Source organism: Schistocerca serialis, chromosome 3 (genome assembly GCF_023864345.2).
Source record: "Schistocerca serialis cubense isolate TAMUIC-IGC-003099 chromosome 3, iqSchSeri2.2, whole genome shotgun sequence".
NCBI lineage: Eukaryota > Metazoa > Arthropoda > Insecta > Orthoptera > Acrididae > Schistocerca > Schistocerca serialis.
Window position 1 is genome coordinate 677027606 of NC_064640.1, and position 119416 is coordinate 677147021.

Below are 119416 nucleotides of genomic sequence, written 5' to 3' on the forward strand. Positions count from 1 at the left end.
TGATCGAACAAATTGCCCCAAGCCCTTGTTAAAATCAGTAATTCCCACGAAACCTTTGTTAAAATCAGCTGTTCCCGTTAAGAAATGGACGAGCACAATGTACGGAAAGAAAGTGCCCGACAGTGAGGCGATCGTGCGGCCAAATTCTCGCAAACCGTCCCGGTTGCCCGTTAGGAAGCTTTCGAGGCTACTCCCACCAGCTCCTTCGCCGTGCTCCAACAATTTGCTGTCCAGCACGTACTGCCACAGGTTCGAAGTAATTCCAGAAGAGAGAAGCGCTTCTCTCGACTCGTCGAACGAAGACACGGTCCGCAGCGTGGCAGACAGGTCGAGGCAATCGTCACTCTGCAACAAACTCACCAAGAAGGAGCTGGACAACATAGAATCTTACAAGGGGAAAGAGGCTCTCTCCAACGAGAATGACCTGCTTTCCATTTCTAAGGGATGGATCAATTTCTACCTTCTGAAAGAGAATCGATTGGAAGACACGCCGCTAGATGAACGTAAGTACTTCGCTACTTTTCAGTTAAGCTTCTCAAAAAGCATAAACATAATGTTGTATATTACCTATCTATAAGCTGTATGGGAACCACCAAGTATATCTGATACTAAAGTACCATGGCAAGATACACAGGTGCACAATATCTATCCAGTCCACGGCCAATTATTTTTTAAAACCTAAGCCACAGTTCTTATACATGCACCTGTTCGGAGCTAACTGTTTCAACTTTCTCATTGAGATATGACACCACTGATTCTTTATCTAGTTTTCTGAACACGTAAGCTTTTCTACCAGATTTAGTTGCCACGCGTACGTTAGTAATCATAGTTGCTACAACTACCTCACGGACAGTAATATCAGTTTCATTTTGGACAGCTTCAAAGGGGTCAGGTCCATTTGTTGTCATTAGATTCAATATACACTCCTGGAAATTGAAATAAGAACACCGTGAATTCATTGTCCCAGGAAGGGGAAACTTTATTGACACATTCCTGGGGTCAGATACATCACATGATCACACTGACAGAACCACAGGCACATAGACACAGGCAACAGAGCATGCACAATGTCGGCACTAGTACAGTGTATATCCACCTTTCGCAGCAATGCAGGCTGCTATTCTCCCATGGAGACGATCGTAGAGATGCTGGATGTAGTCCTGTGGAACGGCTTGCCATGCCATTTCCACCTGGCGCCTCAGTTGGACCAGCGTTCGTGCTGGACGTGCAGACCGCGTGAGACGACGCTTCATCCAGTCCCAAACATGCTCAATGGGGGACAGATCCGGAGATCTTGCTGGCCAGGGTAGTTGACTTACACCTTCTAGAGCACGTTGGGTGGCACGGGATACATGCGGACGTGCATTGTCCTGTTGGAACAGCAAGTTCCCTTGCCGGTCTAGGAATGGTAGAACGATGGGTTCGATGACGGTTTGGATGTACTGTGAACTATTCAGTGTCCCCTCGACGATCACCAGTGGTGTACGGCCAGTGTAGGAGATCGCTCCCCACACCATGATGCCGGGTGTTGGCCCTGTGTGCCTCGGTCGTATGCAGTCCTGATTGTGGCGCTCACCTGCACGGCGCCAAACACGCATACGACCATCATTGGCACCAAGGCAGAAGCGACTCTCATCGCTGAAGACGACACGTCTCCATTCGTCCCTCCATTCACGCCTGTCGCGACACCACTGGAGGCGGGCTGCACGATGTTGGGGCGTGAGCGGAAGACGGCCTAACGGTGTGCGGGACCGTAGCCCAGCTTCATGGAGACGGTTGCGAATGGTCCTCGCCGATACCCCAGGAGCAACAGTGTCCCTAATTTGCTGGGAAGTGGCGGTGCGGTCCCCTGCGGCACTGCGTAGGATCCTACGGTCTTGGCGTGCATCCGTGCGTCGCTGCGGTCCGGTTCCAGGTCGACGGGCACGTGCACCTTCCGCCGACCACTGGCGACAACATCGATGTACTGTGGAGACCTCACGCCCCACGTGTTGAGCAATTCGGCGGTACGTCCACCCGGCCTCCCGCATGCCCACTATACGCCCTCGCTCAAAGTCCGTCAACTGCACATACGGTTCACGTCCACGCTGTCGCGGCATGCTACCAGTGTTAAAGACTGCGATGGAGCTCCGTATGCCACGGCAAACTGGCTGACACTGACGGCGGTGGTGCACAAATGCTGCGCAGCTAGCGCCATTCGACGGCCAACACCGCGGTTCCTGGTGTGTCCGCTGTGCCGTGCGTGTGATCATTGCTTGTACAGCCCTCTCGCAGTGTCCGGAGCAAGTATGGTGGGTCTGACACACCGGTGTCAATGTGTTCTTTTTTCCATTTCCAGGAGTGTATTTCCATCATGAGTGGCCTTTCGAACGACCTATTTCAGATATTTTTCAGAGAAGGCATTTATTATTGTTGTTCAGTATGTCTTGTCACGCCCACCGCTTGTATAATTGTAATTATTCCAGTTGATTGTTGGATGATTAGTCTCCTCCGATGACGAGAATGTGATTGGGGAACATACGTCATAGCGAACTTAGGTTTTCTCTAAAGCTTTTGATTACATATGAAGATAATTGAGGTGGTCGACAAAGAGATTCAATTATAATTTTATGTCCACGCTTGGTACTGAGTATTACCCAAACAATCTTGCAAGCAGCTTAAATTTCTATCTCAGTGGGTTTCAGTTTTTTGTCTGCTGCGATCAATACAGCACCTACATTTCCCATTAGCCTATACTTTTGATATGAATCTAAATTTCCCCCAAAAACCTCACCGGTATCGATTTCGGATTTTAACCATATTTCTATACCTAGGACTATGTGAGCTGCATTGATTCCTTGGGACATTTCAAGTTCCGACACCTTCTTGCGAATAGGCCTGCAGTTGATATCTAGGGTATTAATACTCTCGCCTGTGGCGGACTTTTCTGCCGATCTTATGCTAGTACTGAAAAGTTCCTTTCGTCCGTGCCTCAGGGTTTACGTGGCGTCGCGCGAAGTCAGACTCGTGGACGCGGCAAGAATCGACGTCCTTTAGGTGATATGCAGAGCGCAAAACAAATTACGCGACTCACTGCACCGAAGACTTAATTGGAAACGTTTATTGGCGGACCCAGATTAATTCTACATCTACATCTACATCCATACTCCGGACGCCACCTGACGGTGTGTGGCGGAGGGTACTTTGAGTACCTCTATCGGTTCTCCCTTCTGTTCCAGTCACGTATTGTTCGTGGAAAGAAAGATTTTCGGTATGCCTCTGTGTGGCCTCATGGTCTCGTCGCGAGATATACGTAGGAGGGAGCATTATACTGCTTGACTCCTCGGTGAAGGTATGTTCTCGAAACTTCAACAAAAGCCCGTACCGAGCTACTGAGCGTCTCTCCTGCAGAGTCTTCCACTTGTGTTTATCTATCATCTCCGTAATGCTTTCGCAATTACTAAATGATCCTGTAACGAAGCGCGCTGCTCTCCGTTGAATCTTCTCTATCTTTTCTGTCAACCCTATCTGGCACGGATCCCACACTGGTGAGCAATATTCAAGCAGTGTGCGAACAAGTGTACTGTAACATACTTCCTTTGTTTTCGGATTGCATTTCCTTAGGATTCTTCCAATGAATCTCAGTCTGGCATCTGCTTTACCGACGATCAACTTTATATGATCATTCCATTTTAAATCACTCCTAATGCCCACTCCCAGATAATTTATGGAATTAACTGCTTCCAGTTGTTGACCTGCTATATTTTAGCTAAATGATAAAGGCTCTTTCTTTTTATGTATTCGCAGGACATTACACTTGTCTACATTGAGATTCAATTGCCATTCCCTGCACCATGCGTCAATTCGTTGCAGGTCCTCCCGCATTTCAGTACAATTTTCCATTGTTACAACCTCTCGATATACTACAGCATCATCCGCAAAAAGCCTCAGTGAACTTCCGATGTTATCCACAAGGCCATTTATGTACACTGTGAATAGCAACGGTCCTACGACACTCCCCTGCGGCACACCCGAAATCACTCTTACTTCGGAAGACTTCTCTCCATTAAGAATGACATGCTGCGTTCTGTTATCTAGGAACTCTTCAATTCAATCACACAATTGGTCTGATAGTCCATATGCTCTTACTTTGTTCATTAAACGACTGTGGGGAACTGTATCGAACGCCTTGCGGAAGTCAAGAAACACGGCATCTACCTGGGAACCCGTGTATATGGCCCTCTGAGTCTGGTGGACGAATAGCTAGAACTGGGTTTCACACGGTCGTCTCTTTCGAAACCCATGCTGATTCCTACAGAGTAGATTTCTAGTCTCCAGAAAAGTCATTATACTCGAACACAATACGTGCTCCAAAATTCTACAACTGATCGGTGTTAGAGATATAGGTCTATAATTCTGCACATCTGTTCGACGTCCCTTCTTGAAAACGGGGATGACCTGTGCCCTTTCCCAATCCTTTGGAACGCTACGCTCTTCTTGAGACCTACGGTACACCGCTGCAAGAAGGGGGGGGGGGGGGGGCAAGTTCCTTCGCGTACTCTGTGTAAAATCGAACGGGTATCCCATCAGGTCCAGCGGACTTTCCTCTGTTGAGCGATTGTAATTGTTTTCTATCTCTCTGTCATCTATTGCCATATCTAAACTGCTCTGCTGCACTATCAGTCACTCCAAATAGTGGCCGCCAGCCTCGCTTTAACACGTGAGACAAGGTTAAGCTCCTCACTATTTCAATACCACACCTCGAGCGCTGTATCAGTCCAACTACTTTCAGAGGGAATCCGAAGTCTGACCAGTAGACTGGAATATACCACTAACATTTCATACGCTGCCTCCAACTGGCCATTAGCAGATCTCACTGATATCCACCAGAACAGAAACACAGGAATTCAGTTTCAAGTAAATGGGAAAAGAATTACACGAAATCATGACTCTCGAATTGGCATGGAAATAAATGAAATTTGTTGACATGAACGCACCATAGCCAAATTCGTCACTTTCATCCAACGCTTCCTCCGGCTAGCTAATCTAGTCCTTGTCAGCTCCGACCGCCACTCATTTAGGAGGATTAGGAAAAGTCCAGTCCATTTTCAGGCCCAAAAGAAACCCTTTCTCCCTGCAACCGGAAAGTGACTTAGTCGGCTAAATTGCAGACATGCACACACACGCCAGATCTAGAAGTGAGGGGTCATAGTTTGTTACTGGCCCTGACAAGCTTCCCCCTCCCCCTTTCACACACACACTAAGCTAATATAACTTTTCGACGCCTTAACGTTTAATATTCCACAGATGCTTATGATTTTAATAGTATAACAATATAAAATATTTAAATATAATAATTTGAATAACATTCCTTAAAAAATTTAAGTTTACGTGTGTCATCAACACCAACTCAAAGAAGGCCTCGGCGATTGTTGGTGACGTCACGTCAGCTAGGCACGGCGAACGCCAGGTCTGTTGCAGGCATACTCATAATGGTGGTGTCTCCCTCTCTGACACAGGAAAATGTGAAACTATTGGCGTAGTTGACCAACACACATTGTTCTGAGAGATTTCTGCAATCAATTAATTGCGCAATTCATTACACTTCTTAACAAGTAGTGTACTCCTGAACTTAAATTTCCCCCTGTTTTAAGGATTGACATACAAAAACAACTTCATGGTCCACCAGCAACAGAATTCTTGCTTCTTTACCTTATTTGTAAATCTGAGGAAGTTAAGTTTGTATTGGGTTGCTTTTACAAGAAACTGTGAACATATTGGTGCTCTTCTTTAGGTATCTTGGTTGACTATGGGGTGAGGACCACCGAATGTTAATGAAATATCTTGCGATTGTACACGTTGGGGGAGGGGGTGGGGGACTGAAGAAGAGGCAAAAGAGAGATACTTGTTTTATCACATAAATTTTTTTATCTTATAAAGTTTCTCCTTTCAGTTGCAAGAGGGGAATTTTTATCTTTTCTAATGTGCATGTTTAAAAAAGTTTAAGCTCAGCAGTATTTTCGATGTATGAAGCTATTTTGTTTCCTGTTTAGAATTCCTTTCGTTGAAAACGACTGTAATCTAATGACTGGCAACAGTTGGACATTTACACATGTAAATTAGTTCACATTTCCAGTGACGATGTCAAACGAAAATAAATAAAAGAAACGAGTTAATTGTAAGGGGGTTGGGGTAAGTTTCTATAGCAAAATGGATCAAGTGAATATAGTTACTTGAATGTAAAATTTCCGAAGCTTGCAATGGGGCAAAGCATCTTCTCATATTGATCTACGTTTGTTTCGACAGGGTTCAGCAATACAGAACTATGATCTTCATTTGTAGCTTTACGATAGTAAGAAAATCTTTCATCTAAATAAAACTGCAGAATCCAAAACAATAGCAAACATTTTGTCCAAAAATAGAGATTTATAGTGATAAGCACGCCTAGGCGTTTCTGCCTGCAACAGACCTGGCGTTCGCCGTGCCTAGCTGACGTGACGTCACCAGCAAGCGCCGAGGCCTTCCTTTGAGTCGGTGTTGGTGTCACACGATTGATTCAAGAGCTTTAATAGCAAAAAACTCTCATAACTTTTGCAACGTCTTAATTTACACGACGTAACATCGAAATGTGCACTCAGCATTATCAGCACTTCACTTAGCACTAAGACTGAGAACACAGGTCTGCAGACTAAGACTATGCGACTTGTAAATTATGAGGTTATGAGGAATGCTGTATCTTCCACATATATTCGGGAAGCTCAGACTGTGTTATTCTTTGTTGGTGGAGGGTCTCTACATTTCTGTCTTGACTTGTTGAGCATCGTGCTTGTAATCTCCCTTGTCATTTTCGAGGGTCACGGATTTTATGTTGCTTCATTATTTTCTAGAAGCTGCTTGAAAATTTGGAAATTGGTATATCTAAAAATATGGTTATTCTGGCAAGCTATTGTTTGGTGGGGAGGATCATTACGACCTCGAACCTCCTCATTCCCTACCTAGGCTCTGTACCTCACTCCTAATCCATTTAAGTAGACCCTACAGCTCTCTAGTTTAAGCAATCCAACTGACTCAGAACCAGACGACCACCATCAGCTACGGGGACATTGCTGCAGATAGTGAGCTTGGATGAAATTCTGTGATCAAGGCTGGTCTGCTCAAACTTCTCTGCCATTTGTTGGAGTGATCCATGTATGATTTTGGAGCCCAAACAACAGTCATCGTTTGACCCAAGGTGCATCACAATCCGCAACTGGTTGCCGCCTTTTCCCTCAATGGCTGCTGGAACAATCTCTTCAACATGTTGAATGTACTCTCTAGGCAGTGCACAAGGGGATAATTCCAATCACTTGCTGCCATTTTCCTAAGGAGGAACATTATTCGCCGTACATTTGAGCCGCTGACAATTAATACACCCCTACTCTTCTGCGTTTGGCTCCCCTTAACGTTGAACATCGCAGGTTTCCCAACAGATGAAGTATGTCTCACTTGCTCAGTTTCAATTTATTTGCACGATAGCACCTATGACGTCACTCACAGTTTAGTGGACGAATGTTCATACATTCTGTAATTCCTGTAGAGGAATCAGTTTCCGCAGGAGAGGATAGTGTCTGTAATACCCGTCGTATCCGTGGTACATGTCTCTCTGTAGCCCTCCCAACACTCTTATTTGCAGTGACAGCAATCAGGACGATTTCCAACTGTTTACGAGCAGGAACTAACTCATCCCATGCCCGAGAACATCTTTTACAGTGCAGCTATATTGTGACTGTATAATGTTGTATAGAACAGTAAACAAGTATCGTTGAACAGAGCTTGCTGATGCCCTGTTAATTTCTGGATCTGTTGTGGTATATGTAGTATGTGTTCCCAATAAGAACTGAAATGACTAACTCCCAGCACAGAGATTTCTGTTATGACATCGGAAAAAAACTTAGAATCTCACTGACCGCAGTAGAATGGTCTTCAGTAATGAGCCCGGCTTCAAACTGAACTCCGATCCCTGCGAAAACGTGTCTGGAGACACCCCGGACAGTGGTAGGGTACCAACGTGACTGTCGCACGCCAATGGGCCGATAACCACGAGTGATGCCAATTCTTTTCGCAACAGGACTGCTTTCGTCGTCATCAGCGGCACCCTTCCAGCACAGCGGCACGTCGACGATATTCTACGCCCCGATTTGTTGCCTCTCATGGTAAGCCATCTTAGGCTTACATTTCAGCAAGATAATGTCCGCCCACACACGGTGAGAGTTTCTACGATTGTTGTCGTGCTTGCCAAACCCTACCTTGGCCAGCAAGGTCGCTGAGTCTCTCCCCAGTTGAGAACGTTTGGAGCATTATGGGCACGACCCCCGAACCAGCTCGGTATTTTGACCATCTAACGAGCCAATTGGACAGAATTTGGCACGATATGCCTCAGGAATACATCCAACAAACAACTCTGTCAATCAATGCCAATTCGAATAACTGTTTGCGTAGTGGCCAGAGGTGAACCAATGTGTTACTAACTTGCTTCATAATGAAGCTCTTACTCTTGCATAAATCCTCACATCTTACCAGAAATTGTAATTGTTTGTTTGTTTGTACACGTACATCACATCTACCAATTTCTATTCCATTCGGATAATTCCTTCGTGATGTGTCTTTTGTTATTTAGATCCTTTTCGAGTGTTAAGGGCTTGTGGATTAATGATGCACCCCGTAGGGATTCTGTTTGATGGAGCAAACTGAAGTTACCTGTTTACTGTTATTAAGCAGATTACTGTTTTTCTATACACTCTTCGTTACAGTTTCAGTTCTATTTATTATTTATGTTTGTACTGTGCTTTGATAGTGCTTATCCCATGCGTGACACACAACTGTTCATTGAGTGTAAACTGGAGAAAGGGAAGAAAGATAAGGGTTTAAAGCTCCGTCGTAGACAAGGTCATCAGAGACGGAGCCCAAGCTCCGATTGACGAAGAAAACTGGCCGCGCCATTTCAATGGAACCATCGCGGTATTCGCCTTAGGCCGCTTACGACAGTCACGGAAAACTTAAATGTGGGTGGCCAGACCGGGATTCGAACCACTGCTGTGCCGAATGCGAGCAGAGTGGCTTACCACGACGCTACCTCACTCGATCCCCAAATTGAAATTTTGTCTTCTAGTGTTTGTGTTCACTGAGTCATCCTATTAATCAGTTCACTAGTGATGAATCTGGTTATTTATTAAGAGACAACTCCTAAATTAATCCTAATGGAACGGTCAAATTCGATGTCTTCATGCTAAATATTTGTGTCTGTCGACGTTCATCAGGCGTATATCTTTTTGGATTCTCAGTGTAACCGAACAGGGCGCAAGAATAAAAACAAAAACAGTAACTCAATGGCCACATGGCGTCATGTTAAGCTTTTCAGGAATGCTATTACGTATTGTTTCATTTGAAAAACAGCGAAATTCCCTGTCAGCAGAGGTGCGACGCTTATGCAGAACACAAGTTTGGCTAGCCCCTGCCGTAATACACTACTGATCATTAAAATTGCTACACCACGAAGATGACGTGCTACAGACGCGAAATTTAACCGACAGGAAGAAGATGCTGTGATATGTAAATGATTAGCTTTTCAGAGCATTCACACAAGGTTGGCGCCAGTGGCGACACCTACAACGTGCTGACTTGAGAAAAGTTGCCAACCGATTTCTCATACACAAACAGCAGTTGACCGGCGTTGCCTGGTGAAACGTTGTTGTGATGCCTCGTGTAAGGAGGAGAAATGCGTACCATCACGTTTCCGACTTTGATAAAGGTCGGATTGTAGCCTATCGCGATTGCAGTTTATAGTATCGCGACATAGCAGCTCGCGTTGGTCGAGATCCAATGACTGTTAGCAGAATGTGGAATTGGTGGGTTCAGGAGGGTAATACGGAACGCCGTGCTGGATCTCTAGCAGTCGAGATGACGGGCATCTTATCCGCATGGCTGTAACGGATCGTGCAGCCACGTCTCGATCCCTGAGTCAACAGATGGGGACGTTTGCAAGACAACAACCATCTGTACGAACAGTTCGACGACATTTGCAGCAGCATGGACTATCTGCTCAGAGACCATGGCTGCGGTTACCCTTGACGCTGCATCACAGACAGGAGCGCCTGCGATGGTGTACTCAACGACGAACCTGGGTGCACGGATAGCAAAACGTCATTTTTTCGGATGAATCCAGGTTCTGTTTACAGCATCATGATGGTCGCATCCGTGTTTGGCGTCATCGAGGTGAACGCATATTAGAAGTGTGTATTCGTCATCGCCATACTGGCGTATCACCCGGCGTGATGGTATGGGTTACCATACGAGGTATTGGTTACACGTCTCGGTCAACTCTTGTTCTCATTGACGGCACTTTGAACAGTGGACGTTACATTTCAGTGTGTTACGAACCGTGGCTCTACACTTCATTCGATCCCTGCGAGACCCTACATTTCAGCAGGATAATGCACGACCGCATGTTGCAGGTCCTGTACGGGCATTTTTCGATACAGAAAATGTTCGACTGCTGGCCTGGCTAACACATTCTCCAGATCTCTCACCAATTGAAAACGTCTGGTCAATGGTGGCCGAGCAACTGGCTCGTCACAATACGCCAGTCACTACTCTTGATGAACTGTGGTATCGTGTTGAAGCTGCATGGGCAGCTGTACCTGTACAAGCCATCCAAGCTATGTTTGACTCAATGCCCAGGCGTATCAAGGCCGTTATTACGGCCAGAGGTGGTTGTTCTGGGTGCTGATTTCTCAGGATCTATGCATCCAAATTGCGTTTAAATGTAATCACATGTCAGTTCTAGTATAATATATTTGTCCAGTGAATACCAGTTTATCATATGCATTTCTTCTTGGTATAGCAATTTTAATGGCCAGTAGTGTATGATCTTATTTATGGTACATCAGTGCCATCATGGTTATGTATCATTTGATACCCATTTCCAGACAAAGGGAACCTCTAGAGTTTTCCATACTTTAAGGTCTTCGACTATAGGCACCCACGATGTTATCGCTTGTTTTCTAATTTCATCTATCCACCTTCCTAGGCCGTGATCTAGGTCTTTCGGAATCTAGTAAAGACCCTGCACGAAACGTTAGCGGCTAAGCTAAACCTGATTATGCAGTATGTTTAAATACGTTTTTGTATGTAATATTTACTCCTCCTTCATTACTTATTTTTCGATAAAAGAAATTTAATTTTTATTATTTTAGGATTAAGTTCTTGTGTTATTTTTTAACTAGATAATAAAATTTTTTAGTTTAGTTTAACGCAAATATATATAACTGTGAAAGTGTGGGTTGGATATTGTTGATCAGTATACTGATGGTTACGTTTGCGTCTTGCAGGAGGCGGGCGACAGTTGACGGCCCCCGCCCCCGCCCCCGCCCCCACACCCGCCGTGGAGTCGTCGCCAGCGTACAGCAGCGACTCGCCGCCGTCGCCCCCGCCGCCCCCGCCGGCCCGCCGCCGCCCCCGCCCCCGGCAGCAGCCCGCCCCGCTGCCGCGACCCGCCTCTCCTGCCTCTCCGGCGTGCGCAGCTGCCACAGGTTGGGCATGTTCTCGCCTCCCGCTGCCATCTTCTGCTGTAACGAGCCACTCAAACGTCCGATCACACGCAACCGTATCGCTGGTAACACGAACATAGGAAGTGAAAGCGTCGGCATTCAAAATAGCTTCGGGTCCTCTCGGAACTTGGATAAATACACTGAGGTGGCAAAAGTCACGGGATACATCCTAATATCGTGACGGACCTCCTTCTGGCCGGAGTAGTGCTGCAATTCAACATGACATCGACTCAACAAGTCGTTGGGATTCCCCTGCAGAAATATTGAGACATGCTGTCTCTGTGGTAGCGAAACTGGTGCCGGTTCAGGATTTTGTGCACGAACTGACCTTTGAAAAATGTTCCATAAATGATTGATGGAGTTTATTTCGGCGATATGGATAGCAAATCATTCTCGCGAAACTGACAGCATTGTTCTTCGAACCAGTCGTGAAAAATTTTCATCAATAAAAATGTCATGTTTAGGAACATGATACCCGTGCATGGCTGAAAATGGTCCCCAAGTAGCCGAACATAACCATTTCCAGTAAATGATCAGTTAAATTTGAGCGGAAGACCAAGTCCATTTCATGTAAACACAGTCCACACCATTATGGAGTCAAAAAAATGGTTGAAATGGCTCTGAGCGCTTTGGGACTTAAATGCAGTGGTCATCAGTCCCCTAGAACTTAGAACTACTTAAACCTAACTAACCTAAGGACATCACACACATCCATGCCCGAGGCAGGATTCGAACCTGCGACCGTAGCGGTCGCGCGGTTCCAGACTGTAGCGCCTAGAACCGCTCGGCCACTTCGGCCGGCATTATGGAGTCACCACCAACTTGTACAGTATTTTGTTGACTGCTTGGGTCCATGGCTTCATGGCGTCTGAACCACACTCGTACCGTACCATCAGCTCTTACCAACTGAAATGGGGACTCATCCGACCCGGCCACAGTTTTCCAGTCGTCAGGGGTCCAACTAATACGGTCACGTGCGTAGGAAAGCCGCTGCGCGCGATGTCGTGCTATCAGCAAAGGCACTCGCATTGGTCGTGTGCTGCCGTAGTCCATCAACGCCAAATTTCGTCGCACTGTCTTAACGGATACGCTCGTCGTACGTTCCACATTGATTTCTGCAGTTAATTCAAGCAGTGTTGCTTGTCACACAACTCTACACAGACGCCGCTGCTCTCGGTCGTTAAATGAAGACCCTCGGCTACAGCGTTGTCCGCCGTGAGAGGTAATGCCTGAAATATGCTATTCTCGGCACACTCTCGACCCTGTGGATCTCGAAATATTGAATTCCTTAACGATTTCCGAAATGAAATGTCACTGGATATTTTTTCTTCTTTTGGTCCATACTGCCACTTCCCAAAATATGGTAAGCAAAGAGCTTGCAGTAGAAGAGATTTGTTTCACAGTAATGAAGATGAAAAATTGCTCGTGTCTCTTAAGGTATGCTCTTTTGACCCTATGTTTACTGAGACTTTTTGCTTCTAGTATCGTGTACTTTCAACTGTGTGCGTTTATGCCATTAATTATGATTCACCCTGAATGTGAGAACGCGACAGATTCTTGACATTATTAAAGTGCGGATTCACTGGTATTGTTGGAACTCCTATGGAAATCAATAATTACGAGTAGAAGGTTAATGGACAAGGGACCCTGCACTGCAGCGTGTGATAGTTGGAAATTTGAGTCGGTCAGGTGCTGTGTCCGAAAGGCCGAAATGGTTAATGAGCGGTAAATTCAGATTCGAGTGCCGAGCCAGCACAAATTTTCAGTTTCGGCATTGCTTTATCACAGTGCCCTGTGCTGCTGGAACTCAGAAGTTTCCCACTCATCCTTTCCCTTTCTTTTCCCATCCTCTATTTCATATAAAAATAAGTGCATTCTTTGTCATAATGAGGAAACGGAGCGATTTATCTGACGTCCAAAAGGGCATGGTCACTGGTTTTCGGGTCAAGGGTGGAAGCATTTCCGAAACGGCTAAGTTTGTAAACTGTTCGCGTGCCTCCGTGGTTGAAGTATACCGTGCGTCCCAAAATGGCGCTGTCCGAAACCGGTGCCGAGGCGAATATTGTGCCCCTTGGGCAAGATGGGAGGGGTGAACGACGGCTGCAGAAGTGTGTACCGACAAATGGACGTGCAACTGTTGAGCAGCTGACCACCCAGATGAACCAAGGGGCTGCCAACAATGTCTCTTCAACGACCGCTCAGCGAACGTTGTTGTGTATGGGCCTCCGCAGCCGGCTCTTGGTTCGTGCGCTCACTGCTGCTCAACCGCAACGAGGATTGGAATTTGCACCCCCCACACCGCAACTGGACGTCCACTGGATGGCAATAGGTGGCCTTTTCAGCCGAATCACATTTTATGCTCCATCGGACAGACGAGCTTTGGCGTCTACGGCGTGAAACGTCTGAAAGCAAACACCCTGCAACAGTCGCCAGAAGGGTCCAGGCCAGAGGAGGGAGTATTATGGTCTGTGGTATGTTTCCGTGGAATTCTCTGGGCGATCTCATCATTATGGGAGGCACTGTGGATCAAAATAAGTACGCATCCATCCTACCGAGCGAGGTGGCGCAGTGGTAGCACACTGGACTCGCATTCGGGAGGACGACGGTTCAATCCCGTCTCAAGCCATCCTGATTTCCCTAAGTCGTTTCAGGCAAATGCCGGGATGGTTCCTTTGAAAGGGCAAGGCCGATTTCCTTTCCAATCCTTCCCTAACCCGGGCTTGCGCCCCGTCTCTAATGACCTCGTTGTCGACGGGACGTCAAACACTAACCTAACCTAAGCATCCATCCTTGGGGAGCATGTCCACCCCTACATGCAGTTTATTTCTCGGCATGATGGCATCTACAACATGTCACACAGCTCACAGTGTACGTGGCGTGAGCACCAGGAACAGTTTACCCTCACTCTCCTCACCGCCAAACTCCCTGTATTAAAATCCAATCGAGAATCTTTGGGACAACCTTGAGCGGGCTGTTCGTGCCATAGATCCTCAACCGAGAAAACTAGCGCAGCTGGCTGCGGCACTGAAGTCGGCATGGCTCCACATCCCCGTCTGCAGCTACCAGAAACTCATTGACTCTCTTACTGCAAGTCTCGTAGTGGTCCGCGCTGCAAAAGCTGATTATTCAATCTTTTGACAGGTGGTTCAAATGGCTCTAAGCACTATGGGACTTAACATCTGAGGTCACCAGTCCCCTAGACTTAGAACTACTTAAACCTAACTAATCTATGGACATCACACACATTCATGCCCGAGGCAGGATTCGAACCTGCGACCGTAGCAGTCGCGCGGCTCCGGACTGAAGCGCCTAGAACCTCTAGGCCACTAGGCCAGCTTGACAGGGTCACATTGATTTAACTGGACAGTGTATACGTAGAACAACACAGCACTGACTGCCTAACATGTATGCGTGATTCAGACGAAATCACTGAACAAGAATGCTCCCTCCTCTCTCCAATACACACACACACGCGCGCACACACACACACTAAAACAATCGTTAGTGCACCGTTGCTTCGTTTATTCTAGTTTGGCCGCTGTGGCTGAGCGGTTCTAGGCGCTTCAGTCCGGAACCGCGCTAGAAGAAAGGATGGGGCCCCTCCACGCCCACACCAACGTGGGGACCAAACCAAAAGTTCTACTGTCACCTCCGTATAACATGTTAGTCTTTGAATCAGGAGTCACAGGATGCGGGCTGTGATGTTTCCATGCGTCTGGGTAAGATTACTCATTTACATGGCCCATCAGGAGATAGAAAGTAGACGAAAGCGATCGTAGGGTAACGGTTGTAAGGGCAGAGGAAAAAAAGCGCCAGGGCAAGCGCCAAGGGAACAAAACCTCTGCGACGGTAGGACGGGTAGTAAGGGCAGTAGCGGCTTGCGAGCTGCGACAGTGCATGCAAGGTGTGGTTGTGTTAGTGCGAGGTATCGTGCATCGTTACCTTTGTCATTGCGGAAGCTCGTTGTAGGGCTTGCTGCAGTTGCTGCGTCCCTGTAACAGTTCAAGGTTGTCATACATTAGTGGGCGATCGGTCATAGATCAGCTCACATTGTAGGGGGGTGTGTGTGGCTGGTTTGCGTGCTGTGTACAGTACGGTTTCCCTGCGATTGTTTTTCGGCGGGTCGAGCATCTGGGGTTACCAGTAGTAGCTGTGTTGCAGGGGCTCGCCAGTACTGTCGTGTTAGCGTGCTATGGACCATAGATGTTTAGTTTCTTGCCAATAGTGTATTTGGTCTACTATGTTTCCATCTATGGTTGTGGTCGTAATTACCCAGAGAAACGATAAACGGGTTACGCGAGTGTCTCGTGTTATTGTACAGTCGTGTAGAGAGCTTTTGGAATACCTGCAAGATGGTAAGTAGCCGATACTCCCGGTGAAGGTCCGCGGTACGTGTGTAGCGCGGAGCGTTACTTATGATTCTGAGTACTTTGTTCTGTATGTGCTGCAGACGGCGCAGGCGTGTGGGCGTACGTCATCAGGGGTCGAATAAGTGTAATGTACATCGCTCTAAACACCCTCCTATTCAGTGTGCTACACCTGTTAAGCATAGGGTAGAGTTGTTTGAGCCTCGCGTTTGCCTTGTTGGTCATGTGTTGAATGTGGTCCCCCCAGAGTAGTTTCCGGTCCAGCCAGACACCGAGGTATTTGACCTTCTCGCGGAAACGTATTGGGCGTGCATGTAGTGTTATTGGGTTCCAGTGCTGATGTTTGCGCAGTAGTTTCGGTCTTCTAGTGAACAGAACGACTACGCACTTGTCGACGTTTATTCTAACACGCCATTTCACCAGCCAAGGCTCTGCCGCTCTGAGTGCAGTCTGTAGTCGTGAGTTAATGTTAGACGGCTTCCAGTATTGCGCAAGGATGGGAGTGTCATCCGCGTACATTGCCATCGTCGTGTTGTGTATAGCAAGGAGGTCGTTAATGTAGAGGTTAAACAGTAAGGGCCCTAGGATGCTTCCTTGGGGTACTCCTGCCTGGATACCATGTCGTGTCGATTGTTTTCCCTGCACGTCGGTGTTGAACCGCGCAGCTGCTACTGTCGCAGGTTCGAATCCTGCGTCGGGCATGGATGTGTGTGATGTCCTTAAGTTAGTTAGGTTGAAGCAGTTCTAAGTCTAGGGGACTGATGACCTCAGATGTTAAGTCCCGTAGTGCTTAGAGCCATTTTTTTCCTAGCATAAGCAAACAAATTTACGATTTGGTTTTATCTGTTACGGTAAAATGTTCTGGCGATACCGGGTTCGGTTGGGACTTCCGTTGTTTCTTCATGAAAGTGACCAAGTTGTTTTAGTTTAGAAGTGATCTCGGTGAATAGCATTGTTAGGGTAGGTTAGCATTTACAAATAACGACAGGAGATGAGGCATAGCAAAAGCTGGAGACACGCATAACGGTATTTGCAGTAGTTTAGCACAGTTTACAATACTTCTCCGATGGGAGAAAAATTACATGGAACAATCGACAGAATTGTAAGAGTACAAAGTTCACTAAAACACAGGAAAAGAAATGCATTCTCTATAGTTTTCATTTAATAAGTAACAACCTCTGATAATTTCTTAATTAGAGTAATTGGATTATGTTCTTGTACAATAGTATGGTGCTGAACTCCACTGACCAATTTTGATGTAGCAGGACGTGTAGTTTGAAGGAAGTTTGTGTGCCAAGCAATCTCTTTTTCTCACGAAAAGCAGATTGCTGTTTGATCTTACTTGCTTACAACAGTGGTCGCTTAGGTATGAAAAGCTACGAAAACTTGGGGTCAGAGCTATCCGCAATACGGCCAAGTAACTAACAGAGTCGTATTTTAAACCTTAAAGAACAATAACTTCCTCCAAATTGCAATACGTCAACAACTGGTGCAGAAGCTGATGATTAAAGGAGGAAGCAACCAAAATTCAGGTACCAGTTACGACTTAAAGTAAAAATCTCAATCAAAAATCAAGCTCTCTCTCTCTCCAAAGACATATATAGATATTGATTTTATTATAAAAAAAAGTCATTTTACGTTCAAGCGAATTTACCACGCGCTTTCGAGTTGGACTGTACGAGCGAAGCACTCGGCCTCTGTCCATCGTAACAACTGAAGCTTGGTAAAAGGTAAACCGTAGGATTCTACCCGATACATGGACTTTTGTAGTGCGTTCGTGCATTTTTTTAATATTCTGCATACGTTTGTTAAATCATTGAGACCTTATTGGTATTGCCGGCCGCGGTGGTCTCGCGGTTCTAGGCGCGCAGTCCGGAACCGTGCGACTGCTACGGTCGCAGGTTCGAATCCTGCCTCGAGCATGGATGTGTGTGATGTCCTTAGGTTAGTTAGGTTTAAGTAGTTCTAAGTTCTAGGGGACTAATGACCACAGCAGTTGAGTCCCATAGTGCTCAGAGCCATTTGAACCTTATTGGTATTAATGAAATAGCCCATCCCAATCGCAGCTGACCACTACAGGCAGAGTTTGTGCCGCAGGATGGTCAGTGACGGTGGCGGCCAACCTGCACCAGTCCGAGGAGCTGGAGATGCGGCTGTCGTTCCCGGCGTGCGTGCACAGCGCGGTGACCAGCCAGTCGGACTCCGGCGTGGGCGAGGAGAACAGCGGCTGCCTCGTCGCCACTCCGCAGCCTCCGCCGCCGGCTCTGCCGCCCAGCCAGCCGCGCTTCACGCTCACACTGCGCAGCCGCGCGCAGCGTACGTAACTTGCCTTCTTTCTGCTCCTCATCCTCTTTTACTCCCTTATTTATTACCACTCTGGCGGTAATTTTGGACATAGCTTCGGCGAGATGCTGCATTCCGACATAAGACGTCCGTAGCGAGTGGAAAACAAGAGACCTAACAAGGGATCCTCCCCATCGCATCCCCCTCAGATTTAGTTATAAGTTGGCACTGTGGATAGGCCTTAAAAACTGAACACAGATCAATCGAGAAAACAGGAAGAAGTTGTGTGGAACTATGAAAAAAAATAAGTAAAATATACTAACTGAGTAGACGATACGCAAGATAGGCAACGTCAAGGATAGTGTGAGCCCAGCAGTGCCGTGGTCCCGTGGTTAGCGTGAGCAGCTGCGGAACGTGAGGTCCTTGGTTCAAGTCTTCCCTCGAGTGAAAGGTTTACTTTCTAAAATGTAGACTTTCATGGCCGGAAATATCATGTCCATTATAATTATCCTGAATGACGACGATAGTATTTTGGTTCTCCCAGCTGACAAAGGAAGCGCAACGGTGGTTATGGATGTGGCCGACTGTCAGAGTAAAATTACTGATCTACTGGATCAGCAAGCATATAGGAAGCTGAATAAGGACACCACTAACAACGTTCTCAGAACTGTGTCGCGGTTAATGAAAAAGTGCTCCATTGAAGAGAGTGTACAGAAAGGTCTCTGCAATTCGGTTGCGCTACCACCGAGGCTTTATGGTTTGCCCAAAATTCATAAAGAAAATGTGCCGTTAAGACCGATACTAAGTGCCATTGGTTCGCCAACCTACTCGTTAGCCAAGTTTTTGACTACGCTGTTGAAACCACATGTGGGCCGTTCGGACTCTTATATAAAGAATTCGACACATTTCATCAGCAGATTGAATGGCATAGTGGTCCAGCCGGAGGACATATTGGTCAGCTTCGATGTGGTATCGCTGTTTACCATGGTTCCACTTAATGATCTATTGGAACAGCTGGATCGAATTTTTCCTGCCGATATTTCAGAACTGTTTAAGTGTTGTTTGACGACCACATACTTCAAGTGGAATGAACAGCTTTATGAGCAAACGGATGGCATGGCTATGGGAAGCACCCTAAGTCCCGTAATTGTAAACTTCTTTATGGAGAAATTCGAAGAACAGGCCTTAGCAAAAAACTAAATGTATGGTTCCGATACGTGGATCACACGTTTGTGCTGTGGAGACGTGGTAGGGAGGAACTAAGCCGGTTCCACGAACATCTGAACAGTATAAACTCGAGAATTCAGTTTACAATGGAGGAGGAGGTAGACGGCAAATTACATTTCCTCGATGTGCTTGTTTTTAGAAACGAAAATGATAGTTTGGGCCACTCAGTATACCGCAAACCCATGCACACGGACCGTTATTTGCACCAGGATTCGAAGCACCACCCACAACAGAAGCGGGGTGTTATCAAGACGTTAGCGGACAGAGCTAGAAATATTTGTGAACCTGAGTTGCTCGACGCTGAGATGGAACATCTCCACAATGCACAAATGAAGAACGGATATTCGTCCGCCGAAATAAAACGTGCGTTGAGGCAGCCACGCAGAAATCATACTGACGTACAGGCTACCGCAAAATCTAAGGTTTTCCTGCCGTTTGTTAAAAATGTAACGGAAAGAATAGGGAGAATCTTGACGAAGCGGAATATTACCGTAATTTACAAGCCCACCAGGAAGATACAGGAATACCTTAAGCCTGCCAAGGACGCTCGCAAACCTTTGGAAAAAGCTGGAGTGTGCCGGCCGGTGTGGCCGTGCGGTTAAAGGTGCTTCAGTCTGGAACCGCGTGACCGCTACGGTCGCAGGTTCGAATCCTGCCTCGGGCATGAATGTGTGTGATATCGTTAGGTTTAAGTAGTTCTAAGTTGTAGGGGACGTATGACCACAGATGTTGAGTCCCATAGTGCTCAGAGCCATTTTTTGAAAGCTGGAGTGTATAGGATCCCATACAGCTTTGGTGATGTTTATGTGGGTACCACTAAAAGAAATGTTTCTAAACGTTTGGAAGAGCACAAGGGAAATTGTAGAAGAGGAGAAACGGAACGATCAGCTGTTGCGGAGCATGCTTTCCAGCCAGGGAACCACAATATTCGTTTCGAGGAGACGCAAGTACTAGCGGCCACAAGCGGATACTACGAAAGGCTCTATAGGGAGGCAATCGAAATCGCTAAACACCCAAATAATTTCAACCGAAAGGAGGAGGAAGTGAAATTAAACGGTATATGGATGCCGGTGTTAAAGAAGATGTGTACCACCCGTCCACTACTGGGTGATGGCAACGGCGATCGACGGCGACGGACAGCGGCCAATTGCACTGACGTTTTCAAAACACGTGACGTCACACCGCGGCGCGGGAGCGAGCGAACACGGAATTTAGCGGCAGTCAGTAGCGAGCCAGTGGGTGTGTTCGACCTTCCATCGACCTACGGACCCCCTTGAAGATGTCTCCCGCAGTCGGAGACGAAACGTTGGGAATTGAGACAAAATTAATCAACCGACCACGGCATAACAGCCAGAATAATTATAATGGACAGGTTTACTTTCAATATTTTCGCAAAGTTATGATCTTTCCGTTCGTTCAAAGACGCTCTCTTCACTTTAATAAGTTTAGCGTCTGTGTTTTGCGACCGCGCCGCAAAACCGTGCGACTAGTAGACGAAAGGACGTGCCTCTCCAATGGGAAACGAAAACATTTGATCGCAAGGTCATAGGTCAACCGATTCCTCCACAGGAAAACACGTCTGATATATTCTATACGACACTGGTGACGGCATGTGCGTCACATGATAGGAATATGTTGTTGATCTACCTAACTTGTACACTTGGCAAATGGGTAAAAAGATTCTTCTACCTTATCCGATTTAGGTTTTCTTGTGGATGTGATAATCACTCCCAAAAAGTGATGAAAACACAAGAGTTTGTCACATAAACTGAAAATAAAAAATTAAACTTTTCACGCGAGGGAAGACTTGAACCAAAGACCTCTCGTTCCGCAGCTGCTCACGCTAACGACGGGACCACGGCACTGCTGAGCTCCCACTAACCCCGATGTTGCCTACCTTGCGCATGGATTACTTAGTTTGTATATTTTGCTTATTTTTTCATAGTTCCACACAACTTCTTCCTGTTTTCTCGATTGATCTGTGCTCAGTTTTTCAAGGCCTATCCACTGTGCCAACTTGTAACTAAATCTAAAGGGGGTGCGATGGGGAGGTTCCCTTTTAAGTAATAACAATAAAGTCCCGGGAAAGCAAGATGGCGTCAGTTGCTTCGAGATACAGGATATAAACGATAATTGTTTACAGCGTATCACAGTATTTGATTTAGGATATTTGTGGTGTTGCAAGCTGGGGAATAATCTCAAATTCGTCCACAAAAGCCATCTAAGCTACAGTACGTGAGCACCGCGGAAGATTTTCAATATCTTCTCGCTCTATTACGGCACCGGCGTAGTCGGCTACTTCGTTAAAATTATTCATTTAACCTTTTCCCTGACGGTAACGAAAGAAAAACAACTTTTGTACATGTTATGCAAAAACTAATTACGTTTACCATTCGATCAAAACTTCTCCCGTACGAGCGCAGCAATATCGTAGTAAGAAGACCTAACAAACAAAACCATTTAACTGTCGATCTTACCCTGTTAAGATTCGCTATATGTTGAGGTAAGATTTACCCAAACGTCAAAATCAGATTTTTTAAGTGAAACAACAAAGGGTTTTCAATATTCAAGGACGATTTTAGCTGAAATCTAGCCGGCGCGCATGCGGTGCAGGTTAAGTGGCTTTCGTGACCAATTTGATGTTGTGCTCCGATTTGATGAACCGCAAGTGTCCTGCGTCAATTTTTTCGTCTCGACTTCACCTTCACCACAGCGGTACGTTGTGAACAGTTATCGTTTTTTCATCTTCTATACATGAGAAAATATTTTGTGTCGAAAGCGTTCCGAAAGGCAGATTCAGTCGTCTACCTGGAGAGGTTTTTCTGTCCTTCCTCACAATGACGCCTTTTGCTTCGGGAACTGTGAGAGTTGTGTGTAAAGTGTACAGCACAAGTGTAGGTGTGTGTAGTGTGGTGTCATGTTTGTGCTGGATGATGATGAGAGAAGGGAAAGGGTGAAACCCAGTGCCGCCACATACCCTGTCCCTCTCGAATAGCCCCCGTCCCCAGACGACGGATGGATCACCATCGACATTGTTACATGCCCTCACTTCACGAGATGCTGTTGAGAGGTTTGGACTTCAATCCAAGACATTTCTGCAAAGACCTTACGAAATCACCTCTCCTCAACTTTGACGTAAAGGCGAAGGGAAAAGATTAAAATTCAGTAAAACAGTCTCGATTGCAACAGATGTTTATTTTGGTTGGTACCCGATGTCGGTCTAGAGTTTAGATTATCTTCAGGCCGTAATTACTGCAGTACAATAGCAATACATGTTCAGAGGGATTTCTGTACAAAGATATGGTAATAGCACTAAAAAACCTCTGAAATAAAAGCTAAAATAATAACAAAGTAAGTTTTTCTACCCATGATGCCCGCTGGTGGCTTGTGGAAGGAGCTTTATTCGTAACATTATGGACGTGTACTGTTGAGTAACGCAGCAACACTAGAGGATATACAGGACGAGTCACTAACTATTGCCACCAAGAATAATTCCGAAAGTATGACGGAAGCTGAAACGTTTGTGGGACAAAAGTTGAGTGGGATAACGGGGGCCATAATATGACGTTGGTTTTTTGTTGCTAAATGGGGTCCCTTCAGAGCTATGAAAGTCAACTTTGTTTTTTAAATGGGATGCAATAGTTCGGTACTTATTTTCTGATAGCAGCCATCGAGACGTATGAAATGGTTCAAATGGCTCTAAGCACTATGGGACTTAACATCTGAGGTCATCAGTCCCCTAGACTTAGAACTACTTAAGCCTAACTAACCTACATCACACACAGCGATGCCCGAGGCAGGATTCGAACCTGCGACCGTAACATCAGCGCGTTTCCGGACTGAAGCGCATAGAACTGCTCGGCCAAATCCAATGATGTGTAACAGTAGGGTCTTTGAAGGTCACGAAGGTGGCATGAACGTCCATTCACAGAAGGTGTTCGAAGTGATGACCATTGGTACCAATGCAGTGCTGCAGTCTTCTTATCATGGATTGAGTGGTATTCCTTATCACATCGGCACTTATCGACGCACATGCTCTGACAATTCTCTCTCGCACATCTTCAGGTGTAGTTGGAACGTCTTTACAAACAATGTCTTTTACACGAAGCAAAAATCCACAGGCGTCAAGTCAGGCGAACGAGCCGGCCACGACACATCTCCTCCGCGTCGAATCCAACGATTTCGGAATTGTCTCTGCAACTCATTTACAGCCATCAGCGAAAACTGCGCCGGACACCCTTCGCGTTGATACTACATTCTGTTCCTTGTTTGTAAAGGTATTTCTTCCAATAACAGACCTAATATTTCTTGTAGGAATGTGGTGTCCTACCGACCATTAAGATTTCCTTCGATGAAATAGGGGCCCATAATTCTGTCCTCCAGAAACCCACACCATACGTTCACCGACCACGGTTTGTGGTGTGCAACTTGCCGCAGTCGACATGCATTTTCAGTTGCCCAATGATGCATGTTATGCAAATTAACATTTCCATGGTTCGTAAATAAAATCAAACTAATAAATGTGTCATCCCTCTGAATCCGAAGTTAAGCCCATCGGCAGAATTCAATGCGACGCATACAATGCGTAACAGTTAATTCTTGGTGGAGACTGATATGGTAAGGATGATATTTATGGCGATGCAGAAGACGAATAACACTACTGTGGCTCATACCAAATTCCCTTCCACTTTGACGCGACTAATACAAGGTTCTCGAACTAAAGTGGCAAGAGTACCAATTTCCGTTTCCTCGTTAGTAACTTTCCCTTGCCGGATATGTTTCCGATGCGTTAAAGATCCAGTTGTTCTCAATTTATCATACACATATTTAAATGTACGACGTGAGAGTGAGTACGTTGAGGCTATCTTTTGCCGTATAACACTCTAGCTCTCACTGAATTTCGTTGGCATTCTCCCTAAATGAGAAGCATATAGACTTGTTCTTCGAAGGAATACATCAATCACATTCGCTTGATTTGACGATACTAGTCTTACCGTTCCTATTAGTGTTGTATTGTGAAACTGTCGAATGGTATTTACATGTCAATGGCGCGTTAGATAGATACGCCGTATTCGGCGAATATTTACTATTTGCACGATATACGAGAGAGAATTGTCAGAGCATGTGCTTCGATAAGTGCCTAAGTGATAAGAAGATTGCAGCACTGCATTGATACCAATGGTCATCACTTCGAACACCCTCTGTAAATGGACGCTCATGCCACATTTTTGACATTAGTTGACCTTCAAAGACCTTACTGTTACACATCATTGAATTCGTCTCGATAGCCGCTGTCAGAAAATAAGCACACACTATAGCATCCCATTTAAAAAAACAAAGTTGACCTTCATATTTCTGACGCGACACCACCTAGCAACAGAAAACCAACGTCATATAATGGCATCCGTTATCCCGTGCAACATTTGTCCCACAAACTTTTCAGCAGCTATCATACTTTCAGAGTTATTCTAAGTGCAACAGTTAGTGACTCACCCTGTATTAGTGCAAGCTCCGCCCATCGTATACATCATTACATCATTAACAACCAATTATGTGCCTCTTACAGGGTGACAATTACTGAAGTATATGAAAAAAAACAGAAATTAGTAACAACGTGTAAACGTCACTACAGATATTCGGATTTAGTTTATGACATGTTCGACATGCCTGCCATCATTGGCGATGATGTGGTGCAGACGAATAGCGAAATTCTGCATGACCCGCAGAACATCGATGCTGTCAATGATATCCTGAATGGCTGTTTTCATTTCAGCAATAGTTTTGGAATTAGTGCTGTACACTTAGTCTTTAATACAGCTCCAAAAAAAGGAGTCGCATGTGTTCAGATCTGGAGAATATGGCGGCCAATAGAGGACCATGTCAGTGGCCTGTGGGTACCCCAGAGCCAGAATACCGTCCCTAAAGCACTCCTGCAGGACATAAAACACTCTCCTGCTTCGGTGGGGTCGAGCTCCGTCTTGTATGAACTACATCTTGTTGAAATCAGGGTCACTTTGGATAATGGGGATGAAATAATCTTCCAAAACCTTCATGTACCGTTCGGTAGTCACTGTGCCATCAAGGAATATCTCACCGATTATTCCGTGACTGGACATTGCACACCATACAGTCACCAGTTGAGGGTGAAGAGACTTCTCGATCGCGAAATGTGGATTCTCTGTCCCCCAAATGCACCAATTTTGCTTTTTGACGAACCCATCCGAATGAAAGTGGGCTTCGTCGCTAAACCAAACCATTCAGCGCATACTAATTCCCATCATGCCCCGCGGCCAACCGTGTAGTTTGAACATCCGAAGGCAAACCGTTCAGAAGTTACGACGATTTTATTTCATATACACTCCTGGAAATTGAAATAAGAACACCGTGAATTCATTGTCCCAGGAAGGGGAAACTTTATTGACACATTCCTGGGATCAGATACATCACATGATCACACTGACAGAACCACAGGCACATAGACACAGGCAACAGAGCATGCACAATGTCGGCACTAGTACAGTGTATATCCACCTTTCGCAGCAATGCAGGCTGCTATTCTCCCATGGAGACGATCGTAGAGATGCTGGATGTAGTCCTGTGGAACGGCTTGCCATGCCATTTCCACCTGGCGCCTCAGTTGGACCAGCGTTCGTGCTGGACGTGCAGACCGCGTGAGACGACGCTTCATCCAGTCCCAAACATGCTCAATGGGGGACAGATCCGGAGATCTTGCTGGCCAGGGTAGTTGACTTACACCTTCTAGAGCACGTTGGGTGGCACGGGATACATACGGACGTGCATTGTCCTGTTGGAACAGCAAGTTCCCTTGCCGGTCTAGGAATGGTAGAACGATGGGTTCGATGACGGTTTGGATGTACCGTGCACTATTCAGTGTCCCGTCGACGATCACCAGTGGTGTACGGCCAGTGTAGGTGATCGCTCCCCACACCATGATGCCGGGTGTTGGCCCTGTGTGCCTCGGTCGTATGCAGTCCTGATTGTGGCGCTCACCTGCACGGCGCCAAACACGCATACGACCATCATTGGCACCAAGGCAGAAGCGACTCTCATCGCTGAAGACGACACGTCTCCATTCGTCCCTCCATTCACGCCTGTCGCGACACCACTGGAGGCGGGCTGCACGATGTTGGGGCGTGAGCGGAAGACGGCCTAACGGTGTGCGGGACCGTAGCCCAGCTTCATGGAGACGGTTGCGAATGGTCCTCGCCGATACCCCAGGAGCAACAGTGTCCCTAATTTGCTGGGAAGTGGCGGTGCGGTCCCCTACGGCACTGCGTAGGATCCTACGGTCTTGGCGTGCATCCGTGCGTCGCTGCGGTCCGGTCCCAGGTCGACGGGCACGTGCACCTTCCGCCGACCACTGGCGACAACATCGATGTACTGTGGAGACCTCACGCCCCATGTGTTGAGCAATTCGGCGGTACGTCCACCCGGCCTCCCGCATGCCCACTATACGCCAATGCTGCGCAGCTAGCGCCATTCGACGGCCAACACCGCGGTTCCTGGTGTGTCCGCTGTGCCGTGCGTGTGATCATTGCTTGTACAGCCCTCTCGCAGTGTCCGGAGCAAGTGTGGTGGGTCTGACACACCGGTGTCAATGTGTTCTTTTTTTCATTTCCAGGAGTGTAGTTCAATAATTGTCACCCCGTGCGTGAGATACGCTGCTTTGAATGGTGTATTCGAATTTACAAGAGGAATGGATATAGAAATATATACAAAAATTAAACACACAAATGTTCAAGACAAATCCTATCGTAATTCATTTAAAGAAGGGAAGTAACAGACATTATTTGATCGTTTCTGTGTGTAGACCGCCCTCTATGGGCATTGTATGAAGTCGTGGAAAGTAGTCGTAGCACAGATGGCTGTATTTGGTTACCATATCAATGACTTGCCGGTATCGATATTACTCTCCAGCGAGGCCGGCCACAGGCACCACGGCAGAGAGGAGGCAGCCACTGTCTGATGTCGAACGTCGTGTTTCAGCTTTGATACACGATATTAGCGAAGAAACTGACTGCCACAATTCGGTCTCCAGTGGTCAGAATAAACCGCTGGAGTGATCACTCGCATGGAATCACTCGCATGGACTGTACATCAGTGTCAAAGAACCTGGTTATAAACTTGGACAAATTCTGGCTCCAAAATTTAGCATTGACGAAATATTTCGTAGAGTGTAATAATACACTGATAATATAAATAAATTCTGTATGAAATAACGTGAAAGTAAGGCACACCAAAAAATATAAATTTGTCACCACGTTTACTACCGACAGAAATCGCGTATATAAAAGAAGCACGTATGGTATATGTAAAATAAGCGTCAGTAAGAGAATGAATAACTATTACAGAAAACAGTTTGTCAAACCGTTTTATATTAAAATCATAAAATATTTGGTTGAAAGAACCCATTATGTTGTCCTCGACGGCGAGTCACCATCCATGGGTATAACTACGGTACGAGGATGTGTACAGACTGTTTTACTGAATTTTAACATTCTTTACTATCGCTATTTATACTCTATTGACAGAATGCTTTATAAACTTTCGAAGGGAAAACGGGCAACAGCACGTGGTGTACACAAGCGGTTACCCACCGAAGTACTGACCATGCTCTAAGGCGCTGCAGTCATGGGCCGACCGATGTGGCCGAGCGGTTCTAGGCGCTTCAGTTCGGAACCGTGCGACCGCTACGCTCACAAGTTCGAATCCTGCTTCGGGCATGGATGTGTGTGATGTCCATAGGTTAGTTAGGTTTAAGTAGTTCTAAGTTCTAGGGGACTGATGGCCTCAGATGTTAAGTCCCATAGTGCTCAGAGCCATTTGAACCATTTTTTTTTTTTTTTTTTTTTTTTTTTGCGGTCATGGACTGTGCGGCTGATCCCGGCGGAGGTTCGAGTCCTCCCTCGGGCATGGGTGTGTATGTTTGTCCTTAGGGTACTTTAGGTTAAGTAGTGTGTAAGCTTAGGGACTGATGGCCTTAGCAGTTAAGTCCCATAAGATTTCACACACATTTGAACATTTTTGAACTGACCATACCCAACATGGCTCAACTACGGCGACGTGATGAGAACCCGTGCATTCAACGAGTTAAGGCCGTTGGCGTAAAAGCTGCTTTAATGCGGATTTATTCAAAAACAGATTAGGTGAAGCGACTACCTTCAAGTCACAGATGAACAACTCATCATGTTCATGGAAGGTTCTTTTGCGTCAAATACATAATCATTATGCTGAAACTGATAATAATTTTGGATATGACGCGTTATGCTCATCCGCGACTTGAAGATGGTCGCTTCACCAAATTTTGTTATCCGTGAATAAATACACATTACAGCAGCTTTTGGTGGCTACCATCATGACGTTCTTTAAATATACACGAGAGGTGTCGTCAGTGTGTTATAAAAGATGCCGAAAGGAATATTTGAAAAAAATTGTGATTTATAGCTATGTCCTGTTTGATGTACAAGGTCAGTCAAATGAAAACGAGACAGATATAAAAAAAAGAAGTAACGTGTTTGTTATTTCAAACGTAATTGCCGTAACTGTTAATTCATTTATCCCACTGTGAGGCAACACAGTCAATGCCTTCATGGGCGGGCCCACGTGTTGCCAAAATTGTTTTGACAACATTGCAGAAGTTTCTCTAGGAAGCCCTTACACAGCCTCCGTGCAGTTACCATATCAATCCAGAAAGGCCCGTACAGGATCCGCAACATGCGGTCGTACATTATCCTGCTGAAGTGTAGGGTTTCGCAGGGATCGAATGAAGGGTAGAGCCACGGGTCGTAACACATCTGAAATGTAACGTCCACTGTTCAAAGTGCCGTCAATGCGAACAAGAGGTGACCGAGACGTGTAACCAATTGCACCCCATTCCATCACACCGGGTGATACGCCAGTATGGCGATGACGAATACACGCTTCCAATGTGCGTTCACCGCGATGTCGCCAAACACGGATGCGACCGTCATGATGCTGTAAACAGAACCTGGATTCATTCGAAAAAATGACGTTTTGCCATTCGTGCACCCAGGTTCGTCGTTGAGTACACCATCGTAGGCGCTCCTGTCTGTGATGCAGCGTCAAGGGTAACCGCAGCCATGGTCTCTGAGCTGATAGTCCATGCTGCTGCGAAGGTCGTCGAACTGTTCGTGCAGATGGTTGTTGTCTTGCAAACGTCCCCATCTGTTGACTCAGGGATCGAGACGTGGCTGCGCGATCCGTTACAGCCATGCGGATAAGATGCCTGTCATCTCGACTGCTAGTGATACGAGGCCGTTGGGATCCAGCACGGCGTTCCGTGTTACCCTCTTGAACCCACCAATTCCATATTCTGCTAAAAGTCACTGGATCTCGACCAACCGGCCGCGGTGGCCGTGCGGTCCTAGGCGCTGCAGACCGGAACCGCGGGACTGCTACGGTCGCAGGTTCGAAACCTGCCTCGGGTATGGATGTGTGTGATGTACGTAGGTTAGTTAGGTTTAAGTAGTTCTAAGTTCTAGGGGTCTGGTGGCCTAAGATGTTAAGTCCCATAGTGCTCAGAGCCATTTGATCCATTTGATCTCGACCAACGCGAGCAGCAATGTCGCGATACGATAAACCGCAATCGCGATAGGCTACAATCCGACCTTTATTAAAGTCGGAAACGTGATGGTACGCATTTCTCCTCCTTACACGAAGCATAACAACAACGTTTCATCAGGCAACGCTGGTCAACTGCTGTTTGTGTATGAGAAATCGGTTGGAAACTTTCCTCATGTCCGCACGTTGTAGGTGTCGCCACCTTGTGTGAATGCTCTGAAAAGCTTATCATTTGCATGTCACAGCATCTTCTTCCTGTCGGTTAAATTTCGCGTCTGTAGCACGTCATCTTCGTGGTGTAGCAATTTTAATGGCCAGTAGTGTACTTTCCATGACTCACTAAATATCTCAGAGCTTTCTGCTCTGGGTTTCAGCCAGCTCTCGGTCACAAGAATAATATGAACGCGATAACTTTCTGGAGGGCAGTAAATTCGGGAACTTTGCTACGAATACTTTGACAATTTACTGATAAAATTTTGATAGTGGAAGTATTTTTACACTGAACACTGTCTGATTTCGCTATCTGCGTGTCGTCTGGCGAGTGTTCATCATAATACCTTACACTACTGCCTAGCCTAAAAAACGTCCATGGCATTCTACAAGTACCTTGCTACCCGAGTAGCTGCTTCCCTTGCACCTCTGACCTGTCCAGGGGAGTCCTACAACATTTTTGTCAATTGCAAAGAACACTCCCACTCCTATGGCGTCTAATCTGTCCATGACTCGCTAAATATCTCAGTTTTCTACTTCGGGTTTCAGCCAGTTCTCGGTTCCAAGAATAATTTGAGCCTGAGAACTTTCCTGGAGGGCAGTAAAATTCGGGACATAGGTTACGAATACTTCGACAGTTTACTGATAAAATTTTGAAATTTGAAATGTCTTTACTCTGAATGCAGTCTGAGGTTCCTAGAGTCCTAAAATTCTCTTCCGATAACGTAGGTCCTGATATCTGCAGCGACGACCGTCACAGAGCCGACGAAGCCTTTCGTTGAAATCATCTACTCAGTTCCTAAGCCGGCTGTTGTGGCCGAGCGGTTCTAGCCGCTTCAGTCTGGAACCGCGCGACCGCTACGGTCGTAGGTTCGAATCCTGCCTCGGGCATGGATGTGTGTGATGTACTTAGGTTAGTTAGGTTTAAGTAGTTCTAAGTCTAGGGGACTGATGACCTCAGATGTTAAGTCCCATAGTGCTCAGAGCCATTTGAACCATTTTCGGTTCCTAACCACTGGACCCCGATCACCTCTGACAACAACTCTGCAAATTGCAAGGTCTGCTTGCATCCCATGTGTGAGGCCGCCAGCAGCCTTCACCACTTGCCAGCCGCCTGTATGAGCTGAGGATGGCCTCACAACCCATGTGACAGACTTCCTTAGTGCCGACATGAGCCACAACTTGCACACAACTGCACCCTGAATGCTCGGTAGGCACAGGCACGGCCTTTTCCACGTCTCGGATTCTGCCCCCAAGCAGACATAACGAGTGCATATTGGCTTTCCTTCCAGCCCTAAGGTGCTCCACAACGCGTCTAACGTTGGAGTTCCTGAAAACTAGCAAACCCCCGCCCACGTGTGCCTGCTCGGACCCTGCTGAAGGAACGAGTGCATATTGGCTTTCCTTCCAGCCCTAAACGCGTTCGTTCATAGGGCGAACATGCGAGACCAGACACCCATCCTCCAATGTCCTCCGCCTCGAACGCGTTACTACCCGCCACTCAGCCTGCTCTGAGGACAGTAGATCCACTGCGTTGGTGCTTCAGCAGCAGAGCCCGCGGGCGAAACAAGCGACAGCTATGTCCGGTGAGACGCGCCGATTCTCCGCCACCGCTACACCCGAAGTAGCAGCCTGATGCCGGCTGACAGGAGCAGAAAGCGCATTCAGCTGTTCGTGAACTGCGGCCAGCTCCTCTTGCATTCGCACACAGCACGCGCACATTCTACCCATCCTAGCAAGATTAGCTGAAGGAATAAATAATTAAGGCAGACAGAAACCTAGATATGCAACCTGATACCCTAATGACGTTTCACCAATGGACGCTGACGCCTTAATGAGATGTGTAACTAGCTGTTCAGAAGAAATGAAAACTGCGCTACAGACGTTCTGAATGTGCACTTACAGTTAAAAAACGCGAGATTAGAACTCTTAAATTTTAAACTACCAGGAAAACACAGGAAAAACTAAATACGTAATTCGTCGCTGTGGAAATGTGCAACAGGCGACAACTGAACCCTGACTGACTAGCCCACCGTGCTGAACGAACGGTCACTTGTCTTCAAAACACGCAATGAGCAACTACTGCGCTACAGACTAAATGAATTTACAATTACAGTTACAAAACGCTAAACCTCTTAGAAAAAAAAACACATAACACGAAATTTAAGACATATACTACTAGAAAAACACAGCTAAATACAATCATGGATCCACAGCCAACAGCAAATATTTTTCCTGACCGTCTTGCCTTGCAGTTAGATAAATGTATAAACAATCATAGCGATTACTTTTCAAATAATACAACTTCCTTACTTCTTTTCCGTCCCTCTCGTTTTCATTTGACTGCCCCATATAGAAAGCAGTAATATCGACCGCAGATTAACTTGTGTATAATGAATGGAAGACAAAGATGGCACAATCTGACAAGAGCGTGTGCAATAACCGAGTATATGATATTTTGCTTGTTAAAAGTTCTGAGACGTTGATAATGTCATGGTTGGATGCCCATAAACAACAAACTAACTAAATTTTAAAGTATGAAGGGTAAACGATGGTAGAACACCCCCTCCACTCCATCTCATCTCAACTTTCATATCTTCTTCATCTATTTGAGAAAGCCTCACATAGCTTCCAGATTACATTTCCCCTTTCATTAAACCGGCACCTACTTCATACATCACCCCCAAAATGTACATAATCTCACTTTTTCCATCCTTAATCTAAATTACATTGACTGCTGAGATGTTTCATTTGAAAAGGACATGGACAATTACCTCCTGCATTTTTCCATACCCAAGCTTGTGCTCCATCCCTAACAACTGCGTTAATCTTCCTTCTTTCTGATTCATTGTGTCACCATCTTAACACCACAATTATGTGTAAGCACAGAAATATTAATAACATATATATTCTATGTCTGAAGTAGAATTTGATCAACTGTACTCAAAATAATGGCTGGAGGGGTCTATACACTTCTACATCATAACTTGTGCCACAAAAACTCATCTATAAAATGATGTTAGCTCTTTTGCTAGAAGTACATTATGGTGTACACTTTATATTGATTGAAAATGTGAATAAAGATTTTCTGCGCTATGCTACATTACAGTAAGCTGCAGTATATTAAAAAATGTATGTACAATTTCAGGATCTGTTAATCACATAACGGAGCTGCCCCATAGTGATAAACGACAGTTTCAGTATTTCCCAGATGTGAACAACACAACAGGCCTGAATAAAAGTTCTAAGAAATCCACAAAGGTACTGAAAAGTAAGCAGATTACTATTTTTTTAATTCATAATTCGATGTAAGCTATTTTTCTTCCATGACATATTGGGTTGAAGATCTGTAATGTAAATATCCGTTTCTTAATAACACTGATCAAAACAGAAATATGCAACCAAAAATACAAAAGTGGTAGTACAGCTCTGCTTCTGTATCCTTTCAGACAGGAGACATATTACTTCCAATAACTACACATTCAGCAGGAGATGAAATGAAAAGACAAAGAAGGCTGTCAGTTCCGTGGCCTGACTTACATCGATCTAACTCCATTGTTCGCAAAAGGACAGCGTAAGTAGATCTGTTTATCACAGACTGTCCATTTCTCTAAAAACATCTAGTTCATGGGGGAAGTAAGAGAGGTGTATGCAAGGAAAGAAGTATTCACCAGGGACTGTACAACGGAAGGTCAAATTTAAACCAGTATTGTTTTCTGTTAAGTTTATTGAATCAACCAAAACAAAAATACACCCACTTCACATTTCTGATTACCCTCCTGAATTTGCAACACATTTTCCCCACCGAATTGGCAACTGTTTGTTGCCATCCTTGAAGGAAGAAGAGAGACATGAGTAGTGGAACAAAGAGGGTTCCAGGACTTTTTGTTTGTGTGGATTGCATACATTTAGGGGTAAACATATATTCAGGGGTAAATTACCCCCTCCTTCTCCCCTTTACCTATTGTTATACTGACTGATTTATGACTCCCTGGGGATACCTAGTATTATGCTAACTGATTTATGACCCCAGGGGATAATCCTTCTGAGAAACCCTAGACTAAGCTGTGGCTTCTGGTCAGCAGCTGGCCATGACACTGTAAGAGAAGTGGGCATGACCTGAATGTATAGTTCTAACTGTACTTGTACCCACAACATAGACTCTCTGCAGTTTAAAAAATGCACATTACCCAATCCAAAACAGGAATGTTGTAGTCAGTACACCTAGAATTGTTCATGCAAAATGTAGATTCATCATTCTTATATGAGTAATCTTTGAAGACAGAAGAAATGAAAGCATACACATGTTTTCACATTGCTAAAGTTTCATTGCTTCTTCTGACAATCCTGTACAACATATACCATAGACTGTATTTCCTCTAAGTATTTTCTCATCGGCTAAAAAGGATATGTGTTCTTATCAGCTTCTTATCTGTTACATCCTGCATCACAGGAGTGGAATATTAAACTCACTTTTGGCTCATGATGGAGTGCTAAGAGCATGCTCTACCTTTGTCACTGGATGCCCCCTTTCTTTCAGTCTCTCGTAACATCGCCAGATGCCTTGTCACCTATAAAGTCTTTCAAGGTAGCAGTACAGAGGAGTTGTAAATATCAGGTTAACACTACATATTGCATTATGAATTTGCTGATATAACTGATTTTAATATGATGGTCATCTCTGTGTAGGTGGGAGGGAAATCTTAATTACTTAAATTAATTGTGAGAGTCCCATTGCGTGGTAAGAAACTGTTTTTGTGCAGTCGGTTTACACTCGCAAGATAACCTCCACATCATATAAATGATGTAGCTTTACGTTTCTAAAATGAATATTGTGGTGGCAAAAGTGCAAATAGCGGATTTAGTACTACCACCAGTGAAGTCTCCAGCTAAATCAGTTACATCTCCAGCAAAATATATGTAAACTCATACTCATACTATGAATTTATGCTTGCTACAATGATTATTGAACCAAGAACATTTAATCTTGCATTGAATATAATACAAAATAGGCACTTAACAGATTGCAACAGTCCTTAAACGTACATTCAACTAGCAATTTCCACACACTATGGTGAGTAGAATACTTCACCAATAACATAATGCTGGTAGGTCCAAACAACAACATGATAATTAATATTAAGCGAACATTCTGTGATGGATAGACATATTTTTCTCATGAGTGGTACCACTGTGTCTTGGGGGGGGGGGGGAGGGGGGGGGGGGGAGACATAATCCTCTTGTAAGTGTGCAGCTTTAGAAAAGCAAAATAGCACAGCTATATTATGCCATGAGTGCATCCCACCCTTGGTTCTACAGGAAGACTAAACACTGTAATAACATCACACAACTACTGAAAAAAAAAATTTCTCCCAGAACACTGCACGTATCTTCAGCGCGATGTATGGACAGAGGTTAAGCAGCTGAAGTCCAGTCTTACTTCTCTTGCTCTGTCACTCTACCCCTCCCCACCTCCCATAGGTAGGTATACTGGTATTCCAGGCCTGTTCTATCCTGTCACTGGATGTTCACAAAGAGCTCAATCCACTGTAGGTGCTCAGCTTTGGTCAGTGACGACTTGACAATGACATATTGATTCAGGTCTGCAGAAATCAAACATATTTCTAGGAAATGCTGACCCCTGGAGCAAGACAAAATACTTGACCATTCAGCATGGAGCGGCCAACAGCATGCTACATCTATTTTTCTGTCTTTGCTCTTCTAATGAAGTGTTACGTAATTTTAAAAAGAAGGGCCCTCGGCTATGTCTCGTGGTGGGAAGAGGCAGCATTTGTCAGATGGGTGGACGCTGTGACCAGACGAATGCAGTGACCAGCGGCCTTGAATTCGCTGTGGGTGGCCACTATTCAGTACATTGGCGCCTACCACCCTCCTGCCGCCGTCCATTTCCAGGAGCTCCTTGTAGCCTTAGCACTCAAAATTAGTCTCTGTGAAAGTTATGCAGATAACTTGTCATGCATGTGGCGTTTACATACATTTCAAATTCATAAATGTCAATAGAGAACACCAGCTATCACACACTCTATCCACATCTCAGAAAAAAAAACCACAGTATCCTTTACACCTGACAGCAAGCTATAATTCGCATCTCGACCTTCTCGTTATTTTGTAACATCCAGCTGAGTAAAACCACGAACTAGGACTATGATACTATTGTCAATGATGGATAAGCAAACTGCCAAGGTCAGAGCTCTGTAAAAATGATGCAAATACTGTTTCATAGCATGGGAAATAGCCAGCAGCAGAGAAGAGGTGCAAAAACTACGTCCGTTAGCTGAACACTTCTGCTGCTACGGTCTCAGGTTCGAATCCTGCCTTGGACATTGATGTGTGTGATTTGCTTAGGTTAGTTAGATTTAAGTAGTTCTAAGTCTAGGGGACTGATGACCTCAGATGTCAAGTCCCATAGTGCCTGGAGCCATTTTTGGAACACTTCATTTTACTATACTTGGTCATCTCTGCCTGTCATCTCTGTATTGTCGCATTTGTAGGATAAAGACTGAGATTGGAAGATCTCACCAAAACGTTTGATGAACACCACTGGAATAAACGAATCATATCCATAGCAGCTCTCTGCCCTCTATTTCGAAACGAGTTGCCACTTCATTGAACCTATTGACTAAGGATCCTGGAAAGACTCTAGGTGGTATCTCTCTATTCATCTCGTAAGTTTTTGTCTGTTATTAACCAGCCCTCCCTGGAACAATGTACCAGTTTAATTTGGAACTGACCAGAAGTAGGAGGGTACTACACATACTGCATTTGACGTCTCATGAAGGAACAGAAGAAGCTGACTTCCACATAATCAGTAAACTTCAATGTTTGGCATTTGGAAAGAGTATAACACGTATTCTAAACTTGTACAACCAACTGATGCTAGTGATATAGACTGATAGTCTTATTTGAACACCATAACTGCTGTTCTGAAAAGACTGTGGATACGAGCCTGATATGTTTGAGAGGGTTGTGGTGGTATATCAGATGCTCAAGAAGAAGAAGAAAAACATGGTTTATGCATGATAGTGCTCTAGATAGAAGGAGTTTGAAACATTTTACACATTTTACGTAAATCACTTGTGCTATTAATTCTGGAGTATTGTTGTAGTGTTTAGACTCCATACCAAGAAGATACTGGAAAGAGAGAAATGATCATTGAACATAAACACACACTCATAATGCTACTTTGTTCTGCACTTAAACATGCTATAATGTTAAAGTAGTGTGGTTTCGAATGTATTAGTTGTAGAATTGCAGTGCTGCTGGTAATGCAATGCAGAAAATATATTTCCAACTCCTGACATACATTAAGCCTGCAGGTTTTCTATCCCACTCACTATGGTGACCAACTTTAAGGTGATAAAAAAAACTACTACCTTCTACACAAAAAGAGTACAGTTTCTTATGTAGTGGGGAAATGCTGTACTTCGCATGCATCTTCATTCATCTAGAAGAGGGTACCAAAAGAGGTTCTCCATCAGTTTAGTGGACATGATTCATCACACATGAGTTGTAAGTCCTCTGACAGTTGTGATATGGGGGAGATTTACTGTTACCAGTTGCAGGTTGATAGTGCTCTATGTCACACCGACAAGAAACAAATTAATTGTATTTGAGTCGAATGCAGGTTATACCACAGACCTGATACAGCCCAAGAGAACAACAGGAAAAAGTTAAATGTGCAATAAATGACATGCCACAACATCTTCCTCTCCCTAGAATGCATCACCAGTCTATCTTGTTAATCACTTCTCAGCCAATTACTCCACCTACTTTCTATTATCCCTCAACACAGATCCATATCAATTTAGAGGCAGATGGTTGTCTTTGCTAGTTCTCTTTCCATGAAAGCACCCAATGTAGCAGTCAGTTTACCTGAATAGACATAATGCAGAATGTTATTGAAACCCATGCAGCAGCTGTTCTGTAGGGTATTTGTTAGCTGGCACTGCATGGTTGTGATTGGTAGAGACTACAGAGAAGCACAATGTAAATGCTGTTTGCTAGAGTTTAAAACAGTTAAATGGTTTTGCACAGGGTCAAACATGCAATCCATCCTGTAGTTGTATATTACAGTCCCCATGCTGGTAATACAATGTTCGTTAGCTAAGGAGGATGTAAAGTGTATCATAGTCATAGAACTCCAACATTGGCAGTTTGCTCATCCGTCACTGACAACAGTATCGTAGACCGAGTTTGTAGTTTGGATGTTACGAGATAACTAGGATGGAAGGATGCGAATTGTAGCCTGCTGTCAGGTTTAAAAATTACTGTGGGTGTTTTCTCAACTTGTGAATAGATAGCATGAAAACAGCTGTTCTGTAGTGTTTAGTCTTCCTGCAGAACCAAGGGTGGGACACACTCATAGCATAACATAGTGGTGCTATTGTGTTTTTTAATAGCTGCACACTTACAAGAGGATTATATCTCTCTCCTCCTAAGAAACAGTGGTACCACTCATGAGAAAAATATGTCTACCTATCACAGAATGTTCACTCAATATTGATTATCATGCCGTTGTTTGGTTCTACCAGCATTACATAATTGGTGAAGTCTTCTGCTCACCATTGTGAGTGGAACTTGTTAGCTGAATGTATGTTTAAAGACTGTTGGATGCCGTTAAGTGCTTATTATGTAGTATATTCAGAACAAGACTCAATGTTTTTGGTTCAATAATCATTGTAGCAAGCATAAGTTCATAGCATGAGTGTGAGTTTACATATATTTTGCCGGAGATTTAATTGATTTTTGTCCTATATCTACTATTTGACCTTTGCAATCATAGTATTCATTTTAAAAGTGTAAGACAAAACCCTTACACTATGTGAAGTGAGGTCTGTCGGTACAATATTTTGTTCTAGCAAGCATAAGAATCACAGCTTGGGAGTGAGTTTACACTTCTTTAGCTGGAGATTTCATTGATTTAGTACTGCATCCACTATTTGCACTGTCACAGTATTTGTTTTAAAGGCATAATACTGTTCCCTGTATACACTGTGAGGTGAGGTCCGTCGGTGCAATATTTGTTATAGAACACACAAGAATCACACCTAGAGAATACATGATGGTAATACTTTAGCCTCTGGGAAGCCCCTAGAGACACCACAGAAGCCTCTGTAATGGTTACCTGGTGAGTGTAATCCTACTGCAGGAAGAAAATTACTCACCATGCAATAGGATTCACATGATCAATTTAATTAGTTAGCCAATGAACTTCATGCCAGAGAAGGGAGGGCAAGAAAACTACATATCTGATTCGCAAGTTGGAGTGGTAATCAGACGTTTTTTCGTTTCGGCGAGATCTTTTAATGAACTTTCAATCTCCCATCTACACAGGGAGAGATGGCCATCGTAATAAAATCAGCTATATTACGGAATTTATAAAGTGATATGCAGTATTAACCTGATATTTACAACTCCTCTGTGCTGTTAGCTTCAGAGACTTCATTGGTGATGAGGCATGTGCCTACCTTCAGACAGACTGAAAGTGAGGACGCGTCCTGTGACAGAGGTAGAGCATGCTCTAAGCACTCCATCATGAGCCAAAATTGAGTTGAATATTTCAAGTCGTCTGATGCATTACACAAGAGATACTGAGCTTATTAGAACAGAATTATCATACCTTACGAGAGAGTACTTAGAGGCCGGCCGGTGTGGCCGTGCGGTTCTAGGCGCTTCAGTCCGGAACCGCGTGACAGCTACGGTCGCAGGTTCGAATCCTGCCTCGGGCATGGATGTGTGGAATGTCCTTAGTTTAGTTAAGTTTAAGTAGTTCTAAGTTCTAGGGGACTGATGACCTCAGAAGTTACGTACCATAGTGCTCAGAGCCAGTACTTAGAGGAAATATAGCCTATGCCATACTGTTGTATAGAATTTCCGCAACAGCAGAATGACAATCAATTACTGTTAATCGAGAATGATGACGCCTTCCAAAGATAGGCATACCGTCGGCATCACGTGACGAATGTTGGTGCCCTCTATGCGCTCTATAAATGCCAGAGTACCTGGCAGTAACCGGACGACCTCAGAAGATGTCTCCTGCAGATGGAGACGAAACGATAGGTGGAAATTTTATACATCGACCACGGCCTCTCATCCCGGAAGTTTCAACTGAAGAGGTCACCCTTGTTACGATTTCTTACAAATTAATGAAATATCAGAAGCATTCAGGAGACTCTAAGATGAATGATGATACTATTAATAATTGCATGTGTTCGTTTTGGTCTTGTGGTTAGGGACACGCAGAGTTGTGGAATCGGAGGAAGCAAGTTTGGGTGCTACTATACGTTAACTTTTTTTCACCTTCGCGTTTGTAAGAGATTCTGTGACTTTTTATTAATGAAATACATATATGTTCTGCAATATTTGATGTTATTTACATACAACAGTGTGCTCACTAAGGAGTGAGTTTCTTCGATTTTTGACTTCAGTCTGATTAAAAAACGAATGATGAAGTTGTTACGAGTGAAACTATCATGAATGACATTTGCACTCCTTACTTTTCACAAATATTTGGTTGTTTTTTCTAGAAATATGTTCCGATTTCCGAGGTGGGATTAGAAGACAGCTTAAGTTGCTGCGACTGAAACGAGAACCAATCACATTCACATTTATTTATCCACAACTTCAACAGATGTCATGCGCCGTCCGTCCATGCCAAACACCTAGAATCAAAGTGAAGAGGATTGGCGGGAGGGGGTGGGATGGTAAGGCGACCACTCACGATAAGCGGGAAATCCGGGTTCGAGTCCCGGTGGGGCACAAATTTTCATTGTCTATTTATGCCCATCATTTCAGAGATGGTTGCGCGACTCGGCTGTTCGCTTCAGGACGTCAAATAAAACACCTTTCAGCCGTCTAATTTCCAAATTATTACTGTATTTGGCTACCAGTTTCGACAATTTACTACGCCATTATCATTGTCGTCATTCCATTATACAGCTGATGGTTGTCCATACTCGCAAGTGCGAATACATTTCGTGTATTTATATTCTCTCTTGTCATAAATATTTAACTTTTTTCCGCGAATATAATGCGATTTCCGAGGGTCACAAGGGATAAGCTCGTGTCAATGTCACGCTTTGCTTATCCGTAAAGTGCTGCTGGATATGTACACGCGTCATTTTGATGTCAGTTCCGAGTAAGCTGAGTGTGTCACGAATGCCAACCGCTCTGCCAAGCTCTTCGTGCACCCACAGAGTGATGTGATATCCGATAACTAAAGCGGGTACTTTCACTAACCTACTTCAATATCAAATGTATCTCTGATCTTATATTTAACTACTTATTACGTTTCAATGGAAGCTGTGACTCGTGTTGTTATAACATTGTGAACAAAAATTTACACATTCTCGTTTACTGGCATACGTTTAAATTCACATACTTCCACGTGTCAGCATATGAATTACTTTTTTCACTTTATTCTAATAGAAGTGGAATCGCGCATTTTTTGTTGTAAGTAGTGGTCGATAGAGCAAAAGTTTTGCCCCACGAACCTCTGCTTACAAGACAGAGTACTTGAACATTCGCTCTGCGACAGTCTTCACCTCTTTTGCCGAAAAGTTTGGCTACATACCATAGTTAGCACCATATCACCATAATAATCAATGGAACTCTAAAGCCGTCATACAAGAAATGTAGCTGGCCGGTGTGACCGAGTGGTTCTAGGCGCTTCGGTCTGGAACCGCGCGACCGCTACGGCCGCAGGTTCGAATCCTGCCTCGGGCATGGATGTGTGTGATGTCCATCGGTTGGTTAGGTTTAAGTAGTTCTAAGTTCTAGGGGACTGATGACCTCAGATGTTAAGTTCCATAGTGCTCAGAGCCATTTGAACAAGAAATGTAGTTTCAGTTAAAAACAATTAGTTTAATATTTTGCTAGATAAAATAGTTACTGACATGAGCCATACAAGAAAATACCCGACCGTTTGAATACTGTAACATGCCGATTTTGCTAGATAAAATAGTTACTGACATGGGCCATACAACAAAATACCCGACCGTTTGAATACTGTGACATGCCGAAAACGTTCAGTACCTTTACCAGTTCAGTAAGATGTGAGTTGCCCGCATCTCGGGGTCGTGCGGTAGCGTTCTCGCTTCCCACGCCCGGGTTCCCGGGTTCGATTCCCGGCGGGGTCAGGGATTTTCTCTGCCTCGTGATGGCTGGGTGTTGCGTGATGTCCTTAGGTTAGTTAGGTTTAAGTAGTTCTAAGTTCTAGGGGACTCATGACCATAGATGTTAAGTCCCATAGTGCTCAGAGCCATTAAGATGTGAGTTAATGGCTTAAGTGTTCCATATCGCGTTCGTCAGGATGCCAATGACCAAAACTGGCATCCTAATAGGAAAACGAAACAACTTTACGTCCGTACTGAGTTACTCCTCAGCAACCTAACTCACGATAGTGCTCGGCGCTTTGTGTACAGTACTTTGCGAGACAGCGACGTCCCTACATACTGATGGAGTCATATTACTCGTATGTACTCTGGATTCGACCACATATGATCAACTCATTGCAAGGTATAACGATTTCTTGATATTGTAAGAAAATTTGTTGTGGATTCAAGAGCTAGTGATATCTATTTTCATAATTTTATATCATGTGACTACGAAGGCTTTCCCGGCGTAATAATTGATAATATTCTTCTCGGGTATGCAGCCGGATCATAACGTCTTCATGACACAATATTTCCGCGGTCCAACTGGCCACCATCTTCAGGTGAGAGCGCTGGTGCACAATCTCGCCGGAAATGATTGTGCACCAGCGCTCTCACCTGAAGATGGCGGCCAGTTGGACAGCGGAAATATTGTGTCATGAAGACGTTATGATCCGGCTGCATACCCGAGAAGAATATTATCAATTTTATATCATCATTATTAACATTGCGATGAATAAAACCGTTTCCACCTGAGGGTCAACCTTACTCACCACCATGTAGTGCTGCCTTTTTTACAGACGATGGTCTGGCAACATAATATTTTAAGTGATGATGGAGGCTTCAATCGATCAGTGGCCTCCAATTAGATGGTGATGGACTGGTTAGAAGTTTAAGACATCATCTTGTCCTTTGAGAGGAAAAGTTCCTCTAAACACAGAATATCCAGGAATGGCTGATGGCACATGGACATTAAAATCAGCGAAATGTACAGCACTCTTGACACCACATGTATACAGAGAAAATATTGGCTTCTCATCGTGTTTCATGATGACCGCTTCTTTTCCAAACAAATATTGATGTTATCTAACCATCATCCATATCTCTCGTTCGAGACAATTTTTGTGATGGATATCATAAGGATCAAAGCTACAATTTTATGAGCCGGTGAGAGTAATATTACAAGTCACAGTGTAACAGAGAAAATATGAAGGCCGAGAAATGAGCTGACCCGTATCCAGGTCAGTGGGCGTCCCAGCATGGCACTACAAGATCATGGTAGGTGGTTGGGGGGCTATTGACTACCATCTATTCCTCTGTAGGCCTTATGCGAATTGGCTCTAGATGACGACCGACTCTACTGTCTCTGATGACTCACGTGTTTTTTCCACCGTTCAGAGTGCTTTCAACACTCTCTCACTGCTACAAGACAAGAAAACCTGAATCAAGAGTAAAATAAGAATAAGATTGCATTAGTCTGCTACCAACAATCACTAGTATTGCTGTTTATCATATTCCTCGGTGTCAATTAAATGTTCCGATCAAATGGGTCTTTCAGGATGAATTTGTATACATTACATGACTGCTTCTGGAAAAACACTTCCTCCTGGTTTTTAAATTTATGCCAATGCAGTTATGCTCAAAACTTGTGAAAGCACAAGTGCATCAAAGAAATTTTATTCCTTTGTGTTTATCAGGTTTGCATGTTTAGCTGAGATTCTGTTGAAGAAAGGGTTGGGTTGTTGTCGCAGAGGAGACCAGACAGCGAGGTCATCGGTCTCATCGGATTAGGGAAGGACAGGGAAGGAAGTCGGCTGTGCCCTTTCGAAGGAACCATCCCGGCATTTGCCTGGAGCGATTTAGGGAAACCACGGAAAACCTAAATCAGGATGACTGGACGAGGGATTGAACCGTCGTCCTCCCAAATGCGAGTCCACTGTGCTAACCACTGCGCCACCTTGCTCGGTTGTTGAAGTTGTAAATAGTTCCAAGGTAACATAGTTCATATTTTATTGTTTCACTCCTACCTATCATATCAGACCACACCTCATTCATCCATCAAATTTGCAGGTGAACTGAACTTGTACTTTACATTATTGTACTAGCTTATACTCATTCATGCATGTTCAAACTTAACATTGCAGTTGATTCTGAGATAATCCATATTCAAACCAAACGACTTTAAAAACCATATGACATCATGTCGTCTACTCACTCACCCACCCTTAGTTTGAAACACACACTTGTTCATTCCATCTTTTTAAACAATGATTAATTTCTACTCACCTTCAAAACAATTTAGTATTTACTAAAGTCACATTCTTGCTAAACTCATAGTATCTAGTACCATGACCAACTTTAAAACTTTACAAGACCTAAGAAAAAGTTATTCATCACAAGATAAAATTTTCAATAGAAAATATATGAAGGTTCAAGCATTAATAGTCACAAAAAATCACGTTATTAAACTGGCATATAGATCATTTCTGTTGAGAATCAAATTCATGAAAAAACATGTTCATTCAAGCATAAAAATCAGATCATAAATCTATATGAAAAATTCGCTAGTGTCACTGGGTGTAAATAGATTTCAATTAATATGTGTATCTTCAAATTATTGCTTGATGGAGTTTAGCGCATTCACAATGCAGTTCTGTAGAAAAACCATAACTGTCCAGTTAAAATAATAACACAGCTAACAAATCATTATCAACAATATCCTCCTCGACAGACCATCACAAAAAAGGAAAAAATAACATTGATTCAAGTCACATTTAGTATTATCATACAAGAAGCACATTGTCACAGTCTGGGTACGAGAGGTACATGGTTAATGTCAATGATCACTGTAGATTGGAAGTCTGTTCAATTTATAGTAGCATATGGGTCTTAATTCGACGTAAGACATCCTGGTTGCGATACCTGATCGTCCACAGCATGATGTTTTTCCTTAGTCTGTTGCAGACCGATATGTACTAATGAAAACTCAATTACTCACAGTGTAGGTTACCTAGATCTGGTTATATAAGTTCCAGTCTATAACCAGATCACAAATGGGTACATTGAAATTTGCAGTTTTGGGCACTGAATGAATTATGTAGTGTCTTTTGAATTTGAAATTCCAACTATCATTTCATACATCACCACTTCAGCATGATATTAAATAATAATAGGTTTGGAGTATTTAATTAAATTTCTCATCAAAAACATAACACTTTTTTATGCATACAAACTACTGTGCACTGTCAGTTTTTTATTTATGTCAAGTAGCTTTAAACTGTGTGAAGCAAGGTGTTTAAATGCCTATATTAACGATTTAATTACTATTTCCTGTGGGAAATTTTCTGAAGCATCATTTGTGACACCTTCAAGATATGATATTCCACACCAGATGTAATAACTCCTTAAACAGTTCGGGAAATGCAACACAAGAAACTGCGACAGGAAGGCTGGGACAGCTTAGAACCAATGGCACAATGAAATATCCCATGCTAGTTCCTATGTCACCTGTGAAGCAAACTACAGCTCCCTCTCTATGTATATATATATGCAACGACCTTTTTTTTAAAGTGTATTTAGAGTCAGCCTGCTATTAGTTTTATGACATTGTTAATTTGTGTGAGTGAAATAGCTTCCACATCCGCCTTATATCCCGTACATCAAGATCGTGTGACTGGAAATTAGTTATTTATTAATTTCAGCAGTATTTCTGGACCGATTCCTAATCAGGCATTTACCTAATCAGGCATTTGCCTTGGCAGGAGCTCTCGCATGCATCAGTATTCCGCAGGTGCTTACAAGCAAATGCTGCTTTGTAAATCACATAGCAAAATTTTGTTTTGATCATGGACTGAAAGGCACACTTGCAATCGCCGTCTGAAAGAACGATGAACATATGTAATTACAGTGGATGATATGATGGAGCATGCACTGGCGATTCCACGACACATACTGTCTGGCTTGGTTGGGGCTTCGTCATAAACTCCATCTTCCCCCCTAAAAAAAGAAATCAAGATGAGTCAAACCGGGGGATCTCGGAGGCCATTTGACAACAGAATTTCGTTCACGAAAGTTCTCATTCAGTATTTGCGTTGCAACACGGGACGAGTGAGCTGGACAACCGTCGTGTTGCAGCCACATACACTGTCGAATATCCGGTGGTACCTCTACTAGAACAACTGGCAGAATATTTGTCAGAAATTGTGCGTACAAATGTCCTGAGGTGAAGTGAGGTCCCACAACATAATTTGTTATGATGCCGCACCATACTTTTACACTTCACGATCGTTGATGTTGCACCTCACGAAGCCAGTGTGGGTTGTTTTAGACTGCCAAATAGTGCATGTTCTGAAAATTTACATTATTGTGGTTAGTAAACGGTGCTTCATCGGCAAAGAGCAAACGTTGGAAAAACGTGCGGTCGTCTCTCAGTTGCAGAAGAGCAAGCCGACGAAAATTCTGTACGACGTTCGAAATCACGGTCATCGAGTGCGTGACAGATGATAGGGATTGAAATTCTGTCTAATGCAGGATGCGAATGTCACTCATTTGACTGATAACACGTTGCTTGGCAATATGTCCCGTACAACTGTACGGATTCATTAGCGTCGTAGTCAGGACAGCGTCTTCGTGTTCTCTGTCAGTTGTAGTCTTCATTCTTGTCCTCTTTTTGACGTTCAAACAGTCTGTTCGCGCTAGCGTCTTAATAATTAGTGCAATTGCTTGGCGCGTCTGTACTGTTTTTAAGTCATTTCTTTTACATTCACCATATAAAAGTAGTATATCCAACTTCTCCTCATTAGTGTACATGTATAGACGCAACGAATGTTGAAGCGGAAATGAGCAATGCAGACAAGTAAACAGGCAAATGTGTTGATATTATGACACAGCATAGCAGGAGAGCTCTGATTGGCCGTGCTCTCAGATTCTAGGATATTTCTCGAATTTTTTTTATTACTGGTTGCAACGTCAATATTAACAAACGCTATATCACAGTCACTGTCTTCTCAAGAGCTATCTGATACAGATATAAAAAGTTTTCGGTTATATTAAAAAGAAGTACTTGCTTCAGTGTCTCCGTTGACACCATTTTATTTCAGAACAGTGGAAGTAATAATGCTGCGTCCTGGTTATTTAAGTAACTGTAACATAAAGAACCCGTTTAGTAACTTTCATTTCAGTTGCATAGTAATATTTGTTTTGTAATTATCTGTAGAAACGGTGTAATTACAATAATGAGCACTGTTCTCATTTGTTAAGTCAGATTATTCGAATTGAGGTATTTTCTGCAAACGGCGGTGCATTATTGTATTGTAAAGTGAGCAATATTTAACCTGTCACATAATATGAAGTACATTATTTACGAAACGAGGTGCATTATACGTGCAAAAATACACTCCTGGAAATTGAAATAAGAACACCGTGAATTCATTGTCCCAGGAAGGGGAAACTTTATTGACACATTCCTGGGGTCAAATACATCACATGATCACACTGACAGAACCACAGGCACATAGACACAGGCAACAGAGCATGCACAATGTCGGCACTAGTACAGTGTATATCCACCTTTCGCAGCAATGCAGGCTGCTATTCTCCCATGGAGACGATCGTAGAGATGCTGGATGTAGTCCTGTGGAACGGCTTGCCATGCCATTTCCACCTGGCGCCTCAGTTGGACCAGCGTTCGTGCTGGACGTGCAGACCGCGTGAGACGACGCTTCATCCAGTCCCAAACATGCTCAATGGGGGACAGATCCGGAGATCTTGCTGGCCAGGGTAGTTGACTTACACCTTCTAGAGCACGTTGGGTGGCACGGGATACATGCGGACGTGCATTGTCCTGTTGGAACAGCAAGTTCCCTTGCCGGTCTAGGAATGGTAGAACGATGGGTTCGATGACGGTTTGGATGTACCGTGCACTATTCAGTGTCCCGTCGACGATCACCAGTGGTGTACGGCCAGTGTAGGAGATCGCTCCCCACACCATGATGCCGGGTGTTGGCCCTGTGTGCCTCGGTCGTATGCAGTCCTGATTGTGGCGCTCACCTGCACGGCGCCAAACACACATACGACCATCATTGGCACCAAGGCAGAAGCGACTCTCATCGCTGAAGACGACACGTCTCCATTCGTCCCTCCATTCACGCCTGTTGCGACACCACTGGAGGCGGGCTGCACGATGTTGGGGCGTGAGCGGAAGACGGCCTAACGGTGTGCGGGACCGTAGCCCAGCTTCATGGAGACGGTTGCGAATGGTCCTCGCCGATACCCCAGGAGCAACAGTGTCCCTAATTTGCTGGGAAGTGGCGGTGCGGTCCCCTACGGCACTGCGTACGATCCTACGGTCTTGGCGTGCATCCGTGCGTCGCTGCGGTCCGGTCCCAGGTCGACGGGCACGTGCACCTTCCGCCGACCACTGGCGACAACATCGATGTACTGTGGAGACCTCACGCCCCACGTGTTGAGCAATTCGGCGGTACGTCCACCCGGCCTCCCGCATGCCCACTATACGCCCTCGCTCAAAGTCCGTCAACTGCTCATACGGTTCATGTCCACGCTGTCGCGGCATGCTACCAGTGTTAAAGACTGCGATGGAGCTCCGTATGCCACGGCAAACTGGCTGACACTGAAGGCGGCGGTGCACAAATGCTGCGCAGCTAGCGCCATTCGACGGCCAACACCGCGGTTCCTGGTGTGTCCGCTGTGCCGTGCGTGTGATCATTGCTTGTACAGCCCTCTCGCAGTGTCCGGAGCAAGTATGGTGGGTCTGACACACCGGTGTCAATGTGTTCTTTTTTCCATTTCCAGGAGTGTAGTACTATAACAGACAAGATATTTTATGAAGCAAGTTGTGTTGAATAATATTATTTACACTAATTACTTATTTCGTAAGTCATTGCAGCTACGCTCTGTAAGTATGCGTTGGACCAAACTGCAGTACAAATACGTAAAGCTGTGCAGGACAAATTTAACTTCACTTTCTACCAGTATTCCACTGTAAGCGTATCATGGGAGTTTTATTTGTAATTTCTCAGAATTTCACACACAGCAGTTTGTGTCATTATATTTCCCCGCCAGAGGCGTGATAAAAAATAGAGAGCTTTCCACGCTTCCATCCAACAGTCTGTTTCCATTTACACATTCCTATCACTCCCGGATTCTTTTTTAAGTATTTGCTGAAACTGAGTTTTTCAGCAGAATTTGCCCTAAGTTGTTTTACTAATAATGGCACGGGAAACATTTAGTAAAGAAAAGTTCCTCGTACAGTTGGGAAGTTCCTTGCGTATGCCTACAGTCAGTACTGACTGTCAGTTGACACAATACTTTACAAAATTCGTGAGGTAGGCAACACATCAGTCAGAGCAGTTCAGAAATCATTCAGTAAATCATAGTCAAATTAACGGCGCTTTCGAGTCGAGTCATATTCGACGCAAAACGCAATACTATTTAAGGCAGAAGTGTTCTAGCAATTACTTTTTTTTTTTTTTTTTTTTTTTTTGCAGAGGATCAGCAGCAATTATATTTTAACCACTGCAAGTAGACGATACTAACAACGGTATGATCAGAATGGTACGGGTGTTCAGTGAATAAGGAGGTGTTACTCTGTCTAAATGTTTTGAATGACATTGGTGATGGCACACTCATTCTAGCGCTGACCACCTTAGTAAAGACAGCGTAGTGGCATCGTCGCTTGTTATGAGCAATGATTGTGATTAAGTTCCACCTATTTCATCCCGCTCCACAAGTGAGCACCCACAGTGCACTACATGTGAACAGCAACACCTATCCTGTTACACCAACTCACGTTTCCTTCTAGAAGTAGCAGAGAACGGAAGGCATTTACTCAAGATAGTGAGTTGCACAGTAGACTTTTTGTCTAAAGAGAAAAAGATATGCTAACTGAGTAAAGCTGAAAATAAATTTTAACTGATATCAATCTTGTTGTGAATTGAACATAAACTATGGGGTGCCATGTAATATTCCTGTTCAAACGATGTCGTTGGTTTTCATATTTTACAGTTAATGAATGCAATATAATGTCAAATGACAGTTATAGTCACCACCGACGTTAATGATTTCTCCTCCATTTCCATACACGATTTATTTTAAAACCCATTGTGAGTAACGTTGTTATGAACATCTAAATGCAAACTTCTATCTACGAGAGCAAAGTTAAATTCTGGCTAAAGCTCGGAGCTTTATACCGCTGCTGCCAACTTGGAATAACCTATTATGGCTATCATCGTACTTTCTGAGAATTACATGGTGTCTAAAACGTACGCTACAACTTCAATGTGTTTTAGCACCCAAGATAATTACGATTTTCGCATAATGTCTAGCTAATATTTTGTTTGTGTGTCATCAACGTTGTCGTGAATGAAGCATAATAACAACGGCTCAAGAACTGGCTCAGTGTGTATAGTGGCTTAGCCGCGCATGATTAGCCGAGCGGTCTTAGGCGCTGCAGTCACGGACTGAGCGGCTGGTCCCGGCGGAGGTTCGAGTCCTCCCTCGGGCATGGGTGTGTGTGTTTGTCCTTAGGGTAATTTAGGTTAAGTAGTGTGTAAGCTTAGGGACTGATGACCTTAGCAGTTAAGTCCCATAAGATTTCACAAACATTTGAACATTTTTATAGTGGATTATTCAGACCAAATGGGACCCTTAGGTTCAAGAAAACCTCCAAATACGATATGGGAAGCACTCACCCTCGCGGACGTCGATACGCCAGTGGTAAAGGAATTTTACGCAGACAGGAAGCGTTGATACGAAGCACCACACTGGACAACCAGGAACAGGTGAAACCGACACAGGGCAAACAAGGTTGGCGTTTCAACGTTAGCCGTAGAACTCTGTTCGGAGAGTGTCATAGAAGCTGCAAATCCCTAGGGCGACCATGCACTGGGTTCTTCTGAAACTTTCACAGATGTATCCATACCATTTGCAACTGTTGCATGAATTGAAGTCAGACGACAAGTGCAAATGTATGTAATTCGCTGTGCACGTTCTTCAGCGTTTAGAGGAGGATGGAAATTTTCTGAACCAGCTAGCGTTTTCTGATGAAACAACATTCCACGTGTGTGTTAAGGTAAATAAACACAGTGTACTCATCTGAGGCACAACCAGTCCACAGTGTTTGAGAGTTACGTAAAGGTCGGAAGTAAATGTGTTCTGCTGTTTGTTGATCGATCGCATTCAGATATCAACTTTTTTCTCATTAAAAAAAATAGTTAATTCTAACAATTACCTTATTCTGAAGCTGTCTGCTTTACAAAAACTGCCTGACGGCCAATATAACATTATAGCCGTTTTCCAACAAAATGGTGCACTGCAACATTGGGCTTAGACTGTGCGTGATGTTCTACACCGGGTGTTTCCAGATCGCTGAGTTGGCAGGCGTGGTCCAATTCCCTGTCCTTCTAGGTCACCTGACAGTGCAGCAATGGACTTCTTTCTATAGAGGTATAACAGGGACAGTGTCTACGAAACGCCTGTCAACCGCATCAATCATTTAAAGAACCGAATGATTGTTGCCATTGCCACAGATGATGCGGATATGTTGCACCGAATGTAGATATAGCTTGAATATAGACTGGATGTTGCGCGTGCCGCCAAACTCTTACATATTGAAATTGATTGACTGGTGGGAATATCTTAAATTGCTTGGATGCTATAACAAATTAAAGTTTTCTTTTTTCTTTTGAGAAACCCTGTATACAGGGTGGTCAATTGATCGTGATCGGGTCAAATATCTCACGAAATAAGCGTCAAACGAAAAAACTACAAAAAACGAAACTTGTATAGCTTGAAGGGGGAAACCAGATGGCGCTATAGTTGGCCCGCTAGATGGCGCTGCCGTAGATCAAACGGATATCAACTTGGTTTTTTTAAGTAGGAAACCCCATTTTTATTACATATGCGTGTAGTACGTAAAGAAATATGAAAGTTTTAGTTGGACCACTTTTTTCGCTTTGTGATAGATGGCGCTGTAATAGTCACAAACATATGGCTCACAATTTTAGACGAACAGTTGGTAAGAGGTAGGTTTTCTTAATTAAAATACAGAACGTAGGTACGTTTGAACGTTTTATTTCGGTTGTTCCAATGTGATACATGTACCTTTGTGAACTTATCATTTCTAAGAACGCATGCTGTTACAGCGTGATAACCTGTAAATACCACATTAATGCAATAAATGCTCAAAATGATGTCCGTCAACCACAATGCATTTGGCAATACGTGTAACAACGACATTCTTCTCAACAGCGAGTAGTTCGCATGTTCGCACATGCATTGAAAATGCGCTGACGCATGTTGTCAGGCATTGTCGGTGGATCACGATAGCAAATATCCTTCAACTTTCCCCACAGAAAGAAATCCAGAGACGTCAGATCCGGTGAACGTACGGGCCATGGTATGGCGCTTCGACGACCAATCCACCTGTCATGAAATATGCTATTCAATACCGCTTCAACAGCACGCGAGCTATGTGCCGGACATCCATCATGTTGGAAGTACATCGCCATTCTTTCATGCAGTGAAACATCTGGTAGTAACGCCGGTAGAACATTACGTAGGAAATCAGCATACATTGCACCATTTAGATTGCCATCGATAAAATGGGGGCCAATTATCCTTCCTCCCATAATGCTGCACCATACATTAAGCCGCCAAGGTCTCTAATGTTCCACTTGTCGCAGCCATCGTGGATTTTCCGTTACCCAATAGTGCATATTATGCCGGTTTACGTTACCGCTGTTGCTGAATGATGCTTCGTCGCTAAATAGAACGCGTGCAAAAAATCTGTCATCGTCCCGTAATTTCTTTTGTGCCCAGTAGCAGAACTGTAGACGACGGTCAAAGTCGTCGCCATGCAATTCGTTGTGCATAGAAATATGGTACGGGTACACTCGTAGTTGATGTAGCATTCTCAACACCGACGTTTTTGAGATTCCCGATTCTCGCGCAATTTGTCTGCTTCTGATGTGCGCATTAGCTGCGACAGCAGCTAAAACACCTACTTGGGCATCATCATTTGTAGCAGGTCGTGATTGACGTTTCACATGTTGACGTTTCACATGTGGCTGAACACTTCCTTTTTCCTTAAATATCGTAAGTATACGGCGAACGGTCCGGGCACTTGGATGATGTCGTCCAGGATACCGAGCAGCATACATAGCACACGCCCGTTGGGCATTTCAATCACAATAGCCATACATCAACACGATATCGACCATTTCCGCAATTGGTTAACAGTCCATTTTAACACGGTTTAGCTCAGATAGCCAGGTCGTAAGGTGGCCATTCGCGATAAGTGGGAAATTCGGGTTCAAGTCCGGCAGAGGCACAAATTTTCATTGTCATCATTCTATTGAACAGCTCACTGTAGTCCATATTCACGACTGTGAATACATTTCTGGTATTTCATGACAGCTGTAGTGGCCAGAGGCACTTCAATGTCATATCGAATCATAATCATCTTTGAGATTATATCAGACTGTTCACTTTAAGAGATGTCCAAAATGCGTTTAAAAAAAAAGGAAGGAGTGTATTCGAACTCGCGCCTTCGTGCCTACATATTGTGTGACGTCTGCCTCTTTCTGTTTGTCTTTGTTCTTTCAGTCTGTTTGTTCGTGGTTCCTTTTTTTTTTTTTGCTGATTCTGTGCAGATGTCGCATGATGTCTTTCAGATTGTACCCCTGCCAACTTTGTTCTTTTTTTAATACAGGGGATGACTTGGCTCCTGAGCAAACGTGCTGATCTGCCTTGGTAACTCACTAGACCACGAGCAGATACAGCACTGGAATTCCTCAATTGGTAGACAACACTTATTCCAGACACTTCCACATCCTATAGTGTTGCCACATGGTGCAGATGACTGAACTTAGAATTCTGAGCTGTGGCTGGTTTTATTGGTGCCTTAAGTGAACGACTTGGACTCAGTCTCTGAGGCAGCCAGCCAGTGGACAGGTTTTTGTCTCAGACTTCACACGGCCATGGTCTCGAAACGTCAGTTTTCGACAAAGGTCTCTGATTTGAAGAGGTGCGTTAAGCCGCGTACCCTCTCGCGTTAGTTTTCTGAAGCTCGGAGCCAACTCCAGATTGACACCGTCTGCGCTCATAAGTGCTGTGTAAAAAGCGAGGCCCGTGGGCGTCATGGGGCCCCAAAGCAAGTATCAATGCGGCCCAAGAAGTAAGCGTCCCTCACACGATCGACAAAAAAAAACCACAAAATTCCGTGTATGTAAAGTTATGAAAAAGGGAAAGGGAATATTTTCAATTTGAAACTCCCACCACATCTCCGCCATGCCTCCGACCGCCTCTCTCTTACACACACACACACACACACACACTTCTATTAGTTTGCTCCGCACGTAAGTTTTAAGTATATTATGTGCGGCCCAAAACTACTTGTTTTCTTCCAATTTGACCCAGGTAAGCTAAAAGGTTGGCAGGGAGGTTGGCAGGGGTGGAGTGAAGTTTGCTCTTCCTGCCGTCAGAGATCAGTAAAGTGCAGAACCTGTACAAGTACGATTCTGCCATCTAGCGACATTATTAGAATACATTCGGATCTATAACTTCCTGTAACCGAATGTTACAATCATTCTGCAAGCTAATGCTAATTCATTGGGAAACGCAAATTAATGCTTAATAAAACGAATACAGAAATAATACACTTAAATATCATTGTAAACGGTTGTATATAATTTGTATACAATTATGCCACTAGATTTTGAAATTAAGAGGCATTATTTGAATATTTGTATATTTCACAACAGAAGGGCTATTGGTACAGAACAACGTCTCAGCACCCGTTTTCAGAACAACAGTGTAGTATTCCTGTTTATGTTCGGCATGTTCGTGTAATGCAGTTCTGTCCAAACGCGTTCTAATTCGTTGTGAGGTCCGGTAACTAACCCCTTATACCTGAATAAATTTCTAGATGAAAGGTAAAAATCAAAGATCATGGCGTCTTAGAGGTACCCGAAGCACTCTGGAGAATGCAGCACTTATCAGAATCGTTGGTAGATTCATGCAGAATCAGCACCTGCCGGCAATGGCGCTCAAAAAGAGTTAACCAGCCAATTATTAGCACAGCTTTGTATAATGCGAATTCGTGACATTCGGCATTAAGGGGTTAAACCAGTACAGCACTGTGCAGAGTGTTTTCTTTAAGTGGAAATTCAGCTGAGTGCGAAAGTTGCAAACATTAACAAAGTAAGTGAATTATTAAAAACGCCATTTAAGGACAGGACTATCAGTGAAAAAATTCAGGTAAGAACACTAGATAGGCCACCTCCGAATCTGAACATGCAGCAGCAAACACAAAATCGATGCCGTAAGTGCAGTTTGGAAATTTACCAAAAGAACAAATGGATTTGCGGCTGTGAAGAAAAGAATGCTATTTTTTTGTTTTCCTTGCGTGTTTTTTGGGGGAAATGTTCATTGGTATAAAACCAGAATAACTGATATTGGGAGTAAATGGTCTAAAATGAAAGTACATGAAATGTCAAAGCAACACAAGAGTAATGTTATGAGTATTTCATTTCGAGACAAAAAACAACATTCAGCAGACGTTATATTCGCAATATAGACAACAGTTGACAGGCACAACGAATACGTAAATAAGAACAGATATATATATATATTGAATTTAATTGTAAATTGTTCAGGCCTGACCTCTGCCAGTATTGCGCAACATTACATCAGTTGCGCAACATTAAATCATAACACCCCCTACTTAAGACTGTCACGTAAAAGTGTCCGCACACACCCTATGAGCAGGGAAGTATTGTACGATCGATGTGTGCGCGTGTGCGTACATCTGTGTGTGTGGGAGAGATTTTCGGAGTTGTTGTTACGTTTTATTTCTCAGGCAGACATGAAAAAAGATAGCTGAAGCACTCTCTATCGCGCGCGCGCGAAATCCATGGCTATATGAAACTCTTACTGAGCGTAATAAGAGCGCCATTCTAATAAGTGTGCTTCCCTGGCACCGCCAATGGAATGCCTCAGCGGCTGCGACTGGTGTTCCCGCTCTGGCAGGCCACAGGCTGCTAGTGTGCGATATGTGCATTTGCCCGCTGTTCACCTCTTCACCTCAATAATGTACCAAAAGCCTTAATTATATTGGCTGGTAGGGAATATGAAAGTATTGCTCCTGACTCCAGTATGTCAACCACTGTGCTATCCCGTTCGCCTTACGGTGACGAGACAACTTTCTGCTGATCAAAACACTAGCCAGCAAGAGTACACTTCCACAAGACGATGACGCGATGTAGTTGGTAAAGTAAGGTGAGAAAGAATTTATAAGAATGGTTTTAATCCTAAGAGAATGTAATTCCCAGCCTTGTCAAAGCAAACTTCAGCTGTAATTTATTTTTAAAAAGTAAAATAAAATAAAAATAATTAACTGGCATTAATTTCTGGTATGGAGGTTTTGTTCACATATTAACTTCCTTACATGATGCGCTCGTCCTGACGCCATTTTTTCTCGTGGTGGATACAATGGTCACAGCAACACATAATTTTTCTCATATTTCAAAATTTTTCCAGTTAGTTCTCCGCACACAACCAAGGAATATGGCCAAGCTGGCTATGAAATGGCGTACAAGGAAAATCCATTTCCGCCTGAGAACGAATTCAATGCATTTTGGACAGATCGATAGTGGGCAAACTGGCCGTACTACGTCTGCGCGGCAATGCATCGTTTCACAGCTTTGCACGGCTAGGCGTTTCCTGTTTCCTTCATAGTTGGTCACGCAACCAACTACACCATATTGTATTATATTGATATGACGTTGAAGCGTCGTATTTAATCGGTTTGCTTATTACAACTTGCTTCGAGACACAAATACACTACAGATGTATCAAAAAGGGCCGTTTTTGGTGCAATTTCTCACAGTAAAATTATGGAAAAGAACATGTCGATTCTTAGAAGGATTTTCGACTGCAAATAATGAATTCACGATGAAATCGTCTGTCGTAGATTAAAGATACTTTTTGGTGATACCAAACACGAAAACTGGTTGGTTAAAATGGCTCTGAGCACTATGGGACTTAACATCTGAGGTCATCAGTCCCCTAGAACTTAGAACTACTTAAACCTAACTAACCTAAGGACATCACACACATCCATACCCGAGGCAGGATTCGAACCTGCGACTGTAGCGGCCGCACGGTTCCAGACTGAAGCGCCTAGAATCGCTCGGTCAGAGAAAACTGGTCAAAAGTGTAAAAGAAGTGCATCATACATCACACACTTACACACACACACACACACACACACACACACACACACACACACACACACACACCAGGTACAGATGTTATGACAACAGAACATAATACGTCGCCTATCTATAATTTAACAAATAACGACACCCAGTAAATTTAAGCCGTGAATGACAGACATTAAGGAATACATATGTTAGGACAACAGAACATTATACGTCGCCTATCTATAATTTAACAAATAACGACACCCAGTAAATTTAAGCCGTCAATGACAGACATTAAGGAATAGTGAGGTCTAGAGAAGGTAACTTCAAATGGTTCAAATGGCTCTGAGCACTATGGGACTTAACTTCTGAGGTCATCAGTCCCCTGGAAGTTAGAACTACTTAAACCTAACTAACCTAAGGACATCACACACACCCATGCCCGAGGCAGGCTGGCTCTGAGCACTATGCGACTTAACTTCTGAGGTCATCAATCGCCTAGAACTTAGAACTAATTAAACCTAACTAACCTAAGGACATCACACACATCCATGCCCGAAGCAGGATTCAAACCTGCGACCGTAGCGGTCGCTCGGGTCCAGAATGTAGCGCCTAGAACCGCAGGGCCACTCCGGCCGGCCCCGAGGCAGGATTCGAACCTGCGACCGTAGCAGTCGCGCGGATCCAAACTGTAGCTTCTAGAACCGCTCGGCCACCCTGGCCGGCAGACAAGGTAACTGGGTGAGAAAATTATTATATGTTTGACAGAAGGCGTGTCAAAAAATATATATACTTCGCAAACGATTATAAAAAGGATTAATTTTGTCAAATGCATATTGGATACTCTTGTCAAAGCTCTGGAAAATATAGAATATTTTTCTAAAAGTCCATGTGGTTTCAATACCTGACTTTATTGCATTTACAATCTCTTCGTGAAGATTTAGGCATACTAAAATATAAAATACTAAATTAATGCTTGTGCTATAAATAACGTGGTAACAGAATAGGCAAACGAAAAGAAAAGTGTTTTATTGTACACAGCTCTATTCTTACAATTATGCGCATTCAGTGACTAACAGTTTCCTTTTTTTTTTAACGGTAAGAAAATAAACGTTTAACATCTCTTCGACGACGAAGAGACGGAGCACAGCCTCGCACTGGACAAAGATGAGAGCAGAGGAATCAGCCACGCCCTTCTCCAAAGCAGCCGCCCAGCGGCATGCCCTGATCGATTCAGGGGAACCATGGGAAGCTAAATATAGATGGCCGGGTGGGCAGCTGGGCATGGCTGCTCCCGGATGGAGGTCCAGGGCGTCATCTCCCTCTGTCAAGAGTCAATATCGCTACACGAACCACTAAAGGTCACTTTCAGCTTATCAAAATCAATATACGAATGGCGATTTCGCTCTGCGCATGCGCTTGTCAATGCTGGAAGCTGCTACTCCGACCAGTTACTGAGCGCTAGGAGCGAGAGAGCTGAGATAGAAGAGGACTTTTTCACAATTAGTATTAGTTAAAAAGCCAGAAATGTTTGAAATTTTTTGGGCTGATGCAACAAGTTCTACATAACTGAGTTACGCACTGAAGAAAATGGGCACTCGTTTGAACACCTCACGTAAATGAGCATCCCGCCACCAGAATATCCATCTGAACACAGATAATTACGTACAATAGTTTTCTAGCTCCCTCCCTAAAATTGATACAAATTTGATTTAAACTGATTTGTACACAGCTGGTTTAAATACATCAGCTACAATATGGAAAAAATAATGTTTTGTTTTAAAAAATTGCTGCATGTTGCTGTATCTCTCTCGAAAATAATGAAATAAACTGTGTTGAAAACTCCGCAGAAAGAGAAACGTTTCTTACGTTTACCTTTCTAAATAAATACTTCTTTCACTTGATTTATGGTAAGTTACAGAGAAAAACAACGTATCTGAAGCACCTTGCACGCAATACCGACGATTCATGATGCAATTGGTAACCAGTCGTATGTGCCACATGCTTGCTGCTCAACGTGTAGCTCTATATTCCTAGCGAACTGGTGCATAAAATAGTTACAGAGGGAGAATTCAGCTTCCAAGTTATAAATTGTAGCCTATCCAAATGTGAGAATAATAACTTTTTAAAATACTAACTTTTTTATAGCAATTTAATACAACATTCTAGCTGTTTCTCGCATCCTAGCTTCCCAGTCTTCCACCTCCAAGTTTCTCTCCGACATATCTCATCTGACTCTCTATTCCCATGTTTGCAATAGTACAGAAAAAATGAACATTGCTTATTGAATTTTAAATGTCGCGTAACAGTTCAGCGTGGCTAGTGCTCGGAACAATTATTTACAGTGAGTTCCACATCCAGAAAGTAATAATTCTCCTGTCCGAAAATCAGGTCACTGGTAAAAAAGATATTCTCAAGAGACATTCATTGTTCCCGAATTATTCTTTTCACCCCAGATTATTGTAAAGTAGAAATAGCAGGCAGTGCATCCAGCCACGGAAAGCAAAGTTCCACGTTCACATTGAGCAAATGTTAATTACATGCCGGCCGAGAACGAGCGGTAATAACACAGTCAGCCTAACTGCATACGCTATCTGATCAAAAGTATCAGGACGCTTGTTAGTGGACATTAATATGGTGTGTGTCTATCCTTTACCTTTATGACGGCTTGAACTCTGCTGAGAATACTTTCAATGAAGTATCTGAATGTCTCTGGAGGAATGGCAGCCCATTCTTCCTCAACTGTCAAGTGGGAAAATCAGGTCACTGGTGGAAAAGATATTTTCAAGAGACATTCATTGTTCCCGAATTATTCTTTTCACCCCAGATTATTGTAAAGTAGAAATAACAGGCAGTGCATCTAGCCACGGAAAGCGAAGTTCCACGTTCACATTGAGCAAATGTCTATTACATGCCGGCCGAGAACGAGCGGTAATAACACAGTCAGCCTAAACGCATACACTACCTGATCGAAAGTATCCGGACACTTGCTAGTGGACATTAATATGGGGTATGTCCACCCTTTACCTTTATGACGGCTTGAACTCTGCTGAGAACACTTTCAATGAAGTGTCTGAATGTCTCTAGAGGAATGGCAGCCCATTCTTCCTCACCTGTCAAGGGGGAAAATCAGGTCATGGTGGAAAATATATTCTCAAGAGACATTCATTGTTCCCGAATTATTCTTTTCACCCCAGATTAATGTAAAGTAGAGATAACAGGCAGTGCATCCAGCCACGGAAAGCAAAGTTCCACGTTCACATTGAGCAAATGTCTATTACATGCCGGCCGAGAACGATCGGTAATAACACAGTGAACCTAACCGCATATACTATCTGATCAAAAGTATCCGGACACTTGTTAGTGGACATTAACATGGGGTGTGTCCACCCTTTACCTTTTGACGGCTTGAATTCTGCCGAGAACACTTTCAATGAAGTGTCTGAATGTCTCTAGAGGAATGGCAGCCCATTCTTCCTCAGCTGTCAAACCAGAGAAGGTAGTGGTTGACGATGGAGTCTTGAGCGAAGGCGATGTTGTAACTCATACCAGAGGTGTTCCATTGCGTTCAGATCAGGACTCCGGGCAGGCCAATCCATTTCAGGAACGTTATTACCGTAAATCATTGTCTCACAGATACTGCTTTGTCATGCTGATACAAACAATCATCGTCTCGAACTGCTCCTCTACTGTACACATTGCTGTAAAATGTGTTCGTATCCATCCGCATTTAGCGTTTTCTTAAACGCAGTAAGAGGACCACAAACTAACCTCGAGAGACAACCCCCGTAGTGTGACACTACCTCCTCTGAACTTCACTACTGGCAGGTAACGCTGCCCGGACATTCGCCAAACTCAAACTCTTCCATCGAATGCCACAGTGATTCATCGCTCCAAATCGATCGTTTCCAGTCGTCCACAGTCGAGTGGCGTTGCTCTTTGCATCACCTCGAGCGTTGCTTAGCACTGAATAGAGAAATATGTGGCTTATGAGAAGCTGCTCGACCACTGTGCCACATTCTTTTTAACTCCCTACGCACCGTCATTGTGCTACCTGGGCTGCTGGTACACTTAGGAACTCACGAGTGCCTTCTATGCGTTTTGTTTTACAACCACCCTCCGTAATGCTCGACGGCTCCTATCCGTCGCCGGCCGGTGTGGCCGAGCGGTTCTAGGCGCTTCAGTTTAACCGCGCGACCGCTACGGTCGCAGGTTCGAATCCTGCCTCGGGCATGGATGTGTGTGATGTCCTTAGGTTAGTTAGGTTTAAGTAGTTTTAAGTTCTAGGGGACTGATGACCTCAGATGTTAAGTACCATAGTGCTCAGAGCCATTTGAACCATTTTTGAACCTATCCATCAAAGCATGAGGTCTGCCTGGCTTTGGTTGTTCCTTCGTATTTCCAGTTCACAATCAGGTCACCGACAGTTTCTGGGGATGCTTTAGAACGGTTCAAATGTCCCTGATAGATTTCCCGCCCAGGTGACATCCAATGACTCTTCCACGTTCAAAGTCACTGAGAGCGCTCCTGCCTATTCATTTTGCTGTTATTGCTTCTCTGCTGCCAACACAACACTTCCCGCCTCCATTTCTACTGGCGGGTGCGCCTCTCGTGATGTCTAGTGGTCAGTTCCATTTTACACACAGAACGCGAAGGAACTTGCCCCCCTTCTTGCAGTGGTGTACCGCAGGTCTCTAGAAGGGCGTAGCGTTCCAAAAGATGGGAAAAGGGCACAGGTCATCCCCGTTTCCAAGAAGGGCCGTCGAACAGTTGTGCAGAACTGTAGAGCTATATCTCTAACGTCGATCAGTTGTACAATTGTGGAACACGTATTATGTTCGAGTATAATGACTTTTATGGAGACTAGAAATCTACTCTGTAGGAATTAGCATGGGTTTCGAAAAAGACGATCGTGTGAAACCCAGCTCCCGCTATTCGTCCACGAGACTGAGAGGGCCATAGGCACGGGCTCCCAAGTAGATGCTGTGTTTCTTGACTTCCACAAGGCGTTCGATACAGTTCCCCACAGTCGTTTAATGAACAAAGTAAGAGCATATGGAGAATCAGACCAACTGTGTGATTGGATTGAAGAGTTCCTAGATAACAGAACGCAGCATGTCATTCTTAATGGAGAGAAGTCTTCCGAAGTAAGAGTGATTTCAGGTGTGCCGCAGGGGAGTGTCGTAGGGCCGTTGATATTCACAATGTATATAACTGACCTTGTGGATGACGTCGGAAGTTCACTGAGGCTTATTGCGGATGATGCTGTAGTATATCGAGAGGTTGTAACAATGGAAAATTGTACTAAAATGCAGGAGGATCTGCAACGAATTGTCGCATGGTGCAGGGAGTGGCAACTGAATCTCAATGTAGACAAGTGTAATGTGCTACGAATACATAGAAATAAAGATCCTGTATCATTTAGCTACAATATAGCACGCCAGCAACTGGAAGCAGTTAATTCCATAAATTATCTGGGAGTACGCATTAGGAGTGATTTAAAATGGAATGGCCGTATAAAGTTAATCGTCGGTAAAGCAGATGCCAGACTGAGATTCATTGCAAGAATTGCAGTCCGAAAACAAAGGAAGTACGTTGCAGTACACTTGTTCGCCCACTGCTTGAATACTGCTCACCGGCGTGGGATCCGTACCAGATAAGGTTGATAGAAGAGATAGAGAAGATACAACGGAGAGCATCGCGCTTCGTTATAGGATCATTTAGTAATCGCGAAAGATGATACATAAACTCCAGTGGAAGACTCTGCAAGAGAGACGCTCAGTAGCTCGGTAAGGGCTTTTGTTGAAGTTTCGAGAACATACATTCACCGAGGAGTCAAGCAGTATATTGCTCCCAACTACGTATATCTCTCGAAGAGACCATGAGGATAAAAGCAGAGTGATTAGAGCCCACACAGAGGCATACCGACAATCCTTCTTTCCACGAACAATACGAGACTGGAATAGAAGCGTGAACCGATAGAGGTACTCAAGGTACCCTCCGCCACACATCGTCAGGTGGCTTGTGGAGTATGGATGTAGATGTAGATGTAGAATTTCCCATTACATGGAGTGCCCGAACGCTTTTAATCAGATAGCGAACGTAGCTGTAGCGAAGGGTGATGCGCGAAGGCAGCGTAAAACGGTTTAATATCGAAATTTAAATAGGGTGACTTTTAAAAACTGTAGTACAAAACAAGCCTGCATTTACTACGGGATAAAAGCTAATCGTAAATAAATAAATGCTCACTAGTAACTAGAATAATTTGGAGAAAAGGAAATAAATGAGTCCTGTGTACCGATTCCGTCATAACGTCATCAAAAAATTTCATTTTGTGTTCATATGTTTTACATTATGAATTAAGTACAAAAATTGCCAGTTCTCTGCCTCATTTAATACTTCAAAGAAAAAGCACAATACTAACTACTTTGAGGTTCTAAGATTTGGACTCAACGTAAAAAAAGTAAGCTGTACAGAACAAGAATAATAAACCGGATGTGCAGATCCACAATACTGTCAGAAGCTGCCAGAAATCGACTTTCATAGCAGATGCAACGAACGCGGTTGATTATCTGTTTGCGAAAATGTTCTTCCAGTTTTATTTCCTACTCAGTTTCATCCCAAATTACTTACTCACAACGGAAAGAAATATCGCAGCCTTCCAAATGTGTTAGCGTCTTTCTTTGGAGCTTGGCAGACTGTTTTCTGTTTCCGTGTCATATTAAAACTGCGCAGTCGTAGCAGTAGAAGTCATACCCCTACTGGGCGCGTCCCAGATGGCGGATCCTGTCCGGCTTACCGGCGGACTTCAGTCAAATAAATGGCTCTCGCGGGCCAAACACACCCCCTGCGGTTATCAACCGTAGTTATAAATCGGAGCTTGCTCCACGTAGCATTAATTACCGTTGAAAGTCAAATATGGAAAGGTCTTTTAGGAAAAAAGTATCACCGTCCTGTCCAAAAAGGCAGCTAAAGGCTACATCGGATTCGGTGGGTAGCCAACTAGAAGACAGCAATGAATCGGAGCATTTGCAATCACCCAAGTGTAAACTGACACACAAAAGGAAGATTCAGCATAAGCAAATAAATTATATAGCAATACACAACATACGCTCACTACTTAAGACCGGAAAACTCAAGAATTTTGTATATGAATTGAATAAACAAAAAATTTTAATAGCGGGGCTCCAAGAAACGAGAAACACGATAGAGGTCCCTTTCGAATTACATGGATATAGAATTTATAATGGGAAACCAGGACAGAGGGTTATGAAGCAATGTCCCCAATTTGGAATACGATTTCTAGTGAACATAAAAGTAACAGATTAAGTAACTGATGTTCAGGCAGTATCACCAAGAATTGCAACTCATTTTTTAAAAACAATGAACAATTATAAAAGCTCATACCCGTACAAATGAAAATTATTTGTAACAAAAACAAAGGAAAAGGTAGATAAATTTTGGGACCTTTTCGAAGAAACTGTGAACGGAATAAATAAAAGGAAAGTAAAAGTCTTGTTGGGAGCTGGGAAATGGAAGGAAATATAAAGATATAATTGGAAAATGAAGTCCACATAACTTTACATAAAAGAACGGTCAAAGACTTGTAGAACTCTGCAGTGAACACAACCTTATATCTAAATCAACATTCTACAAGCGGAAGCCAAATAAACTTAAAGCGTTGAAACACCCAGACTGGAGGAAAGGGGAGTGGCAGCTAGACCGTGTCTGTATAGACAAAAAGTTTCGTAAGGAAATATACAATGTTGAAGTATTAAGAGGAGTAGACACAGGCTCAGACCAGTGTTTAGTTAAAATTAAAATCAAATTCACTCTATTAAAGAAAAAGAATGAAAAACTAATAAAACAAGGAGGAGGTATGACACACACCAGCTAATTAAAAATAACAAATACCAACAAATAACACAAACCATTAAAGTAACAAATAATCTAGAAGAAATGGTACCAAGTCTCAAGAAACAAGCCGATAATCTAGCTCCCTTGAACCCACGAACAAAGCATGCATGGTGGACCCCGGAATGTGACAAATCCCATGAAGAAAGCCCCCAAGCGTGGTTAAAGTTGTACAGGAAGAAGTAGAAAGAATCTTCAAAAGACAAAAAAATTATAAGGCACGTATGGAAGATCAGGTTTTTGTTGAAATATGGAAATATTCAAGTGACACGTCAAGACATCCTTACGCAAGGCTCTAACAAAAATTTGGGTAACAGAACAATTCCGTGGACCACAGCCATCATACACCCCCTACACAAGAAGGGGGATAAGAGAAACCCAGGCGACTATAGATGAATCTCGCTCCTACACTGCACATACAAGATTTTATTCAAGACCCTATATGGAAGAATCAAGGAACAATTAGAACAGGAGTTAGAGGAATACCAGGGAAGTTTGAGACCAAGGAGAAGCTGTACAAGGCAGATCATTAGCTTAAAATTGATCATGCCACACTACATGAAACAGAACAAACCTCTTGCAATAACATCTGTTGATTTTAAGAAGGCATGTTACTGCCTCCATAGACCTTCAGTTCTGGAATCAGGTGCTCCATCCAAAACTAATTAAATTAATAGGACTTACTCTAACCAACGCCATATCGAAAGTTAAGTTTCGAGGAGAAATTTCTGAACCATTCCTTATAAAAAGAGGCTTACGACAAAGTGACTGTCTATCACCGTTATTGTTCAATTGCACCCTGGAATACATAATGAGAGAATGGTGCAAGGATAATCCAAAGAACATAAGAATTGGAAGTGCTAAAAATAATATAAGTTTGAACCGCTTGGGGTTTGCCAACAGTGTTCAAGAAACCAGGCACCAACTTAAATCTATACAAGAAATAGCACAGAAAATTGACCTCAAAATATCACACTTCCATACATGGCTACACTCCATACAAATACTTTCAGAAACGACTTCCTGACACTTAAATCAATACTCGATGTTAACAAATTTCTCTTCTTCAGAAACGCTTTTCTTGCCATTGCCAGTTTACATTTTATATCCCCTCTACTTCGACCATCATCAGTTATTTTGCTCCCCAAATAGCAAAACTCCTTTACTACTTTAAGTGTCTCATTTCCTAATCTAATTCCCTCAACATCATCCGACTTAATTCGACTACATTCCATTATCCTCGTTTTGCTTTTGTTGATGTTCATCTTATACCCTCCTATCAAGACACTATACATTCCGCTCAACTGCTCTTCCAAGTCCTTTGCTGTCTCTGACAGAATTACAATATCATCGGCGAACCTCAGAGTTTTTATTTCTTCTCCATGGGTTTTAATACCTACTCCGAATTTTTCTTTTGTTTCCTTTACTGCTTGCTCAATATACAGATTGAATAGCATCGGGGAGAGGGTACAACCCTTTCTTACTCCCTTCCCAACCACTGCTTCCCTTTCATGTCCCTCGACTCTTATAACTGCCATCTGGTTTTTGTACAAATTGTAAATAGCCTTTCGCTCCCTGCATTTTTACCCCTGCCACCTTCAGAATTTGAAGGTCTACAAATGCTAGAAGCCATTCCATAATCTTTCTTCTAAGATAAGTCGTAGGGTCAGTATTGCCTCACGTGTTCCAACATTTCTACGGAATCCAAACTAATCTTTCCCGAGGTCGGCTTCTACCAGTTTTTCCATTCGTCTGTAAAGAATTCGCGTTAATATTTTGCAGTGTGACTTACTAAACTGGTAGTTCGGTAATTTTCACATCTGTCAACACCTGCTTTCTTTGAGATTGGAATTATTATATTCTTCTTGAAGTCTGAGGGAATTTCGCCTGTCTCATACGTCTTGCTCACCAGATGGTAGAGTTTGGTCAGGGCTGGCTCTTCCGAGTCTGTCAGTAGTTCTAATAGAATGTTGTCCACTCTCGCGGCCTTGTTTCGACTTAGGTCTTTCAGTGCTCTGTCAAACTCTTCACGCAGTATCATATCTCCCATTTCATCTTCATCTACATCCTCTTCCATTTCCAAAATATTGTCCTCAAATACATCGCCCTTGTGCAGACCCTCTATGTACTCCTTCCACCTTTCTAGTTTCCCTTCTTTGCTTAGAACTGGGTTTCCATCTGAGGTCTTGATATTCATACAAGTGGTTTTCTTTTCTCCAAAGGTCTCTTTAATTCTCCTGTAGGCAGTATCTATCTTACCCCTAGTGAGATAAGCCTCTACATCCTTACATTTGTCCTCTAGCCATGCCTGCTTAGCCATTTTGCACTTCCTGTCGATCTCATTTTTGAGACGTTTGTATTCCTATTTGCCTGCTTCACTTACTGCATTTTTGTATTTTCTCCTTTCATCAATTAAATTCAGTATCTCTTCTGTTACCTAGGGATTTCTACTAGCCCTCGTCTTTTTACCTACTTGATCCTCCGCTGTCTTCACTATTTCATTCCTCAAAGCTACCCATTCTTCTTCTACTGTATTTCTTTCCCGCATTCCTGTCAATTGTTCCATTATGCTCTCCCTGAAACTCTGTACAACCTCTGTTTCTTTCAGTTTATCCAGGCCCCATCTCCTTAAATTCCCACCTTTTTGCAGTTTCTTCAGTTTTAATCTACAGTTCATAACCAATAGATTGTGGTCAGAGTCCACATCTGCCCCTGGAAATGTCTTACAATTTAAAACCTGGTTCCTAAATCTCTGTCTTACCATTATATAATCTTTCTGAAACCTTCTAGTATCTCCAGGGTTCTTCCATGTATACAACCTTCTTTCATGATTCTTGAACCAAGTGTTAGCTATGATTAAGTTATGCTCTGTTCAAAATTCTACCAGGCGGTTTCCTCTTTCATTTCTTAGCCCCAATCCATATTCACATACTACGTTTCCTTCTCTTCCTTTTCCTACTGTCGAATTCCAGTCACCCATGACTATTAAATTTTCGTCTCCCTTCACTACCTGAATAATTTCTTTTATCTCATCATATATTTCATCAATTTCTTCATCATCTGCAGAGCTAGTTGGCATATAAACTTGTACTACTGTAGTAGGCGTGGGCTTCGTGTCTATCTTGGCCACAATAATGCGTTCACTATGCTATTTGTAGTAGCTTACCCACACGCCTATTTTTTTATTCATTATTAAACCTACTCCTGCATTACCCCTATTTGATTTTGTATTTATAACCCTGTATTCACATGACCAAAAGTCTTGTTCCTCCTGCCACCGAACTTCACTAATTCCCACTACATCTAATTTTAACCTATCCATTTCCCTTTTTAAATTTTCTAACCTACCTGCCCGATTAAGGGATCTGACATTCCACGCGCCGATCCGTAAAACGCCAGTTTTCTTTCTCCTGATAACGACGTCCACTTGAGTAGTCCCCGCCTGGAGATCCAAATGGGGGACTATTTTACCTCCGGAATATTTTACCCAAGAGGACGCCATCATCATTTAATCATACAGTAAAGCTGCATGCCCTCGGGAAAAATTACGGCTGTCGCTTCCCCTTGCTTTCAGACGTTGTGACCCACCATGTGCAAACAAAGTTACAATAGGAGAACAAGAAACTGAAATTGTTGATAAATGTAAATATTTATGTGAAATCGTAACTTACAGTATAAATGAGAAAGCATCATGGCAATACCGAGCGAGGTGGCGCAGTGGTTAGACACTGGACTCGCATTCGGAAGGACGACGGTTCAATCCCGCGTCCGGCCATCCTGATTTAGGTTTTCCGTGATTTCCCTAAATCACTCCAGGCAAATGCCGGGATGGTTCCTCTGAAAGGGCACGGCCAACGTCCTTCCGTAATCCGATGAGACCGATGACCACGCTGTCTGGTCTCCTTCCCCAAACCAACCAACCATCATGGCAATATAGAATAAAAAAAATGAACGAAGCAAATTACATTACCAAAACCACATAAAGCAAAAAAGCCTATCCATAGATGCAAATAAAACATTATAAAACAGTTACACCACCAGAAAACAATTACGCAGCTGAAACCATCTTCAAAACAACTAAATAGCAAAAATTTCCAAAATACTAAAGATAGAAAAAAAGAATATTTAGGACATACATAAATAAACAGTTTGAAGTAAATGGACATTGGAGAATAGCTTAAAATGAAACAATGTGAAAGAAAATAGAACCAGTAATGAGCACGATCAGGAAGAAGCGTATCTCATTCTTTGGACATCTCATGAGAACACTAGAAAACAGAATCAGTAATGGAATAATAGAAAAACTGTGGAATAGTAAGAGCAACGTTAAATGGATCACAGAAATTAGGAAAGATATAAGAGAACTCCAAATTACACTAGACGACTTAAAAAAAAAGACATAACCGGAATACTGCAAGACACAGAAACCACGCTACAAACGAAGATCAGTAAAAGCGACCGGAAGAGTGATCTCAGACGAAGATGAAAAGAAAATATCTGAAAGAATGAAAAAGTATTGGGTAGATAGAAGGGCAAAACACCCTTCATATAATAATAAATTATAACAATCCCTGAATAACTACTGCACTATTGAATTTCTTATTGAATTACTATTGAACTGTCTTGTATTATTGAATAACAACAACCTGTATAAACCTTTGTATAGCTGACTCGAGTGGTCCAATGAAGACCATAAAACAAAAATAAACAGAACATTTTTATAGTTAACCCACTGACTTTTACAGCCAACTAACAAACGGTCGTAGGTTTCAAGTCCATTATTACATTGTCGGCTGTGAGTCGGAACGAGCAGCTATAGCTTAATTCTTAGTGTTTCTGCTTCTCTGTTAATAGACGGCATGATATGTCATATACCAGTGGAAATCTGGGATATCGACCTATTTAGTGATGTATAACACATTCAACGCCTTTCGATATTTTGCGAGTTATAAGCAATCGTTTTCAGGTTTCGTTACGTTTATTCTACCACTCTCATCAAGAACACACACTCCGGAAATTGTGTAATGTACAAAGCAAGGAAGAAGAGAAGTGATGCACGGTATGAGTGTGAGAAGTGTCTAGTGGCTTTGCACATGTCTGTATTTTTTCGGTATACCACACGAACAGAAACTTCTAAAACAGTATTATCTTCATTCCTCAATACTTCAATAAGTTGTAGGGAAAGTTTTATAAAGAATTCGTGTCAAAAAATTATATAATTTTGAGAAAACTGTGTAAGACAAAATATTCTGATCTTCGTAAATTTAAATAGTAGATGTAGGATCAACTGTGGGGAAAAATATTAGGGAGTCAATGGGTTAACTTTTAGGTTTGCGGCTATATTCTGTCCGTTACTGTGAACTACACGCCAAAGAATACGACTCGTCGCATTCACTGATGAAGCGTCGTAAGAATGATACCTACGTGCATCCCTCTGTGCGAGAGAGTAATCAAAATCTAAAAACCACTTTTGCGCGTTCCTTGCACGAAGGATGGGCACTGAACTGAAAATTATTCCCATGTTCTTAGCTGAAAATAATTTTTTTAAATTTATTCAGCAATTTTTCTCTAGAGACTCGCTGTTTTCCTTTCAGACATTCCAGTTCAATATGTCCAGTATTCCTGTGGTCATCTACTTTCCGTGTTTGTGTACATATGGAGCAGCGCCTGACACGAATTTCTACTCGCCTGCATGTACACCGATGAGTCAAAGCATTAATCACCACTGCTCACTGCATGTCGCTGATGGAGTCACCGGCAAGTGACGCCGTGAAGAAAGTAGCTAACCGGAGCAGAGACGCGTGGAGAATCTTTCTAGTGATAATACGGACCACACATGGGGAAATCCACTGGCACAAGTCACTTGGGACAAAGGGCAGATTGTTATGGTTCGGCGCCTGGGGAAGAGAGTGTTGGAAACAGCGAACTAGGTCGGCTGTTCGCGTGCTTCTGTCGCAAGCACCTACAGAAAGTGGTTGAAGGATGGTCAAACCGGAAGTAGGCGACAAGGTGTTGGACGTCCACGCCTTATTACAGAACGTGTAGGTCGTAGGCTTGCCCGCTCTGTAAAGCAGAGTACGCGGCGATCTGCGGCGCATTTGACGACAGCGTAAAATGCTGCTGCAGGCGCTTCTGTTTTGGAGGACACCGTTTAGCGCATATTGTTGAACGCCCGGCTCCGCAGTAGACAACTCCTACGTGTTGTAATGTTGCAGCAACGACGTCGTCAGTTATGTCAGCACAGAGCACAGGATCATCGAGATCTGACCGTGGATCAATGCAAACGTGTCGCCTGGTTGAATGAATCGCATCAAGTACGCCGTCATCCAGGCGAACAGTTGCTCGAAACATGCATTGCGGCAAGAATGCAGGCCAATAGGAGCAGAATTATACTATGGCGTACATTCACCTGGGCTTCCATCGGACCTGTGGTCGTAGTCAAAGGCATTATTACAGCTTTGGAATGCGTGAACATGGGTCAACTGCTTCCCTTCGTGACTGATGACTTCCCCGACGGCGATGGCATCTTCCAACAAGATAACTGTTCGTTTCAGAAGGCCCGAATCGTGTTATAATCGTTTTAGGAACATGATAGTGAACTCACGTTGATGTCTTGCCCAGTAAATTCGCCTGAGCTGACCTCTGGAACACATCAAGGACGTTATCGGACGCCAGCTCGGCACCCACAAAGCACTGGCCCATAATTTACGGAATTGTATGACCTGTACGTGGACATGTGATGGCACATATCGCCAGAATCATACCAAAGGCTTTTCCAATTCCAAAGGTATATCAACGCGCTACCAGTCAGTTGTTCATAATCTTTTGGCTCCTTAGTATACATCAGGACAGATAGCAAAATAATTCTGTAATTATTCTCTTTCGTAGGTGACTTGTAATTTTATTGTATTTTACGGAATAACTGAGGCGATACGTTTACTTTATTTAAAACTGCAATTACGATGCTGATTCATTTCGTATTCCCTCACAGTTCTTCTTCCAAGTACTCGCGTGATCCGCCGGTAAAAATTATGAATACTTAGTCGTACTCAGATGCCGATACATTTCGAAAAAAACAGGTGATTTACATACATGGAAGTAGCCATAGGAGCTCACGAAGTTAACCTACAAAGTGATTCCAAAATTTCTGGAAATAGCGTTTAATGACGCCGAATAGTGCATGGATAAATTTTATTCCGAAGCTGTAGTAGAGGTAATTTGAATAAGAACGGAGTTTGTTGCATAGTTGTAGTGCCAATAGTTAATGAAATATATTCCTGGCACTAAGGGCGTTAACAGTACCATTCAAACCCAAAGTAGCATTGTATCGATGCCTAACACTAAATAGTCGCCATGACTTCGGAAAGTGGAGCGTTATTGTCCATGAGTGTGCAGGCCGTTGTGGCCGAGCGGTTCTAGGAGCTTCAATCCGGAACCGATCTACTGCTACGGTCGCAGGTTCGAATCCTGCCTCGAGCATGGATGTGTGTGACGTCCTTAGGTTAGTTAGGTTTAAGTTGTTCTAAGTTCTAGGGGACTGATGACCTCAGATGATATGTCCCATAGTACTCAGAGCCATTTGAACCATTTGTCCATGAGTGTGTAAGTATGGAGTGAAATTGTGGCAGTTAATACCGTTGAACCGTTTTTCAAACATGGATCTCTGAATGCCAACCGCTCTATCAACGGACTAGAACTGTGACTTTTACTAATGCTGGCGGAATCTCTGTTACAGGCAACAAAGAACATGTAAAAGCACAGCTCATAGAACTGAATCAATGTTTCCCCAACTCTAGATAGGGTGAAAAGGAGCAGTAAATTATCCAGTCTGTCTGCCCGACCTGACACAACCACATCCTTTCCTATAGTATAGATAAATGCTGTTGTTCATACCGACTGTGAGACATGGGATTAGGTCAGCCTGTAAGTACATTTCGTCTCCGATGCTCCGCTGTATGCAGCGATCATAGAGTGCAAGACTAGAAGTGTGTATAGCAGCTAACGATCATCATTCTGAACTAACATGACCGAGCGAGGTGGCGCAGTGGTTAGACACTGGACTCGCATTCGGGAGGACGACGGTTCAATCCCGCGTCCGGCCATCCTGATTTAGGTTTTCCGTGATTTCCCTAAATCGCTCCAGGCAAATGCCGGGATGGTTCCTTTCAAAGGGCACGGCCGACTTCCTTCCCCGTCCTTCCCTAATCCGATGAGACCGATGACCTCGCTATCTGGTCTCCTTCCCCAAACCAACCAACCAACCAACCAACTAACATGAAGCAGGACAGGAACAAATACTGCGCTACCGCTAGACCAGGTATCGCTCGTGGCTGTGCGGCTGGTCCCGGCGGAGATTCGAGTCCTCCCTCGGGCATGGGTGTGTGTGTTTGTCCTGAGGATAATTTAGGTTAAGCAGTGTGTAAGCTTAGGGACAGATGACCTTAGCAGTTTAGTCCCATAAGATTTCGCACACATTTGAACATTTTTTGAATCGCTCGTGGCGTTCAGTGACGGTAACTCGTGAACTATTTAGACCGTGTCCGTAAACTTGTAAGAAAATCCTTTATGACCCAAATAACCTCTGCTATTAGTTTCGTAGTAAAAATAGGCATTATTCTATGTACATGTGTTAGTTTCAAACACATCCATCATCAATGTTTTTACATATCAAATGCGCATATCAAATGGTTCAAATGGCTCTGAGCACTATGCGACTTAACTTCTGAGGTCATCAGTCGCCTAGAACTTAGAACTAATTAAACCTAACTAACCTAAGGACATCACACACATCCATGTCCGAGGCAGGATTCGAACCTGCAACCGTAGCGGACGCTCGGCTCCAGACTGTACCGCCTAGAACCGCACGACCAAATGCGCATATCGCATGGAGTTCTATTTGTAGATAATTCGCACTGTTATACTCACGTGCACAGCTGTGCATTGTTGGATATTTAAAGCAGTTTCTACTCCTTAATCGATATTGGAATCTATGTTGTTGTTGTGGTCTTCAGTCCTGAGGCTGGTTTGATGCAGCTCTCCATGCTACCCTATCCTGTGCAAGCTTCTTCATCTTCCAGTATTTACTGCAACCTGGTTAAACTAGTCCCTCAATCACGTTCTCAGTTATGAATCTGCGGGCAGCAACCAAAGGTACCTCTGGACGTTTTTGGGGTTGTTGGTTGCGCTTAACACAACTGTTGTCATTGGTGATGATTGAGTGTGCGCCTCGGTAATGAGTGGGTGAGCCGATCCTAAAGTAGGAGTGAGCCGAAGGCAAGCAACTTCCAATAAAGACAGAAAGGAGCAATGGTGATCAAATCAGAGTTGCGCTTGATAATTATTTCACTTTTTTAAAGGTTTGTTGTAGTCGTGGTGATCTAGCGGGTAGAGAACTAGACTCCAGCCATGGAAGTCCCGATTCATTCCCAGGTAGGAGCAGGAGTTTTCCTAGTTCCAGTCGCTGCAGACGGCCCCAGGTCCACTCAACTATCACACTGAGTAAGAGGGATTTTTGCCAAAGGTAAAAGGCAGCAGGGGCGAAGGGCTCGCCACTCTTCCCCTCCGAGATAAAAAAAATGGTTCAAATGGCTCTGAGCACTATGGGACTTAACTTCTGAGGTCATCAGTCCCCTAGAACTTAGAACTACTTAAACCTACCTAACCTAAGGACATCACACACATCCATGCCCGAGGCAGGATTCGAACCTGCGACCGTAGCGGTCGCGCGGCTCCAGACTGTAGCGCCTAGAACCGCTCGGCCACTCCGGCCGGCCCTCCGAGATCTATGGCGAGCGAAACGCTGCACTCTGCCTGATGTCCGTGCTTCATGATCGCTGTCTGAGGAAGAAAACTTTCTGCGTTCTAGCGTTTAATAAGTACTCGGCAGAATAAAAATCCTACCACATATTTTTCAGGAACTTATTTTCTTTGGCTGTCGTAGTGTGTGTATGGATTTTTTGGTCATAGAAAATAAATAAACGCGATCTACTTTGAGTTACGTTAATCCATTTCTTTCAGAATGATATACGTAAATCTCTTGATTGGAATTTCAGGCCGGCCGAAGTGGCCGTGCGGTTAAAGGCGCTGCAGTCTGGAACCGCAAGACCGCTACGGTCGCAGGTTCGAATCCTGCATCGGGCATGGATGTTTGTGATGTCCTTAGGTTAGTTAGGTTTAACTAGTTCTAAGTTCTACGGGACTGATGACCTCAGCAGTTGAGTCCCATAGTGCTCAGAGCCATTTGAACCATTTGATTGGAATTTGTCATTGTTAATTCATTAGGGTGGAACAGAAATGGCCTACTCTACGCAAAAAACTTTTTCTCAGTTTCAGTATATTCGAATCGAGGATTTCTCTCCGAGCCATGAGCAGATATGTTAGGAATATAGAATGGTACTTTGTTGAGTTTCGTGAGCTCTTTCTCAGCCTTTGGCCACAAATATCTGCAACAAATTATGATCCGCACTAGTGCCGGACCCCAATATGTTGGTGATTATGACTGATTTCAACTGCTAATACTAATGACTGTGTCTTAGAGAGGACAACATTTTCCTTCTGGACTATAATTTAATGTATTTATTCACAACGTTGGCGATTTCGACCTATTATGCTAATTTTAAGCAATAAGTCACAATGAACTCCGTCGATGCGTCGTTCCCGTTAAGAGGACACTTTCCTCGTGTCAGCCATGTTTATACGTTCCACGTGTGTAGTAAGACAGTAGTCTTCGTCATTTGTATAAAAGAATGTAGCATTTCATGTAATAACTGCCAACGAGTCCAACACTGACACACACCAAGCAACATTGCGAAAGGAACTGAACGCACCATACAACACAGCCACAGTCACCTGACCTTTTGCGCAGGTAGAGGTAGCGATCTCAGCGTTCAAAAACAAGGAAGTACCTGGACTACACGGGATTCATATAGATGTATTAAAACAGATAATACCACAGATCACCCCACTCCTTACAACTCTGCTAAACGACGCTCTAGGGATGAGTCGTGTGCCTGCAATTTGGAAGGTCTCCAAGGCAGTCGTAATAAAGAAGGCAGCTGACAGGGATCCATCAGATCCCGAGCCATATAGGCCTATATGTGTTATAAATACACTTGCCGAGGTCCAGGAAAAGGTGCTGTGCAGGCGTTTACAGGCGCACAAAGCTCTTCGTGGCCTAAGCCAACACCAATTCGGCTTCAGAGAGGGAAAGTCGATTGATGATACCATCAGCCAAGCGTTACAATTTGCCAACAACACCAAGGCTAAGTGTGCAATGGCAGTTATGACCGACATTGCAGGTGCCTTTGATAATCTCTGGTGGCCCGTAATGTTCAAGAGACTCAGGCAACTGGTGGTACCCGAAACACCATAAAAGTCTACTAGACTGCTGTAAGAGCAGAGTGGTCGAATGGCAGATGGACGGCCGAAAAGTAATCAAACGAATTACAAAAGGCTGCCCCCCAGGGCCGATCTGTAGCCCAATCTTCTGGGACATCACTACCGAACTCCTCCTGCAATTACTGGAGAGAACAATAACGACAAATGAAGTGTCTGCCAACAATAGGTCCCAGCTAGAAGAAATACCCTAAATAAACAACACAATAGCCAAAAAATTAGAAGTTAAGTTTTAGTTATTAGGAAACCTAGAGTAGATGTTAGATTCAGATGAAGAGCTGTGATTGGCGGTCGGTGGTTTGATGGATAATTCCAAGACACTCACTGTCATACACACTTGTTGAAGGGACATTTTTGCACTATCATCTTTCCTATCTTCTGTTTTTATTCAAAAAAAATTACCCTTTGTAATAGTATTTTCTAAAATTTTGATAATTTCATAAATGTTTATTATCTTTTATCTATCCATCTTAAATGCAAGGATCGTGTTTATTTTAGAAATTTTTCCCTAATTTATAATATGTCTTCAAGTTATAAAATGTTATAACCTATTCTCTGTCTTCATAAATTCCTCTTCTATTCATAAATAGTTAATTTTAAGATTTTCGTTTCTTAATTGCTTTAAAGTTGCAATGCTATTAATCCTTATTAAAAATAAGAAACAATAAATATGTTTCACATTCTGTACATGTAAAATTTCGTATTGTGAAAGTACGAACTCTGTTAGTAAGAAGGTGGCAGGTTGTTTTTAAATGACGACAAATAAATAAATGAATAAATATAGAATCCAAGTCATCTGAGCACATAATTTACACCGTACGTCCACCAGATGTAGCACCTGACAAATTTTATACAAATGACGAAGACTCCTGTCATATTATACATGTGTAATAAACAAACATGAACATGAATAGCACGAGGACATGTTTTCTTCAAAGGAACGATGCATTGATGCACTACATAGTGAGCTATCGCTTGAATTTGGCATAATAGGCTGAAATCGCGATCGTAGTAAATAAATACATTTCGTAACAGAGGAGACTTCAATGTATAATTTTTTTCAAGTCAGAGTGTATTGGTCTCTGTTCTTACGCTGTTGTGATACCTTACATACAAAATGTCACTAAGGTAGTTGCCGAATAGAAAAAAATTACCATGGCACCTTTGGCTAAGTTATTATACCAGAAAAATCATTCAGACCAGAGATAACGCCCACATTCCAAACATAAGACGATATCGAGAGTTGTCTGATATTTGTGACCAAGTAGAGTTTAAAGAAAGCATACGGTAGACTGTGACTACTCCGGTTGTGAGGACTCGCAATGCCATGCACAGGCTCCGTGAACGCTTTCCAGCAATGGGCCGTCAATAATAGGCGCCAATGGGACAATGTCATTCTCAAAATTAGTTGAAAACATTGCTTGATACGAAACTGCCATGAATAAATACGTATTTTGCATTATTTGTTAAGTGTGATGTTTATAACATTGTTGCAGACTGTATTTAATTTAGGAGAAACAGTGTTTGTAACATAGTTTTAACCATTTCCATCTAACTATCTAACTGACACGTTCCCAATCTGTAACCAACAGAAGAAATTACGTACGCAGACTGCATGCTAGAGTCTCACGAGGGTTCTAATGAATTTGTTTCTACTTTCCAGATATCCATCTACCAAACTACAGACGCTGAGTGTGAAGGGCTGTGCCATCACTCCGGAAAGGAAGTCACACTTTCGGGCCGCGAGTGAACGAGATATTTCCCATGCATTCGCAACGTGAGACGAACAGTGCTGGCAAACAGAAGACAATAAAGACGAATACTGACTTCGCAAGTGTGCCCCGCTGTTCCTATCTGGAATTTACAAATATATTCGAGAGTAGCGTTGACTGTTTGTAATAAATATGCCATTGCATCTCAATCCTGATCTTCAGTACAAAGCTGTAATTTTCTAGACAAGTTTGTGTACTCCCCTATTCTAAATGTGATGTCGTGACTGAGACATCGAGTCCAACCACTGAGAGGAACAGCACTTTAGGTGATCTGAAAATCATCTGCAGAGCAATCAAGCATTTTCTTTTCTTTTGAATTGTACTTCCTTGTAAATATTCTGCCAGAAACTTTCCTAAGTAAAGAACACATTTTTAAAAGAATTTGTTGTTTCCCTTTCTTTGAACATATCCTACAGCTGCCCTACGTCACTCTGATATTAATTTGAAAAAAAAGAAAAGTCTGTGTTCTGTTTGGAAAAAAATATCTTACACTGAAACGTGTATACAGTGATCACTGAAGCAAGACAACATGGCCAACTCATAACTTGGTTTTACTGCAGACGGCAGATGAATAGCTGTGTATGCACTATTGACCTCTTGTCAAATTATTTGTGACTAGCTGCTTATCCGACATTGCCTGGGTATGTATTTATTTCAGCCCTGTTAGCCCATACATTGACCATCCCCCCCTCCCTGCCCATCTCCTCTGTGCCACACCCCCACGCCCACTGCCTGTCTCCTCTTGTATCTCTCTCAGTTCACCTGCTCCCCCTGAACTTTCATTGTCCATCTGTTCCTGTCCTCTGTCCATTTGCTCCTTTCAACTCTTTCCATTTCCTCCACCCCGTCCCCATATGAGTCCGTCTCCTTCTGCCACTCTATCTCCTCCTCACTCCCTTTATCTCCAACTCCCCCTCTCTGTCCATTTCCTCCTCCTTCCTTCCTCTGTCCACCTGCTCTGCCTCCCCTTTCTGTGTCCAGTTCCTCTTCTTCGCTTTCTCTGTCCATGTCCCCCTTCCCTTTACACTGTCTGTCTCCTCGTCCCTCACATCTGTGTCCAGTTTCTGTTTCTCTTCCTCTCTGTCCGCCCACGCCTTCATTCCCCCTTCTCTCTCCACGTTGTCACTCCAGCCCCGATAAGGGATTGTTGGTTCTTAAACCCACAGTATTTCTTTCCAGATAGTAATATGTGTACCAAGGTCGGCAGAAATCGAGCAAAGGGTTGCGGATGAGCATTTTAGTCATAGCTTTGCCAGAGTACACACATGTCACATACAGTTCACATATAGTTAACGTATTTCACACATATTTCAGATGCATTTGTAGCGACTTTCGTCGTGCAGTTTCGATTTCATGCAGCTCAATCCCTATGACGTCATATCTCCTGAGTAATGTCTTGTACAAAGATATAATTTTGAAGGTACATTCAGTGGTATAACTTTATACTGTCTACGAACTGTATTGCAAATAGAATTAGTTGTAATAATAATAAATTAAAACGTCATGCATGACGCAGCAGTTTTTCACGCATCTCAATGCTTATAAAGTCGTATCTCCTAAACTGTATGCTGTACAATGATATAGGTTTGCAGGTACATTTAGCTGAATATATGAGATACTGTCTGCAAAATGCGTCATGAATACAATTAGTAATAAAGAAGTAATAAATTAAAACGTCATGCCTGATGCTGCAATTTTACTGTATGAACAGCGAAAATGTAGAAAGCGATAAACTTTTTTTCCTTTCAGCATTTTTTGGGGACTATCAGAGAGAAAAATTTTCATAAAAGTTTGAAATTACGTGTAAAGTTTGTTGCAAGTCACGAAGTTCTCTCATTCTCAAATAATGGATGACTGAAATATGGGTACTCGCGCGTCGTAGGCTAGACTGCTTTTCGCCCCCACCTATTCCTCTCACTTGCATGACATACATGCTTGCACAGCATTTTTCCCTTACTTACTAGCAAAAAACACAACTTCACGGCTTTAAAAAGTGTCTGTATTTCTTCTACATATTCCGTTTAAATATAATATGGAAAGTATGGAGCAGGAAATAGGCCATGCCTTTCAAAAAAACCGTCCTGGCATTCGCTTTAAGCGATTTATGGCAATCATGGAAAACCTAACTGTCGATGACTTTCTAGGGATTTGAACATCCATCCTTCCACATACAAGTTCAGTGTCTTTCCTACACGCAGGTCAAAAGCATTACCTTTTCACATTCCATTATGATATCAATTATGCTCGTTCTGTCTATAGTTCAAAACATGCAAGGTCAAATTTCTGTCTTTGAAATGGTTAATACTTATAATCAGAAGATACGGACGTTAGAATTTATTTTCCCCGTATAATTTTTGTGTCTCTTCTATGCTTTCCATTATGCTAAACAAATCGTTTTCGAAGGTTATTTATATGACTTGTTTGTGTGAGTTGTCCACAAGAGCAAAGAAAAACATATATTTAACACCGTCTCAACAAAGAAAATATATACATTCATGTTGTGAGAAGTAGGTAATTTGCTACATCTGAACCTACAGGAAATGGGATTTTATAGTAATAAATTATGCTGTTCTGATTTAAGATTGGGGAGTACATTTCCCTCTATTAAGTGCATAGTAATTCCTTATCAATAGGACCTTAGTAGACATTTCCACAGTCCACTGCACGAGGTGCATCCTGTCCGTATATGGACAGCCATGCTCCAGTTCCTCGACTTCACTAGCTGAAGGGGTGAATTCAGTTAAACTAGGCTTTGTTGGGTTCAGGAGAATTTTACCACACAAAAGTGCTTAAATCAGAAAGGAAGTAATAGTAAAGAGTAGTCATGCCAGGAAGCACCACAATGGAGGAAACCACTATAACGGGAATGCTTAGCTTATTCTGGGGTGGAAGCCAATCTGTTATCACAGCACTTGTTAGCTGAAACAGTTAATCTAAAGTGAATGTCCTCCAGACTAGAGATTTAGAGGACCTAATAAGGAACCCTTGTAGAGTCTAGAGCAAAGGCAGACATCCCTTGGCGTGTGGGGAACAGGTGGTAGATTTTTTATTTTGGTGCTGTGATTCTCGAGGGTGAGTAATTACGTATTAACTTAAGGATGGCATTAGCTTTTGGTGGCAGCCATATATTAGGTTGCAGAGGTAATAGTTGCAGAAGGCTTGTGGTTGAGAAAATGGACTTATGTATAGCTAAGGCTAACATCAGTGGCATAGTAGTCGTGACGGAATATCCTTTTCCTGTCCGCCTGCTTAGCTGAGTGGTAACGTGTTTGCCACCCATGCAGTGGGCCCAGGTTTGACTGGGGATTTTCTCCGCTAGTGGACTGGATGTTGTGTTGTCCTCATCATCATTTCATCCTCATCACCGACACATGAGTCGACAATTCCATGTGTCGCTCTCATGAAGTAACTTCTGCCCAATCTTTTTGTTAGTGGTAAAGGATATGATTATACCTTTTCCTTTGAAGACATTGGCAGTCTGATATGAAATATTGCCTAGAAATGGGACTTTCTTGAAGAAGTTATTTTCTCTTTTTTGTGATGTGATTGCTTTGCCACTATTGAGTTTTTTTTAGAGTGTCTACTATGGAGCTGTTATAGACATTTGAGATCACATTCAGAGACCATATGGCAGCACTAAAAAACAAAATATACCAAGAATCAGCAATAGCCACTCACTTCCGCGAAACAAAACAACAACACAAGTATCACCATCCTACACAACCAGCCTAAAGGTAAAAAACTAGATATCCTTGAAACACTTCAAATATACAAAAAACCAAAGAAAATAAACTGAATCCACCTTAAATCACTAAAATGACAATGTTTACAATAGTGTCATCTCTGTTTTCAACAACAGCCAACATAATTAAATTTGCAATGAAAACATAAACAGACAAGCACACATACACACACACACACACACACACAAACACACACACACACACACACACACACACACACACACACACAACACACACCTTCATATTTACCATAAGTAATTAGTTATGTTACCATGACATTCTCAAATCAACAATGGAATGGCTTCATTTACAAATATGTCATCACACCAACAGCATGTACCAATTGTCAGTTTGAAACTATATGTGCATCAACTATCTGCATAAATTGTATATGCATCTGCATATTTTAAAGCATTACGGGAACCAATGTATTACTCCAACCTTTCCTTAGTCATTACATGTAACCAATGTGGTCTTAAGAAACCCCTGCTCTGGAAGAGTTTGTTGTTCTCCAGTTACTCCTTTCACGTGTTTCATGCTGTATATGAATCTCTCTCTCTCTCCCTCTCCTTCTCCCTCTCCCTCCCCTTCCCCCTCCCCCCTCTCTGTCCCAGAGAAGAGGTGGCGGTCGGACAACTTAGGTTAGTGAAGGTAGCCCAAGTGACCTTCTTTCCCACCATTTTCTTAGGTTAGTGGAGGTATCCCAAGTGACCTTTTTCAACCAAAATTTGAACTTCCCGCCAGTTTCTGGGGGAGGGGGGATGGGAGGGGGGAGGGGGTTAGGTTAGGCGATGTAGCCCAATTGACCTATTTACCCACGAAAATTTGAACTGGCGGCCCTTGTGGCTGAGCGGTTCTAGGCGATTCAGTCCAGAACTGCACTGCTGCTATGATCGCAGGTTCGAATACTGCCTTGGGCATGGATGTGTATGATGTCTTTAGGTTAGTTAGGTTTAAGTAGTTCTAAGTTTAGGGGACTGATGACCTCAGATGTTAAGTTCCATAGTGCTTAGAGCCATTTGAACCATTTGAACTGCCCACCATGACATCATTGCGACGTTGCCATATCTACCGCCGCCATCTTGAATCTGCACTCTTGGATAAATTTGGCAACAATGCAACATAGGGTGGTGCTCTCTTTGCCAATCTACTACTACGATAGACTCTCCCCAGTTTAAAAAAATCCGCTTTACCCAATCCGAGACAGAGATGTTGTTGATCATACACCTCAAATGACTCATTCGAAGTATAGATTTCTCTGTTTTATACGAGTTATTTCCGAAGACAGAGGAAATCGCGCCATTAACACATTTTCACATCATTATTGTTACTTGTTGTGAGAACATCATAACATTATAGCGTAGGCTATATTTCCTCTAAGTATTCTCCCATAATGTAAAAAAATCTGTTCTAATAAGCTGTTACATCCTGCATCACAGGAGTAGAATATTAAACTCATTTTTGGCTCATGACGGGTTGCTAAGATCATCCTCTGTCGCAGGATGCTTCTCGACTTTCGAACTCTCTTAAAGTAACCAAATGCTTCGTCACATACGAAGTCTCATAATGTAGCAGCACAGAGAAGTTGTAAATATCAGGTTTATACTACGTATCACTTTACGAAGTCAGGAATATAGCTTATTTTATTACGATGACCGTCTCTCTCTGTATAGGTGGGAGATTGAAATTTATTTAAAAGATATTGCCGCAACCTGCAATGGAGGGTGAAGCTTTGACAATGCCAGCCACTCGTGCTGGCGAAACGTCAGTAAAATCATTAGATGAACGTCGGCCGAAGAACCCGAGACAGAAGCCAATAGGCAGTTTGTCTTTCATAAGTAGTTTGATACATCGTATTTCTGCGGTATATGACTACAGTTTTGTACACCGCCACACATTTTGTTTTTCTACCATGACTTTGAGCTCTGTGTCAAGTGCTGAACCAGCATTAACACGTATGGACCCATCAGCTCCCACAGAAGGCTGGACATTGCATGGTGTAAGTTAAGCTGCTCCCACAACACACAGGATGGCCTTAATAAAAGACAGAGGTGGTGTTACTTACTGACAAAAGTGTGGAAGACACCTAAATACACTCCTGGAAATTGAAATAAGAACACCGTGAATTCATTGTCCCAGGAAGGGGAAACTTTATTGACACATTCCTGGGGTCAGATACATCACATGATCACACTGACAGAACCACAGGCACATAGACACAGGCAACAGAGCATGCACAGTGTCGGCACTAGTACAGTGTATATCCACCTTTCGCAGCAATGCAGGCTGCTATTCTCCCATGAAGACGATCGTAGAGATGCTGGATGTAGTCCTGTGGAACGGCTTGCCATGCCATTTCCACCTGGCGCCTCAGTTGGACCAGCGTTCGTGCTGGACGTGCAGACCGCGTGAGACGACGCTTCATCCAGTCCCAAACATGCTCAATGGGGGACAGATCCGGAGATCTTGCTGGCCAGGGTAGTTGACTTACACCTTCTAGAGCACGTTGGGTGGCACGGGATACATGCGGACGTGCATTGTCCTGTTGGAACAGCAAGTTCCCTTGCCGGTCTAGGAATGGTAGAACGATGGGTTCGATGACGGTTTGGATGTACCGTGCACTATTCAGTGTCCCCTCGACGATCACCAGTGGTGTACGGCCAGTGTAGGAGATCGCTCCCCACACCATGATGCCGGGTGTTGGCCCTGTGTGCCTCGGTCGTATGCAGTCCTGATTGTGGCGCTCACCTGCACGGCGCCAAACACGCATACGACCATCATTGGCACCAAGGCAGAAGCGACTCTCATCGCTGAAGACGACACGTCTCCATTCGTCCCTCCATTCACGCCTGTCGCGACACCACTGGAGGCGGGCTGCACGATGTTGGGGCGTGAGCGGAAGACGGCCTAACGGTGTGCGAGACCGTAGCCCAGCTTCATGGAGACGGTTGCGAATGGTCCTCGCCGATACCCCAGGAGCAACAGTGTCCCTAATTTGCTGGGAAGTGGCGGTGCGGTCCCCTACGGCACTGCGTAGGATCCTACGGTCTTGGCGTGCATCCGTGCGTCGCTGCGGTCCGGTCCCAGGTCGATGGGCACGTGCACCTTTCGCCGACCACTGGCGACAACATCGATGTACTGTGGAGACCTCACGCCCCATGTGTTGAGCAGTTCGGCGGTACGTCCACCCGGCCTCCCGCATGCCCACTATACGCCCTCGCTCAAAGTCCGTCAACTGCACATACGGTTCACGTCCACGCTGTCGCGGCATGCTACCAGTGTTAAAGACTGCGATGGAGCTCCGTATGCCACGGCAAACTGGCTGACACTGACGGCGGCGGTGCACAAATGCTGCGCAGCTAGCGCCATTCGACGGCCAACACCGCGGTTCCTGGTGTGTCCGCTGTGCCGTGCGTGTGATCATTGCTTGTACAGCCCTCTCGCAGTGTCCGGAGCAAGTATGGTGGATCTGACACACCGGTGTCAATGTGTTCTTTTTTCCATTTCCAGGAGTGTATCTCGTGATGCTGTCAGCCAGTGACATTGCAGCATGGCCCGGCTTCTGTATCATTGCTAAACCACTCCGTCCATTACTTTGCGAGTGTCATATACATGAGGACATATTGCAAACTCTGTTACACTGTCTACATCACATGACACAAATACTGTTTCTTAGTGTAGGAACTAACCATCAGCGGAGAGGAGGTGCAAAAGCTACGTTCCTCAGGCAAAAGACTTTTTCAAATTCAGTAAAACTTTATTACGATTTGCCTCTCCCCCTATGTGGATAGGAGTCACAAAGCACTGGGTGATCAAAAAGTCAGTATAAATTTGAAAACTTAATAAACCACGGAATTACGTAGATAGAGAGGTAAAAATTGACACACATGCTTGGAATGACATGGGGTTTTATTAGAAGCAAAAAATAAATAAATAAATAAATAAATAAATAAAAAAACAAAGTTCACAAAATGTTCGACAGATGGCGCGTGAAAGATATCTTGCACGCGTCGTTTGGTGATAATCGTGTGCTCAGCCGCCACTTTCGTCATGCTTCGCCTCCCAGTTCCCCAGACCTCAGTCCGTGCGAATATTGGCTTTGGGGATACCTGAAGTCGCAAATGTATCGTGATCGACCGACTTCTCTATGGATGCAGAAAGACAACATCCGACGCCAATGCCTCACCATAGCTCCGGACATGCTTTACAGTGCTGTTCACAACATTATTCCTCGACTACAGCTGTTGTTGAGGAATGATGGTGTGCATATTGAGCATTTCCTGTAAAGAACATCATCTTTGCTTTGTCTTACTTTGTTATGCTAATTATTGCTATTTTGATCAGAAGAGGCGCCATCTATCGTACATTTTTTGAACTTTTGTATTTTTTTCGTTCTAATAAAACCCCACGTCATTCCAAGCATGTGTGTCAATTTGTACCTCTCTATCTACATTATCCCGTGATTTATTCAGTTTTCAAATTTAAAAAAAATGGTTCTGAGCACTATGGGACTTAACATCAATGGTCATCAGTCCCCTAGAACTTAGAACTACTTAAACCTAACTAACCTAAGGACATCACACAACACCCAGTCATCACGAGGCAGAGAAAATCCCTGACCCCGCCGGGAATCGAACCCGGGCACCCGCTCAAATTTATACAGATTTTTTGATCACCTGGTATTTTCACATTCGTAGGATAAAGTCGAGATTCCAAGATCTAGCACTCTGCCTTCGATTTCGAGATGAGCTAATCCTTCATGAATCTATTGGATAAAGACTCTGAGCAGAACTCCGGATAGCCTCTCTCTAGGCATCTCGTAATTCTTACTCTGTCTTTAATCAACCCTCCCTGCAACATTGTTTCCGATTTATTTTGTAACTGACCAGAAGTAGGAGGATGCTATACCCGCTACATTCAATGTCTCATGAAGGAACAGAACGAGCTGAGCTCCACTTAATCAGTACACTTCAAAACCTGTACTGACTGACGCTAGTGATATAGACCGGTATTCTCATTCCAATACTGTAACTGCCGTTCTGCGAAGACTGTCCCATACCAATCTTACTCACGTTACCTGGCCAATTACACACGATCTGTCTGGATGCTTGCATGCTGAGGAGTTTATCACTCCTCATTGGTGTGTAGTAGATATGAGCCTGATACATTTGAGAGTACTGTGGTGATATAACAGACGGCTAAGAAGAAGAAGGAACATACGATTTTTGCATAAAGGAGCTCCAGACGGACGGAGTTTGAAACATTTTATGTAAATCGCTTGTGCTATCAATTCTGTAGAGCTGTTATAGTGTTTGGAGTCCATACCAAAAATGTACTGGGAAGAGAGAAATTATAGGAGAACATAAACACACACTCCAAAGACTACATGATTCTGCACTTAAAGCATGTTACACTGAAGAGCCAAAGAAACTGGTAGACCTACCTAATATCGTGTAGATGCCCCGCAAGAACACAGAAGTGCGCCAACACCATGTGGCATGGACTCAACTAATCTCTGAAGTTGTGCTAGAGGAAATTGACACCATGAATCGTGTAGGGTTGTCCATAAATCCGTATGAGGGGGTGGAGATCTCTTCTGAACAGCACATTGCTAGCCATCCCAGGTACATTCAATAACGTTCATGGCGGGGGAGTTTGGTGGCCAGCGGAAGTGTTTAAACTCAGAAGAGTGTTCCTGGAGTCACTCTGTAGCAATTATGGACGTGTGGGGTGTCGCATTGTCCTGCTGGAATTGCGAATGGGTCCGTCGGAACGCACAATGGTTCAAATGGCTCTGAGTACTATGGGACTTAACATCTATGGTCATCAGTCCCCTAGAACTTAGAACTACTTAAAACTAACTAACCTAAGGACAGCACACAACACCCAGTCATCACGAGGCAGAGAAAATCCCTGACCCCGCCGGGAATCGAACCCGGGCGTGGGAAGCGAGAACGCTACCGCACGACCACGAGCTGCGGACGAACGCACAATGACATGAATGGATGTAGGTGATCAGGCAGGATGCTTATGTACATGTCATCTGTCAGAGTCGTATCTAGATGTATCGGAGGTCCCATATCACGCCATTACAGAGCCTCCATCGGCTTGAACAGTCCTCTGCTGACATGCAGGGTCCTTGGAGTCGGGGGGTTGTCTCCATACCCGTACTCGTTCATCGGCTCGATTCAATTTGAAACGAGAGTTTTCCGATCAGGCAACATGTTTCCAGTCACCAACAGTCCAATTTCTGTGTTGATGGGCATAGACAAGGCTTTGTGTTGTGCAGTCATCACGGGTACACGAGTGGGTCTTCGTATCCGAAAGCTTATATCGATAATGTTTCGTTGAATGGTTCGCACGTTGACACTTGTTGATGGCCCAGCATTGAAATCTGCAGCAATTTGCGGAAGGGTTGCACTTCTGTCACGTTGAACGATTCTCTTCAGTCGTCGTTGGTCCTGTTCTTGCAGGATCTTTTACTCGCAGCAGCGATGTCGAAGACTTGATGTTTTATCGGATTCCTGGTATTCATGGTACACTCATGAGATAATCGTACAGGAAAATCCCCACATCATGGCTACCTCGGATATGCTGTGCCCCATAGCTCATGCGCCGACTGTAACACCACGTTCAAACTCACTTAAATCTTGATAAGCTGCTATTGTAGCACCAGTAACAGATCTGTGCCAGACACTTGTCTTATATACGCATTGCCTGCTTACAGGCCTATACCAGTTTCATTGGCGCTTATGTATAATGTTGAAGCAGTGTGTCCTCTATTTCGAAACGAGCTACCGCTTCGTTGAATCTATCGGCTAAGGATACTGAGAAAATTCTACATGGCCTCTCTCTGGGCACTTCGTAACTCTTCCCCAGTCTATAACCAGCCCTGCCTGAAACATTGTCTCCAATTTAATTTGGAATTGTCCAGAAGTTGGAAGATACTATACCCACTACATTCGACGTCATCTGAAGGACCAGAATGAGCTGAGTTCCAAGTAATTAATATACTTCGATATTTCCTTTCGTAAAGAGCATAGCACATATTACAAACTTGTACTGACCGACGCTAGTGTTATAGACCGGTATTCTCATTCCAGTGGTGTAACTGCCGTTCTGCGAAGACTGTTCCATATCAATCTCACTCACGCTACCTATACAATTACACACGATTTCCCTAGATGCTTGCATAGTGCTGTATAATACTTATGAGCCTCATACGTTTGACAGTACTATGGTGATATAACAGACGATTAAGTAGTTGAATGTACGTACGATTTATGCATAATGGAGTTCCAGACAGAATGAGTTTGAAACATTTTATGTAAATCGCTTGTGCTGTCAATTTCGTAGAATTGTTGTAGAGTTTGGATTCCATTCCATGAGGGTACTGGTAAGAGAGAAACGACAGTAGAACATAAACACACACTCCTAAGGCTATACGGTTCTGCATTTAAGCATGCTATAATCTTAAAGCCAGTGAGGGTCACTCCCTCCTCCCCCCCCCCCCCCCCCCCGCCCAATCATCTTTTATGACTAGCTCAACTGTGTATGGGCCTCTTCATTCGAGGTCTGAGCTTCATCTGGGGAGGCACGAGTTTATTATAAACAACAGCAATAATTTTCTGTGTATAGTTCAATTATAGTCAGTTGTGCTCTGTATTGAAACGACCTGTAAAAAAAAATCGTATAAAAATAACTTGGTTTTATGAATAATATGGTTTTTTGCAATACTTTCTTAAGATGATTTGTTTATTAAATTTTTCATTTACTAGATATCTACATTTACATCTACATACATACTCCGAAAGCCACTGCACGGTGCGTGGCGGAGGGTACCCTGTACTTCTATTTGTCATTGCCTTTCCTGTTCCACTCGCAAATAGAGAGAGGGAAAAAGGACTGTCTATATGCCTCCGTATAAGTCCGAATTTCTCGTGTCTTATCTTCGTGGGCCCTACGCGAAACGTATGTTGGCGGCAGTAGAATCGTTCGGCAATCAGCTTCAAATGCTGGTTCTGTAAATTTTCCCAGTAGTGTTTCTCGAAAAGAACGCCGCCTTCCCTCCAGGGATTCCCATTTGAGTTCCCGAAGCATCTCCGTAGCACTTACATGTTGTTCGAACCTACCGGTAACATATCTAGTAGCCCGCCTCTGAATTGCTTCGATGTCTTCCTTCAATCTGACCTTGCACGGATCCCAAACACTCGAACAGTACTCAAGAATAGGTCGCACCAGCGTCCTATATGCAGTCTCCTTAACAAGTGAACCATTCCTTCCTAAAATTCACCCAATAGACTGACGCAGACCATTTGCCTTCCCTACCACAGTTCTCACATGCTCAATCCACCTCATATTGATTTGCAACATTACGCTCAGGTATTTAAACGACTTGACTGTGTCAAGCAGGACACTAGTAATACTGTATGCGAACATTACAGGTTTGATCCTCCTGCTCATCCTTATTAACTTACATTTTTCCACATTTAGGACTAGCTGTCATTCATCAGACCAACTAGAAATTTTGTCTAAATCGTCTTGTATCTTCCTACAGTCACTCAAGTTCCACACCTTACCGTACACCACGGCATCATCAGCAAACAACCGCAGATTGCTGCCCTCCCTGTCCACCAAATCATTATGTATTCAGAGAACAACAGCTGTCTATCACACTTCCCTTGGTCACTCCAGACGATACCCTTGCCTCTGATGAAAACTCACCGTCGAGGACAACATACTGGGTTCTGTTATTTAAGAAGTTTTCGAGCCACTCACATATCTGTGAACTTATTCCATATGCTCGTATCTTCGTTAACAGCCTACAATGGGTCACCATGTCAAACGTTTTCCGGAACTCTAGAAATATGGAATCTGCCTGTTGCCCTTCCTCCATAGTTCTCAGTATATCATGCGAGAAAAAAGCAAACTGAGTTTCGCACGAGCGATCCTTTCTAAAACCATGCAGATGCGTGGACATAAGCTTCTCAGTCTCAAGAAAGTTTATTATATTCGAACTGAGAATATGTTCAAGGATTCTGCAGCGAACAGAAGTTAGGAATATTGGTCTGTAATTTTGCGTGTCCGTTCCTTTACTCTTCTTATATACCGGAGTCACCTGCGCTTTTTTCCAGTCGCATACGACTTTGTGCTGGGCTAGAGATTCACGAAAAATGCAAGGTAAACTCGAACTAGGATTCCATCTGGACCTGGTGATTTATTTGCTTTCAAATCTTTCGGTTGTCTCCCTACAACAGGTATGCTTATTATTATGTCGGCCATACGGGAGTCTGTCCGATGGCCAAATGATGGTATGTTTGTACGATTCTCCTGTGTGAACGATTCCTTAAACGTGAAATTCAAAACTCCGGCTTTCGTTTTTCTATCTTCTACTGAAACACCAGACTGGTCAACACGGGAGGGACTGAATAGAAGCCTCAGACCCGCTTAGCGATTTTGCGTACGACCAGAATCCTCTGGGGTTCTCTGTCAGATCTTTTGCTAAGGTGAGACGGTAACAGTTGTTGTATGCTTCGCACATAGGTCGTTTCACAGTCGCACGAATGTCTACTAACCTTCGCTTGTCGCCATTTATGCGTTCCATTTTGAACCGAGAGTGGAACAGTCTCTGCTTCCTCAGCATCCACCGAATTTCGTTATTAAGCCATGGTGGGTCTTTTCCATCCTTTATCCACTTAGCAGGCACATAACTCTCCAGACCACGAATTGCAATCTGCTTAAACTTTACCCACAATTCTTCTACATACATCTTGCTATGGCTAGGTGATGCCAATTCACTATCTAAGTGAGATTTTAATAACTGCTTATCTGCTCTATCTAAGAGAAACATTCTCCTAGTCTTCTTGACTGATTTATTACCTTTCGTAATCATAGTTGCTATAATGACATCATGATCGCTAATCCCCGTCTCGATACTGACTTTGTCGATAAGGTCCGGCCTATTTGTAGCCACGAGGTCTAAGATATTTCCATTGTGTGTGAGCAGCCGAACTAGCTGTTCAAGACAATTTTCAGAAAACGTATTCAAAAGTATTTCGCATGACTGTCTGTCTGGACTCCAGACATTCCAGGCTATACTAGGTAGGTTTAAGTCACCTCCAACTAGTACTGCACGATCTGGATATTTACTTGCTATTGACTTTAGACTTTCTTTGAATGACTCTAGAACTGTCACACCAGAATCGGTTATCCGGTAAAAACATTTAACAACTACCTTGGTTTCACCTACACCTTCTGTACGCGACTATATGACTTCACTGTCACACTCAACTTCGACCTCAATAGAGACAATATTTTTGTCAACTGCTATGAACACCTCCCCCTCTTATGGCCTCTAATCTGTCTTTCTGATATGCTTTCCACGACTCGCTAAATATCTCAGAGACTATTTGTTTCTGTCAGATAAACACAGATACAAATGATTTTTGTAGTTAAGCAAAAATATTAGAAAAACATTAAATACAACAAAATATAACACATTCTGTCTTTTTTTATCGATGCATGAGAACGTGGATAAGGGTTTTGCATCATGTGAAGGGTAGTCATGGCACACTCCAACTTTGAGGGGGTCAAGGAAGACGCTGCGGAGATAACCGGCAAAAGTTTGTCGATAAGATGGTTTTCGGGTGAGGGTGTTATGCACGGTCACAACTTTGTATCAGAAGTCGAGGACTGTATGCGGACCACTCTGAAAGAGGTATTCTAAAGCCTGTACTCGAAACCAGATGAGTGTATGGTGCTTAGCAAGAGGGTAATGAAATGTCTGGGGCAACAACAAGAAATCTGGGGTTACCGTCGTCAACGGGGCACAGAGGTAAAAGCCCACCATTCATTGGATGAGGAGCCAAACGTTTCTGTTTAGGGGGCACGAAGACGGTGTTCGTCGGTGTCTTCGAGCTGACAGTCAGGGCAGAGTGGGGAGGTGGCCAGTCCTATGCGATAAAGTCGACTATTAGTCGGGAATTTGCCATAGACTAAAACATACTAGAGTGCAGACACAGATGACGGTAAAAAGCGTGCATACACACACCCCCAAACCGTTCGCCAGTTAGTATCAGGGTGCTGTAGCACCATGGGGTCGCAAGGGTTGGACAGCATAAACAAACGATAATAGTCTTTAGTACGGGGAGGACGGGTGACTGGAAGATCGGCCCGAACATAGCTGAGTTCTATGAAACAATTGGCGACGTCGTACAATAATGGAGAAATAGGTGCTACATTGATCGGTGGATCGAGAGAAGCTGGTCGGAGGATATTTAAGAGACTGCGTGTTAAGGACGGGACCGGCCCCCGCCAGTTCCGCAACATAGTATGAACAAAGAGCGCAGAAGATCGTACCCGCACGTTGACGAGTCCGAGGCCACCTTTTGCAGTAGGCAGTGTTAGAGTGTTGTAGCGGACTTTGAAAAGTGCCCCTGCTGACACGAAATATCCAAAAGCTGATTGGATGCGGCGGCCAAGGAGTAACGGCATTGGGAGGATCTGGGCGACGTGTACCAGTTTAGGGGCGACATACATCTTGACATAGGACACACGTTGTAGTTGGTTTAAGTTACGGTGCATTTGACCGCGAACATGGTGCTTAATCCACTGCAAACGTCGCCGGTAAGCGAGGGCCACTGTGCAGTGTGTGGAGCTCGTAAATGCGATACCCAAGTAACGAAGGGTGGTACTGACTGGGAGTGGGGTCGGCACCATAACCGGAAGGCCACACCCAATGTGCATCAGAGTCGATTTGCGGACATTAAGAATGTTACCCGAAATACGTCCATGCTGGTGGATCCATTGGATGGTGTCATTGAGTTCTGTGGAGGTGCAGGTGAGATAGAGGAGGTAGTCCGCATGAGCCCTGCAGTGAAAAGTGCAGTCACGTAAAGTGAGGCCCTGCAGTCTAGAGGTAAGACCAGTGATGAGGGGCTCAAGTGGAATGGTATATAGTAAAGTAGACATAGGGCATCCTCGACACACAGAGCGGCGTATTTGAATCGGTCCTACAAGCCTCCCATTGACTTGTACCATCGAAACCATGAGAAGTAGTAACCAGCGAATGGTATCGACAAAGAATAATGGGAGACCCATACGTGTCGCCACCATGAGGAGGAATGGGTGTCGAACACGATCAAAGGCACTCGTGAAATCGATGGATACCAGTGCTGCACGAAGGCGACAAACTGAAGCCAGCGCGATGAGGTCATGGTATTCTCCTAGGGCTGTTTGTAGGGTGGCCCCACAACCACATGCAGTCTGCTCCAGTGAAAGAACCGTAAGTAAGACAGTGCGTATGGGCGCTACCAAGAGGCGTGCATAGATTTTATAGTCTGCACTCATTAATGTAAGGGGGCGATATTCAGAGACATGAGACCCTCCCTTTGGCTTAGGCACAGGTAGAAGAATGCCAGTGACGAATTCATGTGGAATTGGGAAGGACGGAGTAAAGAGTTCCTGAATCATTTCCGTCCAGAGAGGAAGCATTAACGTGGTGAGCGCCCGGTATAACTCCACGGGGAGACCATCTGGTCCTGGTGATTTTTTCTTGGCCCCCTTGTTAATCACATCTACCACCTCTTCTGCGGTGATTGCAGACATCACGGACGTTGACTCCGCTACGGTGAAGGTCCAATCAGGGGGATGATGGAGATCATCAGGAATTGGCGTTGCCATCGGTTCGTCGCCATAAAATTGGCGATAATATTCAGCAAAGGCAGACACCATTGCCGCTTGTGTTGTGTGGTGAACACCATCGGAGGTAGCGATGTTGGGGACGAAAAGTCGACGACGACGACGACGATGGTCGGATGCGGCATGGATTATGGATGGCGTTTCGTCGTGGAGGAAATCCTGTCGTCGGGAACGCACCACGACACCATACAGTCGTGCACGTTCGAGAGAGAGGAGACGAACTTTAGTACGCTGTCGTTCCCTATGAGTGTCAGGTGATGGAGGGAGCGCATCGAGCTCACGGAGGACGGCGTAGTGAAAATTTGTGATGTCTCGATGCCATGCTGCTGCTTCCTTGCCACACTGCATGAAGACCTTTCTGATCGCATGTTTCGTACATTTGAACCACCAATGGAATGTGGATGTGTACTGCAGGAGGCGTCGTTCGCAAGACGCCCATGTAGTGGCAATACATTGTCGGCAGTGTGCATCATTAAGGAGGGAGGCATTAACCTTCCAGTAACCTCTGCTGCGCCATACTGACTGATGTGGCAAAGCCAAGGGAACAAATGACGGCGCAATGGTCCGAAAATGCAAGGGGCCATCGCTCTGCTTGGATGACTTCGTTGCCAAAGTGGGCAGAGTCATAAAACCGGTCCAGTCTGCACGCAGAATGTGCTGTATAATGGGTAAAACCGGGGGTATGGCCATGAATTTTCTACCAAACATCCACTAGATGAAAATTTACGATTAAGGTGAACAGCGCCGAGCATGGCGAATAACCAGGCATTTGGTCTTGTGGATGGAGGACGCAGTTGAAATCGCCTCCCACGATAAGGCGATCATTGCGTCCAGAAAACAGGGGTGCCACGTCATGTCCGAAAAAAGTGAACCGCTGTCGACGGTACGTGGAGCCAGACGGAGCATAGATATTGATGACGCGCGTGTCGACGATGGTAACAGCCATGTCCCTACCAGAGGGAAGGATTGTTGTGTCCGTGAGTGGGATTCCTTCGCGTATGTAGAAAGCCACTCCACGCCCTGTTTGATCACATGTGGACGTGTATGAGTCGCAGCCGTAGATCTTCCTGAAGAAGTGCGACGTCGACGTCAGAGACTCGAAGCATGTCACATAGGAGCTGCAGCTTGGGTGCAGTGCCGATCATGTTGGTGTTCAATGTGGCGAACCGGTACATCTGTTTCAGTGGTGATGGATGCGCATCTACCATCACCAAGGGGAGTATGAGTTGCAGTGCCTCGCTTTTGATGTTAACAGGCAGCCTCGTCCAGGGGAGGCAACTCATCCAGAGGAGGGGGCGTACCTTCCTCAACGTCATTGGCCCATATTCCTGAGCCGTGGGTCTGTCCAGTGTCCATGGGAATGGCGTCACGGTGAGAGAGATCTGGAGTTCTCAGTGGGGAGACAGGCGTCTCAACCTGCACACCGATCGTTTCATTGTGTGTGGCGACCTCCATGGTGGTCCCGTCCTGCGAAATGTCTTGTTCATCGCGAAAGCTGTCCTCTGACCTCTGCTTGGAAATGCCAGCTGGTGGGGTGTCGTCTTCGTCGTCTGGGGTGGCGACGCATTGAGAGCCTGTGGGTAAACGGCGGCGGCGTCTGCGCCTACGTGGCGAGCGTTGTTTATGCACGTGTTCCTCAGTGTCGGACGACGACAAGGAGGAGCGTGGACCTGGCTCGAAGGCGTCGGTGGGTACAATGAAATTGTCAAACAGGTGCTGTGAAGAAGTACTGGTCTCCTCAGCGTCCGATGCAGGAGCCTGTTCAGCGACAAGGTTGTCCGGTGGGACGTCTGCACCGTCCGTAGGTGAATGGGACGGTGGAACGTGCCGATCGGAGGGACCGGGCGATGGGCTGGACGAAACTGTAGACGTGGCGAGAGCCGCTACGTAAGTGACTGGTAGGGCGGTCATCATGGGTGTGATGGACGCTTCCGACAACGGGAGCTGTGCGACACGTCGTTGAATGCTTTCAGACCGAAAATGATCTCCTTTCTCGCAACCGGAACAGGTGTGAGGTTGGCCGTCTTACATTATAATGGCACGGCAGCCGCTGGTACATAGATAGGAAGGAACGTGTTTCTGCAACTCGATGCGGACCTGTCTGACAACGTTTAATACGGGATAGGTTTGAAATTGTACCCATCGTTCGGCGATATGTTCCAGAATATTGTCATAGAGACGGAGCGCCGCGATGACGACGTCTGCAGGTAGGTCGAACGGCAGCTTTATCGTTCGTGTGCCGAAACCTGCGTGATCGACGGTAAAGTGCCCGACGTTGCCGTCGGAATGACAGAAACGCAGTCCTCGTTTTGCCTCTTGAAGCATATTGTCACACACCGCATCGTTGATCATTTTGACGTATACAGTACTGCTAACTATGGGCAGGTGGTTACCAATTAGATCCGTTGGTGGCATTTTAATTTCGTCACGAATAAATCGTTCTACCTCCAGGGCTCCGGGTCGGGTGAAGTCTGAACAAAAGTTGAAATTTATTGTCTAGTTGTACGCCATGGGGGTCTAGAAGGAAAACGGCACTTACAGAGGCTGAAGTAAACACAAACACACGGTGCGCGCCTCGCCTGCAGCGCTCTGGTGACCACCTCACAGCACTGCCGGCGGCAGACTGCTTACTAGGCAGATGCGCTAACCACAACACCACCACGTCACTGTGGCTACCAAACTTGCAAGGAATACCCTAGTCCATTACCCTCCCTTACTCAAACTTCAGTTCACATCTTCAACCCATTTTCCCCTTCTTAAATCGTCAGTATTGCCAAGGCTATCCGATATTGGAATAGCACCCCCTCTTTGTACATAATGGGGCACTTGCCTGTACCTCAGCCTTAGATAATCTATTTATCTGATGGAATCACAATTTAAGTAGGAGAAAATGGGCCTAAAGCATAAACTGAAGTTTGGTTTAGGGAGGACAATGGACTAGAGTAGTCCATACAGCTGCGGCAGGCACAGTGCCGTGTTGGTGTCGTGGTCAACACATCTACCTGGCAAACAGGAAATCGAGGTTCAAGTTTTGGCCTTGGCCCAGATTGTAATTCTTTACTTCAGCCTCTATACTTATTGGTTCATCAGATAAATATATCACCTACATCTGAGGTCAGCAGGCTTTCTCCCTTACATATAAATTATTTTTTTGTTGATTAACAATTTTGTCCTTACAGAGCTGTTTAATATACATATAGTGGGTTTTTTCACAAAGCAATATTTTTCTTATATACCTTAATTTCCAGTTTTTTGGTGTATTATGCATATATATTCATTACTTACAAAGTTTTTCTTCTGAATACTTACAACTAGCAGGTACAATAACTTAAATACTTTATTTCCCATTTTGTTCCTATATACACTTTTATACAATGTTTATATCTGCTTTCTAATTTACTTCTTTAAATATGCACATTTCTTAATCAGTTATTTCCATTTACAATATATACAATTCTCCCAATACAATCAGTATTTAATCAATCATTTTGGTCTGTATACATATGAACTGGGGACTACCAGCAGCAGATGAAGAAATAACCACATACGCACACCTAAGTATATATATATAAACAAGCACACATTGTGTGCAGAAAATATATATGCACACATAGCACACAATAAAACATTCATACACACATACACACAGACAAAACTATGAGAAATGGCTGATCAAACTATTCCATGCATATACATCAACTATTTACACAGCCACACACTCAAACACTCCAGTGAATAGTGTGAGTACGGGAGGGTCCCAAACCTGTCCCCACAATTGAACCATCAGTAATCATGATGGGACAGCTCTACTTTCAGTTGCAGTGCAGTACAGATCTCAGGGCTTCTCGAAACAAAGATTACCTGGTGGGCTCGAGAAGGCACCTCTTGTAATTTTCGATCACAAGAGCCTTTGAGGCTGAACAGTGCACAGTTTTTGCCCATGTCTGGGTGGCACCTACATCGATATGGCAGGTGTACATCTTGGATACAAGTCTCACAAAGTCTACAATCTGCAAACCATTCACCTTCTCTTTCATCAGGCCGATAATCTTTTTGTTCTCAACTGTCATCCCAGGAGGTTTATTGACTGCATAACCAGACATATTGAATTCTTTGCGATTGTACCTAATTACTTCATACTGACTGCAGCCTTTCACCCAACAGATGAAAATGTCTGTAACAATGAGCAGTAAGTGGGTACGTTGATTTCACTAAGAGATTATTTCATGATCAAACATACCCACCCAGAAAAATAAGATATAAACAATTAAATCAATAACAATTTATTCAAGCAATGAACTCTAGATCATAAAATTCGTTTCCATTATTTTTTGCTCTCTTCATTCCTTTATACTTTACTTTAATATTATCATTTTCAAAAAGTCCCAGTTACTTATTATTTCATTAAAGCTGTCTGGAAAAATAATTTTAAATTTATTATCAAGCTCCACACAAATTTTCTCTCTACATCTGTTTTTAAAAGTTTACAGCCTGTAATGTAATACAATTCATTTACTTCTAGCTCACTAATATTTCAAACAAATTAGAACTGTTTGCATTATTTAGCTTCTTCAGTAGAGTATCCATTTATATAGAATAAAAGAATAAGAGTACTAAAAATTCTTATTCTATATAAATAAGACCAATGTGTGGGATGAATTTCAATTTGATACTTTTGTTGACAGAAACAATAAACCAAGAGAGATGCAAGTTCAATGTAATATTTGCAAAGAATATTTTATATATGTAATTATAGAACATTTGAGAAGTGTTCATACTGGAACTATTAATATATTAAAGCAAATTTATGAAGAAGAATACAAAATGAGATTTAATAGTTATGATAAAACTGATATAGAAATATGAGAGGAAACAGGAAACTCAGATTATCACTTTTTATGACTCTAAAAAAGTAGTGTATCATAATTTACTAATAAGTAATTTACCAAAAATAATACAAAAATCTATTAAATCTTATTCATCATTTTCAATCGTTTCTCACTCAATAATTAGAGATTGAGAAGCTAGATAATACAATGTAAATCAACTAATAAATTTATATTACTGGTATGATATGTGGTACGAATTTTATTTTTACATTAGAAGATATAGAAAAAATATTTTAATGTTATTCAAATTTATTAAATATTACATAATTTTTAATATTCATACGGCACTGTATCATAATTTACTAGAACTACTCTTTTATCATACTGAAATGATAATTCTTTCTTGTCCTGTTTGTTGACTAGATTTGTAGTATCAACATCTCTATTGATTAGACTGTATTCTAATTATATCTTTTCCTTTACTTCATGCTCAACTAATCTTACTGTAGATTCGCCATTCAGCTTTTGAATATTCTTATAGTTTAAAGTGAATCCCTTTACTTTCATCTGTGTTTTTTTACCATATTTCTTATAATAATAGCTTTTCTGGCCAGTTGAAGTCCAATCCACTTATTTCCTAATTCATCAGTCCACTCGCCTAACATACAGCCTGTTTCCACAGTATTTTCACCATCATAAATACGTACTACAGAATCGGTATAAAATATATAACAGATTCTCCTCTTTTATGTAACATATAATATAATCTAAGACTTGCATTTGATGTAGTGAATGCAGCTCTAAAAATATTTGTAGCTGTATTATTTTCCACATAATAATCCTGGAAATTGAACTTCATCTGAAACATATTGTCATTAAGAAAATTTATATCTATATTATATAATCGATTATCCAACAGTATCTCATAAACTTGCTGCAAATCTGTTACATATTCTGTTTGACTCATATTTTGCTCTGTCCAAATTTCCCCCCTACTGTATTAAGATATATCTTAGTAACAGCTCGTTTTCCTGGATTTTCCTTTATGTTATCAGGATCTAAGTCAACATCTCATTTCTCTTTAACTGTTTTGGCATACAGTATTCAACAATTTCTTTCTTCATATTGAACACATAATTTTCTTTAACTCTTGAGCTCTGCCACTTCAGAGACGCTTCTCAATCTTTTGACTTCATAATGTCAACACAATAATGTCAAGTATCTGGAATAGGTCCTATGAAATTTTCATTTTCTTGTGTATTGAACAAATATGGGAAGTATCCCTTCTTCAATTCTTTCAAATCAAATGTTTTTGGAAAACTACTAAGAGGGCCTTCTACAAAATTACTGCCATCTATAATTTTTAGTTCTAAATGCTTTATCTCCAATAGCATCAATTTAGTTCCTGTATAGATGGTATATGGTTTTATTGTATTTTCAGCACAGTACTTCAAAATGAATTGTGAATCATAATCCTTAGGGTAATGAGCTATGAATTTATAATTCCTGTTTTTATCAAATATCAGCCACCTACAGAATTCGTCATTTGTCTTAAATTTATAAACAGTATCTCCTTTAAAATTGTGAACTATTATGAGATTTGGAATACATATACCAGTTTCTTGTTGAGCTTTATAATCAAACCACATGTATCTTTCAGTATAAGTATAATTCACTCTCTTAGGGAATCCATCTTCATAGCGTTTAAACTGTTTACCAGCAACTATTTTAGAGCATATGAAGCATTGGTAAACATAAAAATCTTTGAATTCTCCATTAATATAACAACCGTCTTTATTACAATTTGGGCAACCTTGCACTTTAAAATCCTCAGCAAATTTCCTTTCACAAATAGCTCCTTTTTGCAATATGTATTGCATATAACACTTTCGCTACTAGTTTACAATTTCTGCAAAGTTCAAAGCCTTGTTTATGTTCTTTAGATCTCAAACAAATCTTTTTACATCATTTACATTTATACGCTGTATTAAAATCTTCTTGGTGATTTTTTAAGCATTTTCCATTATAACAGTATCTGTTGCACTTTTCACAGTATATCGTGTTTTCCATAGTATCGCATTCTGGACCTATGCATAGTATACAGATTTTTCTTTAAATTTTGCAATTATGTTTATCTTTGTTGTTATATGGCTAATTACAGAAATATACTGATCCAAAGAAATCCTTCATACTGTTAATTACATCAAAATGCTTGTGATCTTTATACAGATATATCTTTATTTCTTTCTCTGGACAACTATAGATAACTGAATAGAAATTCTCAGCAAATATATTTATTCGAATAGCCAACAATTCTTCAACATTTTAATGTCATCTAGAGTGAACCCTTCTTCCTTGTATTCACCCAACTGATTAAATAATACGTGAGTTAGCACTTTCTGTAATTTGTATTTACCTACTTGTCTAATTTTCTCAATATCGTTCATGGTAAGTTCTCTGACAAAATATTATTTGTGTGGTATATTAGTGCCACAATTACTGCTCTAGAACACGAATGACCATCATTTTTAATACTTGCGATACATCTATAAGTATTTTTGTCTTCATCTAAATTTATTATTTTTTTAACTCAACCACTTGGCCTCTAGGAACTGCTATCATCTGAATATTAAATGAGGTACCCGTATATCAGTAGTCTCATCAGACGTTAATATATCTCTGATTTTATTGCTCAAAACTTGAACAGATTCTCAAGTATTACCTGATGCTTTATATCCTGTAGAAATTGGATTAAAGAATTTTGGATGTTATATTCAAGTTATCACCTCTTCTAAAATTAGTTCTTTTTTTTTGTTACTTCAACCATAGAATTGAGTGCTTTCATTATATAATCTGTTTTATTGCTAACAACATCGAGATTAGCAAAATTAGTGTCATTAAAGATAATTTTATAGTTAACAGACCAAGCTCGAAATTTTACATTAAATCTCGATCTCATTTCTTTTACTGCAAATAAACGCATTTTAGATGGCTCAGTCTCTTTTTCTTGCTCAAATAGTTTGCTACTGCATGGATAAATTTGATATAGTCTCACTGTTTCTTCTTGTCTCAGTAGTCATGATTTTTCAATAACACCCTCATCAAATCTATAAAAATAATTTCTATGCAGTACACGCTTTGGCTTTGATCTAGTTTTTGTGGAATAATTCTGGATGAAATTTAAACTCCTGTAACCCAATAGCATTAACTAACTCTGATTTCTTTAATTTACTATATCCTCAAATACCAAGATTTTTAGCTGTATCTTTGAGTTCACATACTTACAAATTATCTTAAGTTCTTGTAGGAGTAGGCAACTTATTTGAAATGATTTAATTAATTAAATCATCTTTTCTAAATCTGCTATAAACTCCTAAATTGTTCCTTGTACAACAATCACAGAGTTGAGCGACTGTAAACTCTCTAAAAACGTCAGACATTTATTAAGGACGAATAAAAATTAGGTTCACAAAGGCTTTGATTTTTGTGTGATTATCTTTGAAAACATCTCGAACTGAGTATTTTCCAGGGCTATGCCTCTGTACTTATTTGGGTCCATTGGGTCTCCTCTACCTTTGTAGAGAGCTTTTATTGTCGAATGTCCCCATTGTGTCGGAATTCTTCCAAGTTCCAGGCATTTGTTAAATAGTTTGATCTATATGTCTTGGACAGACTCTATTGCATCTTTTATACATTCATTATATATATTATCAGGTCCTGCTGCTTTCTTGTTCTTCAGTCCTTTTATTACATCTTCTTCATTTAGAGGTTCCCATATATTGTCTTTTTCCTTAGTTTGATGTTGTTTCTCGTTATTTGGGGTGTTTTGATTCCTCAATTGTTCAATATCATACTGAAGTGGTCTTCCCATTCCTTCATGTCTATATTTCCTGTATGAGCCAGTTTCCTTGGTCTTGCTGCTATGTATGGGTCTTTCTCTGCTTCATCAACTCCTCTTTTTGCCTCTCTTTCTATGTATTCTTTTTTCTTCTCTTCTATTAGTTTTTTGTAGATTCTCCTCTCTTCTGTGTAAAGTTTGTATGGTTCCTCGTCATGCTGGTTTCTTAATCGTTGGAGTGTTCTTAGAGCAGTGTTCCTTTAGCTGTAGCATTCAGTATCGAACCATCTTTTGCTGTCCTTGTTTTTGGGTTTGTTTGTATCACTGAATTTGTTAGGAAGTCTTCTATTTGGTCTGTTGCTTTTTCAAGGTCTCCTTTGTCTATTAAAGTTTGTATTTGTGTTATTTGTTCTTGCTGGTTTGTTAATTTTTCTACATCAATTTTTCTTTGTGTGATTTGGTGGGTCTTTCTTGCTGGCAGTGACATGAGGATATTTATTTTTATCTTCATTGGAATGTGCTTTCGTATAGGAGTAATGGAGTCATGCCATATTGGTTGAATACTTCCTTCTATTTCTCCTCTTGTTAGTGCGATATCAATGGTGCTTTTCCCATTGTGGCATATGTATGTAGGTATCTGTCTATCGTTCAGTAGGGTGAAATCATCTTCCTCTAGAGTTTCAATGACTAGTTTTGTTTTATATTTCTCCGTTTCTATTCTGCAGTTGAGACTACCTGTAATAAGGGTGAGTTTGCTGTCGTATTGTTTGATGAGTGTGGCTATTTCATCAATTATTTCAACAGCATTTGTGTGCAGTTTAAAACAGGCTGCAATTATATTTATGCTTGCTGCTTCCACTAGCATACTATTTTCTTGTTTTATTTATTTATTTATTTTTTTGTGGGCATCATCCAAGGTTTCAGTAGGATAGATATTCCTCCCATGGTTCGTCCTCTTCCTCCCATCCTTGCCATTAGATGATAATTGTAGAAATACTTATGTTGCCAGTTGTCTATCAGGAAGGTTTCTGTTACAACTACCGAGCGAGGTGGCGCAGTGGTTAGCACACTGGACTCGCATTCGGGAGGACGACGGTTCAATCCCGTCTCCGGCCATCCTGATTTAGGTTTTCCGTGATTTCCCTAAATCGTTTCAGGCAAATGCCGGGATGGTTCCTTTGAAAGGGCATGGCCAATTTCCTTCAAAATCCTTCCCGAACCCGAGCTTGCGCTCCGTCTCTAATGACCTCGTTGTCGACGGGATGTTAAACACTAACCACCACCACCACCTGTTACAACTGCAAGAACTGTCTAGAAGATCAACACTTACGGCAGTCAGGTTTCTTCTAAACAACACTGACGAAGTGCTACAAAAGAAACTAATGTTCCACACAGTGTTCATAGACTTTACCAAAGCCTTTGACCTACTGGAAAGAGATCTCATAGTTTGAAAACTGGAAAACACAATGGGAGAAGATAGCGAATGCGCAAGAATAATCAAGTCAATCCTCGAATACAACTTAATCACAGTATCAGATAACCTCTCTTTTTCGAACCTCATTCTGCACTCGATCGGAGTCTTACAGGGTGACCCAATCAGCCCTTTGCTGTACTTTCTTGTCACTTAAGAAGTACTCCGAACTGGAGAAAATGAAGAAGATGTATATGTATATGCATACGCCAATGACATAGCTGTAGGTTCAACAGATATACAAAAGCTGCAGAAAATCATTGAGAAAATAGACAAATAGTGCAGTGAACACAAACTGCACATAAACATAACAAAGACAGACAAAGAGGCAAAACACACAAGAATGTGGAAATCAGCATCAGAGGACAAAAAATAGAAATCTCATCAGACTTTAAATACCTAGGGGTGGAATTGCAACCAGCAGCCAAATGCTTCACAAAACCTATAACAGAATGTGCAGCCCAAGCAGTAATAGCAATACAGGACATCAAAAGCATCCACCTACTCAATCTAGAAACAGCCATGAAATTATTCAATGCACAAATCTTACCAGTCTTGGCCTATAAGATGGAGGTTATATGGGACCACCTGAAAGAAAAAAATCTAGAAACACTAGAAAAGGTAAAATCGACTTATCTAAAAAGAGCACTAGGTCTCTCAAAGATAACAGGATCTAGACTAGTGTACCTGCTAGCGAGAGAGACATTGCTAATTGAAGTAATCAAACTTCGATATATGCTGCCACATACCAGGGCTTCCAGAAAGCAACTCAAGATCATGGAGGGCAAACGAGCAAAAATATGGCCGGAGTTCTATGGCACTGAAGCAATGACGAACCGCTCATGGACAGCACCAAACTTTGAGCTGCGGCATGTTGTAACTAGACTTTCTATTCACGGCTTTCATCATGTAACTTGCAAAAGCAAAACTTATCACGACCCAACCACAACATGTGTATGTGAACTGTGAAACAAAGCCTGTGAACGATATCACATAGAACTTTGCAGTAAAAGAGTGAAATCGATGAATGAATATGGAAAAATGTAATTTTATTAAATAAATAAAAGTGAGAAGTCTTGTTAAAGTAGTAATTAATTAAATTATACCTTCAGTTAATTCTATATGTTGGGTGTCTGTAAATGTCTTTTGGGAGCATTTGTATTCATTTCATTTCCACATTTACACACCATTTTTCTTTTTAGCTTATCTTCTCGTTGGCAAACCTTACATTTACTTGAGAGATCGTTCCTAGATGAACAGTTAAAATGAAAACAACTAACATCTTTAATTTCTTGACAGCCAATTCATTTTTTAGAATTAGGGCAGGCAGCTTCAGCTGAAACTGCAATTAGTTTCTTTTTTTCAACGTTTTAGTATACTTATCACTTGGAATTTGTTTTTAAAAATTCTTATAATTTGAGGTATAATTTTTAAAAACAACTTTCTTATTTTTAAACATATTTCTTTTATAAATTTTTTCACATTCTTTGCAAATATGCGAATGCTTATCCTTTGTATACATGCGTGAATAAAAATTATCAAGCTGATTCTCTTCTTCGTCATTTATAAAGACCATTTTTTCATTAGATTAATTCAAATTATTCCTTAATAAATAAATCTGCTTCCTTGTTGTTGAGGTATAGATAGTTCTATAGACAAAGCATTTACACTCTTAATTTTCTTCGTATCACTACCATTTTTACTGTGTGTTTTTTATCTCATTTATGAGTTTGCAGCGCAACACACATTTCGTGAAAAAGAAATTGTAGTCCACGACACATTATCAAGAAAATTACAGAACTAAATTTTAGATGGAATACCAGGCGCCAAAGATCGGATGCCTGAAAAAGTTAGCAGAGTGCTATAGAATTTTATTATATTTTTATTCTATATGAATGGAGTTCATTCCAGCGACATCAAATACATCCACTACTGTCACTGAATTATCTATCATGAATATATTTGAATTTATTAACCACAATAGCTATCAGCTAAATTAGGACTCTTGGTTTAAAGGTATTTGGGTTCCATTATTCGAAGACAAAAACATATTGATAACAAACGAAATTATGTGTTTTCTATACGGAATTCCAGAGTCCAAATATTAGGACCCTGCAACTTTAAGAAGAAATAAGGTCCATTAACTCAAATTTCTCAAATAAAATGATACCCCAAATACAGAGTGCTATAGAGTTTTAATTTATCTACTATATTTATATTCTGTATAAACTGAGACAATTCTATGGACATAAACTTCATCCATGTTGAATATTCTTTTATTCATTCAAGAGAAGAAGTGTGAATTAATATATATATATGGACAGTATCTTGAAAGGAGGATATAAGATGAACATCAACAAAAGCAAAACAAGGATAATGGAATGTAGTCTAATTAAGTCGGGTGATGCTGAGGGAATTAGATTAGGAAATGAGGCACTTAAAGTAGTAAAGGAGTTTTGCTATTTGGGGAGCAAAATAACTGATGATGGTCGAAGTAGAGAGGATATAAAATGTAGGCTGGCAATGGCAAGGAAAGCGTTTCTGAAGAAGAGAAATTTGTTAACATCCAGTATTGATTTAAGTGTTAGGAAGTCATTTCTGAAAGTATTCGTATGGAGTGTAGCCATGTATGGAAGTGAAACATGGACGATAAATAGTTTGGACAAGAAGAGAATAGAAGCTTTCGAAATGTGGTGCTACAGAAGAATGCTAAAGATTAGGTGGGTAGATCACATAACTAATGAGGAAGTATTGAATAGGATTGGGGAGAAGAGAAGTTTGTGGCACAACTTGACCAGAAGAAGGGATCGATTGGTAGGACATGTTCTGAGGCATCAAGGGATCACCAATTTAGTTTTGGAGGGGAGCGTGGAGGGTAAAAATCGTAGAGGGAGACCAAGAGATGAATACACTAAGCAGATTCAGAAGGATGTAGGTTGCAGTAGGTACTGGGAGATGAAAAAGCTTGCACAGGATAGAGTAGCATGGAGAGCTGCATCAAACCAGTCTCAGGACTGAAGACCACAACAACAACAATATATATATATATATGGTTTCCATTATTTAATATAAAAGACGTTTTGATTATGAATCACATTTTGTGTTTCATGAAGTATGGAATTTCAGTGGCTTCTTAGAGGATCTACTGCAGATATGATAATTATCAAAAAGAATTTAGTTACATATTTAAATAATTATAACTTAGAATATACAGAAATTGAACGCAATGAGCATTTATCATTAGAATACGAATACATCCAAAATGAAGAAAAACATAAAATCAAATAATTTAAGTAAAAGAACTTGGATTTTATTACCAGTAACAAATTTAAAAAAAACTTATAATGAATTTGAGAACTAAAGTATCTAATGATATTAAAGATTACTATATTGCCCTTGAAGAAATATTTCGTGATTATGTTGACTATGTAAAAGATTATAAAGCCATTCAATCTAAAAAAATTATTGAATAACATGCTAAAGAATTAAAAGAAAAGGAAAAAGAATGCCTTCACTTAAAAGATGTAGTATCTGCTGTAGTAGACATGAAGAAAGAATAAATTATTTACATTGTCACATCTACACTGTATGCCAAGAAAAACTATTTCAGAGTTGGTGTTGTATTATCTGTAAATCATCTTTCCGGGAGAGTATCCAGTTATAATAACAGAAGACCTAAAGATGGTAAAATACTTTATGTCATAAGATACAAATCTACAGATTACAATTTAGTAGAGAATATGCTTAACACTTTGTGTACACAGAGCTGAATATATATTATATAATATGCAGTTTAATAATATATCTTATTTTGTTGATAAATTATGTGGCCAGTCCAATGATGAAATAAAGAGAAGAGAAAAAATATTTATGAAGAAATTTTGAAGGTGCCCACTATAGAGCTTTAAAATATTGATGAAGAAGATAAAAAATATTGGAGAATTTAAATGCATTCGATTTGTACATATTAAAAGGCAATGAAAAATCCTTTGATGATGCTATATTTTTGTAAACCACTCCTGTTCGTTCCCTTAACAAAAATTCAGCTTTTTCCATGGTCGATTTTTTAATCATTGTGGAATTACAAAGATGGAAAGTTCACCCACTAGAGGAATATGATATGAACTAAACATCACTTACCATTTATAAAATAACATTATCATTATTTACCCAACTGTTGTCCAAATTATCGAAATCCAACAGCTTAACATAAACTTTATCTCCTCTCTTTCTCAAAACTTTTTCAACTAGATAAACATTTGGAAAATTTGTTTTCATTAGTTCTAGTTCATGCAAATTTCTGTCAATATCTTTAAATTTATATGTGACTGGATTGGAGAGAATAACATTTTCAATTTCGAAAATTTCTGTTGACCGATTGTCAGTATATCCTTTCAGAAAACGTCCTTTCAGTTTGCTTATTCTCACTTTGTCACCAATTTTAAATTAGCACTCATCATCTAGCAAATTTGTTACATAAACAGTTTTCAATGTGATCTCTTCATCATCTTTATTTACGGCTTTTGGAGCCACTTTTATAGATGAATGTCTCATCTTATTGTATTCATCAACTAATTTAGAGACCAATTCAGCTCATTTGTAATTTCCTAGAAAAGCAAATTTTTTCCACATTTTTTGTTTAAGTGTTCTGTTAAATAGTTCAACAACAGATGCTTTTAATTCAGTAAAAGTTGAATAATGATTAATGTTATATTTTTTCATCAGCTCATGAAACTCGTTATTACAGAATTCTTTACCATTATGTACCTGTAAATTTTTTAGAGTTCTCTCTCTAAATATTTTATCAAAAACCCTTGTTACATTCTTACCTGTTTTATCTTCAACTGGAATATCCCAAGACAATTTTGAAATGACATCGATAACACTTAATAAATATTTATATCCTTTATTTATTGTTTAATTTCCTTTCACAATACCTGAGTCCATTTCATTAGCTCGCCATAAATCATCTATAGCAAGAGAAATAACATTTCCTCTTTTATAATTTTCCCTAATTGGGCTATGTATTTCATTAATAAATTGTTCACGAATATTAAAGACGGTATACTGGCCCCCCTTCACCTATAAAAGTTTTTTAACTAATTTACTTTTTTTGTTTTACATACTGTAGAAAGAAATTCAATTCTTTGTCTCCCAATTCTATTTGTTAATCTGGGACGAGTATGTGTTTCTGTAAACTTTTTACACTTCAAACTGCAGATGTCATTAAGACTATCCATTTACATAGAGTAAAAAGTTATTTAACTTATAATTTATTTCACCAAATATAACTAACTTTAGATCAACTTGAACTGTTTTCACAAATTATTTTAATCTTATGGTACGAAAATTTGATTTGTTTACCATTATTGATTGATTGCTATTATTTATTTAGTATAGTTAATCCGAGACACTTACAGTGATGTCGAAGTAATCAGATTTTAAAACTCTGTTTATATTATTGCCAAAACAATAATTCTTCTAAGCCTGAAAGCATATTCAAAACTGTGCACTTTTTGTTCGCCTCCAGTAATAAATGTGAATACTATTATTCGTTTATCATATACTTTCCATCGAAGATTACTTAAATCATTAAAGTATGGACTGTAATCTGATTTTGAAAAAAATCCCTTAAAATTTTCTCGTTATCTTTCTTGTAATAATAATTTTGAAACATAGTTAGGAACTTTACATATTGTTGCTTAAGTTCTAAAAGCCTTATTTCCAAATATCTTTTGGTAACTACAACCAAATCATCTAATGGATCCCTGATATTAACAATTATTCAGTTTTTAATATCAGTATAACATACAGCTACTTTAAAAATTCTATTTAATTCTTTGTGAAACTGTCTAACTTAATTTACAATTATTGGATCTATTGATGACTGAAAATCTTTTACTTTTGATTGAAAATATTCAAATTTTGAAATTAATTCATTATTATTGTTTGGTTCAAAACCTAAATCGTTACTGATCTAATTTCCAAAAATGTCCATTTAATGTCAAAATATCATTAAACCTGTAATTATCTGACAGCAGTTTCAAAGCAAATAGACATAAATGACGACAAATTACCTCATTAAAATTTTGTATTCTCTGAACATTGTAATACAGACCTTTTTCCCAAATAGTTAACTAGTTTAATTTGTATATTACTGACAAATGAGTCAAAAACAAATCTTATATCTTTATTCTTAGAATAATAAATCCAATGAGAACTAACGTGATAAGATGTATCTAAATTAACTATTCAAGATTCGTATTCTCTAGGATGATTAGGAATATCATCAATCATAAAAACGCCACGAAAATCTTTTATTTTTAAATCTTTAACTAATTTTTCTATATCGAAATTTCTTAACACAGTAGGATAGAAATAAGTTATTTTTTTGGATTTTTTTCTAGATCTAGTGCCTTTCTTTTCCATTGCTTGATTACAAGTTTTCTGTTCTTCTAACTTTTTTTCTTATTTATTACCGTATTTGCAATTGCTGCAGATCCACCAGCATGTGAATGAATAGTTGCAAAATATGTTAATGCAGCCAAAAGTAATGATAAGAATCCACCTTCATGTTTTGTTTGTCCTTTTCCTTCCATCTTTTTTGTTAAGTATTCAACAATCTTTTTCACAACAGGAATACCTACTGCAAAGAGTAAATTACCCCCAGTCTTTTTCTCTTTCTTTCTTTTTTGTGCAGCAATTAAAGATGATTCAATACTATGTAATTATTCATTATTTAATTTAATTTTAATTGATTTAGGTATAGTTTTGTCACTTGGTATCAAAGTATAATCAATAGTAAAGTTATTCATTTATATAGATAAAAAATTTATAAGGATCTATATTTTTTACACTCCTCACTCATTGCCATCCACACCTAAGCCACCATCAGTTGAAGCAGGCTGTGGACTGCATCACATTCCTAATTTTCTCTTTCCATACATAATTCCTTGAACTACAGTAGCTGCTAATTTTTCTCCTAATGAAGCATCACCTGGATTCATTCTTTCTTTTGCAGCTAATTGAAGTTTTTTATCAATTTTATGTCTAGAATATAAATCTTTATGATCACGATAGGCGATATCACGTTGTTTGCAAGCTTCATTAAATTTATTTATTCCTGGATCACCTTGTGTTAATCTATCTTCTAGTTTAGTAAAAGGCCCGCAGTACAAATATCCTGGTAGATGCATTTCTGGCATTGGTAAATTATTTAAGGCCCAGGTTACTAATGCTTTACCAGGGTTTTCACTTTCCCAAAATGTGTGAGGAAGATTATTCAAAATCCTGATCAAATGTGGAAATCCTTTTGGATTGTTGACGATGAAATCACTACATTAATTTGTCAACATTTGCATTATTTCCACTTTTTGATTGTGGTAATTTTCATTTCCACCTAATTCTTCATCATGTATTACAGCTAATCTATCAAATAACTGATGGATATCATTCATCCAGAAATATTTCACTGGTTTTTCAGAATACTTTTTTACCAGGCCTTATCCAACTTGTTCTCCATCACTTTGCAATGAACAATCTAATTTTTTAGTCTCAGTGCTGTAAAAAGTCATCAACAATTGCCTTTATCAAATATTTATATTTATTTCCTCTACTCGAATTTATTTTATTTGGATTATTATCGGAATATAATGCTCCCAAATTGTATAATATATCTTCATAATTAGATAAATCAGGACCTGTAAATAATGTATTCATGCCTTCCATAGTTATCTGTTTTTCACTTAAAAGACTCGTTAATACATCTGTACCTTCATGTGTCATGTCACCAATAGTTACTTTATCTCCATCAAATTTTACTGTTAATTTATCAACGAATTTAAATGAACCAACAGGTCTTAATCCAAAAACTTGATCTTCACTATGATTAATATATTCTAACATTGTGTCACTTAGATTGATTTTTTTGACATTTTTATCCTTTTTTCTCTCTTCTCCATACTTCGTTAACAAATCTTGTATAACTGATTGACTTAAAATATAGTCACACTGTGGACTTTTGTATTGTTTAATTGGTGGTATATCATTAAATTCTTCTAACTGATAAGGAAAATAAGGAACCATTTGCTTTTCAGCTTCTCTGTTTTCTTCAATAGCTTTCAAAACGTTATTGTCTAATCCTTTGATACCTTGTTTAACTATTTCAATAGCATCGATAACTTGTTGACCTTCGTTTTTAAAATTTTCATATTATTTTCTTGGTTATTTTTCCGTTTTTTGAACTCTTCTTTCACTCTTCTATTTCGTTTAGCTTTTTTAACAACTTCTGGGTCGTATCTTGAAAACATTTATTAGAGATGAAAAAAACAATAATTTAACATTTTCAACATTTGTGTTTAAAGTTTTGTGTTTATGTTGAACATCGTATGTGTATATTGAATGTTTTATGTTTATGTTGAACGTTTTTGCTGAATGTGTTTAGGTTTTATGTTAAATGTCAAAAAGGAACGATTTGTTACCCTTATGTTCTAAAGAAATCATTTATTTGGCTGTATATTTTCCTTTGTTCGCTTTTCTAGTCATGTCTATCGTAAAAAATCCGGACTCATCATTCCAACATTTACTACACATATCTTTAAAATCATCAAACTTAAAATCACCTCAATGAACTCATGGTAAATGTGATTGTGTTATCTTGTCTAAAGATATTTAAAAAAAGTCAGATAATCTCTGACTAATTGTTTTTGTATTTTTGCATATGTCTGAGCTAAATAAAAACAATCTTTTTCTTTATGTTTTCTTCTAGTAAAATATTCTCTAACTATATCTTGATTTTTAGAATTAAATTGTCAAATAGTAACTAAATTGTCTTGACAATGATCTAATCGAATGATTTCATGATTATTATAAATGAAAGTAGTAATTTTTTATTGTGATTATCTTCAATTTTTCACATAATTTTATAAATTCCCGATATTTCCATTGATCTAAGCTTTTAGAACAAATGTACAAATGATTAATTTTATTCCAATTCAACCATCTAGGTGCTAGAATATAATTATCGGTCATTAATGTAGTCCTTCCACAACAACTTGGCCCTATAATTGCACATCAAATAGAATTTGGTAAAAATTTACCATGTTTATTTTTTTGATTTATTTTCTGGAATTCTTATTTTTGGCTCCCATAGTCAGTTTTCATTTAATTAAACAAAATTTTTAATAGTAGATGAGCAAATTATTTCAATTTAGTGACAAGTCATCTGTTCTCAAAAAGACATTTACTATACCTATACAAAATAGCTTTAGTAATATTGCACTGGTTGGTTTTTATTCAACTTTTTTAACTCCATATATTACATCCAAAAATAATAATTATACATTGATGATGTAATGATAGAAATTCTTGTTGGTCAATATAGTTTTAGAAGCTTTGAAAAATTTATTCATTGAAAAAATACAAATATTCATATTAAAGCAGATGAAATTTTGAATAGAATTGTAATCGAAAATTATGTAAAATTGCAAACGGATATTAAAGAAGGTAATATTACAAGTGTGCTAGAATTTAATAATCAAATTATTAAAGCAAATGAAAAGCTTTTGCTAGTAATATTCCTAAAATGATACCATTTGGATTAATTAGTGTAAATTTTAATTTGACTGATGGAATGTTTGCTTAACTTATCGATCATTTTCATAGAGAAACTAATATTATTGCTTCATTCAAGCCTAATGCAGAATTTGGTGGTCCAATAATTCATGAACCACATTAAACTGTATATATTCCAATTTTTTGATCCAATTCAGAATTTAGAAATAAATATAACTGATGAAAATAACAGTTTGATTGACTTTAATGGTACTTATGTAATAGTAATTTTAGAAATGTCTTAAAAAATTTTATTCTTGTTAAATAATGAACAAAATTGAGCGTTATCAGTTTTACTCATTCCCTGTGAATGAGAAGAAGAAAAATAATATAAATGCCCCCAGTAAGAACACAGGGATTAACATAAAGATTGGAGATGGATAGATTCATCCAAATCATGCACAATTCTCTATGAGTTTTAGTATGAATGGAGCTGATGGTACAGATTATCCATCACCTGACAGGAAATCCAATAAAAAATTAGTTGATAACTATGTGGCAAAGTTGTTCAAGGTCATCACTATAAATGAAGGAAACAATATTTTGTCTAGAATGGAACATCCATTCATTTCTTCATCTATCCTTATGAGATTAACTTCGACTATAGCCCATGTGTTAACTATGGAAGGTCATATCCCTAATAATAGTAAGATAAAAAGTAAGAAAAAGGAAGTACTTTTTCCTCTAGATTTGTATGGTGGATTTTTCGAACATTATAATGAATAATGTGGGAAGGAGATTTAACAGTAATTTTTACTTGGAGCTCAAGTGCGGGAGACGCTATTCTTAGATGGGCTGATAAAAAGTATTTAGGAATTGAAATAAAAGATACACTTCCAAAAGAATGTAAAATTTTAACAGAATCTATGGAAATTCGTGTTCCTGTCGTAAAATTCGAAACAGAATTGTTACTAAAGCTAGAAGAAGAAACATTAAAAAGCCAAAAATTCCAGTTTCGTTCTTTGAACCGCAAACATCCAAAACAGCCGAATTAGAAGGAAAAGGAAATATTGAACTAGATATTTCTAATTATTATGGTTATTCAGAATTTGACATGCCTTACTTTGTTTTCATTGTTTTCAAACTAATAGAAAAATAGTCATCTCATTGATTCTTCTTTATTCAAACATATTAAATTACAAATTGTCTATGTGAAAAATGGAAGAAATAAATTTTTTTCCTCAAGAATTTTGGAATTTTGTTCCACCAAGTAATTATCTGAAAGTATATGACGTTTTCCTTGATTTTAAGAGAGTCGCTCAGTTGAAATCCCTTCACTTATATTGAAAATTATCCAATTTTTGTTTTAAATATGTCTAGCAGAATTAATGTGTTAGGCACACAGAAAACTGCAATGAAATTAGTTGCCACTTTTAATGATATAATTCCGAAAAATACAGTTGCTTACTTTGTCATGTATGATAAGAAAAATTTAACAGGTGATGGTCAGCATAGAAGTTTGAGTGAAAATTTTTAATATTATTTTTTATTCTATATAAATGGGCACTCTACTGCAGAAGCTAAATAATGCAAGCAATTATAATTAGTTTGAAAAGATTAGTGAGCTCGAAGTAAATGAATTGTATTACATTACAGGCTGCAAACATTTAAAAACTAGATATGGAGAGAAAATTTGTATGGAGCTTGATAATAAATTTAAAATTATTTTGCCAGAGAGGTTTAATAAAATAATAAGTAATTGGAACTTTCAATTTTTTGAAGACAGTAATATTAAACTAAAGTATAAAGGAATGAAGAGAACAAAAAATAATGATAACCAATTTCACAATCTGGAGTTTATTGTTTGAGTAAATTTATTTTGATTTAATTTTTTATATCTTATTTTTGTGTGTGGGTGTGTTTGATCCTTAATTAATCTTTTAGTGGCATCATCCTAGGAACTTACTACTACCATGCAAACTAACTTGGGCTCAGACAATTTTGACTTACAAATTCGTAGTCAAAGCGGTACATGTGGAGTTTGGGGAGGTCAAGAACACTCTATTGATATAGACAGGCTTCATGAAGTGCGCTGATACCTTACTCATCTCCACAGTAACTACTCCTTCATTTAAGATAGTACCCATTTAAAACTGGGTTTGACAACATAGTCTCTTGCGCCATAACTTCTATCCCAAACGTGAACTCAATGAACTTCGTGAAATTCTCTAACATATTCCATGGTTTTTCCAAAAATTGAATTATTTATTAGTCTGTAAAGTCTGTTTCGATTCATACATCGGGAGAGCCCTCTGTTTGGCAATCAAATCAATGTACTCCTTCAACCACGGATGCTGCTTCAAAGTGATTCTGCGGATGATACTAAAGCGTTTCATCCCAAATTGAGACACTGCTGGAGCTTTCTGTTATGTATAACATAAAGATGTTTGTCCCCATTGTTGTCAGCAACTTCGGGATGCAACTGTTGCATGGGACTAGGTGCTCCTGATATAGAGACAATTCATTGTGCTCGTCATGCAGATCGATGGGGTATTCTACCTCTACCTCCAGAACATATCTCTCACCAGCATCTTCAGACACATATGGGGTCTCTCCTCCCCTGAATCTGTCGATTTCTGTTTGGACAGCCATCAGAACTCTGTGCATGCACTGGGAAAGTCCCTCACCGATGCTCATTCGAAGAAGAGCAGCATGCTCAAAAGTTTGATGTTGACATGTATTTTCCTTAGCACTGCATCCCACATAAGCCTAGTGTGGTGAAATAGAAGACAGGTTCTAGAAAATATGTACCCAGTCATACACTATGGATTCTCAAAGATGTCCAAGAGCAACTGGACATCAGTGTTCATGTATAATCTGGCATATTCAATTAAATCTGCTATATAAAACTCCTGCCAAATTTTCACCGCATCCTCGTACCCCACATGCGATATGGCAGTGCCTGTTACTTTACTGATGACTGCATATATGTCGAGTAAGGTGGTTTCTTTGAGTGTCTCCACTGAATCCAGGCATTTTTGTGGAAAGACCCGCTTCCTCATCACAAGTTTAAACTAATTGGGATATGTGGCTCTGGTGATATGCATATCCTCTGGACACATTGTCTTAGCAAGGTCCTGAAGACACACATGCATGAAGCAAAGCAAATCCAGGAAATGGAGCATTATTCTTGGTGTGATTTCCTATGAGAATGAGATGCACTTCTCAATGGTATCAGGAATGACACTGACATTATCATCCTACAACCCAAGACCACCCAAGTGTTGAACTAGAATGTGGGCATCACCCACTTAAATTAAATGGAAGGTTTACTTAAATCAGAGGAGATAATGCAATATGTTGAGATTTACAGCAACGTAAAGGTAATATACTACAGAAAAAGAAGAGGAACTAAATATGATTATTACAAAAATAGGGTAGGCATGTAAGCTAAGGACTGGCTGGTCACACAGATATACTGCGAGAAAAAGATGTGCAAAAACGCAAGAGTAAACCTTATATGCAGAAAACATAGACATGAATGATCCACTGGGAGCTACAACTGTTTTTACTGATACCACCCCCCCCCCCCCCCCTGAACTATGAACCTTGGGACAGTGGGGTCGTTTTCATTATTCAATGATACCGACAGCTGTAAAACAGGTGCAACTACAATGGAAGGGTATCTGTGGAGGAGTCAGTTAATCCACATATCCTGAATAGCAGCAGTAGCCTTTTCAATAGCTGCAGGGCAACAGCCTCGATCATTGACTCCCTGGCCTTGTAACAGTTACCAACATGAAATTTCTGAGCAGGCACTGGTAATGACTGAAAGCAATGGGAAACTACAGCTATTACTTTTTTCCTGGGGTCGTATTGCTCTACTCTATGACTTAATGATAATGGTATCATCTTGAGTAAAATATTCTGCAGGTAAATTTGTCCCATTTATTCAATCTCCAGGAAGGGACTACTCAGAAGAATGTCATAATCAGGAAAACGAAACTGATGTTTGATGACATGGAGCATGGAATGTTAGGACCTTTAATTGGGAAGGTAGGTTAGAGAACATAAGAAGGAAATCAGATAGGTTGAAGATGGACACAGTGAGAATTTGTGAACTGCAATGATGGGATTCCTGGTCAAGTCAGTATGGGATTATCAGCACAAAATAACGTAGTGGTAATGCAGTAGTAGGTCTAAAAACAAACAAGAAAATAGCGATATGGCCAAGTACTATCAAAAACATAGTGAATGCATTCTTGTAGCCAAGATAGATGTAAAGCCAACAGCCACCACAACATTACAAGTCTATAAGCCAACTAATTCCCCAGATGAAGAAGAGAGTGACAGAATATATGATGAGATACAGGAAATTGTTCAAGTAGTTAAGGAATATGGTAATTTAAATGTGATTGAAGAAAAGTAGAAAGAAAAATAGTGGGAAAGGATGGGAAGGGGGAAATAAATGAAAGAAGAAACCTCATAGTAGAAATTTGTACAGAGCATAATTTAATCATTGCTAACACTTGGTTTACGAGTCATGAAAAAAATAGT

General features: G+C 41.8%; 1 protein-coding gene across 1 annotated transcript; it reads left to right on the forward strand.

Moving 5' to 3' along the window:
- The first annotated feature begins 11455 nt into the window (after positions 1 to 11455).
- On the forward strand, positions 11456 to 79108 carry LOC126469558 (uncharacterized). Its single transcript, XM_050096677.1, has 5 exons — positions 11456 to 11546; positions 18029 to 18247; positions 33402 to 33514; positions 33703 to 33827; positions 78619 to 79108. Exons 2-5 carry the CDS (start codon positions 18079 to 18081, stop codon positions 78734 to 78736), a joined length of 525 nt encoding a protein of 174 aa, XP_049952634.1. The 5' UTR covers positions 11456 to 11546; positions 18029 to 18078; the 3' UTR covers positions 78737 to 79108.
- Positions 79109 to 119416: the final 40308 nt, after the last annotated feature.

Excerpts from the sequence above, each read along its gene's own strand:
- LOC126469558 (XM_050096677.1), top strand. The coding sequence starts at position 18,079 with ATGCGGCTGTCGTTCCCGGCGTGCGTGCACAGCGCGGTGACCAGCCAG. Across the intron at positions 33,515-33,702 it reads GTTCTAAGAAATCCACAAAG|ACAGGAGACATATTACTTCC; the intron begins GTACTGAAAAGT and ends GTATCCTTTCAG. Across the intron at positions 33,828-78,618 it reads ATTGTTCGCAAAAGGACAGC|ATATCCATCTACCAAACTAC; the intron begins GTAAGTAGATCT and ends TCTACTTTCCAG.